Source organism: Hemicordylus capensis, chromosome 2 (assembly GCF_027244095.1).
Source record: "Hemicordylus capensis ecotype Gifberg chromosome 2, rHemCap1.1.pri, whole genome shotgun sequence".
Classification (NCBI taxonomy): domain Eukaryota; kingdom Metazoa; phylum Chordata; class Lepidosauria; order Squamata; family Cordylidae; genus Hemicordylus; species Hemicordylus capensis.
The window spans coordinates 379,538,435-379,682,613 of NC_069658.1; the positions used below are offsets into that span (position 1 = coordinate 379,538,435).

At 44.7% G+C, this 144,179-nt stretch overlaps 4 protein-coding genes and 1 long non-coding RNA gene across 6 annotated transcripts; 2 read left to right on the top strand and 3 right to left on the bottom strand.

The window, feature by feature from the left end:
* Positions 1-4,914: 4,914 nt before the first annotated feature.
* Positions 4,915-33,810, bottom strand: LOC128346596 (C-type lectin lectoxin-Phi1-like). The gene is made up of 6 exons (XM_053300043.1): positions 33,687-33,810; positions 29,002-29,115; positions 22,401-22,526; positions 18,594-18,739; positions 9,492-9,601; positions 4,915-5,955 (listed from the first exon to the last, which is right to left on the bottom strand). The coding sequence occupies exons 1-6, from the start codon at positions 33,781-33,783 to the stop codon at positions 5,769-5,771; spliced, it is 780 nt and encodes a 259-aa protein (XP_053156018.1). The 5' UTR covers positions 33,784-33,810; the 3' UTR covers positions 4,915-5,768.
* A 13,386-nt stretch (positions 33,811-47,196) lies between these two features.
* Positions 47,197-74,440, bottom strand: LOC128346595 (C-type lectin lectoxin-Phi1-like). The gene is made up of 6 exons (XM_053300042.1): positions 74,237-74,440; positions 69,811-69,924; positions 66,586-66,714; positions 63,107-63,252; positions 61,979-62,088; positions 47,197-47,613 (listed from the first exon to the last, which is right to left on the bottom strand). Exons 1-6 carry the CDS (start codon positions 74,349-74,351, stop codon positions 47,430-47,432), a joined length of 798 nt encoding a protein of 265 aa, XP_053156017.1. The 5' UTR covers positions 74,352-74,440; the 3' UTR covers positions 47,197-47,429.
* Positions 74,441-78,427: 3,987 nt separating this feature from the next.
* Positions 78,428-81,643, bottom strand: TRAPPC5 (trafficking protein particle complex subunit 5). 2 transcript variants are annotated; one of them, XM_053301085.1, is made up of 2 exons: positions 81,516-81,643; positions 78,428-80,604 (listed from the first exon to the last, which is right to left on the bottom strand). In XM_053301085.1, the coding sequence occupies exon 2, from the start codon at positions 80,598-80,600 to the stop codon at positions 80,034-80,036; it is 567 nt and encodes a 188-aa protein (XP_053157060.1). In that variant the 5' UTR covers positions 80,601-80,604; positions 81,516-81,643; the 3' UTR covers positions 78,428-80,033. The 2 variants fall into 2 exon arrangements, with proteins under 2 accessions (XP_053157060.1, XP_053157061.1); XM_053301086.1 differs by lacking the exon at positions 81,516-81,643 and adding an exon at positions 81,100-81,500.
* Positions 81,644-91,236: 9,593 nt separating this feature from the next.
* On the top strand, positions 91,237-99,924 carry LOC128346873 (uncharacterized). Its single transcript, XR_008317255.1, has 3 exons — positions 91,237-91,307; positions 95,313-95,444; positions 99,833-99,924. It is a non-coding gene; the product is annotated as an uncharacterized LOC128346873 (long non-coding RNA).
* Positions 99,925-109,201: 9,277 nt separating this feature from the next.
* On the top strand, positions 109,202-120,765 carry LOC128346872 (C-type lectin domain family 2 member F-like). The gene is made up of 3 exons (XM_053300631.1): positions 109,202-109,425; positions 112,149-112,249; positions 120,468-120,765. The coding sequence occupies exons 1-3, from the start codon at positions 109,399-109,401 to the stop codon at positions 120,583-120,585; spliced, it is 246 nt and encodes an 81-aa protein (XP_053156606.1). The 5' UTR covers positions 109,202-109,398; the 3' UTR covers positions 120,586-120,765.
* The last annotated feature ends 23,414 nt before the right edge of the window (positions 120,766-144,179 follow it).

Sequence of the window (144,179 nt, forward strand, 5' to 3'; positions counted from 1 at the left end):
TCTTATGAGCTGTCTCATGCCTCAGCTATTCACCAGGTACTTGTCTAGCAAATAATTACTGGCTGCAATAATTCCATAGAGAAGGGAATAGGGCACACCCAGAAGATCTTCTCCACTCAATAGCTTGCATCATTCATCAGCTGTACTAAAAGGTGAATATCAAGTTCTCTGGCGAATATCACAAACATCCAATTAACAAATATAATGAATCAAAGAATAATTACTGACTGGAACCAAAGAACAAAGTTCAGTTGTGTCCCCCTGGTTGAAACTATTAAAGTGCTTCAAATTAATATCTCTAATTATCTTTATAGAACTCCCTGATACAAATCTCTCTGTAAACTGAACTTTAGGTCCTGTATGTCACATTGAATTAACATTCTCATGCATCGAAACTCCTCCAGAGCTGAGATGATCAACTTTTCCTCAGTGATAGTTCCCTTGATTTATGCTTGATTTATGGCAGTGATGTAGCAAAGTCAGAAGGGGCCCATGTTGCATGATTGAACATCCCCTTTCCCTTTCTTTTTTCTTTCTTTGCATGCTTGGCATCACGGTGCATGCGCACTCATCATTTCCCACCTGGCTCACATAGAGGTAAGGAGCTGGATGGCCTCTTTTCTCTTTCATTTGCTTGGGAGAGGAAAGAGCCCTTTCAGCCACTTACTGCTATGCAAGCCACCTGGGAAATGGCAGCAGGTGAGTGGCAACAGCAGGAGGAAGAGTGGCAGGGCAGGTGAGGAGCCTGGGATGGCCCAGGGCAGCCCGTGGTCTCAGAACAGAACAACCCAATTCTGACTTATGGTCACGGAAGAGCTTAATTATCACACGGATGATAATTCTGGCCTGTGTGTGGCTCAACATACATGCCTTTGGATTGCTATCGTAGATGATGTGGCATGACCACAGCCTTGAGCTGTAGTGCAGAGTCTGACCCTGAATTGGGGACAGCAGTCAAGCTAGAGGATCCAGTCCATGGCCCAGCCCCAGCCTCAAGCCCTGGTACCAGGCTGGAGATTGAGCCTGCATGCTGGGAGACCCCAGAACTGGAAACCCCAGAACTGGCACACACAGAGCCTGAACTCAATCCCTCCAACAAACTGACTTCTTCACACTCCATGTCTCATGCTCCCCGAGGACTGCACAAAAGTACCGTTGAAGGGAGGTCCAAGGGAGGAGAGCTGGTCTTGTGGTAGCAAGCATGACTTGTCCCCATAGCTAAGCAGGGTCTGCCCTGGTTGCATATGAATGGGAGACTTGATGTGTGAGCACTGCAAGATATTCCCCTCAGGGGATGAAGCCACTCTGGGAAGAGCAGAAGGTTTCAAGTTCCCTCCCTGGCTTCTCCAAGATAGGGCTGAGAGAGATTCCTGCCTGCAACCTTGGAGAAGCCGCTGCCAGTCTGTGAAGACAATACTGAGTTAGATAGACCAATGGTCTGACTCAGTATATGGCAGCTTCCTATGTTCCTGCCGGAAATGGACCAGGAGGAACTGAATGAAGTAGAAGAGAAGAGTAGAAGAGAAGAGTAGAAGAATGAAGTAGACTCCAGGCCAGAGAACTGCCTCTTTAAATCTTTCTTCTCTCCCTGCAGGGAAGTGACGCCTAGGTGCTTTCCAGATTAGACCATACAACAGTATCACTATGGATCTGCTAAGTGTACTTCCATACTTCCTGTGTTGTGACAGCACAGTCCCTGCTCTGACAGCAAGGTGCCGTCGGCACTTACATTTCCGATGCCTTATTTTGAATTTTATCTTTGCATTATAGTCCTACAACATTGCAAGTCTGTTGCAGAAAAATAGCAATATTTTCCCATTGTAGGAGTTTGAAATTCTGGGGATTGTTTTCAATATGATCCTGCCAAATTGGAGCATTTTACTCCTGTTGTAGCATGTAATCTGGAAAGCGCCCTAGAGAGGTAGTCCATCCAGGGGTATCAAAGTCCCACCTCAGGCCCTTGTTGGAGCAAGGTGCTCACTGGGAGCTATCCAAGGTGTGCATTCCCTGACTGCCCTGCTTTGCCCCATCTGGCTGTGTCTTGTGTCGCCTTGCCAATTCCTGATTTTGGGACAGGTCATGGTGCCACAGTAGGCAAGGAGAATAACACAGAGGAACATCCAATCATGCAGTTCCATACTAAAGAAGGAACTGAAATGGCAGGAATGCTTTACCACCTGAACAAGGGTTGAATGTATATGCCCTTGAGTTCCCTGCCATCAGTGAAGGTTAGATAACTCAGTCCAGATTGTTCATAGCCAAATAAACTATTAGGTGGTTTATCAGAAAAGGGGCTCCTAAGTGGTTTGGCACACTCTTCCCAAAGAGAGGCTGAGAGAGAAAGTTTGCAGCAAGGGTTACTGCAAGGGAGAGAAGAAGAAGCCTCATCAGCAGGAACCTTCTGCCCGGGATAATATCCCAAACCTAAATTATGACTCGAGGGCATTTTTCACACAGAAGGTTTTACCGCAAGTTTACTGTGAGGCTTTACTGTGGGTTCGAAGTTGCCCCCCACTTCCCCCCCAAAATTACAGAAAAAGTGGATTTTTTTACCCCAGATATAAATCAGGCTATACTCTAATGCACAATGAAAAACCTGAATTGTGTGAAAAGTGCTCCTCGATAGCTTGCAGGGACTTTGGGATAAATCTGGCCGATATGTGAATATGCACCCTCCATTCTGGGGGAGATGAGAGCTAAAAACCCAGTGTGAAAAATGCCCATGAATACTTTTTTCTATTGCAGCAGCTTGTAGGAAGGTGAGGAGCACATGATTTATTAGATGTTGCCCCTATTATAGGCCAGTGTGGCTTTGACTGCCAGGATACCAGTCTTTTGCCAAAGAGTCCCTTGAGTCAGAAACTAGACCAAGGAGAAAGTTTTTTAAAAATACGTCTATTGTTTCTAAATGGATAAAATGCAATGATTCAGGATCTGAAATGCTTCATTCTCAATTAAACAAGCAATGGATCATAAACCAATTAAACAAAGACATTTTTATTTATTTATTTATTTATTTATCATTGATGATCTTATTATTTATTATTATTTATGATCTTAAAATAACAGTAATGCAAGAAATATGGATATATGGTGTGTCAATGTAGCTCAGTGGATTAACTGACAGGCTTAAATTTAATACAGACAAAATAGACTTCCTAAGTAAACTAAATATTAAGGCTATTCACATGACCACTCAGGTGGGTAGGAGAGAAGGCAGGGTTCAACCTACCTTCCCCCAGACGGTCGCTATTTGCCCTGTGGCGCGTTTGCACCCTTAACCTCAGCCAAGAGTAGGGCTCTAGCTCTGGGTTTGGCACTGTAGAACAGCAGGACCTGAAACTGCTCCTCTTTTGTATGTGCTGTTCCATCATCCTCTTTGTCATCCAAAGTGACCTGTAACCCTGCCTTTTTTATGTCTAGTTTTCCTCAACAGAAAAGCCTTGTACAATAATAGCATGGCTATCTAAGATGGCTGAGGAGCCAACAAGCTGATAAAAGAAATATAAGCTGACAACAGAGGATTTTTTAAAAAAAAGTATTTGAGGAGAGTATGGCTAAAAACATCAAGGTGAACAATAAAAACTTAATACATCAGAAGCAGGATACTTGCCAGGAAGGCAGTTGGACAAGGGAATTAAAGAAATGCTTTAAGAGGATATAAATATTGCAGAGAAGCTGGATGAATTATTTGTATTTGTCTTCCCTACGGATTATATAGGGCAGTTCCCATGCCTGAAGTGACCTTCTCAGAAAGGGAGTTTGAAAAACTCAGTCAAATGGATGGTTGAAGACCACCTGAAACACTACCTTGATGCTGGGGGTGCCCAACTGGGCAATGTGCATGGGGGTGCCCCATATACCCCAGTACATGGGGGTACAGCCCTCCATGCATGCCCAGTAAATGGAGCCTTGTGCAGAGGCTATTGTCACCACACTAACCACATTGGAAGGGGATGGGAGGTCAGCAAGATCAGGGAGGATGTATTAGAACCCAGAAGGCCATAGCCAATGGCTTTAATAGTCCTGCTTTGGAGGGTAAGGGGTCTCACATTGGCTGCCTGTGATGAGCTTGGGTGTGCCCAGGTCAAACGGGCCTTAGGAATGGAGGTAGAGGACAGGTGTCTCCCACAAGTAACTGCAAAGCATTTGCAGGGATTGGGGCAGCAGGTGCAACTCAGGCCTCCCCAATGCCAGGCAGGCCTCAGTACAATGGGTCTTATCATGCCTCGCCAGGTGACGGGCAGTAGCATTAATATGTCCTCATCTGTGAGCTACAAGGGGGCAGACCAGAAGCAAGGCCAGGCCCAGGTATGCAATATTGTGTCTCCCAAATGAAATAAGGAGACAGTGTTGCATTAGAGCCAGCTATGTGCAAATGCCTGATGTGAAGTTATTCCCAGTGAGGACGCATACACACACACACACACAGCAGCAGCAGCAGCAGCACATCAATGCCAGGGTGGTTAGAGCATAATCCATGTGCCACCCTGCAACAAGCCAATAATGTTAATCAACCTAGCTACCTTGGCATAATCTATATATCTATAATCTCTGAATCTATTCATGAAAGGACTTGCTAAAACAGAAGGCAGAGACAAGAGAGTAAAACAAAGACTCCCATGCCTAGTCTGTCAAATGCCTTTTCAATCATTTAACAAAATTAAAGTTTTTTGCACTTTCAGTAATGTTTAATTTCTTTTGTTTATTATCAAATGTTCTACATGTTGGAATCAACCCTATTTGGCCGGCATAGATATCAATCACCAATATTTCTGTTATTACTAAAATGCTCTTGGGTGTGTGCAAAAACATAGCTCAAAACATTTTTATGGCTTCTGGCTGAGACAAATAAACTTGAACACAGCTGACGACATGATAAGGGAATGTGCAAATCCCACTTGGTGAAGCATCCATTTGAGCAAAAGAAATGGTAGCAAGGAAAATTGTCTCTCTTAACAGGAACCATGTGATGCCCATAATTCAGCACCAACACTGTGCCTAACTATATGAATACTGCACTTGGTCTTGCAGACCCTGCCTGACCCCTACACAATAGTGCAGGTATTACTAAGGCAGGTAGATAAGGGTCACAGACCATGCAGATCACGGAAGGCAGAAATGCCTGGGAATCAGAAGTAATGTATAGAAATGTAGAGTTGGCCTTATGGCAGGATTAGCTGCCATCTCTGATAGCCATGTATGGTATAAGAATAAAAGAAATGAGAGAAATCTCTCTCTCTCTTATATAATATTAGACTTCCGTTCACCCAATGATACTGATTGGCAGCAGGTTCAGGACAAGCATGCCAGGAATTATTTCATGCATCCCATAGTTTAACTTGTGTCATTCACTGTCACAAAACACTATTTTAGGTGGCTTTTGAAAGAGATGAAAAACACACAAAAGCTCTCTCTATCATCAGCTCTTAGCCATGAAAGCTAAATGACACCTCCATGTTCCTGCAACCTTGGAGAAGCCGCTGCCAGTCTGAGAAGACAATACTGAGCTAGATAGACCAATGGTCTGACTCAGTATACGGCAGTTTCCTATGTTCCTGTGTTCAGATAATACGAGAGGCAGTGGGGAATGTAACCTTGCAGGTTATGCCTTGCTTGTGAGCCTCCCAGAGGCATCTGACTGGCACTGGATGAAAAAAGGCTTGTGGGTAGATGGACTTTGGTCTGATCCTTTAGGTGCTTCTTATATTCTTAAAATATTCTATGACTGATTCTGTTTGTATACATACAAAGCCAAAGGGGAAATTTCATTGTGCTGAAAACGGGGACTGCAGAACACAGACAACAGGTCTGTCCCTTTCACAAATGGCTTCATGGCGCTTCCTGCAATCAACAATCTTCCACTTGCTCACATCTTGCTTTATAACCGCACAGTCTGATCTATAAGCTCCTTCTGTATATTTCACTGGTCCATCTTTTTCCTCCTCCCAGTATCTGAAAAAGATAAGCAGCATTTGCTAGGATTCATGTGCTAATGGGGAATCCAGCACATGGGGCAAGTCCTGGAGTTGGGGAAGAAGCAGCAGCTGGCCTCAGCGTTGTTGTGTATTCTGAGAAGCAGGATTCACACACACACACACACACACACACACACACACACACACACACACACACACACACACTTGATTCTATATGAGTAACAGCAATTTGCCTTTTCAGCTGTGCATCCATAATTGGCCTTCCACCTGTATGTGCATAGCACGCATACAGCAAACTAGGGCAGGGAGAGAGAATATTCAGCGGTGTAACAAAGTTGGAGTGGGACTGGGAGAAAAAGTGAAGGTGGGCCCCTGCCCTGTCTTCAGAGAGGCTCAAGGAGCAAGCGCAAAGAGCAAGCTGGTGGGCTCCCCTGCTCCAGGAGCCCAGGGACATCTGTCCCCCTTATTCAATTGTAGCTACACCCCTGAGAATATGGTAGGTGCCACTATAGCCAATTCACCTCTACAGGAGCATTTCCAGACAGCAGGCTTTGGACGCAGAAAATGGATTTTTTTTTACCCCAGACATAAACCGAGCTACTCTCTAACACACAACGAACAACTCAATGAACAACTCATGTCTGGAGTGCTCCCTGATAGCTCGCAGATACTTCAGGGTAAATCTGGCCGATATGTGAATGCACAACCTCCATTCCGGAGGAGAAGCTAGCTAAAAGTCCCATTTGGAAATGCTCCTAGTTAATCTACATGTGGTTGGTCTTTGTTTCTATAAATATAGCTTTGGAAGTCTACCCACTCCATTATGTTTGAAGTTTTCTAGCTTTGTGATATTTGCAAATGTGATAGTGAAATATTACAAGAACGATTAGATATGAAGATACAAGCATGGGTCTTATATTTTCCACAGCAAAATCACAGCCATATTTTTATACAAATTATTCCAAGTCTTTGTGGTTTGTACTCTCTAGTTTATACCAGAAAGATAAGCTGTGGAACTCATTTCTGAAGAAACTTGTTTTCAGAAGATCCCATCCTTGAATCGAATGTGCCTATGTGAGGATTCGGATGTTGAGACAACTGGCCATGTACTTCTCTATTGATCTTTTAACCGGGACATTGGATATGTTAATTTTAACATTTTAAAGGCAATATCTGGGTAGATCAGCAGATTTTTATGTTTGGCTCCTTATTGCTGATCAAAACCCAACTATTTATCATAAAGTCGCTAGGTTTTGTGCAACTGCCTGTAGTCTATGCAAACAATTAATTAGTAGTAAATAAGTAAGCAAACCTTTAAGCAGCTTTCTAAGGCATATAATGTAAACTCCTGAGGTATATATGTTGGGGTGGCTGCCTGATCTTTTGTCTATTGAGGTTTTGCATGTTATTTCTACATATCGCTTTGTTGTGCACTGCTTTGTTTCTTTTTTTTTTAATGTAGTGCATTTAAGATTGATCATTGACAAAAATAAAGATGATCTATCTATCTATCCATTACCATTTCCCATCTTCAAATATAGATTTTTCATATCCCTTGTTTGATGTACTCCATAGATTGAAATAAGAAACTGTACATTTTTAAAAGACTTAATAAATAACAATCATAATGAACTTTGGAGGGATCTCCAGAATGAGATCGTTATAAGGCAGAGGAGGCAAAGGATATCCCCTAGTGGAACTGAGCCACCCCAGACAATACCAGTTTTATGAATGCTCTCCATCCTGGATAAAAGGGAAATTGTCCTGGATGCTTATATTAGCATTGAATGCCTGTCTGCACCCTATACAAAATGAGCATGCGATCCAGAAGTTTTGCACGGCCATGAAGGACTCGGAGGCATTCATGCTTTGAATGGACCTCTGCTAAGTGAGCAGAGAGGCACCTTTGAATGTGGTGAATCTCTTCTGTTTAACATGTGGTAAGCAACAGGCCCTTTCCAGTCCCAGCACAGCATCCCTCCAATGGTTGTTACAGGTGTCTACCTTGTATTGTGTTGTGTCTGCCTGTGAGCCCTTTTGGGACAGGGAACATTCTCATTTATTATTTACGTTTTAATGTAAACTGCTATGAGAACTTCTGTTGAAAAGCAGCATGTAGATGTTTGTAGTAGTATATGTTATCAGTCTATCCTTACTCCATTCAGTATCTCCATTCATATGGCTGAATGCCTCTAGTGAAGGATGAAGAGTTGGCCGATTTTGTTCATTATAATTCAGCCTTCCCTTCCTGTTTTCCACTGACAAAAATCCTCGACCTATGCTGACTTCTAATGTTGTTGAGAACTGATGTTTGTTTTTATGATTTTAGTGCTTTTGTAAGCCACCTTGTGAAGTATTGTACTTGTAAGTTGGTAAGCTACCTTGTAAGTACTGTACTGTACTTGAAAGTTGGGATATGCAAATAAATAAAATGCATTATATGTAGGGCTGCCTTTGAAGAATACTCACAAACTCCATTTAGTGCAAAATATAGCAACTTCATTATGGACTAGATCAGGGGTTCCCAATCTGTGGAACTCCAGATGCTGCTGAACTACATCATCTCCAACCACAATATACTGTAGCTGGGGGATGATGGGAGTTGTAGTTCAGCAACATCTGGAGTACCACAGGTTGGGAACCCCTGGACTAGAGGCAGCCACATGGAACACATCTCACCAATGTTCTTGCACATATCAAGGTAAAATTCAAAGGGCTTTGGTTTTGGCTTTTAGTTTTTTTGGAAAGCATTCCAAGGTTTGAAGGATGGGTCCTTAAAGGACTGTCTACTCCTATATGAGACTGATTCCTATATGAGAGAGATTCCTGCCTACAACCTTGAAGAAGCTGCTGCCAGTCCATGCAGACAATACTGAGCTATATGGACCAGTGGTCTGACTCAGTAGAAGGCAGCTTCCTGTGTTCTTTGAAGGCCCCTCCGTATCTCTTGTTTTCAGAGGTTATGCTAGTGTGTGCAACAGTGAGGATCTTTTGTGTTGTGGCGCTCTAAATGTGTAATATTCTCTGCTCTGTGTAAAACCTGTAGTTCCAGGCATCAGGTAAAAACCATTTATTTGCCCAAGCATTTAATAGACAGTGAGGCTGATTGTAGTGCTACTTTTTAAATGTTATTACTATGTTCTGAGTTATTACTATATTCTGACTATGTATTCTATGTTCTGTTATATTGACTTTACTGAGTTTGGACTTAGTAGTTTGATTGTATTTTAATGATGTTTATATAGTGTTCGTTGGAAGCCGAGCAATATATAAACATCATTAAAATTCAAAGATGGGCTACAAATGCTTTAAACAAACATGTGTTTCCTTTTCCAAAAGCAAAAAGAAACCCTTCGAGATAAGGGAACTACTGAGCTCTTTGGATAACACCATTCATCCATCTGCCAGATTTTCAGTCCATTGATGTTGTTGGTTTTCTATTGATGTTAGGACTAGATCCTTCCAAATTTTGATCTCTGAATTGCCTAAAACCTTCTGAGCCTCAGTCTCAATGATGGGGCAGAGAATGAACCATTCAAGAATGCTACTCACGTGTAGGATAGATTTGTGCCATCCAGCCACCTCCACTCTTTTTCAGGTTGTGTGTAAATCAAACCAAGCCAGACATTACTTTTGAAATTCATTTTATGAATCAGAAATTCCTAGGGCAAAAAGAAAACAGGGTGGATTTGCTGCTTATTTGCTGCCCACACATCCCAAACCATGAAGTTAGCATCACAGAAGTGTGAATAAATTGTGTACAGGTGTGAATAAATATTGTGCCTGGTTGTTGCTGAGACAGTCCCCAAAGAAGACCGGAAGAACAATTTTCCTCAAGTAAAGCATAATGGGGAAAGTACAAAGGTATCTGGGCTCAAATGAAGGCATGTCTTAATTCAGGGGAATGTGATTCTAAATGATTACCAACAGGCGCGTAACCACGGGGGGGGGGGCAGGCAGGGCACGTGCCCTGGGCGCCACTTGGGGGGGGCGCCAAAAAGTGCCATGACCCCCCCGCCCCGATCCCCTCCTTCCTTCCCCACAAAAAAAATTTTTCAGGGCAGCAGTCTGAACACGAGCGCGTGGCACCCCCTCCCCTACGAGCGTTCCCGGTGGGGCCCCCCCCATTGCTTGGCTCCGGACCGGTTGGCTGCGTGGCGAGCGCCTTTGCTGCCTTTGGCATTGGGCATGGCACACAGACCTCTTCTGGGGCTGGGACTCGACTCCCCGCCCCCCACTGAGTCGCGCATGCGTGAGTCCCAGCTGCTCTTGTCGCCTGATGCACGTGGGATTTGTCTGGCGACGAATAGAGAGGGAGCGTTTGTGTTTGCTGCTGCTGGCTGGGACTCCTGCGCGCAGGACAAGGAAGGAGACCAAACCAGCAAACAACATCATCATCATCCCCAAACAAACGACGCAATAAAGCGTTCACAGTGGACAAGGTGTGTGTGTTTTCTTTTTTCAATTATATCTTTATTAAAAATTATACTGGGGCGGCGTGGTGGTGGGCAGTGAGTGAGCTTGTAACTGGCTTGCCTTTAAGTTCTTCTTAGCTGGGTAGGTGGCAGAGCGGCCGGTAGGGTGGGGGGCGGCTTCCCACCCCGAGATGGAAGAGGCCGCGGTGGTGGTCGCTCACTCACAGCTGCACCTGGGTCCCGCGGCGGCGGCACTGGCAGAGAGCGGTCCTCCTGTCCTGCCCTTTTTTCCTCCTCAACCCCCTCTTGGTCGTCGGGCCACGGCGGGCGGTTGCCTCCTGCTGCAGGGGCTTTCGTCTCTCTTCACTTGGTTGGAGGGGGGAGGGAGCCAGGACAACAAATCACGCAAAACGACAACCGCCAGGCAGTAGTCCTTCCTTCCCTTCCCCCACACACCCTGCCCTGAGCACTGCTGCTGTTTACAATTCCCATGAAGTTTACTTGAAGTCCATTTAAGCATTTCCCTGCCCTGAGCGCTGCTGCTATTTCCAAACAATTCCTCACGAAGTTTACTTGAAGTTCATTGAAGCATTTCCCTGAAGAGGGGGTGGAGGGGCGCAATTTCAGTGCTTGCCCTAGGTGCCTTTTTCCCTAGTTACGCCTCTGCTTACCAAGTTTCCTTTATCCCAGTACCAAAGGGCAGGGGCGGGGGGAAGAGCCTTCATATTGGTGACTTATTTTACTAAAGAACAGTAGAACAAGGCTTCTGTTGAAGGTGAATGTTAGTAATATTTGTACTAGGAACTGTTGGAGACGGAGTTGCAGTGACCGTTAGGTTGCCAGAACCTAAGGGGTATACTCGTGAGTCAAATGGGCCGTAAGCCAGAATTTGGCTTTTTAAAAGCCAAATCTGGCCACCTATATCCTAATGACCACTAGGGACATTGGTAGTTAGTGAGGGTCTCCTTACCTGTCCCTGCTTGCCTCTGCTCTATAACCCCTGCTCTGACTCCTCAAGTACTTTCTGAGTTGTCAGTCCTCTTCCTTTATTTCTACAGAGAAGCTGGAAAGATCATTCTCTCCCCCCCTCCACTTATTCATTATGTAGCTATTAGACAGGATTAGGTCTTTCCTATCCTAATGTATTTCACCAATAAAATAGTTAAGTAATTTAGACTCTACAGTGATCTCCATGCATGTTTCTTATATAGCTGCAACAACCAGGCCCCACACTCTATAACTGGAGTGGTAGCTTTCCTTGGCACTCTGCTACAATACTTTGTACTTTTCCCAAGGGAAAGGTAAATAATCACAAACCCCAACAGGAACAGCCATGATTGTTTCTTTGTCCAAGTAGTCTTGTGTGAAATCAGGGTCTCTCTAGCACCTTGTGAGGCCAGTACTCCTACTTTTCATTTTAAGACTGTTAAACCAGATTTAGGGACTCCTTGGGGTATCTGTATTGCCTTGCTTCTAGCAAGTTGCTGCTGCTGTTAACCTCAACTTGTTCCAGCTGTTGAATTTCTGCCAGAAGAGTTGGTTGGCTGGTTGTTTACCCCACTTCCTCTTCTTGGACTACTTAACGCAGCTGTGGACAAAGGCACAGCTGAAGGTGTGGCCAGCAGCTTGCCTGTAGGTGGCCACCATGGTTGGGGCTGGGGGCAGCAATGTTGTTTCGAAAGACTTGTGTGTGGCCTTGAGACTGCCTCTCTGTTTGGCTGAGGGATGTGTCTTAGCTTATTAGGGGATGGAGAGGTGGGGTGTGTGGTTCCTCAGCAGGGGGCAGCTATTTCAGTGGTGGTAGGGCACAGAAAGAGAAAGAGCATTGGCAGGTCAGCAGGCCATTACAGGGGAAGGGAAACCAGAAACTTAATAGCTGCCCTGTTGGCTATTTGACCTTGGGGAGTAGTGCCAACTACTTTTGAATGTGCTCCCTGCTGAAATAAGAGCCTCCCTGTCTCTGACAATTAAAAATTTTTTTAAAGATGCATCTGTTCACCCAGGCTTTTAATTAAATACTGTTTTAATAATTTTAACATTGTCTTAAAACATTGTTTTAAAATTTTAAATTGTTGTAACGTGTTAACTTTTTTGCTGTCATTTATTTCAACTAATTTTTTAAAAAAATTCTGTTGTCATTGATTTGTTTTAACTAATGTTTTAACTTTTCTGTTTGTCATGCATTTTGTTTTGTTGTAAACCACCTAGAGACATAAGTTTTGGGCAGTATAAAAATATGTTAAATAAATAAACTACCCACAGAACCTCTTCGTGCTCTTTGCAATGCCAGGTCAGTCCAAAATAAACCAGAAATTATCCATGATCTGATTGTGGATGAAGGAGCCAATCCAGCATGCATTACAGAGACCTAGTTGCTCCCAGCTTCTTCCTACAGGATACTCTGTTGTGGACCAGGTGAGAGGACATGTGCGGGGAGGTGGAGTGGCTGTGGTTTATAAGAACAGTATATCCCTTACCAGGATCCCTGTCAGAGCACTTGCCTATATTGTGTGTGTATGCTTGAGTCTTGGAACCAGGGATAGATTGGGACTTCTGTTGGTGTACCGATCACCCCACTGCCCAACAGAGTCCCTAACTGAGCTGTCAGATTTGGTTTGCAGAGTTGACATTGGAGATGCCCAGGTTGATGGTGGTGGGTGACTTCAATGTTCATTTTGGGACTGAATTATCAAGAGTAGCTTGGGAGTTCATAGTGGCCAAGGCATTATGGACCTTTCTCAAGTGGTCTCAGGGCCGACACATGTTGCTAGTCACACATTTGATTTTGGTATTTTGCTCTGATTGGGGAGGTGTTCCATGAGTGGGGATGCCAATGATTTCCCCATTGTCATGGATGGACCACCACCTGGTGAAGGTTCAATTTGCAGCCACTAGTTGTCTCTGTTGGGGTAAAGAGCCTATTAGGATGGTCTGCCCAAGGAGGCAATTGGATCCAATAGGTTTCAAAGAAACATTGGAGGGCTTTAATGTGAGCTTGTTGACACGCTGGTGGAAAATTGGAATAATGAGCTCACTAGGGTGATAGACGCAATTGCTCCTAAGTGTCCTCTCCGACCTGCTCCTAAATTAGCTCTATGGTATATGGAAGAACTGTGGGAGCTGAAGCAGCTAAGTAGATGACTAGAGTGCAAGTGGAGAAGGAGTCAGCTTGAATCTGACAGATTACAGGACAGAGCACAATTGAAGACCTATGCTCAGGCAATACGTGTGGCAAAGAAGCGATTCTGGTCTGCAGGTTCGCATCCAGCAGAATTGTTGAGGGTGCTGAGGGAACTTATACAGGCCCCTTCTGCTCCGGCTTTGGAACCATCAGTTAGCTGTGAATCTTCTAATGAGTTTTTTGTGGACAAAATCTCTTGTATTCGAGCCAACCTGGATTCTATTTTTGGTGCAGTCTTTAGCGGGGGTAGCCAGTAACTCCTCTTGTGAAGTTATATTGGATCAGTTTTAATCTGTGACTCCTGAGGACTTTAACAAGCTGCTTGGAACTGTGTGTCCTACCACCTGTTCTCTTGACCCTTGTCTGACATGGCTTATATTATCAAGCAGGGAGATTGTTGGAGAGGGCCTGGTTGAGATCATAAATGCTTCTCTGAGGAAAGGTAGGATGCCTCCTTGTTTAAATGAGACAATTATTAGACCTCTTTTAAAGAAGCCTGCACTGGATCCCTCAGAATTAGGCAATTATAGGCCTGTCTCCAATCTCCCGTGGTTTGCCTAGGTGATTGAGAGGGTGGTGGCCTCTCAACTCCAGGCAGTCTTGGATGAAACAGATTATCCAGACCATTTCAAACTGACTTTCGGGCAGGCTATGGGGTGGAGATTGCTTTGGTCAGCCTGATGGATGATCTCCAAAAGGGAATTGACAGAGGGGGTGTGACTCTCTTGGTCCTTTTGGATCCCTTGGTAGCTTTTGATACCATTGACCATAGTATCCTTCTGGATCGCCTTCAGGGACTGGGTGTAGGGGGCACTGCTTTGCTGTGGTTCTGCTCATACCTCTCGGGCTGATTTCAGAAGGCGTTACTTGGAGACAGTTGCTCTAAGAAGTGAGAGCTTTTGTATGATGTCCCTAAGGGCTACATTTTGTCTCCAATGCTTTTTAACACCTACATGAAACCGCTGGGAGAAATCAGGGGATTTGGTGCCGGATTATCAGTACGCTGATGACACCCAAATCTACTTCTCCATGTTAGCTTCATCAGGCAATGGCATAACTTCCCTAAATGCCTGCCTGGATGAGGGATAACAAACTGAGATTGAATCCAAACAAGATGGAAGAGTTCTCTGTAGGAATCTGCAGTTCTGGAAATGGGATAGATCTGCCTGTTCTGAATGAGATCACAGTCCCCCAGAAGGAACAGGTTCGCAGTTTGGGAGTACTTATGGAGCCAACACTCTCTCTGATACCTCAGGTGGAGGCAGTGACCTGGGCACTTTCCAGATTAGCTGCCCAACAGCAGCAACCCCTGCTAACTTGGCAAAGAGACACCTTTTAATGTGGTGATTCTCTTTATTTAGCAGAGGGAGAGTAACTGGCTCTATCCACACTCAGCACAGTACCTCAAGTGACTGTTGCCGGTGTCTATCTTATGTTTCTTTTTAGATTGTGAGCCCTTTGGGGACAGGGTTCCATTTTATTTATTAATTATTTCTCTGTGTAAGCCATTTTTGGAAGGGTGGTATAGAAACTGAATAAATAATAATAATAATAAATAATAAAAATTGCTTCCGTTCGGGCAAATAACATTTAAAACATAAATAGCAAAGCACCCAGCAGGGGGGGAAATCTTGCAAAAACTAACCCCCCAAAACAGCAATCCTTTTATGCTGAACATACATTTTATCAATAAATTTTATCAATAAATTGCAGCAAATAAATCAGAAACAAGGTATCAGAAATGTGAATGGCACCCTGCTGTCAGCGTAGGGACTGCGGTGTCACAACACAGAAAGTGTGGAACCACACTTCAGAGATACGCCGTGACCCCGTTGCAGGGTCTAATCTGGAAAGCACACAGGAGTTCTTTCTATCAGCTTTGGCTCCAGGATGTCCCAGAGACCAATAGACTACAGGAACATATTTTACTCCGATTCTAAAAGATCTACACTGGCTGCTAATAGGTTTCCAGGCAAAATACAAAGTGCTGGTCGTTACCATAAAGCTCTTAATGGCTTGGGCTCACTGTATTTAAGAGCATGCCTTCTTTGCTATGAACCCTGTCACCTATTAAGATCTTCAGGGGAGGTTTGTCTGAGGGTGCCGCCAGCTCGTCTGGTGGCGACTCAAAGGTGTGCCTTCTCTGTAGTTGTTCCAGGGCGGTGGAATGCACTTCCTGCTGAGATTAGAGCTGCTTCATCCCTGTTGGCTTTTAGGAAACAACTTAAGACGCATCTCTTCATCCAAGCTTTTTCGTTAGTGTCTTTATGGATATTTTAATCTGGTTTTTATATGTTTAATTGTTAAATTCTTGGTTTGTTTTATTCTTGGTCTGTTTTATGTTGTAAACTGCCTAGAGACTTCGGTAGTGGGCGGTATACAAATGTATTAAATAAATAAATATCCTCTCCCCTCCTGCTACTTGTTTAACATCCAGCCTGATGAAGTGTTCTGGTGAATTTGAAAGCTTATTGCTCCACATTTTGGTTTTTCTTGACATGGGTGTTACTAGATTCTGGCTTTTGGATTAATATTAGTTGGACACTTATTCATGCTGTTACTGTTCTGTGCAATCTTTCCAGATAATTATAGTGTGTTCTGTTTGAGGGCCCCAATTTCACCTTACAAGTAGAAGCTGTGCTTCCTTGAGATAGGGGCTTTGTTGTTGTTGTTTATACCCGCTCAAAATTAATCTGTGCAATCCTGGTTGTGGATTCTTAAGTACTGTGTAAGAGACTATAGGAACATTAGACACTGATTAGTTAGAATGATAGCCATAAAGTATTTTGGCCACGTAAAACATGTAGCATACGTCAAAGTGAACTAGATGGAACAGGCCTTGTCAGGGAGAAGAATTTGTATTCAGCAGAAAAGCTTTAGCAAGCTGGCAGAATGGATGTTAAAGACCACAGAAGAGAAGGGGTATAGACAAGATGTCAACGCAACAAAGAAACAGGGGAAGTTAAACATTCCCTAAGGACTGAACTCTAATAAAATAAACAAGGATCCAAAACAGGATAGAGCAGTGAGTGAGTAACAGTCTGAATAGTGAGTTTTGTAATCCCCTTCAGAAGTGGAAGCTCTCCCACATCTCTGAGGAGAGGAACTTAGAAACCATAATGACCAAGTGTAGTATAAAATCATTGTTGGTGGGTATGAATTTGTCTCCTTTGATTACAAGCTTCTCCCACAAAGGATGGATAAGAGAAAACTCAATTGGAGATAGTTCTGGCTGGCAACCAGGCGCTTTCCCAGACAGATGGTTTTACTGAGTCAGGAAGTGCCTAAAGTTAAGCAATTTTGAGCACTGTACCAAAGTGCTACTTTCTAAGGATGCACATAATGCACAGTAACTGAGAGTCGTCAGGGGAAAAGCTGAATAATTCCATTGACTGTATGAATGGTACCTTCTGTTGCCGTCCTGACTTTGCTGTAAATCAGGCCTGCTCAACATAGGCCCCCCAGTTGTTTTGGGACTACAACTCCCATAATCCCCAGCCACAGTGGCCAATAGCCAGAGATTATGGGAGTTGTAGGCCAACATCTGCAGGAGGGCTGAAGTTGAGCAGGACTGCTGTGAATAGTTCCCTCATATGAACTCCGCTGTCCACCAGCCTAAGTGTAGCAAAGCTGCGTTAAATCACCATTTGGAAAAGCTCCTGGTGGCTAAAATTGTGTTAGGGAACTTTGACTGCAGGATAGAATTGCAAAAACCCTACTGAATTTGATCTTGGGTGCATTTGTTATCACATGCTCAGTGTATTCCAGCAAAACCCCTGCTTCTTGTTGACAGCTGCTTCTGAAGGGCTCTCTGGAACAAATCTAGGATTATTGTGAGGGCAGAGAGAGGTTGCGGGACTTCTCTGCTTCCCCCAAAGCCAAAATATAGGTACATTTTCTAACAACCTCACTATCAAAACTTTAATCAGTCCATGTGGTGCAGCTGCATGCAGAGCCATTGTAAAAGTCTGGTTCTAGACATGCAGCACAATGGCATGGGAATGAGATCATGGAGAGATGGAAAGGACTGACCCAAGGATTTCTGGCACCCCAAGCAAAGCTTGGCTTTGGTGCCCCTGCCCCCTTCATCTGTGTGTGCAGGTACCTTTCACCATCCGAGCTGGAGTGCAGTCCCCGTTGCCTGCCCAGCTACCCACTTGCTCTTCTCGCTGCTCTGCTTTCACCTGCTACTCCTGCCGCTGCCACGGCAGCCAGCCTGCCGAGGCATGTTATAATGACATTGCCATATGACACGGCTACATCATAATGTGCCATGGCAGACCGTCTGCCCATTATAATGAGCCATGGCAGGCTGGCTCAGTGGCAGGAATAGCAGAGGCAGCCAGCAAGGAAAGCAAGTGGGTGGATGGGTGTTGATGAGGATTTGGAGTACCCACTCACCACTTGCCTGCTTGTGGGGGTGGCCACATGGAGGTGGGGTGGCCATGGCCACGTGGGTGAAGGGGCTGGGTGATGGTGCCCTCTACCCCTGCTGAATGCTCTCCTGATCCTCCTTGTTGCTGTGGCCATCAGCAGCAGGGCAGCAGGCAAGCGCCCATGCCCCGATGAACTATACTTTCAGTTCACGGGGTAGCACATGTCCTGTGACGCATGGGGAGGTTCTGGTTTCATTCAGGAGCATGTTCCAACCCTAGAGAAGGCCCGGTTTTAAGTTGTCACCAAATGAACTGGTGGCAACAGCAACCAGACCTCCCCTAATGATCTTACTAGGTGGTGGGGTTCATGAAGAAGCAGAGACTCTCTTAAATTCCCTGGACCCAAGCCATTGAGGGCTTTACAGGTAATAACCAACACTTTGTACTTTTGCCTGGAAACTTATTGGCAGCCAGTGTAGTTCTTTTAAAATAGGAGCAATGTGGTCTCTTTGGGTAGGCTTGTGATCAGGTCATGGCGGGAGCTTTTAGGACTATGGCATCTGTTGTTCTTAGCACTCAAGTCAAGAGAGTTTATCTGCATATACTGTTCAGCAAGAAGAGCTCTCTCTGTGAAAATTTCAGTATTTCTGTTTCTCATATGAGAGAGGCAGAAGAGACTCACCCATTCCAGTTCATTGTCAATCACCACCAGATCTCCACTCAGGTATTGGCAGGTACTTCTGGCCACGTTCCATTTCTGTGCTGTTGAGGAGATGTAGTAGCATTTCTCTTGGAAAGTCTGCCAGCCATCTGAGCACTCTGGGAAGCCTGTAATACATGGAGCCTTGAAATAATACAGAACAGAGTGAGAGCACTCTCAATGTTCCATTGGTCACAGGACGTTTTTGTGGCAGGTGCTAAATATGGCCATCATTGGACACTGGGAAAATCCCTTTGGGCTATCCTTGTTGCACTGTTTAAAGTCAATACATCAGGGGGCTTCCTCATCCTAACTTGGTATATGGCCCTTTAAAAAGACCAACACAGAACGTCCTAATCCAGGTTTATTTCTGGACTAATCCAGCTGATAGCTTTGGTCTGTGTCTTAACAGAGATTTGTCTGTAATCTTGGGAAATCCAAGAGGGAGATTTCTCCTGACTGTAAATTGTCCAGCCCCTTTCTCCACTACTTTTACCATGGTCTTTGTGGTAGCAAGTATGACTTGTCCCCTTAGCTAAGCAGGGTCTGCCCTGGTTGCATATGAATGGGAGACTTGATGTGTGAGCACTGCAAGATATTCCCCTCAGGGGATGGAGTTGCTCTGGGAAGAGCAGAAGGTTTCAAGTTCCCTCCCTGGCATCTCCAAGACAGGGCTGAGAGAGATTCCTGCCTGCAACCTTGGAGAACCTGTGTAGACAATGTTGAGCTAGATGGACCAATGGTCTGACTCAGTATATGGCAGTTTCCTAAGTCCCTATTTGCATTCAGGGTCCTTTGGGGGGGGGGGCAATTTGCCCAAGGTCCCACACATCCAGGGCCCCATCTACAGTATGGTTCCATATTTGAAATGATCAGATCAATCCTTTCCATTCAAGGCAGTAAAGCTAATAAATTAAAAATATAATTAGGGATGTGCAAAAAATTTCGGGCACAGAACGATCTGTGCCCGAAACGAACAATTTCGGGTGATTCGGGGCCGAACCGAATCACCCCTGATGTCCCCCGAATTTTTTCAGACACGAGCCGAATCACCCGAATTTCGGGCAAAAAAAATTCGGGTGATTCGGTTCATGGTTGATTTTTGGCGATTTTTTAAAGTTTTAGTGACTTTGGGGCAGTTCGGGGGCATATCATGGGATCTGGGCAAAAGGAGTGGGGTGGGGTGGTAGTGCCTAATGGGTGCAGGCTACCACCCCAATTTCAGGGGGATTGGGCAAAGGGCTGATTTTTGGTAAATTTCTGAAAATTTCATGTCTTTGGGGCAGATTGGGGCATATTGGGGCAGAAAGTGGGGCCTGGGGCAGAATAGTGGTGTGGGTTGGTAGTGCCTAATGGGTGCAGGCTACCACCCCAATTTCAGGGGGTTTGGACAAAGGGGTGATTTTTTGAGAATTTTTGAAGTTTTGGTGACTTTGGGGCAGTTTGGGGGCAGAAAGTGGATCTGCCCCAAAAGAGTGGGGTGGGGTGGTAGTGCCTAATGGGTGGAGGCTACCACACCAATTTCAGGGGGATTGGGCAGAGGGCTGATTTTTTGAGAATTTTTGAAGTTTGGGTGTCTTTGTGGCAGATTGGGGGCAGAAAGTGGATCTGCCCCAAAGGAGTGGGGTGGGCTGCTAGATAGTGTCTAATGGGTGGAGGCTACCACCCATCCCCAATTTAAGAGTGATTGGGCAGGGGGTGAATTTTGGTGAATTTATTTTTATGAGGTTTGTCTTCATAAGGTGAAGTGTGCTAAATTGATTACTTCCTCATTTTATTCATAGTAAAGGAAAGTGTGAAAAAGTGAAAGTGGGGTCATGAGAGTTGTTTAATTGAAAAAAATCTCATTTGCTATGATAGAATGAGAATTCACACCTCAGAAGTTTTTTATGAAGACAAACCTCATACAAATAAATTCACCATAATTCACCCCTCTGCCCAATCACTCTTAAATTGGGGATGGGTGGTAGCCTCCAGCCATCAGGCACTATCTACCAGCCCACCCCACTCCTTTGGGGCAGATCCACTTTCTGCCCCCAATCTGCCCCAAAGACACCCAAACTTCAAAAATTCTCAAAAAATCAGCCCTCTGCCCAATCCCCCTGAAATTGGTGTGGTAGCCTCCACCCATTAGGCACTACCACCCCACCCCACTATTCTGCCTCAGCCCCCACTTTCTGCCCCAATATGCCCCAATCTGCCCCAAAGACATGAAATTTTCAGAAATTTACCAAAAATCAGCCCTTTGCCCAATCCCCCTGAAATTGGGGTGGTAGCCTGCACTCATTAGGCACTACCACCCCACCCCACTCCTTTTGCCCAAATCCCATTCTATGCCCCCGAACTGCCCCAAAGTCACTAAAACTTTAAAAATTCACAAAAAATCAGGACTTTGCTCAATCCCCCTGAAATTGGGGTGGTAGACTCTACGCATTGGGCACTACCACCCCACCCCAAAATTTTGCCCCTGGGCCCCTTTTTACCCCCCCGAATCGATTCGGATTCGGATTCAGATTAAATCTGAATCCGAACCGAATCAAGGGTGATTCGGGTGACCCAGATTCGGGCACAAAACAGAACGGGGGTGATTCGGCTCGGGTCCGAGCCGAATCACCCGAAAATCCGAATTGCACACCCCTAAATATAATCCCAGCATCAGGAGTTATTACAGTATTTTGGGTTTTTCAACATACTCCATTGGCTGGACCCATGATTTCAATGGACAATGGTGGTCCTGCTGTTTGACCTGCACATTTAGTCAATATATTGATATCAATATAGATGGTTTTTGAAAAGATTCCATGCATAACTAGCACTTTTTTTCAAACTGAGAAAAAATATTCTGTTGACACAGGATGCAGTGGCTAACATACAGCACAGTGCACTGCCCATGGGATGCACACATGCACCTTCTGGCCCAGCCAAGAGCAGTGAAGGCTGCTGCGTGCACACCATAATCATTCCTGTGTTGCCACTGCAGCATTATTCTCATTGAGAATAATGGTGGTAGTGGCACAGCAGTGATAGCACACATCTTAGTGTGCACACAACAGCCTGCTCGCTGCGAGGACAGGCTCTTAGCTAGGGCAGAAGGCACATTTGTGTGTCCATCTTCCATGGCCAGGGAAAAGCCAGTTAACCAGTGAAAAGGAAGTTGGGGGAGGGACTCATCAACATTCTGCCTCCAGGCCTTCCAGAGTCTTAAAAAGGCCGTGTTTGTATTCATTCATTTATTATATTTCTAGACCACCCCATCCAAAGGCTCTGGGTGGTACACAACAAGTTTTAAAAACAAACACCATTTAAAACACAGAGTTTAAAACAATGTAAAAATAATTTTAGAACAATTCAGAATCATCAAACCAATTAAAATACTTTAAAAACAATTTATATTATATTTCTGATCTCATCTACCACACAGATGTGATATGAGGAGCCATCCTATGGACTTAAGGCACAATTAGTGTCTCCATGCAAAATGGGGACCCTAAAGATATGCCAGCAGTTTGAATTCTGGAGTATGAGCATTTAACTAAGCTATTGGGTGAAAGGAGAAAGAATGTGGATTCAAGGCCCCATTTCCTTAGAAAATGGAGGAAAGGAACACAAGCATTCCCCTTTCTGTTTTTGCCACATTCTGTTCTGTGACTACAATAAAGGCAGCTTGTTGGCAATGATTTGTATTCAGATACAAATACTAGAGTATAAAATACATTCACATAGCTTCAGTCATGCAGGGTGCATGCATGTAAAAATGCAGAGATGAGTATTTTTCAGATCAGCACTTACATTTAAGACATGCCACCACAAGACCAGCTATCGCCATTACCAGGGAAATGAACAACATAACAGCGATGATGATAAGAGATTTTCTGCTCACACTTTTCCATTTGTCAACCTTAGATCCAAACAGTGCTGCAAATAACCAAAAGCAAATACAAATGTTACAACAGGAGGTTTCCCAGACTAGGGGCTTTACTGCAGGCGGAAGTGGTGTAAGTTAGGATGAGTTAAGACAAAATAATATAAAGTATATAACCATAGATAAACATAAATAAGCAAAAATTGGAATAAATCTAGGCTGTTCCCACTGCTGTTTTTTTAATTGAGGTTGTGTATGGATTATTACGGTTTTTCAAATCTTGGCTTGTTCATATGGCAGTTTTCTCTGTATCCATCCAATCAATTTCTGGCCCCGCCTCCTGCTTCCTTCCTATTGGTACATTTACCTGTACCCAAGCAGGCAAGGAGTGAGTGTGTGTGCATGGGTGGTTTCCAGTTTCCCCCCAGATATTTTACTTTAAAATTATTTTCCTGTTGCCCTTGCACCAGAGTGCCATTTCATCAGGTCATGGGCATGCCTTGATATATTCCTGGAAGCCTTAAATGAAGGCTCAATTTCAGCAGCTGAGAGCCTATCCAAAATTACTTTCCTGTGGGGGCAAGGGGAGAGGATGCACTATACTTCTCAAGGATTTTTCTTCCCCTTTTAATCTTTTCACCAGAAAACTGATTCACCAGATAACCAGCATGCCTTGATAATTCCCTGGTAGCATTAAATGAAGGCTCCTTTCTGGCTCTCACCAGCAGCAGAGAGCCAATGCAAAACTACTTTCTGGCTCTGACTGGAAACAGAAGGAAACAAAGCATTACACTTTCCAAGGATTTCCTCCCCCTTTCCCTCCCCCTGCAGGTAGTCTTGTGCAAAAGTGCTGAGGTACATAATTAATTATTAAAAAATTAAAGGTGAAAGCTGGCCATTAAATAATTAGAGCAATTAATTAAAAAAATTTAAAGGGCACAATGCCCTCCCTGGCCATAAAAGGAGAGGTTTGGATTAGGAAGTCTCCTCTGATTAGCAAAATACTAATTAGCAAATTAAATTAGTAAAATACCAAGAGGAGTTCACCGCTCAAGAAACAAGTCTGTCCTGAGAAACAAGTCTGTCCTGAGTGGTGTCAGCAGACAGTCAGAAAAGTCACACCTGTGTCGCAGGCAGGATTCACCTGCTTTATCTGTGGAGTGTTCCACATGGCTCCACAAATATGATGGAGTACCCCATGAAAAGGTTTTTCTAAGTGCAACTTTAAAAGGATGCATTTACTACATATTATGGGCAAATCATCATCATCCAAAAAAAAAAAGCTGAATAATGTCACCGGCTGTAGGACTGACTCCTTGCTGTTGCTGTACTGAAGTCTCTGTAAATTCCTCCTTTGCATGAATACGTCCTAACCCTAAGCACAGGGAAGCTGGAGTAAATCCCCATTTGGAAAAGCTCCAGGCCCAGAAGAGTCCAGGAGCAGAATGACTGAGATTTGAAAAAGCAGACAAAGAACACATCCATACGTAAGAGAAAGTTATGCTTGTAAGGAGGCTGACAAATAGAGGAAGAGAGCCTAATTAGGCAAATGCAAAGAAACACAGGTTGATAGTCTTCTAAATTCTCTGTAATTAAACAACGGATGAATGGAAAAAATGCTAAACTAAATATTTTGCACTAAGGCACCCCTTAAATCAGGTGTGTAGGGTAGGGGTGTGCATTTTGGAATTTTCTTGTTTTGATTTGTATCCGAATCAAAACACCCCCGTTTTGTTTTGTACCCAAATTTTGTGAATCCGAATCAGCCCTGTTTTGTTTTGTAGCCGAATTTTCTGAATCCGAATTGATTTGAATTTTTAAGAAGGGTACCATGGCAAAAAGAGTGGGTGGTTCTGGTAGTGTCCAATGGGTGGAAGCTACCACCCAAATTTCAAAGGAATTAAGCAAAGGGCTGATCTTTTGTGAATTTTTTAAGTTTACACATCTTTAAGAATTTTCCCATAGGGAATAATGGGGATTCCAGAAAATGTATCACTTCAAATCAAGGGGAAAGGGATGACCCAGAGTGGAGTGTGGTGGGTTGTAGTGCCCAAAGGAGGCAAGGAAACTTCTAGAATTATCTCAAAAGAATTAGGAACATAGGAAGCTGCCATATACTGAGTCAGACCATTGGTCTATCTAGCTCAGTATTGTCTTCACAGACTGGCAGCGGCTTCTCCGAGGTTGCAGGCAGGAATCTCTCTCAGCCCTATCTTGGAGAAGCCAGGGAGGGAACTTGAAACCTTCTGCTCTTCCCAGAGCGGCTTCATCCCCTGAGGGGAATATCTTGCAGTGCTCACACATCAAGTCTCCCATTCATATGCAACCAGGGCAAATCCTGCTTAGCTATGGAGACAAGTCATGCTCAACCACAAGACCAGTTCTTCTCTCCATTGGGCAAAGGGCTGATCTTTTGTGAATTGTTGACGTTTACGTGTCTTTTAAGATTTCCCCCATAGGGAATCATGGAGGTTTCAGCAGCCCCATAATTCCACTTGTGGGGCACTGGTGTTTCCCAGAGTGAGGGGTTGTGTAGTGCACATAGGGTGCCAACCACCCCAATACCCACAAGCCTGTGGGGTACTGGGTTTTGTGTTTCTGAGGTGTTCATTGTAGATTCTCTGGTAGCATATGCGATTTTCAGTGAAAAACAAGAATCCACTCTCATATGCTACCAGAGAATCTATACTCAGAACACCACAGAAACAGCAGAACCCAGCACCCCATGGATTAGCAACTCTTCCCCTGGCCAATGTGGGGTCAGTAAAGAGTGGCAAGAAGCAAAAGAGCCAATGCGGAACAAGGAGGGAATTGTCAGCAGGTCAGCCCATGATTTAGGTCACTGATCAGAAGGCTGGAAGGGTGGGAAATTCAAAGAGATGTCAAACACAAAATGGAGACTGACTCAGAGATCACCACAAAATGGAGGTCTGAAACAACAAAATGTTTTGTAGCCAAAACAGGGACGTTTTGTTTTGTATACAAAACTTTTGGATCTGGAAAATGGGTGTTTTGTTTTGTCTACAAAACACCTGAAACAGGCTGTTTTGGGTACAAAACGTTTTGTATCTGAAACGTTTCGCACATCCCTAGTGTAGGGAGCTCGCTGGTGGCCGTGGGACAAGGTCCCGCCAGCAGTTCCCTTCTTTATTGATTACTGTGTGCACGCGAGCATGTGGGTGGCCAAGCCATGCCCTCTGCATCCATGTCAGATGCAGGGTGCGTTGTCTGTGCCAGAACGGCACTATTCGGCCCTGCTGCAAAGTTTCCCCCTCCTCAGTCAGCGGTTTGCCTTGCAGAGAGAGGAGCTGCCAGTCAGCGAGTCAACAAACCACTGACTGGCATGGGGAAACTTTGCCATGGGGCTGAATAGCCCCACCCAAGCACTGACCATGCCCCCTGCCTCTGACATGACTGCAGGGGAAGTGGCCACAAGGGATCCTTCCCAGCCAGCATTTCACTGAAACACTGGCTGGCTCATTTCTCTGCCTCTCTGCCTCACTAAGAGCAAGGCAGGGGGAAAGCCCTGGACCAGCCAGCCTTTCCATGAAACTCTGGCTGGGAGTGGGAAGGAGAGAGGGGCGTCTCACACTCCCAGCTAGTGAACTTCCCAGCCGGGTGTGGGAGAGTCAGAAGCAGGGGGTGCCCTAGGTGAGGGGGGGCCTTGGCGGATCCCCCAGGCCCTGGCCTGCTACTCCATTGTCCACGCGCTCCTGATTTAAGCATTTTAAAAGCTTTGATCCTTTCCCTGAGGAAGTTAATAATACAACTGGGATTTTGAAAAGGACATGTCTGTAAATTTTGTACTACCAGATTCTCATAAGAATATGTAAATGAGGAAAACTGACACCCTAAAGCTTGTTCAATCTCAGGAAAACAAAGTAATTTTCTAGTCCTCACAGCTTTAAAGAAAACTAATATCTGATAAAAGAAGCTGGAGGGCTTCTATACTCTGCACTGCTCCCAGAAGAGAACTGGTCTTGTGGTAGCAAGCATGACTTGTCCCCTTAGCTAAGCAGGGTCCACCCTGGTTGCATATGAAAGGGAGACTAAAAGTGTGAGAACTATAAGATATTCCCTTTAGGGGATGGAGCTGCACTGGCAAGAGCATCTAGGCTCCAAGTTTCCTCCCTGGCATCTCCAAGATAGGGCTGAGAGAGATTCCTGCCTGCAACCTTGGAGAAGCCGCTGGCAGTCTGTGTAGACAATACTGAGCAGGATGGACCTATAGACTGACTCAGTATATGGCAGCTTCCTATGTTCTATGTTCCAGTTCCATTTAACCTCATATAACCCATCCCATAATGTTCTGGCAGGGACATTAGGAGGAGACACTGACAGATGTTGGATGAAAAACTCCATGCACTGCCTGAAACAACCTCTCTCTTCAGGCTGCTCTGGTTAAGAAGATAACATCAAAACAAACCTTATCACATGCTGAAACAGCATCTCTGAGCAAGGACGCTTCCTCCTCCCTCACTGGCCCCAGGGTCTCATTTCAAAGAAAAAGTTAAGATTAGAACCCAGAATGTTTAACACTTTCTCTGCTGGTGATTTTAGAAGCAACATCTAGCAAGCACATTTGGTCCACAGCATTTGTTGTCCCACCCTCCACTGGCCAACCCAGGCACTGGAACTGGATCTCCTTGACATTTTTGGTTAATTCCTGAAATCACGGTTGCGCCAAAGGCCTTGATGGAGACCAGGATCCTAGAATGCCAGGAGCTGCACAGACGAAGCTCCTTTTGAAGGAGCCTGCATCGTAGGCACTGTAGACTTGGGTGAGAATCAATCAATGAGGAAGACATGAGCCCAGTCTCAAATGATTTCCATTGCTGTTGCAGCACACCAGTTCAATTTTCTGGCCTCTCTGCTGAGGCTGCTCACAGAGGTTTAAATATTAGCAAAGACGCTCATGAGATGTCTGAGATGTTCTTTCTGCTACCAGACACAGTGAAGCCAAGGAAAATCACTCTGGTTGAATTCTTTCAGGATTTGCACCCAAATCCAAACATCACTTAGGTAACCCATTTTCCTTGACTCGGGGATTCCAGCTCTCATAATGTTCAGGACATTTTCATTGTAAAAGCTAATTTTTGCCAGAAAAGCTTATTTAATGTTTCATTAGAATGACAAATTTAAAAGACAGCCATCTCCATGGTCACCATTTTTAACTCTGGGAAGTGTCATCTGCCATGTCCTCTGGAGAACAGCTTAGTTCCCACTTATGACCCAAACAAAAATGATTACCACTGATAACCTGTCTCTTAACAAAGATGGTCTTAAACAAAGATGGTCTTAAAGGCCTGGTCTTTTTAAGATTGGGACTTCTCTGTGAGACTTTTCTCATGAGCAGCCAAGACTGGGCTAAGGCAGCCAAACCTGGATTTGACTGCCTGTGAAAACTGCCGAGAGGCATAAAGCTCCCAGCAGTACTTCAAAAGCAAACCCGTCTAGGGAGCCCATCTCTTAAACAAGGTTGAGGGAGTGAGTGCTCCCTTAACCCTATTTACCTGACTGTGTGTCAGCCCTGGCTGCTTTCAGCTGGTGCTCTCCACACTGATGGGTACCTGCCTGTTGCTGAGGGAATCCCCACAATGCACTGCACACTCTTGTGGTGCATTGTGGGATCTCCAGAGGCTGGGATGTGTCATCTGAAGCTCAGCACTGCAGGCATGCAACGCAGCTTGTCTGGGAGCACAGTTCATGCTCTCAACTGAACAATGGTCATCTGGGGGGTAGGTGAGTTTACCAAGCCTTCCCCCCATCCCCCGCCTGCCCACCTGCCCGGTCATGTGAACAACCTCTGTGGCTGCCCCAGGACTTTGGAATGTACTCCCTGTCAAAATCAGAGCTTCTTCATTTCTGACTGCTTTTTAAAAGACTCTTAAGACACACTGTTTTCTCAGGCTTTTAATTAAAATTGTTTAATTGTTTTATCCTGTGAAATTATTTTAACTGTTTCAGTTTGTGAATTGTTTTTGTTTGTATATTATGAACATGTTTTAATTGTTTGCTTTTATTTTTAATATTGTAATTTGAATTGTGTACACCCCCTAGGTGTCCACCTTAAGTGGCGCAGCAGGGAAATGCTTGACTAACAAGCAGAAGGTTGCCAGTTTGAATCCCCATTGGTACTATATCGGGCAGCAGTGATATAGCAAGATGCTGAAAGGCATCATCTCATACTGTGCGGGAGGAGGCAATGGTAAACCCCTCCTGTATTCTACCAAAGAAAACCACAGGGCTCTGTGGGTGCCAGGAGCTGAAATTGACTTGATGGCACACTTTACCTTTATAACCCCTATAGATGTATATATCAGGTGGTAGATAGATAGATAGAATAACATAAGCCAGTAGCAGATATCCAATAAGTAATGCTTATCAAAAGCCACATTTTGTTTGAGTTGAAGATGACTACTTTTGATATTACATATTGTTTTAACCATACTTACATATTTTTCAAAACACCTTTGAGATGAAAAAATTAAAAAGGATTAATTGGTGGAAATACATCAATTTTTTCACCTGGCTGTATGTTCACTCCTGTTTCTGGAATCCTCCTCATCTGCATGTCAGCAAATTTGATGTACTCATATTCTGGTTCATCATTCTCATAACTCCGGTCAGCAGCCACCGATTCTAGAAAAGATATTTCAAATATATTCACAGTGCTACTGTGACCTTTGAGGATGAATGGTCTTGCTACACATTCCCAAGTTTGCATTTTTGCATGCTATCACTCAGATAATCATAGGTGGAGCCGGCATGGGATAACAGAGAGTCACTTCACACATTATGCTTTTTCTACATGGGCAGCATTTCTACACAGGAAACATCCTCATCTGCAAATACTAAACTGTTCACATCCGTTTATGTTTTTTGGTATGTACCTGTGTGTGCATTTATCATACATGACAATCTGTCTATGAACTATTGTGCTCTTTTCTATGCAAAGGATTTTTATTTATGAAATTGGATGAGATTTGTAGCAGCCCTCAGGAGCCATACTGTGTGTGTGTGTGTGTGTGTGTGTGTGTGTGTGTGTGTGTGTACTTTTTTGTATACTGTAAGTTTCCCTTCAAAACATGACAAAGCTGTTAACATGATAAGAGGCAGGTATTGGTTAGGCTTGTGGATTTCGATTCAGGTACAAAACGTTTTGTGCCCGAAAATGGCAATTTCAGAGGTTTTGTAACCAAAACAAAATCAAGAATTAAAAAACAGAGATTTTTGTTTCCAAATCGAAATGACTGTGTTTCGGACTGAATGCTTTGTTCTTTGGGAAAGCATTGCAATTCAAATTGACTTCTCTGACTCTCTCCACTCCAACTGAGGCACTGAGTGATTAGCAGAGGATAAGATATGCAAAAACTGTTGAGCATGAATAGTTTAGTTAAGTGTTGTATTCAGTGTGATTGAAATGCAAACTGACCTTGCAAAGGGATTTGGAAGACAACATTTTGAGACAGAAATACCCAAATATCTTTGGGAGCTCAATGCAATTCCAAAGCTCTTGCTAAAAGCCATGGTATAAATTGTGTGGAGAAGCTTTTCGAGAAGGTGGTTAGGAAAATTCTGAAATTAAACAGATGTTTTTTCCAAAGGTTTAGAAAGAATCTCTTGATTTGTTCAGGGCTCTTTTGAAGAGCTATTTTGTTTTTCTTCTGATTTTTTAGTTATAGTGGTGTGTAAGTTTTGATGCCCAAGCTGAGCAGTCTAATGTAATGTAGGCCACAATGTAATTTGGTGGGACATGATGTCTAAGCCAGGGGTTCACAACTTTTGCCACTGCAGGGACAGGTCATCCACATGGGTCTACAGGAGACAAAAGGAGGGGGGTGGGAAACACACCTGTCAATCTATTGACATCCCCAGGAATCTTAGTTGCTTCTCTCTTTCTTGTAACTGTGAGCCATGGTTTTGCACTTTCTTAAATGCAGTGATTATAAATCTCAACAATTCTGAACAGTAGGCTAATTTGTTTGGGCTACGGCTCACTCCAGTTCAGTTAAATGAACATTTGAAGTTGTTCCATAGTACCAAGGCAGTTTTATTTTATTTTTTTACATTTTATATCCTGCTCTTCCTCCAAGGAGCCCAGAGCAGTGTACTACATACTTAGGTTTCTCCTCACAACAACCCTGTGAAGTAGGTTAGGCTGAGAGAAGTGAATGGCCCAGAGTCACCCAGCTAGTATCATGGCTGAATGGGGATTTGAACTCGGGTCTCCCTGGTCCTAGTCCAGCACTCTAACCACTACACCACGCTGGCTCATTGGTCATTCTCTTAACTCTTTCAATGTGTTTATGTGGGGCTTCAGGGGCAAAACAGTGGGTTGGGTGGCAGTGCCCCAAGGGTGGTGCACCCAGATTACAAATAGGGCAAAGGACTGATTTCTTAGGAATTTTTGAGGTTTACGCATCTTTAAGATTTTCCCCCATAGGGAATAATGGAGGTTTCAGCAGCCCCATAACTCCACCTAGGGGGCACTGAGATGGCCCAAAGCGAGTGGTGTTGTAGTGCACAGAGGGTGTCAACCAACCCCCTAGATTGCTAACCCATTTGGGTACTGGGCTTTGTTGTTTCTAAGGTGTTGAGTTTAGATTCTCAGGTAGCAAATGAGATTTTTAATGAAAAAACATGAATCCACTCTCATATGCTACCAGAGAATCTACTCTCAGAACACCTCTAGAACAAAACCTTGTACTTCATGGGTTGGCAACCCATGTGGGTGGTTGGCACCCTATGTGCACTACACCGCCACTTGCTCTGGGCCACCCCAGTGCCCCTCAAGTGGAGTTATGGGACTGCAGAAACCTCCATTATACCCTACGAGGAAAATCTGAAAGACACGTAACTTCATTAATTCTTTAAAAATCAGCCCTTTGCCAAATTCCTCTGAAAAAATTGTGGTAGCTTCCTTGCACCAACTGGGCACTATCACCAACCACACTCCACTCTGGGCCACCCTTTCCCCCCACCCCGCGTGAAGCTATACTTTTCCTGAAACCAACATCATACCCTATGGAGAAAATCTGAAAGAGGCATAAACTTCAAAAATTAACCAAAAATCAGCAGTTTGCCCAATTCCTTTGAAATTCTTGTGGTAGCTTCCACTCATTGGGCACTATAACCCCCACCCTCTCTTTTGACCACATGACCCATTTTTAAATCTGAATTAATTCAGATTCAGATTCGGATTAATTCGGATACAAAACAAAACTGGGGTGATTCGGAAGGCTTAATTTCGGACAAAATACAAAATGGGGTTGATTTGGATTTGGTACAAATCGAAACAGAAAAAATACAAAACGCACAACCCTAGTATTGGTTGTCATGTTGTAGGACACTTCACATATCCATCTGATGATTTGCTGGTCAATGACCGAATAAACTTATAACTCTCCATCTGATGATAGTCACTCTGGCATACATTTACTGGATGTCTAAGAAGCAAAAATATCTTAACCAAGAAGTATCAATACATTTTTAACGGTGTTTTGGGCTGCCCATTGCTGCTTCAATTACTTTATTTTACTTTTTTAGTGTTTATAGTTCAAATAGTTTTTATAATATTAGTTATTGTTTTTAGTAATGTTGCATGTCAGCTTGAATATTTCATAACAGGAGGCCCATAAATAGAGCAATCATTCAGTGTAGTAGCCCTCTGATGAGCTTATTTTAGCCATGTGATGATTTCCTCTGACCTATTAAATCACTAAGTGAATCATCAGATCCACTAGTTGGAATGGATTCCCATTCTGCTCTTCCGGGAGCTGGGAACCCAGGTTGATCTGTACAAAGGGTTATGGAAATCATGTGACCATATTCCTATAGTGCTGTAAGCACTGCTGTGCCTGAAGCAGGTTCCCAAATGTTTGCCTTAATCCCCACCCTGGGCTTTGGTTACACACAAATCCAAAGGACCACCCTACCTACTGTGAGATGACATGCATGCAATGGATAGGGAAGTATAAAATAGATGTTATCCCTGGTTTAAGTGACACTCTGGCTGGCCTTCTGCCCCACTTTTCATCTACCATCTTAAGATCGTGTTTTGTTTTTTCAAAATGCAACATTATTTTATTATTACATAGCTTTAGGTGAATTGTGCACCTGGACCATACTGCATCTGGACTAGTGCCTCTATCTCCACATGATTGTTGTGGCACTGAAGCTATTGGCTTCAGCATGAACATCCAGCACTTTGATACGTCAATGTGTTTACCAGCAATATTAATTATTGATTTATTTGATTTCTATACTGCCCTTCCAAAAATGGCTCAGGGTGGTTTACACAGAGAAATAATAAATAAATAAGATGGATCCCTGTCCCCAGAGGGCTCACAATCTAAAAAGAAACGTAAGACAGACACCAGCAACAGTCACTGGAGGTACTGTGCTGGGGGTGGATAGGGCCAGTTACTCTCCCTCTGCTAAATAAAGATAATCACCACCTTAAAAGGTGTCTCTTTGCCCAGTTAGCAGGGGCAATAGAGAAGAACATGACAGCTAAGGTTTTTTAACTGACAAACATACTTGTGTTGATTTGCCTAAAGTTTGCAAACAAAACCAAAAAGAACAAATGCAAGCAAACACACACACACACACACACACAAACACATGGCATAGCAAGGTTGAAGTGGGCCCTGGGGCAAAAAATGAAGATGGGTCCTTGTAACATTTTATACCTCAGTTTGAAGCTGAGATGAGTCCTCCAGTCATGAGCCAGCAGCATGCCAGTAAGACAAGGAGGCAGGAGGGGGGGATGTGAAGAGCAAACTGGCACCGCTCTCCCTGGGGCCCAGGGACATTAGTCTCCCCACTTGTTCAATTCTCTCTCTCTCTCTCTCTCTCTCTCTCTCTCTCTCTCTCTCTCTCTCTCTCTCTCACACACACACACACACACACACACACACACACACACACACACACACACCAGCCAATATATTAATTTGTCTGCAATGCAATTGTGATGGCTTAAGACCTAACCAAACAGCCACACTATAATGTGTAAGTGCTGCATGGCGTGGAGAATTGTTACCCAGGACATAATGGGTGGAGGAGTAAAACTCCCATGAGAAATAAGACTTACCCAGCTAAGGCATTTATCCAGGAAAACTTGTTTCTTTTTTATTATATGGTCTTAACACTTAATGGGAGGTTTAGAGTACCCCTTTGAGAAATCCTTCCTACTCTCCCCCTGTTACCTGTTCTTGAAAGTGCTGAGTGCACTCCCCAGGGGTGGGGAAATTCCTCTTCAACGATGTCGCTCCTGTGTTCAGCTTCATTCTGGTAGTTGTCCATGGCAGCGGGAGGCTGCGTCTATAATCGTTCTCAGGATAGATGCTACCCAGGAACCAGCTGCTTGTACTTCCTTTTTATCATATTCAGCTTCCCTCAACTGCCTTAATAGTGCTTTGAGTGTGGGTGTATCTTCTTGTTTACTTGGTAACAGCTTGAAAGCAGAATGGCCAAGATCAGGTACATGATTTCAGCAAATTGGCAAGAGATAGGCTTGTGACTAGCTGAGGATGGCTGGCTTGTTCAAGAAGTGGAGGCATGCAGGGCAGACCTTCTACAAGTGGACTAAAGCTACACACTGATGATAGGACTGGATCAGGCTGCAGGTCTTTTGGAAAACAAAGGGGGCACAAGGCAATCTTATGAATTAACTGTTGTGCTAAAAATTATAATACACCTTTCCTGAATTCTACCATTCCATTCTATGTTTGTATGTATACCACACTCAGCTGGAAGCAAGGCAGTTGCCCAGGTCACCTACCTTAAGTGGCCATCGAGCTGAGCTTGGTGGCTCACTGTTTGTTGAATGTACAGTCTGCAGTGAGCTAATGGGAGAGGGGAGCATAATGAGGAAAGAGCTCTCATCTGCTTAATTTCTTTCTTATGGTAAGAGAGAGAGAGCTGGGTTGGGAAAAGGGTGGGGGGGGAAGCACCATTCCTAAAGAACTTAAAGAGGTTGGGGGGAGGCATTTTAAAAATGAAGCCACAGCAAGGGACAAATAGCTAGCTTCAGTCTTCAGAAGAGAACACCATGTTGCAGTCCTCAGGGTGGGGAGTGGAGAATGGGGAGAGGGCAGGGAAAGGCAAGAGAAGGGAGGGGACAAGGCAGCAGAATGGAGGCTGTTTGGACAGGCATGTTGGAATTTTGACAGAATTCCATAACAGGGGCGTACCATCCGTTAGGCAAGGGGAGACAGTTGTCTCCTGGCCCTCTGCCTCAAAGGGCCCCCCGGAGGACAGTCACGAACACCTGACCCCCGTGACCACGTGATTGCAGCTAGCCACCCAGGCGGGCCACGCAATGGCCAGCCACCTTGGTACGGTGAGGGTGGCCATGGGAGAAGCTTTCCCTGGCCTTCAAGGCAAGGCCTTAGCAGCTGCACCTGTGCACCCTCTTTCTTCTGTTCTAGATAGGGGCACAGTGGTGGGGCAGGTCAGCAGCCACCTGCCTGCCTCGTGTGCACTGTGAGTAGCAGGGAGGTGCGCGCAGGAAGCTAGGCAGTGGCGACAAATTAGGCAGAGGCCTCTCCCCACCCTACTACATAATTATTAGTATTTTAACTGGAAAGGGTGTTGGGCCAAAAACGGTTATGTTGCAGCATCCCTGAGGTCTTGGTTATTTTAAGAGTAGGAAGAGAGAAGTGGACCATTGCAAAAGGAGCAAAGGAGGGAGGAATTTGGTACGAAGGGTGCCAGGGATTGGTGAGAAAGGAGGTTGGTTTGACGAAGTTGCTTGACTAAATGACAAGAAGAGAATAAGAGCAGGCAGAGTGGAGCAAGAGTTGAGCCTGGAGAATATAGGGATGGTAGGAAAGGAACCAGGGCTAGGGAGTTTGTTAAGGGTAGTAACAGTAGGGATACATCTTCAAACATCATGTAGTTAGAGCTGCAATGTGTCTACAGTCTATAGTTGATGTTGTACCTGTTTACAGATAGGAAGCAAAGGCTGAGAATTAATTAATTTTCCTACATGATTCAACGAGGCTTGGCTGAATGAGAATTTCCTGACCACATTAGCTTTATCCCAGGTTTCATCTGTTTGCTATTTTTGCCAGGACCACTTTATTCTCCAGAAACAATGAAGAGTCTTGTGTCACACCTTAAAGACTAACACATGGATTAAAGCACAAGTTTTCATGGAGTACAGTCCCACTCCAAGCTTGGTACGCCCCTGACAACAAGAGATAATTTTGTCAGAGTTCCACCTGTTGGTGCTCCCAGCTGTCATCATGGAATCCATTCTGATAATCCCCAACACAGGGCATATTGGGTCGGACATGTCGGAACCATCTGACTGCACTATAGAGACAGGAGTACATGAAACCATTTTCTCTTGTCAAGACTGCCCCCTTGTCAAGTTTAAGCTTTCCTCTTTGCCAGAATAAAGTCAGTCATACCCTGGACTGACTTTACCCAGCCAGACTAACCACTGAATCCTCCTGAACACGAAGGACTATAAAGGCTTCCTGTTTAAGTGAGGACTTTGCCTGGGTAACATGGTCCTCCTAGTTATAGTGTATTATTGTTGGTTTTGATTCAGTTCTGACTTCTGGCTTGCTTCCTGGTAGGAAAGGCTGATGTAATTCATTGATAGGGGTGTGCACAGATTGCGCGTGATGGTTCGGTCCAAATTTGGACTGAACTGCCACTCCGTGAACCAGTTCAGTCGGAGTGACCAGCTGGGCTGGTCAAACTGACGAACCAGCTCAAACTGGTTCAAAGCAGTTTGCAATCAAACTGTTTGAACCGGTCCGTGCCCACCCCTACTTGATTCTGGTTCCCAGTTTGGCCCCTGGCCCTGTCGGGACACATATCACTGGTGTAGGCATGACAACTGTATGCAACAAATACTTATGAGTGATTCATCACATAAAAATGCAGAGAAGTCAAAACATAGCAAACTCCTTTATATGTTGTCACTTATTTGTTTATTTTATTTCTTTAGTACATTTATATACTGCCCCATACAAAAAAAAGTCCCTGGGAAGTTCACAATATAAAAATTTTCCTTTTGAAAAGCCTCCTGACTCTGTTTGACTCCCAGTGGTATGATGAACGTAAAAAGGCTTTTCTTAAAGCCTCGCTTTTTGGTTTTTCTTTAACATTTGCTTGGTGATCTTGCAAGGCATTGTTCTTTGCACCCGCACCATGCTGTAAGTTTTATATTGTCAGCAGAATGTAACATGTGGGGCAGTGTTTTGTTTTGTTTGTAAATTTCAATACAAAAATACTCAATACAAAATACACAAAAATTTGTTAGAAAATAATATTTTCTAAACAATCCTGTCCACACAGCCATAAGAAAATATTACCACTTTCATAATACCAACTAAGTATAAACATTAAAATCCATATCAAATTTTATCTTTCAAAAATCCAAAAGTGGACCCCACTGAGTACAGAAAAAATTATCTTATTTGCCTCACTTCTTTCAGTCTTGTACATTCTGTAGTTTCGTCATTTGAACCACCTCCCAAACCTTTTTCCACCATTCAGCAACAGAAAATCAGGATTCTTCCAATGTCTTGCAATTATCATTTTAGCCACAGTCAAACGGCCCGATGATAAAGTTCTCAGTCTACAGGGGATATTTACAAAACATTCCAACAGAACTACTTCAGGTGAGATATAGATATAGATATAGATATAGATATAGATATAGATATAGATAGATAGATAGATAGATAGATAGATAGAGAGAATGCTTTTTGTTACCACTATTCAGCCTCATTTAAGATTTCTTCACTTCATGAGCTGAGCTTCAGTGAGGCGGGGGGCATTTTAAAATCTTGTCTCTGGGCCCACTCCAACCTTGCTACACCCCTGAACTCCTTCCAAAATTTCTGAACCACAGGGCAACTTCATAACATATGGGAAATGTATCTGCATTTACGAGACCCCTCACACTTCCAACACCTCACAAAACACTTGTTATATATCTTATTAAGTTTTTTCTAAGTGTCATGTGCCATTTATTTGTTTGTTTGTTTTATTGTTAAATGTATATACCACCTTTCATTAAAAACAATCCCAAGGTGGTATAAAACTTTCAGAAATCCTTCTTTCATATTAATACAAATAGTATTCATTACTTGGCCACTGAAAATATAATCCCACTCTTATCTCTTCTCCTAATAAATTCACCCGTCTAGTTTTGAAGGACTCACTGAGGCTATTCACACACATGTGCAAAACCAGGCTAAGGGAGCCCTGCTCACTCGGTTTGGCACATGCGTATGAACCACCGGGATCAGGCCTGATCTTGGCAGCAACATAGTGGCTGCCACCCTTTAAACAGCCACCCTCTAAACAAGATTAAGGGAGTGAGAGCTTTCTTAACCTCATTTTTTGAACCATTTGGCAGCCATGTCTGCCACATTGCAAGGAGCCCAGGGAGGGTAGGAGGGGTCCTCATGATGCGCTGCACACTTGTGTGGTGCATCCTGGTAGTTCTGGGGGCTGGGACAACACATCCTGGTCCCCAACCCTCCCCACTGCCTGGCCGCGTGGGTAACCTTCGGGAAGTGTGCCCAATAACACAAGAGGGATCATCTGCGGGGAAGGTAAGTTTAACCCACCTTCCCTGCAAACCTCCCTCTAGCCCTTCTCTGTAATCGTGAGAAGAGGCTCACTATGTTGTATTTCATGTTCTAACAGCATATGATAAAGCTTCATCAACATTCCTTTCGTTGATGTAGCAGTTTTCTGCAAACTTTCAAAAACGGTGTATTCAGTTCTCAGTTGTCTGTCTACATAACTTCTTAATCTGATATACTGGAACCAATCCACTGTCTCCCCATCCATTCTTTGAGTCACTTGAATTTTTTTTTAAAAAAAATTGTTCTGAAAGACATCTTTATGTCTGGCTATATTATTGCAGACCCAAACTGATTCTCTACCTGCAATATTAATGAAAATAAAGGAACCTAAAAGAGAGTTTTTGCACTTACAAAACTTTTACATTTCCCCCAATTTTGCATTACCTCATAATATATAGTTGTCATAATACACCCTACTTGACCTCCTATAAGGATGTTTACCTGACCACAGTAAGGAATCCAATGGTTTCTTACATGCATTTTGTTCAATAACTTTAAAAGGGTGTGTGTCCTTCGCAGTCTTCCATTTAAGAACCTACTTGAGTCTCATTGCTTTATAATAAAGTATTAGGTTTGGTGCTGCAATGCCTCCTCTTTTGATTGCCTCTGCAAAGCAGCAAGCAAAAGCTGTGGTCTCTTATTATTCCATAAGTCAGGGGCATACCATTAATGAGACATTAATAATGTCTCCTGGCCCACAGCCTCTGAGGGGCCCACCAAGGTTCTCTGTGACTCCCGTTTTCTCTTTTGTCAGTTGGGAGGAGAGAGGCTGCAGCAGCAGAGAAAGGAAACAGCCCTGTTTTTCCCCAGCAGCAGTTGTCTCTGATTGGTCCTCCTCATCTTGAGCTCCTCCACCACTCAGCAACAAGTTGCTGAACTAAGGACAGAGCTTAACTGCCTGGGAGCTAGCTGTGGAAATGAAAGTCAAACAAACAACCCTATCCATGTGTTTTTTGTGTGATTTGGTTTTTTCCCTTGTGCTTCACACATTTTTGGTGTGTGTGTGTGCATGAGAGAGAGAGAGAGAGAGAGAGAGAGAGAGATAGAGATTTTCTATCCCCAACTGAGAGCCTTCCTTTGGGTCTGCGTGTCCCCCCACAAGCCCTTGTTGGTGCCTGAGCTATTTTTACTTTTTAAAAATGGATTTTAAATGATTGGGTTCTTCCCTCTAAGTCCTCACTCATGTGATCTTCCCCTCAGAACTTGCAATGAGTCATTTTCCTCTTTGTGGAAAAGAAAGAGGGTGGTGGTGGCAGGGGGTTGTTGTTGGTGTTGGTTGAAAATATATTCAAAGCTGGGCTGGGCGCAGAGCATTTGTGCCTCCAGCTGGCCCACCCACTGCTGCTGTTCCCCCACACCACTACGCTGGCATGCGCGGCTTTCTGGCTGGCTGGCCAGCTGATAAGATTCTGCCCTCCCCACCCACTTCTCAGCCCCCCTTGCTTTCTGGCAGGCTGGTTGGCCCAGCCACTTCATCCCCTCACCCCATGCTTTCTGACTGTCCGGCCGGCCATAAAGCTGGCCTGCCACCTCCTCCCACCCCCTCCTCCTAGAGGCCAGGCCAGGCCAACCTGCCACCTCCTCCCGCCTCCTCCTCCCAGTGGGCGGCCGCGCCAGGCCAGGCCACCACCACCTCCTCCAGCCGACCAGCAGCTGGGCCATGGCCATGACAGGCCACTTCCTCCCACCTACTCTTCCTGGCATCTGGGCCACGCCAACCCGCCACAGCCTTCTCTGGCCAATCAGTGGCCAGGGCCAGGCCCGCCCACCACCACCACCTCCTGCCAATCAGCAGCAGGGCCAGGGCCAGGCCAGCCTGCTACTGCCTCCTCCGGCCAATCGGCAGCCGGGCCAAGGCCAAGCCAGCCCGCCACCACCTCCTCTGGCTGACCAGCAGCTGGGCCAGGCCGGCCCATTGCCACCGCCATTATCTCCCATCCCCATCACTATCCCCAGGCAGCTGCTCTGACGAGAGCTGCCATGCATGGGATTAACGACGGGTACATTTAGGAGAATTATATATATATATGTTTTTCAACCAAACAAGTTCTCAAAAAAATGTTCCTTGCTCCCAGAATGGCTCACAATAATTGAGGGTTGGGGAGAAGAGGAGCTAGCCTAGGAGTCCTGGATTGTTTGCTAATTTTAAACTGGTTTGCCTGGATTTCCCTTCACCTACCTTTTCAAAATGAAAAAGTAGTAGTAGTTGTTGTAGTTGTTTGTTTGTTTTTTAAAAACCCTGCTATGCTACATCTTTGACAAAAATTGTTAAGCTTGGAACAGAAGCTTCCTTTGGAGACCACAGAAGGGGAGGAGAGCTGGTCTTATGGTAGCAAGAATGAATTGCCCCCTTGTATTTCACAAAGTTGATACTGTTGTATTATTTGGTTCTGCTGTTGTTTACACCTTGTAACTGTAGTCTCCTGTCTTCTGTTAGTCTGCTACACTATATTACACGTGTCCTTAATGTTCTTCTGCAGCAAAGACATGGGGCCAGGAGAAGGAGAGGAAGGTAGTGAGGGACCCATTTAAAAATCTCGTCTCCGGGCCCACTCCAACCTTGGTATGCCCCTGTTCCATATAAAACCAGTTACTAATTTCTGCCATTCCTTTAGCTTCTTAGCTGGAATTTCCATCCACAGGACATTCTTTAATATATACAAATATACATGTAGCAATCCTCCCTATCCAGGAGATATTTAACTTAGACCAGTGTTCTTGCTCCTTTTGTAGTTCTTTCCATAGCAAAAAACATAGTTCGCCTCAAATAATTCATTTTTATTCACTGTTAGATATTAACCCATATATCTTTCTTATAGGTATCTCTGACCATTTTAAGTTATAACATTTAGCTACCTTTTCTTTAACTGCAAAATTAAGTTTACTGATAGCAATTCTGTATTAGACGTTCAATTTGTATCCTGATATGATCCCAATTTTATCCATTTTTGTAGTACTTTTGGTAAAGTATCCTCTATATTCATCAAAGATAACAATCAGAGAGATTTTAAACTTTTGTCCTTGCACTTTAACTCCTTTTATTTCTGTATCTTGCCTTATTGCTATGGTAAGTGGTTCTATTCCTATTTTCTCATTTATTGTTTATATAACCTATTTTATCAAATATTGCAGGTAGGTCATTAGATTTTTATACTCTTCTCCTTTTATCAGATTCTAATATCAATTCCACTCTTAAGGTAGCAATGTTCTTTAATATTGCGAACTGTGTTAGGAAGCAGTTGATAAAAATTTGAATGTGTTTGTGTTGCAGATTATTGGTTTTTGGTGTTATTGTATAGTAGGTTAGTGTTACTGTATAAGATTGTGAGGTTGTTCACACCACCTTCAAGTCAGGTGGGGATGGCGGGGAGTGGGGGGAAGCAGGAGGCAGGATAGCACCTCTGGTCCTCTTCTGGCCGCATGGCTCACACGCTGATATGAGCTGCTCTCCTGAGAGCTGTGTGGCCATCTGGAGGTCAGGAAAATGCAGCTCAGGCTCCAGAAATCCCTAAAAGCACTGTGTGAGGGAGCTCAGTACATTGAGGGATTCTCCTTCAGCCAGGGGCTGCAATATAATTTGGAAGAAATGAAATTTCTTCTTACATTATCTATATAATTAACCAACAATTTATCTGCACAGTTGCCTTCTAAAAAACCCCAAACACTTTAATTTATTAAATTTAATAGCTTTATAAGCCTCTTGTGATTCTAGAGTACTTAACTGAGTCTGTTACAGATTTAGGTCTTCTTTTGATCACCTAATGGTGCAGTGGAGAAATGACTTGATTAGCAAGCCAAAGGTTACAGTTTCGAATCCCTGCTGGTATGTTATGGGAAACACCTATATCAGGCAGCCGTGATAGAGGAAGATGCTGAAAAGCATCATCTCATACTGATGATGATGATGTGGGAGGAGGTAATGGTAGAACCCTCTTGTATTCTACAAAAGACAACCACAGGGCTCTGTGGTCGCCAGGAGTCGACACTGACTCGACGGTACACTTTACCTTCCCTTTATTTTCTTATTGAAGGATTGCTGGTGTTTCTTCTCTAGTTATTTTATCCTAACCATTAAGTTGTTACACAATTCTTCTTTCTGTCTTTTCAGTCTAGAGGAGATTTTAAGAATTATTCCCCTTATGAAGGCTTTAAAAGCTTCCCATACTACATATTTATCACTTTCCTCTTATTAAATTCAAAATATTTTTTGATCTTATCTTTAATTTCTTTTACTACCTCTTCATCTTTTTAGCAGCACTGAATTAAATTTCCATTGATTAGATTTTGTAACAGGCATTAGATCAATAGCACACCTAACAAAAGCATGATCAGAAATTAGCCTCAGGCCAATTTCTGTTGAACTTGTTAGTTTAACCAATCTAGGAGATAAACAGGGGCGTAGCTAGGGGAGACGGGGTCTGTGTTCATCCCTCTCTCTAGTGGACCCCCAGAGTGAGGGAGATAATGAAGAAAATAAGGAATGGTGGAGCTGGAGGGCTCTCAGGAGCTGGGGCCAGGTTCTTTGAACTCTTTCGCCCAATTATAGCTACACCCCTGGAGGTAAATCTATAATCTCATTCCTTGAGTAGCTTTGTAAGTAGAAAAAAGTTATAACCATATTCCTTCGGTGATATCACCAAGCATCTGTTAATTGATGATCTAAACCTAGAAGATGTTGTGGGTTTTTGGGGAAGAATATCTACTAAAGTCATTTTATTAGGTCTCTATCTAATTGTGACTTCATTACTCCATTAAAGATTCTCACTAGGATTAGCTCTCCTTCAGTAAATTCATTGATACTCTGAAAAAGCTTCCCATAGAAACCTGCCTGTGATATATTTGGTGCATAGATGCCACAGAGCTGAAATAGTTTTGTATGGAAGAAAGGGCCAAAATTCCTCCAAGCCGATGTGAGAGACTGATCACCAGTTACAGGAAACATTTAGTTACATAGGAAGCTGCCGTATACCGAGTCAGAACTTTGGTCCATCTAGTTTAGTATGGTCTTCACAGACTGGCACTGGCTTCTCCAAGGTTGCAGGCAGGAGTCTCTCTCAGCCAGGGATATGCCAGGGAAGAAACATGGAACTCTCTGTATGCAGATGCTCTTCCCAGAGCGGCCCCCATCCCCTGAGGAGAATATCTTACAGAACTCACACATCTCCCATTCAAATGCAAACCAGAATGGACTCTGCTTAGCAAAGGGGACAATTCATGCTTACTACCACAAGACTAGTTCTCCTCATTATTATCATGAGTTATCATTATTACCATGCGTTATTGCTCTGCATGGAGGTGCCACCAGTGACCGAATGCAGATACTAGGGATGTGCGAAACGTTTCTGCCTGTTTCAAGCAATTTGTTTACAAAAAAAATTGCCCCTCTGCAAGTCCTGAAAGATTCAGCTCCAAAACAAATCACCCGAATTTCGGAGCCAAATGTTTTGTTGTTTTGGACCTCCATTTTGTGGCAATCTCTGTGTAGTCTCCATTTTGTGTTTGACATCTATTTGAATTTCCCACCATTCCAAGCTTCAGATCAGTGAATGAAAGCATGGGCTGACGATTCCCTCCTGGTTCCAGATTGGCTCTTTTGGCTCTTGCCCCTCCTGACTGACCCCACATTGGCCAGGGGAAAGGTTGAGGAAGGGGCAAGTTTGCGGGGGGAGTTCAAGGAGGGATTTTCAATTAGATTTAAAGAGGCAGCAGCCACTTTTCTGCCTCATGGGAGAAGAGAGAGAGAGCTTTGCTTTGGTTTGCTTTGCTTTGCCTTGCCTATTGCCTTCTGCCTTGCCAGCCTGAGCCCAGCCTGCCTTGCTACCCAGCCTGCCTGCCCCTGCTGCTACATTCCAGCCTGGCAATGGATTATATCTGCCACATTGCTTGTTTTTTTGTTCCTGAGAAGAAGAGAATTCTTTTTTCACCCCCTTCCTGCTGCTGAGAGAATCACTGCCTGCCTGTGCCTGCTGTGTCTGTGCCAGCCACCAGCCCCAGCCCCTGTGGCCACTGGCCACCTGGTCAGCCACCCCCTTTCCCCCCAGATTTTCCAGGCTTTTGCCCCAGCCCCTGCATCTGAAGACTGAAGGAGGAGAAGATTGAAGAAGAAAGAGTAGACTCAGAGACCAGACCACAGAAGTGGACAACTGGACACACAATGTGGGTGAAGCCCTAGACTGAGTGAGTGTACCCATTTTAACACACACACACATGTCCCTGGAACTGTGTACTCTTGGGGTTTTTTTCCTGTTTGGAGGGAGGTTTTGGGTTACAATTGAATTTTAAAAGTTGTGTGTTGTTTAGTTTAGAAGAAGTTTAAACAGGGGTTCTGTGTCGGAGGGATCCCCATTAGCTAGTACTAGTAGGTGGTTAGAAGGGTAGTGTAATCTCATGGTTTTAAAAAACATATACTGTATATATGTGCATTTTTAAAAAACAGAGGGCTGTCCTCCATCCCTCTGTGCCCATAATATATCAGTACTGATATTCTCTGCCCAGCAGCCTACAGGTTCTGAGAGGGCAGGAGACCCTCTCAGGTCTCAGACTCTAGGCACAGACTCTAGCCTCCTCCCTGCACCCATTTACCCCCACCCCACCCCCAACTGCAGCATTCTGAGGCCATGGCAGAAGTTAACCCTAAACCCACTAACCCTTTCGCAGAGCACTCACACACAGGTATACTATGCTCCCCCCAACCCTCAAGTCTAGGTGTGTGTGTGTGTGTGTGTGTGTGTGTGTGTGTGTGTGTGTAATGCAATTCAAATGCCTTGGATGGTTTGTTGTTGTCCCTGTATTTTGGGGACCTCATGGATGGGCACAGGACAGTCTCTCTCTCTCTCTCTCTCTCTGGACTTCTTTGCAATGAAGAATGTGTCATATTGTGACTTCTAGCATCATCATCATCATTTTTATTCAGACTAGATTGCTTGCATCTACAATAGGTTGTGCTTGTGCCACAGGCTTCGATCTGTTGCAGAAATGTTAAAAAAAAAAAAAATGCACCAGAAAATTGTGTGCAATTGTTGTCATCATCAGTCTTCTACTTGTGTAGGTGGGAGTGGGGCCAAACCTCACTCTTCCACTGGCAGAATGTTGTTTTGCACCCTTCCTTACTTAACCTGCTTTTATGGCTGGGTGCCACAGATGTAGCTGTGTCTGTTGCTTGTGGATGAAAAATGCTTGGGGGAGGAGGGGCAGGGCACATTTGATGCTGTTGTTGGCCCTAGTCTGCTGCATCTGTGATATCACACATACTTGCTTGCTTGTTGCTGGCTGCTGCTGTTACCCTGCATTGGGAGGGGGCATGTGGGGCAGTGCATTTCATTGTTGTTGTTTCACACTGTTGTGTGTAGATATTGGGGGGGGGGTAGTGGGACACAGTGGATGTGCATGACCTTTGGAAACCTCGTTCTTTGCAAAGCTCTGCTGTTGTTGATGTCTGCTGCATCCACCCTATGGGACAATGGGGACAGACAGTGCCCATTTCTGCTTGTGGGTGCCTCCTAGAAGTGCCACAGTGGGTCGGGTGGTAGTGCCCCAATGGGTGCCTGCTACCATCCAGGTTTCAGAGTTAAAGAATTTATGAAGTTTGCACATCTTTGGGGTAGAAAAGGGGCTTTGGGGGCAGAAGAGTGGGTTGGGTGGTAGTGCCCCAATGGGTGCATGCTTCCATCCAGATTTCAAAGGAATTGGTGAAAGGGGTGATTTTAAAAGAATTTGTGAAGTTTGCACATCTTTATTCTTTTCCCCCATAGGGAATAATGGGGATTTCAGCAGCCCCATAACTCCACTTGTGGGGGCACTGAGATAGCCCAGAGTGAGTGGTGGTGTAGTGCACATAGGGTGCCAACCACCCACAAGCCCATGGGGTACAGAGTTTTGTTGTTTCTGAGGTGTTCTGAGAGTAGATTCTCTGGTAGCAAATGAGAGTGGATTCATTGTTTGCCATTGAAAATGACAATCTGCATCCCTAGCAGATACTGAATGCAGGGTTCAAATACAAGGATGTTTGTTGTTGACCCTTTCTATTGCGTGAATATTCAGAGTATATCCTTTTCACCTGAGATTTATTCAATGGGGTTACCTTTCTCTCTTATCAGGGCTTAGGTTAGGATCTAATCATGTTTTGAATAAGAATTGTGCTAGCATACAGACCATCCTAGGGGGTTCACACACATTTTCTCAGCACTGTACACAATGCTCTTCAATGGAATGCTTGCTTCTGCCCTTCTTTGCTGGCCTTCAGCCACCAGGTGAAAACTGCTCCCTTAAAGTAAGCTTTTAATCTATAATGTTATCCTTTCTTAAATATAGTTTCCCCCAATTTGTTTGTCTGCATTTTCTTTCTCCAGTTTTTCAGTTCCTTTAATATTGAATTTTTTTAGTCTTTCTATTTATATTGTGTTTTTGTCTTGAGCCACCTTTCACATCCTCCTAGAAAGGCAGGCTGAACAAGTCCTTATAAATAATAATAATATATTTAAAAGGGAGCATAGAATATTCCCATCTTCATATAAATGCCTTGGGATTGTTTTTAATGAAAGGCAGTATATAAATTTAACAATCAACCAATCAGTCAATCATCTGGGCTAAAAGTATTGTTTCTGTGATGTTATGACAGGAGATCTGTTTTGATAGTCTGCTCGCAAGTGATCTAACTAGCTTCCAAATGTTTTAAGAGATGATTCCACTAGTCTAGTAGCTGAGATGCAAAAGCTAATTGCACAAACAGGCTCCTGATGGTGAGCCCTCACTAATATCTGCAACCACCAGAGGGCCAGCCACCACACTGATTTGGGCTGGGCAGTAGTTTCCATCAGGATCACCAAGCTGACCCAGAATTTAAGCAAGAACAGCCTATTAATGACTTGGTGAATGGCGATGTTGCCAACAGGCGTGGCTGCTGGAGAAGACAAGTTAGATTAGACAAAACACAGAGGAGGAGTATGCCAGAAAGTAAAGGATAACAAAAAGTGGCTGCATATTACTCCAGCCTCTACACATTTTCTCAGGAGCTACATCCCTATGGGCATGGCTTAAGGCAGGCAGCTAAATGTGGTGGTGGTAGATGGCTAAAACCAACACTCCTAAAAGCTTCTTCAGAGACAAACAAGATTTTCCTTTATTGATATATAGAGAGAAACTAAGAACAAAGAGCAGCTACTGTGACAGTTTGTACATCCCATCACCCAACCATCAGCTACTTCTATTCCCACCCAAATTCCAAAGAACATGAAGATACAGCTCTAGCCCCACAAAACCAATTAGAGTCCTTAATAGTACTCTATCATGAAGTCTGTTTGTGGATGCACAAAGGCCAAAAGGAAATTAAATTCAGGGCAAACGCGGAGACTGCAGGACACAGACAACTTGACTCTTCTTTTCACAAATAGATTGGTGGCGCTTCCTGCAAGCAGTGTTGCTCCATTTGTACTTGGCTTCTTTCTCTGCGATCATACAATGGAGAGGAAAGCCATCTTCGCCAATAAGCTGACTTGGTTTCGATGACTTCCAGGATCTGAAAGAGATAGGTAGCATTTGCTGTGACTTGGACTCTAACAGAGATCCAGAGTATGAGGCAAGTCGCAAAGCTGGGAAAGAACTCCGTGACCTGATTCTAAGAAACAGGAAATCTGCTGTATGAAGTAATTGAGCCTCATGTTGACAAAGGGCCTGGTGCTACTTTTGCAGAGCCATCACTGGCCAGATGCAACTTTAGCTGCAATAAACATTAAAGAACTGCCAACAGAACATGGATGACATTAATGAGCCCCTGGTGGTGCAGTGGTAAAACTGCCGCCCTGTAACCAGAAGGTTGCAAGTTCAATCCTGACCAGGGGCTCAAGGTTGACTCAGCCTTCCATCCTTCCGAGGTCGGTAAAATGAGTACCCAGAATGTTGGGGGCAATATGCTAAATCATTGTAAACTGCTTAGAGAGCTTCGGCTATAGAGCGGTATATAAATGTAAGTGCTATTGCTATTGCTATTAATACTGGCTATGGTGGCATCTACCACATTCTCTCTTCCCTGTCCTAGTTTGCTGCCATGTCAGCTACAGTAGTCAGTTATGGGCATACAGTTGGAAGACCCTGATCCTGAGCAACAGCTGAGACTTGGAACCAGGCAAATCCCTGCCACCACCACCAGCTGCCAGTATGCAGGCCTCAGCAGAGAAGGTGAGCCCCAGAACTTGAATCCTTGGAACCAGGGGCACAGACAGAGGGAAAGCAGAGGAGCAACTCCTTAACTAAATATTTTGAGGGACAGAATGACACTTGTGGAAGCAGGGGGGATGAAAAATAAGTTTGGGGGAGTTCAGTAAAATGAGGGGAAAACTTCTCAAATGCTTGGGTGGGATTTGCTCCCTTACTGGGGACAGACCCTCCCAAGCTTGACTCACCCAAGGACTAGGACATCAACATACTGAAAGCTTCTCACAAGTCAGTGCCCATTTGCTAAATGTGGATATAGGGGACACATCAGGGGTGGGGGAATGGCCGAGCACTAATGGCGCAGTGGCGAAGTAACTTGCCTAGGGAGCAAGAGGTTTCTGGTTCGAATCCCCGCTGGTATGTTTCCCAGACATACGGGAAACTCCTCCTGTATCCTACCAAAGACAACCACAGGGCTCTGTTGTCGCCAGGAGTCAACACTGACTCGATGGTACAAGTAGCATAATGCTTTCCTCCAGGACCATGGGCTGCCCCTTTCAGATCCTCACTTGGCAAAAGGGTGGAATCTGGAAGTGGTGCCCAGGAATCAGTTGGAGCTGGGACTTTGTTGGATCATTTGGCTCCCTTGGAGCTCACTGACGTTCTGCAGACCAGCCTCATCATAGGCCCGAGTGAGACCAGGTACCCTTCCAAATAGAGAGATAAAAGGTGGGAGATTCAGTGGGCTCTAGTGATTAATTCTATGCAGAGTCATTGTGGGCCATCTATTTAACAATATGTTGTATTAGAAGCTGCGTCAGGGAAGTGGAGTTTAGAGGAGGAACTGGAAGTGAAGGGGCAAAATGAACAGCTCAGAAGATTTAGAGAAAGAGCATGCAGTATCTGTGTTAGCTGCAGAAGAAGCTACAAATAAAGAGAAAGCGTTTACTTGAGCTTCAGCTAAGTATGGTGCAAAAGGACAGTGCTGCATGAAACATGGTGACAGCAGCAAGTGCTCAAGGAGGCCTAGGAAGAGAAGGAAGTTTAGGAAGAAAACTGAGGGGGTCCAAGGCCTCAGTGTGTCTGCAGTGCACTGAAAGCTGATGGGCACAGCTTGGCATAACCTATGCCATCTTCTATGTCTGCTGGATTGATAGTTAACCCAATACCCCTCCCAACATGAGTACTGTCAGTTTGCAGGAAAACTAGTTTCAAAACTTGTTGTCTCAACAGATTAGGATATCTCAACAGCTTCAGAGAAAGCAAGAGATAGAGAGGACATGTGCAAATGAGTAAGAGTAACAGCTCCGAGGCTTGATGTTAATTTGTAACTTTTTTGTAATAGGATTTCTAACTTTCATAATAGATGACTGATCTTATGGTCATGAAGGCAATGTTTAAACTATGTATAAATATCACCCTGAGGACAAAGATGATGCTTTGAGAAGGATCTCCTTCAGCCATTATTCTGCGCAGAATAGAACTTTGAATGCTCTCCACTCTTGTCATAAGAACATAAGAACAGCCCTGCTGGATCAGGCCCAAGGCCCATCTAGTCCAGCATCCTGTTTCACAGAGTGGCCCACCAGATGCCTCCGAGGAACCCACAGGCAGGAGTTGAGGGCATGCCCTCTCTCCTGCTGTTACTCCCCTGCAACTGGTACTCGGAGGCATCCTGCCTCTGAGGCTGGAGGTGGCCCACAGCCCTCCGACTAGTAGCCGTTGATAGACCTCTCCTCCATGAAGTTATCCAAACCCTTCTTAAAGCCATCCAGGTTGTTGGCTGCCACCACATCTTGTGGCAGAGAATTCCATAAGTGGATTATGCATTGTGTGAAAAAGTACTTCTGTTTGTTGGTCCTAGATTTTCCGGCAATCAATTTCATGGGATGACCCCTGGTTCTAGTGTTATGGGAGAGGGAGAAGAATTTCTCTCTATCCCCTTTCTCCACACCATGCATGATTTTATAGACCTCTATCATGTCTCCCCGCAGTCGTCTTTTTTCTAAACTAAAAAGCCCCAGGTGTTGTAGTCTTGCCTCATAAGGAAGGTGCTCTAGGCCCCACATCTTATTGTCATGTCTTATTTGGACTTTTCGGGCACACCAAGCAAAATACCACTTGGGCACAACAAAGCAACATGGAGGGTTTGAGCCTCCAAGTTCCCTGGATTTCAACACAAAGAGTTTGACACAGACATGGAAGTAGCAGTGGAAGCAAGAGTTTTATAGCTGCCCCCCCCCCCACACCCCTTATTTAGAATTAACTAAGATTTTATTCAGAAACAACTCCATTTTCTCCCTCTCGTTCCCCTCCCTTTTCCTTTCTAACTCCACCCCCTCACACTCTCTACAGGGTCCCCACTGGGAGAAACCTCTAAACAACAAACCATAGAAGATACTGGATAGAGTTTACCCTGTATGCTCACCATGGCAGATAAGAGGAGAAAACAAAGAGAATTATTTTACTTGGTGGTGGTGGTGGGGAGAAGGGCTGGGGAGTCAGTGCATCACTGCTTCCAGGAGACCCTGGGACATTAAAATAACTACTAGAAGTGTGTTTGATGCATAATGTGACCCACAGTAAAATGAGACTGGAGAGATATCAAGTTTCTTTTACTCAGAATCAGAAGGGAGAGGATGGGATTGGTGCCTAGATCACTGTGTTAAAAATGCTGGCATCCACATGCAATTTTGGAGAAAGAAAAGACTCCCTCATCAGGAACAAGATTGTGTGTAGCAAAAGGGAAACTCACACTGCCCTGCCAGAAAAGATGGTTAAGAGAGACTGACTTAACCCTCCGGGGAAATACCAGCCGGTAGGGATGTGCGGTAGGGATGTGCGAACCAGGAGGGGGTGGTTCAATTTTGGTTTTGCTCGAACCTCCCCCTGGTTCGGTTTGAATTTGAACCATTTTGAACTGGTTTGGACATCCAAAAATGGGTAAGGTGGTAGCTGGCACCCAGGGGTACCTGCCACCCAAACCCCAAAGCAATCGGACACTCGTACAATTTTTTATGAGTTTTTGAAAATTATTTTTATTTTTTTCTCATAGGTTATAATGGGACTGGAACCAGCCCATTATTCCTTATTGTGGAGCACCCATGGGTGCCAACAACCATGCAAACCCTGGAGCAGTCGGACACCCTATGATTTTTAATGAATATTTGAAATATTTTTAATTATTTTTCTCATAGGGTATAATGGGACCCAAACCAGCCCATATCCCCTATTTTGGAGCACCTAGGGGCACAAAAGTGGGGTGAATGGTTGACACCCAGGGGTGCCTACCACCCACAAAGTTCCAAGGCAATCGGACACTCCTCTGATTATTGGTGAATTTTAAAATTATTTTGGAATTCCTCATTGAAGATTGCAGCAAATGTATAGCTTCACGTCGGGGAGAAAGGGGTGTCCAAGAGCGGAGTGTGGTGGGTGGTAGTTCCCAAGGTGGGCAAGGAAGCTATCAGAATTATTTGAAAGGAATTGGGCAAAGGGCTGATTTTTAAGTGATTTTTGAAGTTTGTGTCTTTAAGGTTAGCAATGAGAGTGGATTCATGGTTTGTCATTGAAAATCTTATATGCTACCAAAGAATCTACACTCAGAACACTTCAGAAACAACAAAATCCAGTACCCCATGGGGGTGGTTGACACCCTCGCTCTGGGCCACCCCAGCACCCCCCCAGTGCAGTTATGGGGCTGCTGAAACCTCCATTCTTCCCTATGGAGAAAAACCTGAAAGCCACTTGTGGGGTGTTGGGATGGCCTAGAGTTAGTGGTGGCCTAGTGCACAGAGGGTCCCAACCACCCCCATGGGTGGAAATTATAGTAATTAATAGGGCAAACAATTATCTACTCCTGGGCACTCAGACAGCACAGGACATGTTGCTAATTACAGTGCAGCATCATAACATTCTCCTGGTTGCATAAGAACAGAAACAAGTAATTACAGTACACTACTAGCATTTTATCAGGCTATGAAGATGTATTTTGGGGCACTGGACTCTGAGGGAAGTTTGCATCTAGAAACAGACCCACAGGTGCAACCAGTGAGACAACCTAAACACAGGATTCCACTGGCTTTGATAGAGCCACTGAAGAAAGAATGGTCCATTTTTTAAAAATGGGCATAATTTTCACACTGGTGGAAACAAGCACAGACTAGATAAACAGCCTAGTAGTGGTGAGGAAGCCATCAGGTAAACTGAGAATGTGCATTGATCCAAAACCACTCAACAGAGCACTCAAAAGAAGTCACTACCCACTTCAAACAACTGGATGTTCTACTCGATGTGCACGGAACCGGTAGGGGCTGGTTCGACGGTGGCGGTGGGGTAACTTCAAAGGTGGGGTAGGGTGCACTTACTCCTCCCTCCGCTTTCCCCCCACCGGCGCGGGCTGGAAAACTGGTCTGGTGGGGCGGCAGCATACCTCCCTGCTGCCCTGTCTGCTCTTTGGACTGGAATTAGCTGGATGTAGCAAGCACATCTCAGCGCACACACCCAGTACTTCCAGTCCAAAGAGTGGACGGAGCAGCAGGGAGGTACGCTGCCACCCCGCCAGACCAGTTTTCCAGCCAACGCCAGCAGCGGGAAAGCGGAGGGAGGGGGTAAGTGCACCTTACCCCCCCTTGAAGTCACCCCACCTCCGCTGTCAAACTACTCATACTGGCTAGTGTTTGAACCTGTTCGGAGGCCCGTAAAATGCCTCCAAAAAGGTTCATGCATGTTCTTATTACCTAGAGCAAAAGTGTTTACTGTTTGTGATGTCAAGAATGGATTTTGGCATATGGTGTTATACGACCAATCTAGCTATCTGACAACATTCGTTACTCCTTCTGGCAGGTACCGTTGGCTGCCAATGGGAATCAGCCCTTCCCCAGAAGTCTTCCAGTGCAAATGGCCCAAGAAGGGCTAGCAGGCATCAAGATGGTGACTGATGATACTCTTGTCATAGAAGAAGAAGAGAGAGAAGAGGCAATAAGAGACTTTGATGCAAAACTAAAACATTCCCCTGACAGATGCCAGCAGAGGAATATTAAACTGAACTAGCCAACCCACATAGAGCATCTGTGTGCTCTTTGGGGCTGGCTGTTTCCCCCTCCCTCCTGCCCCACTCTCCCTCCCTCCCTCCTGTCCCACACTCTTGCCCCTATTCCCCTCCCTCCCGCCCCACTCTCTCTTGCCCCCTCTCCTCCCTCCCGCTCCACCCTCTCTTGCCCCCTCCCTCCCACCCCACTCTCTCTTGCCCCCTCCCCTCCCTCCCCCTACCCTCCTGCTCCAGTCTCTCCTGCCCTCCCTCCTCTCTCCTGCCCTCCCCCTTTCCCCCTGCCCCACTCTCTCTTGCCCTCCCCCACTCTCTCCTTCCCCTGCATTTTATTTTACCAGGTAGCGGGCAGCCAAAAAGTGCCCTGCCGCCTCCGCTCCTTCTCCCAGGCAGCGAACAGGGAAGTCCCGCCACCCAGTTAACTCCTACCCCAGCCTCCCACGGGTGCCTGGCTTCAGTGGCTGGTCCCGCTGCTGCCTGGCCGTGAGTCGCCTCTGCAGCCGGGCTCAGTGCCTCCGTGGCCTGGCCCGCCACTGGGCCGAGCGCTGCCTTTGCGGCCAGGCCCGCCGTGCTGAGTGCCGCCTCCATGACCCGCCGGGCCCGCTGCTGCTGCTTGCCAGCCTCTGCAGCCAGCATCTTTGAGGCCGGGTGCCTCTCTCCCCACCCCCACCTTCTGCCCCAGTATGTGTATGTGTGTGTGTGTATGTGTGTGTGTGTGTGTGTGTGTGTGTGTGTGTATACACACACACACACACACACACACACACACAGACAAAATATAGCTGAGAAAAAACAGTGATACCTTATATTGGGCATTTACTGACCTCAGAAAGCCTTTGACCAGCTCCTAGAAAGGGTGAGAGCCATTAGGGAAATGTGCCAGCCAGGGGCATAACTACCATTAGGCAAGGGGAGGCAGTCATCTTGGGGCCCCACTGCCTCAAGGGCCCCCCCAGAGGCACATCACATGACTCCCCACCCACCCATGTTGCACCCCCTATGAATTATGTTGAGTCTCTTGGAGATCAGCAGGAGCAGAGAGTAAAGAAACTAGATTCAATGTGAACTAGATATTCACCATATTCATAATGGGGATGTGAGTGCACTATAAATTGTGAAGTGTGTGTGTGTGTGTGTGTGTCTGTGTGTGTGTGTGTGTGTGTGTGTATCAGCGAGGGGCCCATTTTAAAATCTTGTCTCTGGGCCCCCTCCAACCTTGCTATGCCCCTGGTGCCAGCTGCAGGATATCAAGGAAGTACAGCAGCTTATTGGAATGGCCAACTACCTGTCCAAATTCTGCCCACAGCTCTCAGATGCGTGCGAGCCTCTAATATACAAGAATGCTACCTGGGAATGGACTCAGGATCAGCAGGAGGCATTCAGAAGGATTAAATAACTCATTAGCACAGCCTCCACACTGAAATACTAGAACTCAACTGAGACATTGACGCTGCACAATGATGCCTCGGAAGGTGATTTGGGAGCAGTCCTAATGCAGAAGCAGCAACCCATAGCTTTTGCCAGCAGAATACGAAGACAACAGATATTTATATACTGTTTTTCAACAAAAGTTCCTAAAGCAGGAACTTTTATAGTTCCTGGGACTCATTGGCCACAAATCCTAGAAAGCAGAACCATGATAGACACTGAAAGGCAATATCAATCTATCAATCTTTATTACTGACACAGACCAGCATAAAGTATAAGGGTGATTACAAGTTAAAATGAGAGCAGGTAAAAGTGATTACATGTAAAATAGTTCATAATAATACTAAAAGGACCAAGAATACTAAAAATAGTTGAAAAAAAGATCACACCTAAGAAATAGTAAAAATAGTCTATGCAGTCAAAAAATGCATAAAAATCTTTAAGGGGAGGGCATAAAGTTGTATGAAAGTTAAAAGGCGAGTAATTGCAAGGCCTGCCCAGACAGGGGCGTAACTAGGGAAAATGGCGCCTAGGGCAAGCGCTGAAATTGTCCCCCCCCCATGTCCATTTCCAACACATGCCCCCAAGAACCAGGCATAGTTCAGACTTTAATTAAAAGGAACCAACTATTAAATTTGGGAGTGGGAAAGAAGAAGAAGTATGAAAAAAATCTAGTTTTTAAGCTGAACACACACCAGCGCACAACACACTGGCCCATTAATAATAAATACCAATTACTGCTTAGGGCATCATTAATTAACAGCAGTTACAGTAATTAAACATTTTTTATGATGAGGAATGATGAGGAAAATAGGTCTTAAAACCCTTCGACAGCAAACAGCAAGAGAAAGGGTTAGAAACGGTTTGATTTGGATTTGGCGGAGGGGGTTGCGGTGAAGCGTGCACACAGAAGCACTAAGTCTAAGTGGGAGTAATAATAACTACTTTTCAAACAGACTATATGAAAGAATTGAAAATAATCCTTTGCCTATTTTAAGGTTTTCATTTTTACTCTGTTTTATGTTGCTGTAAACCGCCCAGAGATTGAAGTTTGGATAAGTATACAAATTTGATAGATAGATAGATAGATAGATAGAAATAATATTGACATTCTCTCATGCACCCCATGATAATTTAAGCCATCATGATAATGCTGGAACAAGAAAACAATTCTGAATATACAGTAACAAAGAGAGAGAACTGCTACCTTTCCACTCCTCAAAACCCTAGAATTACACATGAAGACCAAATAAGATGTCCCATCAATCACAATCAGTAGCCCATGATCAACTGAACACTTGCAAGTAACTTGCACTTACTTTATCAAACTTTTAGTTCAGAATGCTTTTAAGTTTTATGAATAGTTATTTTAAGTTGTTTTACATGATATAATCTTTTAATTGTTGCTTGTATTTTTAGCCTATAACCAGCCCAGAGATTTTTATATGGGGCAGTATATGTAAATGTGAAACACAAAAACACAAAGCAAGTCTCTTAAACAGAAAGACAGATTGGAGTCTTATTAAGCCAGTTTGGGAGGGGGGGAAACATCCCAAATATCTGAGCTAATCTCCAAGATCTGACACATACCAGAGATTATGGGCAGTAGGGCAAAGAGAGTGCCAAAACTACCTTTTTGAGATCACACTCCAGGGAAGTTTGTCTCGTAACTTTCACAGTGAAGAAAGTTGCTCTAGCTGCCTCTCTATTGTGTGCAGCTGTAAAAGGTACAGGAGGCCCCCCAGAAAGCAGGCGCCCACCCGCGTGCTCTGGAGAGCTACTCCCACAAATGCTTCTCCCTGCCCCAAGCAGAACCTACTTGGCTGCCAAGATGCTCCGCTGTGAGGTGGAGCGTCTCAACACAAACACACACCTCACTACAGGAGGGACTAGAGATCGGAGAGCGCCACCGTCGCCATCGGCAGCCTTTTTTGCGTGGCGATGACTCTTTTGTTGCTTTTGCTGCATATAGCTGCGCAAGCAGAGAGCCCGGTTCTTCCGTGGCTCCCTCTCAACCTGGGGGTAAAACAGCCTTGGGAGAGGAGGAGGCGTCCAACTTCTCCCATAATTTGACATGTGAGAGGGAGTCAAATGCTGCCTTGAGATTGATAAAAGTGGCATAAAGAGAGGTCACCCTGCAGGAGGAGTATTTCCTGATAAGATGCTGTAGAACCAGGCACTGATCGATAGTGGAGCACTCTTCCCTGAAGCCCGCTTGTTCCTCAGCAAGATGATTTTCCTGTTCCATCCCTAAATTTCCCATATAGGTGTCTCACAAAGCTTGTGATGGTATTGAGCAAGCTGATGGGTCTGTAGTTGGAGAAGTCATCCTTCTTGCCCTTTTAAAATGACCTCTAACCCCAAGCCATGGGAATTTGGCCATTCATGTCAATATAAGTGAAGAGCGATGCCAGGATAGGGGCCCACCAATCCAGATTATTTTTAACAGCCTCCGGTGAAATGAGGTCCTCACCTGGAGCCTTCCCTGGTCTTAACTGGGTGACTAGACTGTGGATCTCTGAGATTGACACCAGAGCCCAAGGTGGAGTATTCTCAATGGTGCAGAGGGAACTTCTACAAGCAGCTGCAGGGTCTTTTTATAGGTTGTGAAAGTATTTCTCCCAGATCCCTGGGTGAATATGACAGTCCAAATGATTTGCACCATATGTGAGAGAGTGCTTTGTAAGCTGCCAGAACATGGCAGAGTCTGAAAGGCAATATGCGCAGATCAAAAAGGAGTTATTGGCAGTATTATTTGGCCTAGAACATATCCAGCACTTAACATTTGTGAATGTATAGATCTGAAACCACAGAGAGTGGGTGTACAATCTGATCACAAACTCAGGAGAGTTCAGCGCATGATGGTGAAGCTCCAGACCTATGATGCAACGGTGACTGATTGCCCAGGAAATTCCCTGCAAGTGGCAGACACTCTAAGCAGAGCATACTGTATCTCCCTGATGTTAATACTGATAGATCAACAGAACAGGAGATAGATTCTATCAACATGACACAAGGCCTTCCTATCACAAAACATAGCCTCCATACAACTGTATGGAGCAAGCTGGTGTATTACAAGTTGTCAAACAAATAATTCTAGCAGGTTAGCCTCAACACAAGTCACAATTCCCTCAGGAAGTGGTTCCATACTATCAGTGCAGGGATGAATTATGTGTACAGGATGGTATCCTGTACAAGGGAGACAGAACAGGTGATTCCTTCTGCTCTGAAGCTGGACATCACAAAATGGCTCCATGCCTTTCACATGGGCATTGAAGCATGCTTGAGGCGAGCAAGACAGTGCATCTACTGGCCACAAATGAATGACCACTTGAGAGAGTCCATGGAACAATGTGAAATATGCAAGGAATATTTCACGAAACAACAAAAGGAGACACTACATCCCCATGATATTCCATCCAGGCCTTGGGGAAAGGTAGGAACTGGTTTATTTAACCTCAACAACAGGAATTATGTGATCACGATAGACTATTACTCCAAAGTTTGGAAAATAGATTATCTGGAAGACACTCAAGCCAAAATTGTCATTAGAAAGCTAAAGGCTCATTCTGTGAGATATGGCATACTTAACATTCTCATCTCTGATATTGGGTCACAATATACCTTCACAGACTTTAAATGGTTTGTTGTACAGTAGGAAATCCAGCATAAAACCTCTTCTCCTGGCTACCAAAGTAATGCAAAAGCAGAATCTGCAGTAAAGACAGGCAAAAGATTTCTGCTTAAGGCTATTAAGGCAGCAGGTGACCCATACCTGGCTCTTTTAGATCATCGCAATATACCATCTCACGGTATGGACAGTAGCCCAGCCCAATGACTAATGTGACACAAAACCAGGTCACTACTCCCTGTGAGAGATTTGTTGTTACAACCTGGGGCATCAAAGTGCACACGAATGAAGCTAGAAAAACAGGCGTCTCGCTCCCAACAAGTCATGAGATATAATACACGAGCCAAAGTCTTCTCTCCACTGTGCAGAGGCAACACAGTCTGGGTACAACCCATAGGGACACATGCAAAAAACTGGGAAAAGGCCATTGTGCTGGGTCTTGTTGGCCACAGATCCTATAAAGTAGTCACAAGCAGAGGTCAACAACTCAGACAATGTCGCCAACAGCTACACAGTACTGGCAAAGAGACAGCACACTTTCTGGAAACATATCCAGACACTCATCAAGACAGTTTTGACAACTTGTCCATCAGCAGGAGTTGGGAACCTGCCAAGGATCCAGATACACAAGTGATATCTGGTGCACTAGATAATGAACACCACCACAAGGAAATGCTTGGAACACTTACTGTTGGAGATGCAAGTTCCAGAAGGCATTGACTCTCTGCACCTGCAAATCCTATTGACCACTAGGGCCCTTAGGAGTAGAGATAGCAAGTTACGGGACATTATCTATCCATCTCTGTGTCTCTGCTCTGAGCCCCCATATGTTAGACTGATAGTTTCAGGTTTCATTCTCTCACCTGAGACACAGACTTCTGTCCTCTTCCTCCTTTCCCTATACCTTATTCAGCCAGCAGCAGGATATAGGCTCTATCAAGTTTGTATTTCCTAAAGAAACCTCTTTACTTTTGATTTTAACGCCATGTCTTCAGATACTCTTAATTAGCAGAGCTCCTCTCACCTGTGCACAATCCACTGCAGTTGTGGTAGATAAGTAATCTAAACCTCCAGTACCTACAATACACCCACCTACCCACACACATGAGATGTGGAAGGCTAGAATGACCACCAGCATATCTAAAGGACTATGAGACCTAATGAACATAACAGACCAGCAGTAAAGGCTAGGTCTTTTCTGTAGGCTAAGTGCTGGTAACCTCAGGCCTCATGTGTTTGTCTGTTCTTTTATTATTTTAAATTGTTGAAAGGAAAGATGTAACAATATGTTGTATTCGAATAATGAAGAAGTGGTGGAGTTTAGAGGAGGAACAGGAAGTGAAGGGGCGGAGTAGTTCAGTAGAATGAGAAAGAGTATGCAGTAGCTGTATTAGTTACAGAGGTATTCTATATATAAAGATAAAGAGTTTACTTATCTTCAGTTGTTTCTTTGAGTCTGAAGTATGGAGCAAGGGGACACCACTGAATGAAACAACCTACATACACTGCAATGCCTCCTGCAGTTTGCCCACAGTTCTCTATCCACACATTATGAACGATTGTGGTCATTGTTCCTCTAAGTCAGCAATTTCAAATAATCCTCCTGAATAGCCACTGTCATGCACATACTCTCCACTCCCTTGGACCACCTTCTACCTGGAATTTTCCCGCCTTTGGATTAAAGGTCCTGTCCCCCAGATGTGTGTGTAGTAGTTTCCCAGGAACTGTCTTTGCAGCTGCTGTCGTGGGAGTCCAGTGGCGCAAGCTTCCTGCTACTACTCCCAGAGTCCATCTGGCTCAATATCCACTGTATAATCAAACCCTTTCCCCACAAAGCTGAATCGCAGGGCTGCTGAACTGCAAGTTGGAACACTGGACCACAGGGTCCAGAACTGCTGAGCTAAAAGGAAATCACTAGCCTTTCAGGGGAGTGCTGTGGATCTGCATTAGGCGGCCCTGGACACACTTGGAAACCAGAGTCCTTGGGTAACTCTCTTTGTTGACTTGCTACAGGACCATCACTGCACCTATCAAAGCTCCTAGACTCCAGACTGGAACCCTAGAAAAGACCGTGAGGCTGGGTCATTCCCTATGTGGGCTTGCTGTGGGCTAACCCCTGCACCTGACTGCCTGGGAACCTCAGTGCTATCCGTTGCTAACTGTAGGTCACATATAGTGCCACCAACTATGCTGATTGTTGATGTTCTAAGCTGATGGTTTTAAATGATTGTTTTTGTTTTGTTGTGCACCGCCCAGAGCTTTCGGATGGGGGAAGTATAAAAATGTAATAAGTAAGTAAGTAGTCAAGCAAGCAAGCATCCTGCTGCCTTTCCATGTCTTCACTTTGGCAAAATCTTTGCAAGGACCCCAACCCTCCTAATGGGAAGTCCTTCCCTTTTGGCATCGTACATGTTCTTTACTCTCTGTCTCCCCCCAACTTCTTTTGCTCACATTCAACAACTGCCAGCCCAAGCCTTCGCTCCTCCTCCCTCCTAATCTAGTCCCTGGGAGCTGTCTTCTCTCCAAGGGCAACTGCAACAGGATCAAGGTCACCAAATACCACTATTTGCATTGTGCCCCTGGCTTTATTAATATCATTATTACTAAAGTTTATTTCTTTGTTTCAAAAGCCTTGTTTTTGAGTTTCTTGCTCCTCAGGGGCACCCTTGCTGGACTGCCCTGAACACTCTTGGAAACCAGAATCCTTGAGTAGCTCTCTTTGTTTACTTGCCACAGGACTATCCCTGCACCTGACTATCCGAGAGCCCCTAGACTCCAAACTGGAACCTTGGGGAGACCATGAGTTACTCTAACATTGGCATTTGCTTGTGTCCAGTCTATGGTCCATTTGTTATGAGCACTTGCAAATTCGGTTTTGAACTAAATCCCCCCAAGTTGGTCTGAGAGCATAGATTCACATGTAGGTCGTGTACACATGTGAGAGCAAGTGTGGTAACAGGCGAGGGTGCTGCCATCACACACACACACACACACACACACACACACACACACACACACACACACACACACACTCTCTCTCTCTCTCAGCAGTATGGCCTGAGCACCTGTCTGTATATGCCTGCTGCTGCTTGGCAGCCTGGCCTGAGCCCCACACCTGCACAGAATGGGGAGCGGGGTGAAATCCTGTCTGCCTCAAGCAGAAAATATGATGAATGAGTCCTGATGGCCCCAAAAGTTCTTCTTAATCCAAGTAGAGAATAACTTCAGTCCTCTCCCCATGCTTCCTTCCCTCCCATATAATGCCAACTCCACTCCTTGCCACATACACTACACACACTTTGCATGATGCCTCAGTGGTGGCAGATTGGAGGAAGGTCTCTCTCCCTGACCTCCAATGCCTGGCTTGTTACTATGCCTGTGTGCTGGGCAACAGGAATGCTTGGAAGTCATTTCCCCACTATTAAGGATAAATGTTCTAACTTGGTTTTTTTTAATTAAAAGGAGGCAGGGTATAAATACTATAAATAAATAACCTTTTCAAAAGAGGAAGGCTTGAGGAGGCAAGGGAAGAAAAGCACGGGAGCTAATGCTTAAAACCTTTGAAACTCAGCCTCAATGTGTTATGACAGGGTAGAGGACAAACCATTAAAGAATGCTACTTACGTGTAGGAAAGATTGGTGGCATCCACCCATATCCACTCTTCCTTAGCTTCTATGTAACTCAAGCCAAGCCAGACGTCACTAGTGGAATTCATTTTATAAATCAAAATTTTCTAAGGCAAAATGAAAACAGGATGAAAACCTTACTTTGAGAAGGTCCCAAACTCTGAAGTGCTGTCATGAGGTCTGCATCACACAGCTTTCAGTATAGGGGTTAATAAATGATGTGCCTCATTATTACCAAGAGTGTTCCCCCCAGAGAAGAAAAGCCAGACAAAAAACCTCAAGTAAGGTTTATTGAAAAGGGACACTATATGGGTTCACAAGAGGGAATATCTTAATTTAGTGGAGTGTAACTGAATATGCTTCTCAGATTTTCTTTACAAACAGCTTTTGTAACCAGATTAGCCATAACAAAAACTATCCTGATTTGTAGCTAATGGAGAATAAATGCTTCTTATTAGAAATACTGAAGATTTTTTCTACTTTGTTTCAAGTGGATGAAAATGGCTGACTTTATGTTAGAAAAAGTGAAATACATACAAAATGACAGTACACCCACCCCTTTGCACCTGCTGTTATGGGAGAAAGGAGAAGACACCCTCTTCAAAGGGAGGGGGAAGTCATCTGGTGGGACTTGGTGGTGTCAGAAGATGCCCCATTCTATCTATCTATCTAATTCTCTAAGGTGTACCTGTGGCTAATCCCATGAGTGGCAGTTCTCGCGAGAGTTCGCAAGCAGAAGCATCGTGGTGACTGGGCAGTGGAAATTCCTTAGGGAGGAGGAGCCTGTGAGAGCAGAAGCACCATGGTGACTGGGCAGTGGGGATTCCATATGCAGATCGGGAAGAGGAGCCTGTGATGGCTAAGGACAGTTGGAATGCAACTATTACTGGTTGGAAGATGTTCTTGATTGTAGAGGAGAGGTTATATGTATATGTACATGTACATGTATATGTACATGTACGTAGTGGGCAGGGGTCTGCGAAGAGAGGGGTTGTGAGGGAGGAAAGAGCCCCGAGGAGAGAGGAGAGAGAGTATGTGTAAATAACATCCTGGCAAGAGAGGAGTTCCTTAAACATCAGTTTCAGCATTTCCACTTCTTATATGAAAGAATCAGAAAAGACTCACCTGTTCTTTTTCATTGTTGATCACTATTAAATCTGCATGAAGGTCTTTGCAGGCACTTCTTGTGTTACCCCACGTATCCTTTTTGTGGGGAAAATAGTAGCATTTGTCATCGAACTTCTGCCAATCATCTGGGCATGCTGAAAAGCCTGCAATATATGAAGTCAGGAAATCATGCAGTGCAGAGTGAATGCATCCTAAAATATTCCATTGCCCATAGGAAGTTTTCATGACTGACCCCAGATACTGCAATAGTTGGACCCTCATCAAAGGAAGGGTTTGGAGGTCCTTTTGCCTTAGCCACAGTGTATTAAGCAAAGGTCACCCCTGGCAGCCTCCCCCATTATTAGACTGGCACCTAGATTATTGTTGGACCAGCACTGAAGCTCTTTCAGATTAATTCAGATTCAGATGAATTTCAGGGCTGATACATGCGATATTTTGATGTGTGACTTAACATGGATTTGAGTACCTGTCAACTTTAGAAAATTTAACAAGGGAAGATTTAGGTTCCAGTCCTAACACCTGTAGGGTGTCCAGTCCTTTTCTCTACTCCAAAGTCAAGACAGACATTTTAATATTAGCATTTAGATATATCCTATTTCTGATGTTACCCAACATGTGAATGTGATGCATGGAAACCTTACATGAAGTTACAGGCACAGTTAATCTCTCCATGTAAACAGGGACCATAAAAGTAAAGAACTTAAGAACAGCCCTGCTGGATCAGGCCCGAGGCCTATCTAGTCCAGCATCCTGTTTCACACAGTGGCCCACCAGATGCCTCTGAAAAGTCCACAGGCAAGAACTGATGGCATGCCCTCTCACTTGCTGTTGCTCCCCTGTAACTGGTATTTAGAAGCATCTTGCCTCTGAGGCTGGAGGTGACTTACAGCCATCAAGACTAGTAGCCACTGATAGACCTGTCTTCCATGAATTTGTCTAAGCCCCTTTTAAAGACATCCAGGCTAGTGGCCATCACCACATCCCATGGCAGAGAATTCCATTATGCACGGTGTGTGTGTGTGGGGGGGACCACTTCCTTTTGTCCATCCTGAATTTCCTGGTCTTCAGTTTCATGTGATGACCCCTGGTTCTAGTGTTCTGAGAGAGGGAGAAAAATTTATCTCTGTCCACTCTCTCTACTCCATGCATAATTTTATACACCTCCATCATGTCCCCCTGTAGTCGCCTCTTTTCCAAACTAAAAAGCCCCAGATGCTGTAGCTAGCCTCATAAGGAAGGTGCTCCAGGTCCCTGATAATCTTGATTGTCCTCTTCTGCACTTTTTCTAGTTTTACAGTGTCCTTCTTAAGATATGGTGACCAGAACTGCACACAGTACTCCAGCTGTGGCCACACCATAGATTTGTATAAGGGCATTATAATATTAGCATTTTTATTTTCAATCCCCTTCCTAATGATCCCTAGCATGGAATTTGCCTTTTTCACAGCTGCCACACACTGAGTCAACACTTTTAATGAGCTGTCCACCCTGACCCCAAGATCTGTCTCCTGGTCAGTCATTGATACCAGATACTATGGCACTAGATAAAGAGCCAGCGTGGTATAGTGGTTAGAGTGCTGGACTAGGACCGGGGAGACCAGAGTTCAAATCCCCATTCAGCCATGATACTTGCTGGGTGACTCTGGGCCAGTCACTTCTCTCTCAGCCTAACCTACTTCACAGAGTTGTTGTGAAAGAGAAACTCAAGTATGTAGTGCACCGCTCTGGGCTCCTTGGAAGAAGAGAGGGATATGAATGTAATAAAATAAATAAAAAATAAATAAATAGATACTATGTCAACTGGATCACCTTTATACACATCAGCATATGTGTGAAGTTGGGGTTTTTTGCCGCAATATGCATCAGTTTACACTTGTTTACATCGAACCACATTTGCTATTTTGTTGCCCACTCACCTAGTGTGGAGAAGTCCTTTTGGAGCTCCTCACAATCTGTTTTGGATTTCACTATCCTAAATGGTTTCATGTCATCTGAAAATTTTGCCACTTTGCTGCTTACCCTGATTTCTAGATAATTTATGAACAAGGAGCACTGGTTCCAGTACAGATCTCTGGGGAAACCTATTTCTTACTTCCCTTCATTGTGAAAACTATCCATTTATTCCTACCCTCTGTTTCCTGTCCTCCATCCAATTACCAGTCCACACATGAACCTGTCCACTTATCCCATGACTGCTAAGTTTACTCAAGAGCCTTTGGTGTGGAACTTTGTCAAAAGCTTTTTGGAAGTCCAAGTATACTATGCAGGGGTGGAGTGAATGGGTGCAAAGAACCCTGGCCACTGCTAATCAGGGGCTGCACCTGGCGCCCCAGCCACACCCCGTGTCAGACACAGTTGGTGCAGCTCCGCTCGCAAATGTGGCTGCGCAGCCCATTTGGGAGCAAATACCAGCCAGCACCACGTTCACAGCATGGCCAGGAATGTTCTCCCTGCCTTTAAAGGCAGGGAGAGCAGCTACCGGCCATGCTGAGAATGTAGCACTGGCCAATATTCGCTTCCAAATGGGATGCGCGGCCCCGTTTGGGAGCGAAGCCACACCCCCTGCATCTGACAGAGCACCTGGCATCAGACACAGGGTGTGGGGGCCGCTGTGGCGGGAGGAACACGGGCTGCTGGCTGGCTTCCCCCGACACTGATACTATGTCAACTGGATCACCTTTAACTGCATGCCTGTTGACACTCTCAAAGAACTCCACAAGGTTAGTGAGGCAAGACTTGCCCTTGCAGAAGCCTTGCTGGTTCTCCTTCAGCAAGGCCTGAGACATTCTTCTGTATGTTTAACCATTTTGTCCTTAAGTATGCTTTCCATCCATTTACCTGGCACAGACATTAAGCTAACCAGCCTGTAATTTCCCAGGTCCCCCTGGAGCTCTTTTTGAAAATCAGAGTTACATTAGCTACTCTCCAGGCCTCTGATACAGAACCTGATTGTAGGGACAAAGTACAATTCCACATTTGAGTTCCTTCAGATTCCAGGATATGCTCAGCTATGAAGCAGAAGCATTTAACGAAACAACCATTGGGCAAGTTATTAGCAATAATTTGTTCTCAGTTACAGCTATCAGAGCACAAACTACACATTGCATCAATTGTGAAGAATGGATATGTACTATGATATGCCATTTACCCCTTTTACAAGGACTCTCGCATAAGATATATTTCCCCTCTATTGCAGAGGTAACCAGACAGATTGGAGGTGTTCTATACCAAGCTATTGCTCTCTGATACAAATCAAACCATAACCTGCATGGTAGCTAAATTTTGTGTAAAGGAGTGAAAATACTACAGCTATACCGTCATGATGCAGTTGGCTGTAATATTAAGTATTTATTGTTTTAATCTCTGTATTTGATCTTTGTTCGAAATAAACCTTGACTTGACTTGATATGCCATTTGTGCTTCAAAAATGGTAAGTGGTAATCAGGCAAAGGTTTAAGTCTCAGATTTGCACTTACATTTGAGACAAGCCATCAGAATGCCAGCTGCTGCCATTATCAGGGAAAAGATCAGCGAAACAAAGATGACGACGACGAGGCATTCTCTGCCAAAACATCTCCATTTATCAACCTTAGATCCAATCAAAGCTGCAAATAACAAAGAACAAGTACAGAAGTTACAGCAGGACCAGAAGAGTCCAGGAGCAGAATTACTGAGAAAGCAGACATATAACCATCCATATGTAAGAGAGAGGAGTGCTTGTAACAAGGTTGTCTAACTGAGGAAGATAGCATAACTAGGCAAAGTGCAGAGAAACACAAGTTGGTGTTCTGCATGACCCATAATGAAACAACCAATAGGTGGATACCTGAATAAATATGGGTGAACAAACTAAAGCTGAACTAAATATGTTGTGCAGCTAAGTCAGTGCTTTAGTGTTATTACAATATAATATTCTTGATCCTTTTCCTGTGAAAGTTAACAATACAACGGGGATTTTGAAAAGGAGGTATTTCTCAATTCTAGTCTGTACTACCAGCTTTTCACAGAAATATGCTAAGGGATAGAAAGTGACAACTGAGAGCATGTAGAATCTCAGGAAAAGAAATTAATTTTCTATTCCTTACCTTTCTTCTAGAATTGTGAAGTCTGATAAAAGAAGTTGGAGAGGTGGAAAGAGCTACGATATATTGCACTGTTCTCAGTTCTATTTAATCTCATAGCCTGCCCCATTCCCTATTGTGAAAAGGATTTTAGGATGAGACCAGATAGATGTTTGATGAAACATTCCATGCACTGTCTAAAACAACTCCCCTCTTCTGGCTGCTCTACTGATAGCATCCAAACAAACCTTATCACAAGCTGCAACAGCAGATCTGAGAAAGGACACTTCCTTCCTCCCCAGTTGTCCCCAGCAGGGTCTCATTTCAAAGAAAGAGAAAAATTATGAAGATCATACATTAAAACTCAGATTATTTAACATTTCCACTGCTAGTGATTTCAGAAACATCTAGCAAGCACATTCAGTCAACTGCATTTATTGGTCCATCCTCCATTGGCCCACCCAGGGCACTGGATCTGAATCTCTTTGACATTTTTGGTGAATTCCTGAAATCATGGCTGCACCAAAGGCCTTGATGCAGACCAGGATCCTGGAGTACCAGGTGCTGCACAGATGAAACACCTTCCCAAGGAGCCTCAACCTTAGGCACTGTAGACTAGGGTGAAAATAAATTACTGAAGAAGACAGGGAACAAGTCCTAAATGACTTGGTAATAGAGGGAGGAAAGCTGGTCTTGCGGTAGCAAGCATGAATTGCCCCCTCTGCTAAGCAGGATCTGCCCTTGTTTGCATTTAAATAGGAGAGGAGACTACATGTGTGAGCACGTTAAGATATTCCCCTTAGTCGGTGGGGCCACTCTGGGAAGAACATCTGTATGCAGAAGGTTCCAAGTTCCCTCCACAGCATCTCCAAGATAGGGCTGAGAGAGATTCCTGCCTGCAACCTTGAAGAAGCCGCTGACAGTCTGTGTAGACAAAACTGAGCTAGATGGACCAATGGTCTGACTTGGTATAGGGCAGCTTCCTATATTCCTCTGACTTCCAGTACTGTTGCACATCAGCCCCACATCCTGGCTGCTGCTTCCTTAGCTAGGAAGCATTCCAAATGCTTGGACTAGCAGAAGTTTAAATGCTAGCAAAGGTGCCCATGAGTTGTCCAAGATGCTCTTTCTGTTAACAGTCATGGTGTGCCCAAGCAAAATCACTTTGGTTTAACCCTTTCAGGGATTGCATCCAAATCCAAGTATCATTTGGATTTGGGTCCAAATCCATTTCCCTTGACTCGGGGATTCTGGAATTCATAATGTGCAGACCACCTATCTTGCAAAATCTAGTTTTTGTTAGAAACACTTATTTAATAATTCATTAGGATGAAATTTTAAAAAGAGACAGTCATCTCCATGGCCAGTCATCATTTTTAACGCTGGGAGGCATCATCTGCTGATGAAGAACAGCACCTGTTCATTATTCATCTGTTGAAGAAAAAAAAGCTCAGATTCCACTTAAGACCCCAAAGTGGTGATTACAGCTGATAATAAGCTTGTTCACAAGACTGCTGTGCTGGCATGGCAGGAGAAGTGCCCAATCTGGGTAGGAGAGCTAGACGTGCTCCCGGTTTTTGTCTGTGTACTTGCAAATAAGGTAGAAGGCTGGGAGAATGATGGATACTTACCTGTGGCCTATCTCCAGACAATTTGTGTACACTAAACAGGGAGAAGGCCAAAGAACTGATTGTACAATGTTTTTAAATCTAGAAGAGAAATTTAATTTGAGCCAAATTCCTACCTTTTACAGGACCCTAACTGAGACTGATGGGAGAGCAATGGCACCCTACCTTCACACTTTGACATACCCAAAATATTGTTGGGCTTTCTCAAAGGCAAGATTTAATGCCCTTTCCTCAGCACTTCTTGAGGGCACATAGAGTAAAATCCCCATTGTATGTCATCTGTGTCCTTGTGGCATGGAAGAAATGGAATCAATAACACGTGTGCTTTTATACGGTAGATATTATTCCGATGTGCAACACAATTTGATTTTGCCCTTTCAACTGGAATTCCCAGGTCACTCTGACAACTTTTATGTAACATTGTTTTTAGCAGACTAAAGGTATCAGGTCACTTATAATGTTGCTAAGTTTGCTTTTTAGCCTCTAGATTGTGGCCATCTCTGGCAGCAGTTTGATTAGTTTTGGTGTATCTCCTATTATTATGTTCCTTCTTGCTGGCTTCTGGCTGTAATAAAGGAATTCATTCATTCCCTCCTATCTCCGTAAAAAGTTAGGAAAGGAATCTGGGTAGGGCATGCTTATCTTACACAGCTGCTGCCTCACACACCATCATTATTCCCATCTCCTACCTTAATGTTCTCAAGTAAACACACAATTGTAAATCACGTGTTCACAAATTCTAGTCTCCTACTCAGGCTGGGCGTTTCTGCTATCCTGCTGATGGCCATGTGAAGAAGCCTAATGTGTCTCTAAGACTACAACAAAAGCAAATGGACATCCCCTAAATAATGTCAATATAAAGCCACATTTTGAGCGAATATCATTTCAGTTAAAGATGGTTGCTTCTGATATTGCATACGGCTTTAAGCATATTCACCAGTTTTTCAAAACGCTTTAGAAATGGAAGGGGGGGGGGAAATATTCATCTGTGAAAATACATTGAACTTTTCACCTGGCTCTGTTTTCACTCCTATCTCTGGAAGTTTCCTCATCCGCATGTCAGGAAATTTGATGGACTCGTATTCCTGCTCATCATTCTCATACCCCTGGTCAGAAGCCACTGATTCTAGAGGCAGAAAAGATTTTTCAAAATACAAAGAAGTATTTGCAGAGCTACCGTGACCTGCAAGACAGAGATCTAGCAACACATTCCCAAGTCTGCAGTACACAAACGTTTACTTGTGCTTGGTTTTTTAATAAAACAGCCACAGGTTTCTCCAATCTAAATCATACTGGGGGCAGAGGATGAAATCCCCTCCTGTCCTGATATGCACTGGTGCTCCCCTGGCTGCTATTTTGCATTTAAAAAGAAAAGAAAAGAAAAGAAAAGAAAAGAAAAGAAAAGAAAAGAAAAGAAAGGTCAAAAGCACGATTCATGTCATATCAAGTTTGGTCTCTCATAGAACATTTCCAAGAAAGGAAAATCTAATCTGAACATAGATAATTAATGATGATGTTCACATCCATGTATCTTTTGCTGCATGTAAATACAAGTGCATAGCTGTCACACATGATGATCAACCTATGATCTTTTCCTTTTGAGCAAGATAACATGTGAAGTAGGGATGTGCACAAACCAAGGTTTGTCTCCAAACCAGTGCGGACAAGGTCCAAACTGGTTCAGCGCCGCAGGAAGGGGAGTAGAGAGCAGGGGCTTTAAAAACGAGACCAGGTCCTTACCTGCTCTCCGCCGCTGCATGCAGCTCCCTGCTGAAGTGGCACTCATCCCAAGAACCCATGTGTGGCACCAGCATGCACATGGCATCTGCTCATGCATGGGCATCATGATGTTGCTGACCACACAAATGGTGCCCAGCACGGCGCGTGGGTTTTTGGACAAGTGCTGCCGCTGCAGGAAGCTGCAAGTGGTGGCAGCAAGCAGGTAAGGACCTGGTCTCCTCTCCCCTCCCCGCAGAGCCGAACCACTGCATCGTAGAATCCAGAGGAAAGAGTTTTGGCACACAAGGACAAGGCAGTGGAGTAGAATAAGGAACATTAATGGTTTAATGAAAATAGATATTATTTATCGAGAGGCAAGTGCAGACTGCTTCCAATGCTCTTGCTGCTGGTTGTTTGTTAGCCCTGTCTCTGTTCCAGGATGGGACTAAAAGTAACTAGAACACCATTCAAAAGCTGGCCTGGATCAAGGAATGGATTAGCCAAAAGCACCACATGCACAAACCTTGGTTCATGCACATCTCTAATGTGAAGCAGTTCTCAGGAGCCAATTCTATGCTGTATGCTTGCTGTCAAACTGTGGCAAACTGTCAATGTGATACCAGGCAGATTATTAGCTGCTTTCACATACTTCTGTCTGTTGATACTATATTCAGTTTGGCATTCGTTTGCTGAATGGTTAATAAATATGCAAACATCTTAGACAGGTGTTGGACACCGATATTTCTTTATCAGGTTTTTTTGTACTGTTTTTATTATTGCTGCTTCAATTGTTTTATTATTTCAGTTTTGTTATTTCAATGGTTTTAATAGTTTTTCAATTTAGTTTAAATATGTCTTAGCAGAAGACAACTCATAAATGCTGGGCAAAGGCAGCCCAAGGCCTTTGCATGCCTGAAGTGAGGCACCAAATGACACCTTACCTCACCACGCTTTAGGCTCTAAGGGGGCAGGAGTTGCTACTAACCGTCTCCCTCCTCACCCCACACCCTTTACAAAACCTGCCATGGTTGGACTGGAAGCTCCTGACCAAACTCTTGCAGGCCTAGGAAGGAGCATCAGGGCAAATAATGCCATACACTGGGGTGGTGCTCACTGTTCCCCTGTGCCACTGGAGGCAACTGCCTCATGGAGTCTCACGGAAGGTCCAGCACTGATGATGGCAACCAACATTTAGGTTACCTATGCAATCATGTGCTGTGATGTAGTGGAGCCAGAGTGGTCTGGCGCAGGGCTGTGGCACCTCTCCAGCCACAGGAGCGGGGCTCCAGCACTTCTCGCAGCACCCCCTATGCTCCCTCCACCCCACAACCTGCCAAGCAGAACATCCGGAGTCCCAGCCAGCATGATTCAGGCAGCACCTTGTGGCTTTATTAAACTGCTGCAACTGGCACAGCTGCTCCGTAGCCTTGGGGCTACAGGATATGAACAGAGATCTGAACTCTGGTCTGTCTGGCCCTAATCTAGCACTCAGGATTTTCACTGTAGGTGGCACTTCTAGGGCTCAGGTGCATAGGTTTCCAGCTGTACTATTTCTAAATGCTAGCTTGTAGCTTTAAATAATAGCAAAACTAACAGACTATATGGTTTGTGCCTTTTTCTACCATTGTACTTTTCCAATCTTGTCCTTCACTTCTCCTTGAGATGTTTATTTTCATTCCTAGATGATAAAAACTCTGGGAATTCAGGTTATAACTTTCCTGTCTTCTTTGGTCCATGTTAGCTAAAATATCCCTTTTCTGCTAAATGTGTCTTTTAAGAGAAGGCGTATATGCTCCCCTGGGGCAGACATGGGGGAGGGTGGAGCAGAACCTTTGCCTAACCCCAAACATTTATATATACATATATATTCTTATTTTATCCATAATCTTCTTGTGACAGAACTCGCAAACATTATTGCATTTATGCAATAAGTGGGGTGGGTGTGGCTGGTGTGTGTGTGGTTATGTCAGCTGTCATGGAGAGGTGGCAGCTGACATAACCACTTACCATTGTAGTTGCAAATTCACTTATTCATAAGTGAATTTGCAACTACACCACTGAATTCCTTTAGTGCAGGAACTAAGTAATGTTGTACCTGAAGCAGGCTTCCAAATGTTTGCCCTCACCTCCACCCTGGGCTCTGCCAGCACCACACAAATTCAAAGGGCCATCCCACCTACTTGGAGATGGCACATGTGTAATAGATACAAAAGTATACAAGTTGTTTTAGTATGAACTAATCTGCCTACTTTCCTTTCACTATCCCTACAACTGTACTAAATTTGGTCCGAATCGGTTAGGCAGTTGACAAGTTAGTTCACTTGCACGTCAAACGTTCATGCGTCTGCCATCATGAATTGGTGTGGATGTCATCATCACAAACTATCAATTTGAGGTGTCCCTATGTGTCGCTACAACTGTACCATATTTGGTCCAAATCAGTTCCCACTTACACCTCAAATGTTCACATTTCTGCCATCTTGAACCAGGGTGGACAACATCATTACAAATTACACCCTTGAGCAGTCCCTATAGCTGTAGCAAATTTGGTTCAAATCGGTTAGGCAGTTCACAAGTTAGCCCAATTGCACCTCAAATGTTCACGCATCTGCCATCTAGGATTGGGGTGGATGACATCCTCACAAACTGCACAACTGAACCATCCCTGTGTGTCACTACAGCTGTAGAAAAGTTGCTTCAAATCAGTTAGGCGGTTCACAAATTAGACCACTCGCACCTCAAACGCTTACACATCCGCCATCTTGAATCCGGGTGGATGTCGTCCTCACAAACTACACTACTGAGGTGCCCTACTGTACCCAATTTGGTTCAGATTGGTTACACACACACAGAGAGAGAATGCCAGGTGATCTCATAAGTCTACTGGGAAGTAGGCTAAAACTGGAAGTTATCCCTGGATTGAACACTGTGGGGAGTGACTGAACCAAGAATAGTAAAGAATCTTCCAAGTTCTGCTCCAGCAGTCTGTTGCTTTTGCTTTATTCTGCACTGCAGTGAAAAGAAAAACCCTGCTGGTTGCTGCTTTCCAGTAAGCAGAACTTAGAAAAGGTTGCCTGTTCTGGGTTCTCTATTTTCTTTCTGTCAGGCATATTCAATAGTTCAAAGCTCTAGACGTATTGTGCAAGATCTCTTCCCCCCCCACACACCCTTTTTATTGGCCATCTTAAGAACAAACGTATTCCCACCCACCCCGCAAAGCACAGAGCATTATTTTAATAATGGTAAATATATTACATCGCTTAGGGACAAATTGTGCGTCCTGGTCCAGGTTGCATTTGGACTAGTGCCTCATTACCCCAGACTCATCATAGCACTGGTGCCTTCTGCTCTGCCAAGGAAATCCATACATCAAGATGGCAATCACTGAGGGGGGAAATGCTCTTTGAATGTGATAGTTGATATACATGTCAAAATGCCTGTGTTGGTTGCTTAAAAGTCTAGAGGAAAACAATTGGCATGTTAATCACATTGTAGAAATGCTGCATGGAGAGATGTGACTGCCAGCCTGAGAGCTGTGGCTGCATGACACAGTGGGTGGGGTGCAGAACTGCAGTTTGAAATAAGGTGCCTTACCTACATAGAATTCTCATCCAGCCCCCCCCCCCCACACACACACATATTGTTATGTGGACACAACACCTTGTAGCAGATCCAGAACCAACCCACCCTTTGAGGATTTCCCACCCTCCCACCATTACCTGTTCTTGCAAGTGCTGAATGCACCCCCCAGATGTGGGACAATTCCTCTTCAACAATGTCACTTTTGCATCCTTCATTCTGGTATTCAGCTTCATTCTGGTAGTCATCATCCATGGCAAGGAGAGGCTGCTTTTATGATAGTTCTTGGGACATACACCAACCAGGAATGATATGCTTGACCTTCCTGTCATCACCAGTTTCTCTTCTATCTAGAAGGTCACAAAGGCTGTTCTCACAATAATTACTACCATAGGAGAAACCTCCTACACTAGTTTGGAAGCCAAGAGCGGTCCTGATTGGCCATTGTGGGAATTCTACAATGAAGGTAAAGGTAAAGTTGTGCCATCAAGTCAGTGTCGACTCCTGGCGACCAGAGAGCCATGTGGTTTTATTTTGGTACAATACAGGAGGGGTTGACCATTGCCTCCTCCCACACAGTCTGAGATGATGCCTTTCAGCATCTTCCTATATAACTGCTGCCCAATATAGCGGTGTTTGGAGATTCAAACCAGCAACCTCTTGCTCTCTAGGCAAGTTACTTCCCACTGCGCCATTAGGTGGCGGAGGAGAAAATGCTCATCTGTGAGCTAGGTATAGAGGGAGGTGGCAGTGGCAAGCCCAGAACTTGTACCCAGCCCCAGAGTGAAAGTGGAGAAAGAACCAATACATAGGAAGCTGCCATATAGCCAGCATAGTATCGGCTGAACTTAAAAACAAGATAAGACCTGAATGTCTTGCAAGCAGAGACATGCCTGTTTAAAACAGCCAGTGCAATGCTGTGCTCAGGGGTTGCAAGTAAAGAACCAGCATAGTGTAGTGGTTCGAGTGTTGGACTAGGACCAGGAAGACCCAAGTTTGAATCCCCATTCAACCATGAAACTCACTGGGTGACTCTGGGCCAGTCATGTATCTCTCAGCCTAATCTACCTCACAGGGTTGTTGTGAGGATAAAAATAAGAATATACACCGCTCTGAGCTCATCAGAGGAAGAGTGGGATATAAATGTAATAAATAAACATACCATAGGTCCATCTAGTTCAGTATTGTCTACACAGACTGGACGCGGCTTCTCCAAGCTTGCAGGCAGACTTTCTCTCCCCCTTTATCTTGGAGGGAATCTCTCTCACCTCAGGGAGGGAATTTGAAACCTTCTGCATGCAGATCAGCTCCAACCCCCAAGAAGAACATCTTACAGTGCTAACACAGGTCATATGCAACCAGGGCAAACCCTGCTTAGCAAAGGGGACAAGTCATGCTTGCTACCACAAGACCAGCTCTCCTCCTCTTCCTGCACCTCCCACCTGTATCTTCTCTTAGACACTTGTTCCATGCAGCCTTATCCTAAACATACTTACTCAGAAGCCGTGCTAAGTTGAATGGGGCTGTTCCTCAAAGCAAGCTTAAAGTTGTAGCCACAGTCCAAGGCAAGAATTTTCTAGTATGGATTTTGCTGGAACTATTTCCTTTCTCTTAGCAGCAGAATATGTACATTGTACTATACTTTATTTGAAGCATGTCATTTGTGCGGAAACATTGTACAGAATGGGTATTCTTATCGACCAGAAAATGGGAAGAGGCTTGTAAGAGCATGCATGTTGCTTCTTCTAAGAAAAAGAGTGCTTTGCATATGTCCAACCACAGAAAGAGATTACTATCCTTAGCTCTGCTTTGAATGAATGTTATTTACATGAGAGTAGATCTAAACAAGCATATAGTTTGCTCACATAGCAGTTACTTTGGTTGGTTATGTCTAGATGGATCTATATTTCTAGCAGATTGCAGGTGGGTGGTGCCGATGGTACTTCGATAGCTGCATTCTGCAGACAAGACCCACCATGAGCTGCACCATGTGGACTTCCCAAGCCTCTGTTACAAAGCTTTTTCTCTTCCTATCACTAACAGCCCTACCTCACTGCAAGCTAATTTTATCATTAAGCTGGACTATACTTTGTAGCAACATCCATTTTCTTCTTTGTGATGTTACTGCAGTAGAAGGCAGATGAGTGAGAAGACAGAAAGGGGGCAGTCACAATATGTGCGAAGGTACCTGTATTCTACCAAAGAAAACCACAGGGCTCTGTGGGCGCCAGGAGTCAAAATCGACTTGACGGCACACTTTACCTTTACCTTACTCAGCTATCTCAACATGCAGAACAAGTTACAGTTGCAGGATGCAAAGGGTTTGTCTCCAAGGGCTGTTTCTTACAAGAGATGTTTAGATCTCCAAGCAGAATAAGCACACACATAATAAGCACTAGTTATGTAGGGCAGCACAGACACACACCCCTAAAGCTTTTCTATTAAAAACACATAAGGTGGGATAAGGAAAATATCAGGCCCCTACTCACTTGTAATTTTAAGGGGGAAGTCACCGTGCATACACACATTGCTTTCATAACACTATCATCATGTATTTTGTACTTGGATACCTATTCTGAAGTACAAAATATCTCCTAAGAAGTTGCTCTTGTTCCATGGAGAATCCTTAGTTAACACACACCTAAGAACAAGACTAACTGAGCAATAGGAGAGGATATTAACTCTCACAATCTAGTTGGTGGGTACCTCCACCATCACCAGTCCATTTTATCCTACATTACACCTGTCCAGCACTTGCTGACTTATTATTATTATATTTATATCCCGCTCTTCCTCCAAGGAGCCCAGAGCGGTGTACTACATACTTGTGTTTCTCTTTCACAACCACCCTATGAAGTAGGTTAGGCTGAGAGAGAAGTGACTGGCCCAGAGTCACCCAGCTAGTTTCATGGTTTTACTTATACATTACATTACATTATTAGTTTTATAGTTTTATTTATGACTGCAGGAAATAATATATATTATATTATATTAGTTTTATAGTTTTACTTATGACTGCAGGAAACCCTTGCAATTGGATTCTAGGTCTTTCAGCTGAACAACAACTATAGGAACATGTGCTGATGGGCTCAAAAAAACCCAAACACTCAGTTATTGATTAGTGTAATGTTTAAGACTACAATCCAACATATAATCTGTTCCAAATTAGCAGAAATTGTATTACTTCTAGACATATGTAACGATTTAGTGTATACAGATGCTTTTTATTCATATGCACATAGATGTCTGTTATTTACAAGTAGGAACTTTTCAAGGACGTCATAAAGGTATTTTTGAAATACTTGCAGTTTGTAGCTCCACCCCAAACTTATTTCATCTTTGAAGGCAGGCGGGGGGGGGGGAGAGCTGAAAATCTCTCCAAGTGACAAAAGGCTAGTAAAAAGAATTCCTATATAGTCTCCTTTCCAGAGTTATCTGCATAATCCTGCCATAAAAGGATTCTTCTTGAGATGATCTGAACTTGCCCTCACATCACATTAATTCACTTCTATAAAGAGGATTTGCATAAAAGCAGCCCTGCTGGAACAGGCCCAAGGCCCATGCATTCCAGCAACCTGTTTCACACAGTGCCCTACCCTGCATCTGGTTTTTAGAGGCATCTTGCCTGTAAGGCTAGAGGTGGCCTATAGCTACTAGACTAGTATCCAGTGATAGAATTTGTCTAAACCCCTTTTAAAGCCATCCAAGCTGGTGGCCATCACCACACCCCATGGCAGAGAATTCCATAGATTAATCATGCACTGCGTGAAAAATTACTTCCTTTTGTTGGTCATAAATATACTTTTGTTGGTTGTCTGTGCATTTACACATGGTGTGACTGAAAGAAAGACTGGTAGTATGGAGGACCAAGCATCTTTAAACCCATTCTACACCTTCCTGAATCACACCCATTTCGTTCTGTTTGTACTACCTTAGAGCAGGAGGGTGGGTCATAGCTTCAAGAACGTCCCCTTAGGGATGTGCACGAAAGCAATTCAGCATCCAAATTATGGCACACCCCTTTAAAACATAGAGCTGACACAGCCCCTTTAACACAGAGGAGAGCAGGTCCATACCTGCTCTTCCGCTGCATACCACCATTTCCTTCATCATCATGAACCAGCAGCACTTTCCCCCAGCTGCCCCCATGCAGTGCTGGCACATACATGGCCTCTGCGCATGCAGTCTAGAAGAAGTGGAGCAGTCTAGAATTCCAGCAGCTCATTCTGTATAGACAGACTCCCTGTGTGAATTCCTTAGAGAACTCTCCTTCTCAAGGTAGTCAATCTATGAGAGGCTTACCTAGGAATGAGAAACACTCTACAAAAGTATGAATACGATGGGAGAGTTTATCTTTCAGAACACGCATACACGGAAACTTGGCATGTAATGTAATACAATGGGGTTTTTTTGAACAAATTCTCCTGATGAGATCATATACTTGCACACTGTGGTTACCAACGCTTTTTCAGTCTTCTAGAGCAGGGATCTTCAACGCTGGGGACCCAGATGTTATTGGACTTCAACTCCCATAATCCCTAGCCCCAGTGGCTTTTGGTTGGGGATTATGGGAGTTGAGGTCCAATAACATCTGGGGACCCAACGTTGATAATCCCTGTTCTAGAGGACTTTATTCTTCAGCATCAGGGATCTTTCATTCCCAATGAACATTCATAAGATGGCGCTACATGGCTTTAGAATCACATGAAGCAAAATTTAAAGAGTAATCTCCTTCACAACCCTTTAACAGCACAACAAAATATATGCCAATGGAGTTTACTGCCACCTAGTGCCTTCTCGACAGAATGCTACCACTGCTTCTGTAATGTATTGGGTACAGAACAGGACCATCGTGAGAACTTTAAAAGGGCTATTTAACAGAGTTTATTAACGGGGAGGAAGATTCTTCAGAACTGTTATTGACCTTATTTAGTTTGACAGAATATCTGAAATTGACTGATTTAAAGAAGTAAGCTTCTTTCAACAGTATATTCTTGTTATTTTCACAAATGTCTCCCCCCACCCTTTTCTTCTTTTTAAAGGTCACATTTTTCTCCACAAAGCTATTTCCTGCTATGGTCTGAGAGAAAGGCAAATTGTGCTGATGCAAAAGCCCTAGGAACAGCTCTGGGACAATTTCTCAAATGGTGCCTTCACTTAGCAATTCCATTGGAAGAGCAGGAAAGCCGATACCGGATTTAGAGCTTTGTTGCCTTTTTGTCTACAGAGCAGGAAGAGCACCAGCACTCAGGCCCCACCCACTCTGAGACATTTCAAACTGGCCTTGAAGAATCTGTTCTAAAGCTCTCTGTCTGAACACCTTAGCAACTCTAAAGGCTGGGCAAGTTGTTAAGAGGTTTATGGAATGCAACTGCTTTGCTGAGGTATGCTTTGCTGACTCATTCCTGCAGGCAAGACAGCAAGCAGAGTACAATCCTCAGTAACTGGAAGGGGTAATAATGTGAGCACAGAGGCTTCACAGCAAACTCCAAAGCAAAGAGGCCAGCATTAGTATCTTCTGGTGGCAATTTCAGTAGGGCAGCAACAAAGAAATGCCAAACAACAACTGAAAGGAATGCCTCATACATTTGTCTACATTATTTAGCCCTGCTTGATGGATGAAATCTCTCTTGGTAAGGAAAACAATGATCTCCATTGCCTCCCCAATCTTCAGCATCTATCAAGTTTAAGAGAACGGAGTTTAGGGTAGATTTCTGGAAGTACATTTTTTGGGCCCTAGGTGATCTGTATCAATGCTGTAGAAAAATTATGTCTGCATCAGAGAATGGAACACAAGTCGCTTGCTCTGATGTAGACACTGAACCTTGTTCTCCCTCACTATATACTGCCCAAACACTGACAGGGCAGTTATTTCAGAATCTTGTTGAAATACATATATACAGAAGAGCAATTCAGATTAGTACACACAGGATGTACTTAGCGTCCATCCAGGGCTTTGTCACGCGCTATAACAGACTCATCAAATTTGATCATGAGGGTGGTGCCCTTGTGCCAGTGGGCTGTGACTTTGGCAGGGAATCCACTGCAAGTGAGCATGGCCTCCACAATGCCAGCTGTGAAAGAAGCACAGTTGAGTGTGCTGTTTTCCTTGGGCACTGAAATATACGTGTTGATGAGAGGCTCCTTCTCAATGATGTAGTAGGTTTTGTCGTCATCATTGGCTTGCTCAAGCTTGTCGGCTTCCTTCCCAAAGAGGGCTTTCCACACAGTCACTTTGATGAAGAGCAGGATATTGATGACCTTGGTTTCTCGCTTTCCATTCTTCTCTCGCATCACCAGCACATCCAAGATACGGGCTCCCACTTGCTGGCCTAGCTCAGAAAGCTTGTTCTGAAGCTCAGAGACAGAGTAGACCCGGTTCTGGCAATACTGCACAATCTCAGAGAACAGCAGTGAAAAGGCACTGAGGCTGACATCTGTCTTGGGTCGAGTGAGTGACCGCTCAAGAATAGCGGATTTACCACGAGTAAAACGTGCATCCATGGTGCTACAGAGAGAAGGGAAATGTTATATTGAGTAGTAAGCATTTGGCCTGCATCAGTAGGGCCTCAGCATGTGCAGCAGCTTCTAGATGCTATTTATTTCCCAGGAGATGTCAGATATATAAACGAGCATAGTATAGTGGTTAGTGTGCAGGACCTAGATGGTGAGACTTGGGATCAGAGTCCCACCCAGCTATAATGCTCACCAGATAACCTGAGGCTAATCACTACCTCTCAATCTCCTACCCTAGAGAATTTTTGTAAGAGTACATAAAATTAAGGGAAGGGGCATACACATGCAAGCCTAAACTCCTTGGAAACAGCATGGGATACATATAAAATAAATATAGCATGACCTATTTTTATGTTTTGAACATTTAGGTGAGGTGGGAACAAGCAAAGTTTTAAACTAGCTGGCCAAGACACAATTTTACTTTGCACTTATTCAATCCATAAGATATTATAAATAATGATAATGATAATAATAATAATAAACACACCCAGTATCCGTCTGTCTTAATCACATTATTAACCTGATTTCAAGTCAGTTTAAGTGGTGGTAGAAGTTTACAGAGTAACCAAACTCTTAATCCCAGGTTCCCTTAGAAATGCAAACTCTGTTTAACGCTCTGGAAACCCTAGAAATTGTAATCCCGCAAAGCGGCTGAGAAATTAGCAAAGATTTTTCAGCAAATCCTTATGCACTGGTTGGACAGGCCTTTCATCGGATGAAGTCTTGTAGCCAGACCGGGCGGGTGACGGAAAGATGCTTTAGGTGGGCTCTGCAGCGCACGCAGCCTCGTCTGGTTTTCTGCCGCCAGTCGCCACCCCTCTTATCTCCCAGCGGCAGTTTCATTCACGGGCCTCTTTCTTCCCGCGTTGCCGTATTTAAAACAAGATATAAAGCGGGACTCACCACGGCTCTCCTCGGTCAGCGCCGGGTTACTCCTCCCCCTCGCCCCACCCAGAAGAACCCCCAAAGTTCCGCGCTGTTGTGACGTAACACGGGGGAAAGGGAGCAAATGAGAATTTACTCAGAGCCCGGATGTCTCGCGAGGCTATGATTCATCAGGGCACTTGCACCCCTGCTATTTAAAACCGGCTCAATAGTAGGTGGCGAAAATAGGCTTTGTGCTTATATGCTAGCTACAGAGAAGTACATAGGGAGCAAATTGGGATTTGACATCCTCTGGTTTCTTAGTGCTTTTTTTCTTTATTTCTATAAGAAGCAACTCATGAAAAGGAACAGAGACTTCTTTGCTCTTCTTATTTGTCAATAAAAATATTTCATCCAAAGACATGCTTTTTAGACAAGAGTTTCCTTCAGAAGGGAGAGTCTTAATATAGATTGCTGTTCTGTTTTGACAGATCAAAGAAGAGATCAGCCAGATCTTTCTCCTCTGGTTAAAAAGCCCATCTGGTTAAGTATAAAAGTCTCTCTTTTCTCCGAGTTGCTTTTTTATCATCACTGTAAATTGATGAATAAATAGAATAAATAAATAATAAATAATGTCAATTAAAATTCCCACTGGTGGTGGGGCTTTGTAGGCAAGTTTATAATTCATATCTGTACTCTATTTCTATAGCTTTACCATATGTGTAGGGACATATAGCCTCTTCTATTCCCATTTCATGATAAGCATGTTTGAAATCATCTCTGCAGTATCCCTTGATTTAAAAGTATCAGGACTCTACCAGTTTTATAATGATAACAAAAGTATTCTGCATTTAGGATATAATCAACTGTGGGCCGATTTGGAGAGAGACTTTCCACAACTCACAAGCAGGATGGAGTTGTACTGAGAGCCCGTGCACCTTGACATTACTAGGATGTCCCTGTCCCAGCACACTGTCAAGGTGTCCCTTAATTGCAATGAGGGGGATGTTTATCTCTATACATGTTCCAAAATCCACAGGGCCGTCGGGCACATGTAGAGGGACTATTCAGATGAACATCCTGCTCACACAATTGTGTTATGACCTGACAGTGCACCGGGACATTCTCCAGAGACACCAGGGCAGGCATGTTCTCGGTGTGACCCCATCCTGATTGCATGGTTGCACCTGGTGTCTCATCCACAATGGGCCTGTGATTGCAAATGATGACACAGGTTTTTGTAAGTACAATTTATGCTTAGCTTGGATCAACAGTCCTCAGGCTTTGGAAAATTGACAAAGGTTAATATGCCTTACTAGCAACAACCTAGCCTCTTTATCAAGTGATTAGCCAAGTTCAAAGGTGGGGAAGTGTGAGTACAGACTCACTAGATAGCTTTCTTTCTTTTCTTTTTTTACTGCTGACCAGAAATCCTGTAGTAGTGCTCACTGCTCCCACTCCACCAATTGTTGCATTAGAAGCTACCACTGATATTGACTGATCATTTTCTTTAGAATTCTTAAATTTCCCCCTTGTATAATGGCAGCAGGGAAATGACTTGACTAGCAAGCCAGAGGTTGCTGGTTCGAATCCTCACTCGTATGTTTCCCAGATTATGGGAAACATCTATATTGGGCAGCGGTGATATAGGAAGATGCTGATATAGGAAAAGGCTGCATATTAACATGTGTACTGCAGAAAGATACAATTTCCCTTGCACTTAAAAATATCTGTGCTAATAATGAGCCCATTCTTTTAAAAGGGATATTCCCTCTCCTACTTATTCTGGGCAGTTCTCAGCAAGTTTGGTTTTGAAATGGAGCATGGAGATGGGAAGTACCTGTAGTTTTCTGGGGTCAGGAGAGAGGGTCAAATGTGACCTTGACTTACTTTTCCTATCTCTTCTCCTTCAGCCAACATATGAAGTTATTATCGCCCTCTTATAGTAACTTCATCCACTCTCCACCTTTACAACTCCTGCAAAAACTGTAAGGAAGAAACAAAAAGCACCTTAGGGAAGGGGTGCAAACCTGGAAATGTCACTATGGCATCAAGCTTTCAGCCTAACTTGTTTATAATAATCATTCTGCAAAAAATGAAGTAATGATATGTAGTGTTTCCTCAGAGATCAAACTGAACCTGAGAAAGGTGGAGAGAAGCTTGTGTGATGTTTACAGAGAATAAAATTTATTTGCGGAAGAAAGCTGCAGGCGGTAATGTAGCACAAGCTATAGGGAAAGATGAGGATGTGATTGAGGGGCATACTGAAAAGTCACCATAGCCACCAGTTACTTACTATGGTTATTGCTGTGCTGGTAGAGAGACTTCACACAATAATACAAGGATCACAGACACACAGGGCCTCAAACACAGCTGTTCTTACAAGGAAGAAACCTCCGTAGTCACTCCACCCAACAACTGCTGCTCCTAAATCTGAATGAGCTCAAAACACCTCATGGGTGGGGTGTGTTGTGTTTCCCCAAAATACATTTGAAAATTTTGCTTGGATTAGGAGGGTGTCAGAGGTGAGGTGGGGTGAGAAGCAAAGATAGTTTGCAGCTGAATATGGGAAATGTAGAAGCTTAGTGTGTGCTTATGGCTCCCCAAAATGGCCAATCTCTGTTATTACAAACAGTGTATTGTATTTATGTTGAAGTCCATGCAAGATATTGGGGAGCATTCCTTACACAATTCAGGGTTTTCCCTGCTCATTGGAGCTTAGCCAGCATTATCTCCACACTAAAAACTTCCAGTTTTTACAGTGGCCTTTTGGGATGCTTCGATGTATCCAATATACACCAACATTTATTCTGAGATGTATGGAGGGGCCATGCTGATAGAGCGCCTTTTCTTCAAGCCTATGTTCATTTAAAAAAAAAAAACTTGGTGATTTTGCAGGATATTGTTCTATGCACCTGCAATTTTGTTTTCTTCTTTTAATAAAATCTCTCTCTCTTTTTTTTCCTTTTGAAAAGCCTCCTTACTCTGTTTGACTTCCAGTGGTACTTTATCATGAACATAAGAGGGCTTTTCTTAAAGCCTCACTTTTTTCTTTTTCTTTAACATTTGCTTGGCCATCTTGGAGGATATCGTTCTGTTCACCTGCAACATGTGGGTGCAGGTGGAGGTACATAGAACGAAGTTCCACAAGATCACCAAGCAAACGTCAAAAGAACAAGTTGTTCTAGTAAGAACTAATCAGCCTACTTTCCTTTCACTGTCTCCTCAACTGGACTAAATTTAGTTCAAATCAAGGTCCATAAGTTAGATCTCTTGCACCTCAAATGTTCATGCATCCGCCATCTTGGATTGGGGTGGATTACATCATTACAAACTACACCATTGAGGTGTCCCTGTGTGTCATTCACTACAACTGTATCAAATTTGGTTCAAATTGGTTAGACAGTCCTCAAGTTAGTCAAGAACCTCAAAAGTTCACACGCCCACCATCTTGGATTAGGATGGATGACATCACCACAAACTACATTATTGGGGCAGCACTATTTGTCCATACAGCTGTAGCAAATTTGGTTCAAATTGGTTAGACAGTCCACAAGTTAGTGCACTTGCACCTCAAAGGTTTACATGTCTGCCATCTTGAATTGGGTTGTATGATATTGTCACAATCTATGCCATTGAGGTGTCCCTATGTGTCCCTACAGCTGTAGCAAATTTGGTTCAAATTGGTTAAGTGGTTCACAAGTTAGCCCACTTGTGCCTAAAAGTTTACTCATTCGCCATCTTGAATTGGTGTGGATGACATCATCACAAACTACACCGTTGAGTGTCCCTGTGTGTCATTCACCGCAACTGTACCCAATTTAGTTCAAATGGGTTAGACAGTCCACAAATTAGCCCGCTTCCGCCTCAGATGTTCACATGGCTGCAATCTTGGAGTGGATGACATAATCATACACCATGCCATTTCAGCATCCCTATGTGTCCTTGCAGCTATAGCAAATTTGGTTCAAATTAGTTAAGTGGTTCACAAGTTAGCCCACTTGTGCCTCAAAAGTTTAGGCGTCCGCCATCTTGAATCGGTGTGTATTGCATCATCACAAACTACACCATTGAGGTGTCCCTGTGTGTCACTCACTGCCACTGTACGTAATTTGGTTTAAAGTGGTTAGGCAGTCCACAAATCTTGAATTGGAGTGGATGACATCATCCAACACCATGACATTTTGGCATCCCAATGTGTCCCTGCAGCTGTAGCAAATTTGGTTAAGCAGTTCACAAGTTAGCCCACTTGCGCCTCAAAAGTTTACGCGTCCACCATCTTGAATCGGTGTGGATTACATCATCACAAACTACACCATTGAGGTGTCCCTGTATGTCACTCACTGCCACTGTATGTAATTTGGTTTACATTGGTTAGGCAATTCACAAATAAGCCCGCTTGCATCTCAGATATTCACATGGCCGCCATCTTGAATTGGAGTGGATGACATCATCACTCACTATGACATTTGCGCATCCCTATGTGTCCCTGCAGTTGTAGCAAATTTGGTGCAAATTGGTTAAGCGGTTCACAAGCTAGCCCACTTGTACCTCAAAAGTTACACATCTGCCATCTTGGATTGGGGTGGATGACATCATTTCAAACTATGCCATTGAGGTGTCTCTATTTGTCCCTACAACTGTACCCGATTTGGTTCATATTGGTCCAGGCGTCGCAAAGTTGATAGGTGATGACACACGGACGGACACACACACAGGAAGCCGGGTGATCTCATAAGCCTACTGGAAAGTAGGCTAAAAATAGAAAAAGTGAGGCTTTAAGAAAAGCCTACTCTGGAAGTGGTACACCCTAAATGGACGTGAACACAGTATGAACGTTATGAATGGTGCACGGTAAAAATTTGGAAAGAACTGACAGGAACCCTATTAAAACAGCCCTATGTGCATGGTGGCCCCCAGGTTTCTTCAAATTATCTTTATTGTGCTTATATGCAGCTAATATATTACCTCATAACTCACTCTGCTTAACCCCACAATTCCGTGGTTAAGCCCTGCTGCCTGGGAAAGGCCCAGGTGAATATCTCAGGATGCAATCCTTTGCACATTTACCTGGGAGTAATATCAATTGAACACAATGGGTCTTACTTTGGTGTATACATGCAGAGAATTGGTGTGATAGTTATTTGTGTGCCATTGGATGTTTATAGTAAAGGAAAGGTCTCTGCATATTTTTGAGGAAGCTGACTGATTTTTCCAGCTACAGTTGTTAGAAAGTAGGCCTTATTTGGACAAACTTCCCCCCACATTATCACAGGTCCGGATAAGGCTGATGCTCTCCTTTCAGCATCTCTCACTCAACAGGAACTTAAGGAGATGGCAGAGGAGTAATGGTGGGAAGGAACTGTGCTGCTTGTGGTTTCTGAACCACAAAAGAGCTCGTGGGCATTTTGTAAAATATAGACACCAAGACTTGGTCATGATAAGTCAGGGGCTGACTTTGGGGAAGTAGACACATCTTGCTTGGGAGGAACAATTATCTAAACTCAGCGCCCAGACTGTTGTGGGGCACTGGAGCTGCACACCAGGAAAGAACAAATGGCACATCAGAGGCCAGGTAGGAACTGAGTTGTTGCTGGGTGGGTGGGGAGCCTTGAAGGGTCCCCCCCCCCTTCATTACCCTGGCCAGAGTTTGCTGTGCTAGATTGTATTATTTACAGTGATGAGAGAAGTCTCCCTTGAAAGATGGATTTCCAGTCCCTGCTTGGAAGAAGAATTATTAGACTCAGTGTGGGAAGGCCAGCCAGAGCTTGCCTCAGAGGCCCAACAAAAGCATAGCAAGCATAGGATAGAGCAAGAGGTTCTTGCCCTGCTAAATCTGAACAATGTCTGGCTAAAGGCATTGTAGCAAGAGGAGCTCCTTGCACTTTCATTAATGGGCCAACCTTGCCATGGGGATCGTGGTATGGGTTGGTATAGACCAGTGTTCGGTTCTGGGTAAACTTCTCACTAGCTTTTCTGGTTGATCTGTGCTCAATAGTACAGGTGAAACTCGGAAAATTAGAATATTGTGAAAAAGTCCATTAACTTCAGTAATGCAAATTAAAAGGTGAAACTGATATATGAGACAGACGCATTACATGCAAAGTGAGATAAGTCAAGCCTTAATTTGTTATAATTGTGATGATCATGGCGTACAGCTCATGAAAACCCCAAATCCACAATCTCAGAAAATTAGAATATTACATGGAACCAAGAAGACAAGGACTGAAGAATAGAACAATATCGGACCTCTGAAAAGTATACAGTGTACTGTGCTTGATTGGCCAGCAAACTCGCCTGACCTGACCCCATAGAGAATCTATGGGGCATTGCCAAGAGAAGAATGAGAGACATGAGACCAAACAATGCAGAATTACTGAAGGCCGCTAATGAAGCATCCTGGTCTTCCATAATACCTCATCAGTGCCACAGGCTGATAGCATCCATGCCACGCCGCATTGAGGCAGTAATTGCTGCAAAAGGGGCCCAAACCAAGTACTGAATACATATGCATGCTTATACTTTTCAGAGGTCCGATATTGTTCTATTCTTCAATCCTTGTCTTCTTGGTTCCATGTAATATTCTAATTTTCTGAGATTGTGGATTTGGGGTTTTCATGAGCTGTACGCTATGATCATCACAATTATAACAAATTAAGGCTTGACTTATCTCGCTTTGCATGTAATGCATCTGTCTCATATATCAGTTTCACCTTTTAATTTGCATTACTGAAATTAATGGACTTTTGCACAATATTCTAATTTTCCGAGTTTCACCTGTACTCCAAGAGCTGAAAGCACTATCTGAAAAAGCTCCTGGAAATGCAATATCTATGTTTTGTCCCATTTTTACCTTCTAGATAAATGTTGGGGTGGTGGGTTTTTTTAAAAAAAAAGTATTAATGTGCACACAGATAAACTAGAGGTCTTCAGGTTTCAGCCTCTCCACAAATCTCTAAGAACATAAGGACAGGCCTGCTGGATCAGGCCCAAGGCCCATCTAGTCCAGCATCCTGTTTCACGCAGTGGCCCACCAGATGCCACTGGAAGCCTACAGACAGGAGTTGAGGGCATGCCCTCTCTCCTGCTGTTACTCCCCTGCAATTGGTACTCAGAGGCATCCTGTCTTTGAGGCTGGAGGTGGCCTATAGCCCTCCAACTAGTAGCCGTTGATAAACCTTTCCTCTGTGAAGCTATCCAAACCCCTCTTAAAGCCAACCAGGTTGTTGGCTGTCACCACATCTTGTGGCAGAGAATTCCACAAGTTGATCTCTAGAAGTTGTGCCTTGAATCTGCAGCCCTTGATACAGTAGATCTCTCTTTCTTGCTTGACTCCATTTGTACCTTAGGCTTCGTGGCTCTGTCCTCAGTTGGTTCTCTTTCTATCTGTCACTCTTTCAGTGTTTCTATAATGAGAAGCTCTTCCTCTGTTTTGCTTTTTCTGGGTTAGGGTCCTTCAGGGCTCTGTTCTTGGCCCTCTACTCTTTTCTCACTACCACACTATCCCTGGGCAAACTCATCACATCCCATGGCATTCAATAACACCTGTATGTTAATGATGTCCAAAGGGCATTCACACGTGCCACCTAACCCAGGCTAAGGCAGCCCAGCCTGGGTTAGGCTGAGCGTGTGAAGTGCCGGGAGTGAGATCACTCTCGGTGCTGCCCCCACGCCAAGCCCCACTTTTTAACACAGCATGGCATTTAGTCAAGGTTAAGCAAACCTGTGGTCTGGGCGATCACCACCAGGTTAAATGGCTTCCCTCTGGCCTGCCACCATTTCTGGCAGTGAGCCGGAGGGTGGGGTGGGGGGAGCAGCGGCCGTGTGAGCGCAGCGCCTGCTCTAACAAGAGCAGCCTCTGTGCTCGTGCCTTGGGGCACCATGGGATGCAGGAGGGGGGATGTCCTGCTGCTCCCAGGCTCTCTCTCCGCCTCACCACCACTCACGTGGGCACATGGTGCAGCTAAAGGCAGAGGGGTAGACAGTGGCTGCTTGTCTGCAGGGGAAGGTCGGCGAGCGCCTGCCTTCGTGGAGCTCACCCTCCCTCCTTCCCCAGCGAGGTCATGGGAAAGACCTCCAAGTGAGACTTCTCCACCCCAGGATGTTCTCCCTCCATTCAATCCTGCATTTCCATGTGCATTTCTCTCTGATGTGTCTGTTGGGATGTCTTCTCATAGTCTCAAGTGCAATATGTTCAAGACCAAAGTCTCATCTTTCCTCCCAAGTCCTCCTCTCCTCATTCACTCTCCTTATTCATTGACAACATCACTGGCCACACTGTTGGACAGGCAATAGCCTTGCTTTTCTCTTTGACTCCTCTGTCTCCTTTGTTCACCATTTCCAGCCCATCACCAAATCATGTCACTCATCACATTGTCGTATTTTTAAAATATATTTCACCCCAACCTCCTTTTGTTCACATGCTCTTTGTGATCAGGGACCAATTATCTTTTCTGTGAATGAGACTTCCCTCTTTACATTACAAAAATACAGTTCTTCCTATATCCCCTTGGCAAAAAAGCTCTGCTAATTTTTCACTTGACTACTGTTGCTTTCTCTTCTCTGCTTTCCTGTTTTCTCACCTCTGTCCAGCACTCTGCTGCAAAAATAATTTACTTCTCTTGTTGCACTGATCATCATGCTGCTGCTCTTTGCATCCTCACACTGACTTCCTGTCCACTCCTGGATCCATCACAAGCCTCGTCCTTGCATACAAAACCCTCCATGGTTTTGTGCTGCCTCCATCTCTCAGCTTTTATATCCTAACACACCCCTTTGACTTTCACTCGCCCATTTGTAACACCCTTATCCACCTCAGATGTCGCTGTCCTTTCATTCTCACTGCCCCTTAACTGCCTCCCAGAACATCTCCAGGAGGCTTTACAGACAGGGCTTCTACCCCAAATCTCCTTCGGGAGAGAGTGTGTCCGTTCACACACCAGCCAAACTTATCCTGAAGTCCCTTTGAGATTCTTGGACTCACTCCACACACAAATCAGGCTTTGTCTAGCAAATTCTAGCTTATCTCAGGTTTTAAAATGCTGGTTTTAAGCTACTTTTTCTGAAAATGCCAGAGCAAATAGCAAATAGGGAGTGGCACTGAAGTAGAATCATTAGCATGATAAGAGGGATACTCTCTTTACAAATGCAGATATAGCTCTTTAATATCCCCCCGCCCCCCGCCCCCCCCCCCGCCGCTGCATTGGCTAGAAAGAAAACATGAAGGGATGCCATGTGAACTTGCATCAAAACAAAACCCGAGAGCATAGGGGAGGGGCTGCATCCCTCAATGCCACAAGTGTAATTTGAAGTGGCTTCACTCAACATTTATGCTGCAGCATGAAGCCATGTGCAAATAACTCCCAGGATGTCATCTCTCTTCAATTTAAAACCCTTCTTAAAACCCACCTTGGGCTTTTCCACATGTTGGTTTATTCTCTATCTTTTCAAACTCCCGCCTTACTTAAGGACTGGTGTTGTGACAAACACAGACCTCCATCATCTTGAAGGGAGACCAATCCACAACCTCTCACAGACCCTCCCTGCACCAATTCCCTAATCTCATCTCATCTTATCCAACACAGGAGATATAGGGCCACTTTGCATCTCACCACCCAGAGGGGAGGAAATTAGAATTCTCTTTGAACTATGGACAGGTGTGAGACCCACCATAACCTGAGCCCAGCTCCCCTCCCCTCCCCGCCCTCGTGGCTTTAAAGCAAGAGGCCTGGCCAGTGTTCACCCTTTTCCATCTGCAAACGGGTGTTCCATGGGAGAAGCTGTAGAGGTTAACACTCTCTCAGCCAAGGACCTGCCTACTGATAGACTAAGGTAAAACTCAGTGCTAGCCAGTTAGTAAATATCTTTTGCATTTCCTTTTGAATTCCTATATTCCTTTCTTTACTCCCAGTTTCACCCTGTTTTCCCCCAATTCTTTATTCTGTGTGCAACCCTTGTTTCTTAATAAAGTGGCTTCAGTCAGATTTAACAGGTTCTGGAGGGTTACTTGCAAAATTCTTCGCCTTGTGCCTCGTAAGGTCATTTGCTACTATTGAGTTGTTTTCAGAATAAAATCTTGTTGTGTGGACTGGCTGTACAGTGCCTATAAGTCACAAGCCGGACAGTTCTAGCTTGTTGAAGCCATGTCTAAGCCTGGTCAGTGGCTTAGATCAGTCTTCAAATGGTGGCATGGGCGTGCTCCTAGATTTGGCATCAGAGCAATCTCTCTACTGGGGGTAGATCCCAGGAAAGCATAGCGTCACCCCCATTCTGTCACAAGTGTCCTTACAGATTCTGAGGAAATCCATTGACCCTCCTTACATGTTTTAGTGCTCCAGACACTTTTTAGTGCTCCAGCCACTGGGGACCATTGTCCTTGTCCTAGTTCTGCAGCGGTGTCTGCCGGTTAGCACTTATTTTCCAGTCTCTTTTCATGACTGTTTTAACATTCCCTTTTAGAATGAATGGCCTAGGCTTGGAAATAAACAGCTCTTTAGCATGAAAAAATGAAAACATCAGTGGAAGACAGAATTAAATATTAACTCTTCTCCAGCTTAGGGAGCATTCTCCATTCAGATACGTGTGATGGTGACCACTCTTTTAGTAATCATTCGCATTCCAAAATCTGCTACAGAGAGTGGGTCTTCTGTGGCTAGTAGCTACAGGGAGGAAGCAGCATAGGGCCATGTCGTTTCTTGAGGGCGATTCACAGAAGCGTAGGGTGATTTAAAACAAAAAACAAAACTCCTGTGTGGTAACATTGGTTCATTTGTTACTTCCTCCATACAGCTGGGGCCACGCAACAGCTCTGTATGAGATATTACAGACACGGCTCCATAATACTGATAGACACTTAGGGTCAATTCACACTTCTAAGTCCACTTAGTTCTTCCATACAATTGTGTCTGCAGACTCATGCCCACATGAAGAAGCATTTGTCACTGGTCTGGCATTGGTCCACTACTACTACTACTTTTTATATACCATTTTCCAACAAAGGTACTCAAAGTGGTGCATGTAGAAAAATAAAATAAATAAATAAGGTAACTCCCTCTCCCCAAAAGGCTCACAGTATTAAGAATGAACATAAGGAAGACACCAGCATCAACCACTGGAGGAATGCTGTGCTTGGGGCTGAATAGGGCCAGTTCAGGGGCAGAGCTCCCATTGGGCGAACGGGTTCAAAGAACCCGGGCTGCCACCAATCAGGGGCCGCACCTCGCAGCCCTGACACACACACCCAGCATCTGATGTCAGACACGGGGATGCTGGTTTAGCTCCTAAGCAGGGGCCGCGTGGCCCCCATTCAGGAGTTAAATGGGTGCTGCATTCGTGGCGCGGCCAGGGGTGGCTCTTCCCTGCCTTTAAGGGAAGCACAGCTCCGTTTGAGAGCCAGACCACACACCCCGCATCTGATATCAGATGCGGTGGGCGGAGTGAGCGGGGCCACCAGCGCAGCCAGACACGGGTCGCTGGCGGTCTGGCTCCATGCCTGGGCCAGTTGCTCTCTCTCTGCTAAATAAAAGAGAATTACTACTTTGAATGGTGCCTCTTTGGCTAGTTACAAGGGGACACCTTGTCTCCGCTCACACAGTCCAGTAAGGAGATGCCGATTCTGCACTGCTAAAAACCTATCTCTCTTGCACATCCTCCTCTATTTCTTACACTGAGCAATGGGAACCCAGTTGTCTTGGAAGTACAGGGCAAGAGTGTTGGCCGAACTTAAAAACAAGATAAGACCTGAATGTCTTGCAAGCAGAGAGATGCCTGTTCAAAACAGCCAGTTCAATGAGGCCAAGTGTGGTTGAGAAAAGCTGCTGGAAGCAAGCTGTGCTCAGGGGTTGCAAGTAAAGAGCCAGCATAGTGTAGTGGTTCGAGTGTTGGACTAGGACCAGGAAGACCCAAGTTTGAATCCCCATTCAACCATGAAACTCACTGGGTGACTCTGGGCCAGTCATGTATCTCTCAGCCTAACCTACCTCGCAGGGTTGTTGTGAGGATAAAAATAAGCATATACACCGCTCTGAGCGCCTCAGAGGAAAGTGGGATATAAATGTAATAAATAATCCTCTCTAATAAAACGCTTGGTGTCCGTCCGTGGACAACCAAGCGTGTGTCCGTGCCTCCCTCAGCCGTTCTACGCATGCGCGGAGCGCAGGCGCAGAACGGCCGAGGGAGGCACGGACAAAGGGAACAGGCGCCCATGTTTGTGACTCTGCCCGGCGAGCTTCCCTTCCGTTCCCCAGAGAGGTCGCTGCTTTAAGGCCTGGTGGAACAAGGAAGCAGAGGGAACAAGGAAGCGGAGGGCCGGGCAAGCTCCGCATGTCATAACGTTCATGCTTGGCGGAGGCGCCGATTAGGAAGGGCCGGGGATTAACCACCGGGAGCCGGGGTGGTGGTGACAGGTGGCGGTGCTTGGCCCAGCTCGGCTGAGAGGTGGCTGCAGCGCCCTGGGGGTTGTGCGGGCCGTGGGAGCCCGCTGCGGAGAAGGCCAACATCGCGGTGCAGAGGATCAAGTGAGAGTTCAAGGAGGTGCTGAAGAATACCTTGCCGTTGCCCCTTCCTCTCCGTCAGAGAGAGAGAGAGGAAAAGATGGAGAGAAAGTTCCTTCTCTGCTCGAAAACTGACTCGAGGGAGGGAGAGAGCGCGGGCGGGAGTGGGGGCTCGGGTTGCAGGATGAGAAGGTGCGCCAGCCCGAGGAGGAGGAGGAGGAAGAGCAGACACAGAGAACGAAAAGGTTGGCAGCCGTCTCTCCTTTCTGGAGAGCGGGTGACGCGAGGGAGCAAGCAAGCGGCTACGAGAGCCACTGGAAGTCAGAGGCGGCGCCGGCTCCAGGACCGCCGCGAAAACTGTAGAGGCAGCACTTCAAAACGGCATTTTACAAACGTTGAACGGAGCTGCAAAGCGGCTGCGAGAGCCGCTGGGAGTCAGAGGCAGTGAAGAGTGTAGAGGCAGCACTTCAAAAAAGGAACAAGGGAGAGGGAAGAGGGGGGGAAATGGTGCAGGAAAACAAAAACAAAGAGAAAAAGAGGAAGAAACAGAGAGAGAAAGAAGCAGACAGACAGGTTAAAAAAAAGTAAAAGAGATGAAAAAGACTTAAGGGGGGGGGGAAGGCTAGCGCCCGTTATTATAACGGGCTCAAACATACTAGTAAATCAATAAATAGACAAATAAACAGCAAGCCCACTCTGCCCCTCCCCTCAAAAGAACTTTTCATTTTTAGATAGCTGCTCAAAATAAAATAAGGCAGACAGCTAATGATATCCTCTCCTCTCCTCAATGAGAGGAGTGGGAAATGTGTGCTTTTGAAGAAACTCTCAGTCAAAATAAAAAAGCAATGGTATCTTTTCCTGAGAGTTGGGGCAGGCGGAGGCAAACAGTTGAAAAACGTAGCTGAAAGTAAAGAATGTCAGGAGTCTCAGAGAATATAAATATTGCTTGTATTACGAAGGTAATGAGGTTGTATTTTAATAATGAAGATTGGCCATCCCCGAACTAGTGTATTTTGTTGTTTTTATAGTTATCTATTAATTTGTTTATATATAATTTTCCTTTAAGTGTGGCTCTTTGACCCTGCACATTCTGGTTCCTTGGCTATTAGCCTGTGAAAGGTTGGTCACACCTGCATTAATGGGAACCAGGTGGTGGTGGACTGACATAGATGATATTTCTACAATCATGGGTGCGCTTTTCCTAGCAACTGTGATCACATGAATCACTTCAGCGCTCACCGTATATACTGTTCAGTCCACACATTATCCACATATCCAGTCATGTGGCACAAGCCATGGCATGCGTGTGGGCACCAGCCCTTAGCTACTGCTCTTTCTTTCTCAGATTCTGAAGACAGCTTTGAAGACAGTTTTCAAAGGGACTATGAAAACCTATCTCCACCAGTGCTGAGATGGCCAAAGCAAGACCCTCAGCCAAAAGTGAAAGTGCAAATGAATGATATAAATGGGAAGCCAGGTAAGAGATTGCGAACTGGGGCACTTCTAATACGGCATGATGAAGCTGTTGCCTCAAGTGGTGGATTGGTGGAGGCGGCAGATCCAGAGGTGCTCTTACCCATGGACTTCTGGGCCGAAGTCCAGGGCCTCCACAGCCCCAAGGGGCCCCCAAATGCTCTTGGGTCTGTCCCGGAGGGTGTGGTCGCCCAGCTGAGCATGATGATGCTTAATTTTCAGGGGGTGGGGGCTCTAAAGGCCTCTAGGTCCAGTCTCCAAAATTACCTAGGTGTACCTCTGGGCAGATTAGCTGTCTTTGTCCACCAATTCCCACCCAAACGCCCCCAAAGTTTTTCTTGCAGTGCCACTGTTATTTACTGCTGTCCATTGCTGCTGCTCCCTCCCTGCCATTTCCCACCCTATTGCTATTCAAGAGGCAGAGGGGAGTGGGGAATGCCACTCCAACTTCCCTGCTTTCTGCTTATTGGACAGGCAAAAGGCAGGATGAAGTGAGGAAGAGGAGAAGGAGCTGGGGTGGCAGCCACTGCTGCTACCAAAAAGTAAATTGAGGGCTCACGTTGCCTCCAAGGGCTTGCAAGAGTTGGATTGGCCGCTCCTGAACTGGCCACAGCAAGCCTTTGCACATGTGCCACACAGTGAGCAAGGTGGCTGGCAATCTTTGCACGGTGCACATGTGCAAAGCTTGCAGGGGACAAATTGGGAGCATCCTCTCCAACTCTTGCAAAGCTTTTGGAAGGGCACTACATGAGAAGTGTGGTTCTGGCAACTCTCCCTCCTTGCATGGTGCCCTTTCAGAGCCTTTCAAGGATCAGATGGAGAACTTCCCATCTGACTCTTGCAAAGGACCGTGAAACAGAGGCGTAACTAGGGAAAACGGCGCCCAGGGCAAACACTAAAATTGCACACACCCCCGACTTTTTAAAGCACTGACATCTTGTCTCACCCTAAGAGATGTGGACTGCCTTGCCCATTTCAGCTCATAAATTGGAACAATGGTCCGCACAGTGAACAGAGATCAAAAGTGTTAACTCCCATGTACCTGGCAGCTCTTTAAAAGACAATCTCTCTATGTTTTGTTTCATTGTCTGATTTTTGTTCCCATCAACTATATTATTCATACCAGTTTCCACTTGTTTAACAACAACAACAAACACCAGAGAAGCCCATGTCTTGGATGCATCTCGCACCCGCCGCCGGGAGTTCTGCACGCACCCCCTCTCGCCAGCTCGCGCTCTCTCTCTTGCGCGCGTGCTTACACACACCCTTCCGCAGTCGTGCAAGCGCCAGGGGTGCAACTGCTCCGCGCCTGGCCAGTGCCTGAAGGCTGCTTACCTAGCCCTGGCACAAAGGTGTTGAGGAACAAGCAGATGACGGCCACAGGGAACGGCATGTAGGGGATGGCGGCGTGCAGTGGTCCCTTCTTCTCCCTCACTTGCACCACCACCCCGCCGGAGGAGACGACGGCACTGTGGCAGCCCCTCGAGCAGCATCCCCAGTGGCTGCCCCGGCAGCAGAGTTTCCCTCTTTGGGACCGTGGTCCATGACGCCTGTTGAAGCATGCACGGGGCGGGGGGAAGGGAGCGAGAGGTGAAGCTGCCGCTCCCCAGAGGAGTCTCTGCTGGAGTGAGCCGCTGGAGCGGGAATCAGCTGCCGCCTCAGAAGGCACCTCTGGAGTGGAGTGGAGGGAGCGCGAGGTGAGGGACTGAACATGCGTCCAGACTCCGGAGCGCTCGGTTTAAAGAGACAGTGCAGCAGCGCACGCTCTCTCACTCGTCACACACGCTCCCTCCCTGCCTCGCGCTCTCCCAGTTGTTTGGCCCGCGCCAGCACGCATGCGCTCTCGGCTTCGCCTTCCCCGCGAAAGGCGCGCAAACATCTACCGTATATCTCATTCTCCCATTCCTGCCTTCCAAGACCAAGTCCTCGTAACCTCAGAAACTTGCCGTCTCCAAGCACATATACTTAGGAGGCCAGCAAAGCAATGGGGAGGGGGCGCGGGCGCGGAAGGGACCACTCGTGGGGGAGGGGGCGCCGACGACGCGCTCCCTTGACTGCTGCTGCTGAGCTGGAGAAGTTTTATTTTTAAAAAAATATTATTTTTTTAAAAAAAATTGGGATCGGCGGGGGTCATGGTGGCGCCCCCCACGTGGCCTGCAAAGATGGCGCCCGGGGCACGTGCCCCCCTGCCCTCCCTATCGTTATGCCTCTGCCATGAAAAGGGAAGTATTACTGGCAACCCCAGTCTTGCATGGGTCAGATTGGGAGCTTCCCATCCAGTTCTTGCAACACTCTGCAAGGGCTCTGCACAAAGAGGAAGGGTTGCCAACAGCCCCCACCCCCCAGCATGATGCCCAAGCTGCTCCTGCTGCATTGCAGACTCCCTTGCTCACAGCATCCATCTGTCAGTCCTTCCTTCTCCCTCCTTCCACCTCAGGTGCACAGCAAACTGTGACTTGTGGCTCTGGCTCCAAACGTGGGTCCCAGGAAGCACTCACTGTAGTCAGCATCATGCAAGGTTCAAGGTACAGGAAGGAGGAAGGAGGATGGATGGATAGACAACTTTGGAATGTAGTTTAAGGAGAAGAGGTTGCTTGCTGGCAGCTGCTTCTTGTCATTGCAGCATCCTTGCAAACCTTGAAAGATGGCCAGGGCAACAAGAAGGACCTGCCAGAAAGCCACCTCTTCACCTTAACCCATGCCCCATTTAAATGCTTCAGGGGGTTGGGCTGGGGGGTATGGTGAAGCAGCAATTTGCACCTTGCTCCACACACCCAAAATATGTAGCACTGCTCTTGTTCCTAATTGCCCTTGAGAAAACAAATTTGGGAGCTATGATTGTTCTGATTTCGGAAACTGCAAAAAGCTTTAACGTGCAGTGAGGAAATTCTTGCAAGACCTCACTCTATCATTCCAACAGAGGTCTCATTAGAACCTTTAAAAATATATATATATTATCATTGGCAGCAGACTTGACAGCGAAGATGATGATGTAGCCCATCAGGGAGTTATTCGCACTTGACTTCAGGCTCCGGGGTAAATGAGCGAAGCTACTTCGAAGTACACTCCAGGCATTGAGGGAAGCAGCCCCTCCCCTCTGCTCTCAGTTTTCTTTTGACACAAATCCTCATGGCGTGCTCCGTGTTTTCTTTCTAGCCAATGGCGGGGCGGGGGGGAGAGCTCCTGCAGAGATAGAACTGCATTTCTGAAGACATGCCTCTTATCATGCTAATGATTCTATGTCAGTGCCTCTCCCATTTGGTCTGGCCACGTTTTCAGAAAAAGTAGCTTAAAACCAGCATTTAAAAAACCCAGACATACATCAAGATAAGTTAGAATTTGCATCTCAAAGCCTGGTTTGTGTGTGGAGCGGGTCCAAAAATCTTGCAGGGGCTTTGAGGTACATTTGGCTGGTGTGTGAACACACACTCTCTCTTCTGAAAGAGATTCGGGGCAGAAGCCCTGTGTGTAAAGCCTCCAGCCATCAGCAGAGTGATCACACCATGTTGACATCTGTCTGGGATTGAGCTGTGATGGGCTCCTGTTCTTGCCCTTAAGTCATTCTCCTCCTACAACAGAACAGAAACTAGGATTATTGACCCTTATAGATGTGTGCCCAACATACTAGGTCCTTCTGTCTTTCCAGAAGTACTAGGATTAGATGATATGGAAACTGATAGGCTAAGGTATCACACCTGTTAATTGGCACAGTCAACCATCTTGCTGCAGCTAAACTGAGCTAGGGCCGGCCAGTACCAGGATGGGTGATCATCTTGAAACCTCATATAAGACCCCTTGAGTGTTGCGATGGAAGAAAAGTGAGATGAAGATGAAATAAAATAAATAGGTTTGGGCCCCAGGTATCACCGCTCTCATATTCCATCATGCCATCTGTCCCCATCCACCACAGCATCAGTGAGAGAAGTGAGACTACGTTTCCTTCCATGTATGCATGTTTTAATATGCTCTCTCAACATGGGTTGAGCTCCTGCCATTTATTTATGTGCAGGTCACATTTGCCCCGCTCCCTACCAGACAGCTGGTCTTGTAGGAGAGCTGGTCTTGTAATAGCAAGCATGACCTATCCCCTTAGCTAAGCAGGGTCTGCCCTGGCTGCATATGAAAGGGAGACTAGAAGTGTGAGCACTGTAAGATATTCCCGTCAGGGGATGGAGCCACTCTGGGAAGAGCATCAGGTTCCATGTTCCCTCTCTGGCATCTCCAAGATAGGGCTGAGGGAGATCCCTGCCTGCAACCTTGGAGAAGCCACTGCCAGTCTGTGTAGACAATACTGAGCTAGATGGACCAGTGGTCTGACTCAGTGTATGGCAGCTTCCTATGTTCCTAGATACCTGTGGTATAACCATTTTGCTTGTTGTTGGTTATTTACAGACATTAGCTCACCTACCTTTACTGACAATATGGAATGCTGCTCTCGAAGAAAAGTCACCATCATCCTTTGCATCTTGCTGTGTACTTTCCTGTTAATGGTATCAGCTGCTTTGGTACTGGCCATTTGGAAATGTGAGTTCAATATAGCATCATGAGGGAATAGCTAGTGTATCATGAGCAATAAATTAATTTAAAAACTGAAAGACCTCAAACACCTACTCCCAGAAGGGGCAGCTCTGTGTGTCTCTGCTTGAGTTTTATGATGGGGTTGGGGGCGGGGTGGGGTGGAAGGCAGCATATGAATGTGATGGATGAATAAATACACGTTAGAACTCAGATTTTTAAAAAAAATTTACATTGTGGGATGAGGCAAGGATGTCCTTGTCAGATTTACTTAATATAAGTGCAACTGAACCTTTTGCAGTTCAATTGAGGTAAAAAAGAAATAGTAGGGTTGTAATAGGGTCAAATGTATTTGAGGTTAGTCTTTATGCTGATGTCATTTTACCTACTTTGATCAGCGTATGAATCTCTTTCCCTTGGAAGGGAGGCTTTCCAAGGGGCTATCATGTTTGGCTAGGTATCTGGATGTAAAACCAACTCTAAACAAAGAGGCCTATTCTCTATTCCTATCTCAGCTAAGAACAAGTAAGAAATAGTAGCCAACTTCATTTCTTGGTCTGAAAAATCAGACAAATATTCAGGATTTTTTATTTATTCTAACTTGAATGATTTGTTCTCAGTTATGAATTACTATTTGAAACAATTGAAAGAGATCTACATAAACTGACACAATTGAATTAGATATGGATTGGTAGAATATCAGTGCTTTAGATGAGCGTCTTGCCCATGTACATTGCTTGGGTTTGATAATGAAAATTCCAGTCCCCAAAGTTCATTTTAAAATGACTGAAGCTCCTTATTACCTTTTTATGGAACTATAAAAGACCCAGGGTGTCTATGATCATGTTGCAGCGGGGTAGGGAATGTAGAGGTTTGAAATTTTGTAATCTACTGATGTATTTTGCTGCTCCCTAAGTAAAAGTAGTTGCATAATGTCATCCATGAAAGTGGGCGAGCAAGGGGGCAAGCTTGGCCCCTAAGAATTGTGGTGGTCCGTCTTTTCTTGAGAAGGATAATGCTCAAGTGTGGTTAAAATTTCTCTCGTGGTATTACTGTGCTAAATATGAAAAAGCACTATCAATTTTTAAAAAAATATTTCAATAAAAGAAGTTTGTGAAATACAGTATGGGGTTATATTATTATAAGAAGAAAAAACTTGCCCCAGGTATTTTCCGATTGGCTTCCTTTATTCATAATACCAAGTTCCACCTACAAGGTTACACTTCAGCAACTATAACATTGTGATGACTTCAAGGCATTGTTTAAGTGGTAACTCTTTGGACAAATAATACTTAAGCTAAATTCTAATAACCCCCAGTGGTTCCAATATTTTCAGTTAAAAACATTATTAATATTAATATGCCATCTTACAACAAAAAGCTCATACAACAGTTTATACAGAAAAAGTAATAAGATGGTTCGCTGTCCCCAAAAGGCTTACAATCTATTCCGCCAATGGCCCAAACAGCAGCAGTGATTGACTGGGCCCTTCCTTTCTGCCACCACCATGGCCGCTGCTCGTTTCCCTTAGGCCGCTGGCAGGCTTGGGTCCATCCCTTGCCCTTCCTTCTTTTTCTATTCCCTTCCCTTTCTCTCTCCTCCTCTTTCTTTCTTTCTTTCTTTCTTTCTTTCTTTCTTTCTCTCTGCCCCTTCCAGAGTTAACAGATCTTGTTCATCTTCTTTCCTCCTCTAATTCACATAATGGCAGCCTCCTTCTCCTGAAGGGGCTCTTTCCTCCCTCACGGCCCCTCTCTTCACAGACCCCTGCCCACTATCCTTTTATATATATATATATAGATTCCTCTCCTCTACAATCAAGAACATCTTCCAACCAGTAACAGTTGCATTCCAACTGACCTTAACCATCACATGCTCCTCCTTCCTATCTGCATATGGAAGCCACACTGCCCAATCAGGTGCTTTTGCTCACAAACTCTCACGAGAGCTGCCACACACAGGATTTGCCACGGGTATGCCTTAGAGAATTAAATATTATAGAAGATAGTTGTGTGTCCAAATGAACAGCCAGTCCTAGTTAGTGGACACCCAGTAAACATGATTTTGAAACATAGTATTCATGCAATGAAATGGAAGATATAGTCTGAGGCATTGTGAATATGAAATGAATTGTAATATATTTAAACATACCAATTTTTGGTAACATTTAAAATGAAGTCATAGGAACTGTAAAGCGACTTTCAAGCAATATTAGTAGCTGTTGGCTAACTACTAAATATATCAGCAATTATAGCTCAACTAATACAAAAAGGTGTTAATACTGTTTATGGTACAACTAGAACAGCAGAACAACGCATTGCATTGTAATGTATAAGATTCTTCTAAACCATCAGCTTTTCTGAAAACTTCCAAACCAGGGGGGAAACTACCATTTGGCGGCCTCTCTTCAGTAAACCCAGACTGACCAATGGAGCCAGGGCTGAATGGGGTCACCCGCCAGGGCTAGAGCCAGAACTTTTGAGGGGACTAAGGACTAGGGGTGTGCATTTTGGAATTTTCTTGTTTTGATTTGTATCCGAATCGAAACACCCCCGTTTTGTTTTGTACCCAAATTTTCTGAATCCGAATCAGCCCTGTTTTGTTTTGTAGCCGAATTTTCCGAATCCGAATCGATTTGGATTTTTAAGAAGGGTACCATGGCAAAAAGAGTGGGTGGTGCTGGTAGTGGCCAATGTGTGGAAGCTACCACCCAAATTTCAAAGGAATTAAGCAAAGGGCTGATCTTTTGTGAATTTTTTAAGTTTACACATCTTTAAGAATTTTCCCATAGGGAATAATGGGGATTCCAGAAAATGTATCGCTTCAAATCAAGGGGAAAGGGATGACCCAGAGTGGAGTGTGGTGGGTTGTAGTGCCCAATGGGGGCAAGGAAACTTCTAGAATTATCTCAAAAGAATTAGGAACATAGGAAACTGCCATATACTGAGTCAGACCATTGGTCTATATAGCTCAGTATTGTCTTCACAGACTGGCAGTGGCTTCTCCAAGGTTGCAGGCAGGAATCTCTCTCAGCCCTATCTTGGAGAAGCCAGGGAGGGAACTTGAAACCTTCTGCTATTCCCAGAGCGGCTTCATCCCCTGAGGGGAATATCTTTCAGTGCTCACACATCAAGTCTTCCATTCATATGCAACCAGGGCAAATCCTGCTTAGCTATGGAGACAAGTCATGCTCAACCACAAGACCAGTTCTTCTCTCCATTGGGCAAAGGGCTGATCTTTTGTGAATTGTTGAAGTTTACATGTCTTTTAAGATTTCCCCCATAGGGAATAATGGAGGTTTCAGCAGCCCCATAATTCCACTTGGGGGGCACTGGGGTTTCCCAGAGTGAGGGGTTGTGTAGTGCACATAGGGTGCCAACCACCTCCATACCCACAAGCCCTTGGGGTACTGGGTTTTGTGTTTCTGAGGTGTTCATTGTAGATTCTCTGGTAGCATATGAGATTTTCAGTGAAAAACAAGAATCCACTCTCATATGCTAACAGAGAATCTACACTCAGAACACCACAGAAACAACAGAACCCAGCACCCCATGGGTTAGCAACCCTTCCCCTTGCCAATGTGGGGTCAGTAAAGAGTGGCAAGAAGCAAAAGAGCCAATGGGGAACAAGGAGGGAATTGTCAGCAGGTCAGCCCATGATTTAGGTCACCGATCAGAAGGCTGGAAGGGTGGGAAATTCAAAGAGATGTCAAACACAAAATGGAGACTGACTCAGAGATCGCCACAAAATGGAGGTCCGAAACAACAAAATGTTTTGTAGCCGAAACAGGGACGTTTTGTTTTGTATACAAAACTTTTGGATCTGGAAAATGGGTGTTTTGTTTTGTCTACAAAACACCCGAAACAGGCTGTTTTGGGTACAAAACGTTTTGTATCTGAAACGTTTCGCACATCCCTACTAAGGACTTGTTTTTGTTGGAAGTGAAGGATTCAGCGCTACTTCATGCCTCAGTGACAGAGGGGGACAGATTAGTGAGTCAGAGGGCTAGAGGGGTCGAGACATTGGTCATCCCTTCTCTCTACTGCTCTGACACTATCCCTTTGATATGTAGATTGCTACTCTCAGGGACTTCCTTCCTTCCTGCTTCTTTCTCTCTCTCTCCCTTCTTCTTCTCCTTATCCCTATCACACATGCTTGCCTCTCTCTCTGCACCGTGTGTAGAGATGCAGACAGCATCTCTCTTCATCCCGCTAGCTAGCTAGATTAGAGATTCTGTCTTTCCACTTTCCTATCTAGAATGGAGTTCTCCAATAAAGACTCCTTATATTGATTTGAAACTATGAACAGGCTCCAAATTTATTTTGCTCTCAGAAAACACGCATGCCTGGGCAGAATCTGCTGTGTTTTGCCTCAGTACACTCTGCTGTAATAGAAGGGTATCTCTTACCAGAGAGACATCCCAACAGTTTTTATGGCAGCTCCCATTCTCACCAGCCAGCCGCTCACACAGTGGCGCCTTTTGGACAGATGTTTGAAGTCCATAGCACCCCACTCTTCCTTCATGTGTGGTGGCAGTGCCATCAGGAATCCCTTCTTCTGCCCCACAGTGCTCCAGCCCATTGATGGAGCTTGTGTGCTGGCCCTTTAAGCAAGCTCTAGTGCGGAGCGCACTCAGTTCCCTTCAGCTCTTACCACCTGGGTTTGCCAGGCAGGCAGCCATTCTGAGCCTGGGGAGAGAGTGGAAAGCAAGAGAGAAGGCTCAACACTTCAGGCTGAAGGAGCTGAAGACAGCCAAGCACTCTTCCTTCTAGTGGTTCCTAAAAGGGCCAACACCCAGGGGTGTTTGTGTGGGGTGGGGAGAGCCTCACCTACTCCCCCACCCAAGGATTCTCAACCTTCAGACGTGCAAATTCTTTCTTTTCCTTCCACTGCATTCTTTCCTTCCTCTTTGTCTGTCTGTCTGTCTCTCTCCCTTTCCCTCCCTCTCCGTCGCCTTCTTTCACTTCACTTGTCTTTCTTCTGACCTTCTCCCTCCTGCTCTCCCCAGCCCCAGCTCTCTCATTTCCTTCTTTCCTTTCCCTTCCTCCCTCTTGTCTGTCTCTTCTTTTATTTCTCCCTCCCTTCACTTGTCTGTCTGTCTTCATGTAGGGACACCTGGCACAAAAGTTGAGCTAGAATAATTTAGGTGCTCTACAAATGACATAGCTGCATATCTATATCTATGTCTATATCTGTATCCCAGGGTGGGGGTGGGGAGGCCTAAGGTCATCAGGTCCAGGCTCTGAAATAACCTAACTGCACTCACATGCTTGCCTGCCCACCTACCTGCCTCCCTCCCTCCCAGCACCGGTAAAAGCTGGCGTGCATGGGAGCAGGGCTGGGGGTGCCGCCCACTCACCTTCATTGGTGCTGGCAAAGTCAACAAGGGCTAATGACATCACCATCTTGTGTGTGTCACTGGGCAGTGATGTCATTAGCTTTTGGGTGGATGGCCAGCTGGCTCTTTACTGATATCAGAGAGGGAGACAGGCGGGCAGGCGACTAGTAGGCAATGGTGGCAACTGCCAAAAAACACACACCCCATAATCCCCTGAATCTCCTCTAAACATTTTAGTGGTGCCCAGTGGTACTCTTACCCCCGGACTTTGGAGCCAAAGTCCAGGGCCTCCACACCCCCAGGCGTCCCCCAAATCTGTCCCGGGTGCTGTGGTCACCATTGGTCCGCACTGTGCCGGGTAGTCGAGTGTGATTATGATCTCTGCCAGGTGCTTTAGAGACAGAGAGGGGAGTGGAGAAAGACATTTGTGGGATGGGTATATGTTAAGTTGCATGTTGAAATGTTTCTGCTAATACATATTTGCATAAATACACCTGTTTTATATTCTTACATACTTGTGAGTGTGCCACAGTGTATGTGCGCCTAGTGGGGTGATGCTTAACTTGCAGTCAGGGGGTGGGCGGGCTCCAGCAGGGGGGCAGGCGGCTCCAAAGGCCTTTCAGTCTAGGCTCCAAAATTACCTAGGTGCACCTCTGGTGGTGTCTATGGGCAAAAAAACGGGTGGGGGGGACCACTGTCCTGATTCCAAACTGTATCTGTCAAATTCCTTTATGTGCAAGTGAGAAGCATCTGTAGTGGAGAATAACAGTGAAGTACTGCTATCTAACCATGGCACTGAGAAAATCTTACCGTGGTAGTGAAATATTTCAGGATGCTGAAAAAGAAAATCATGGGTGCTCTTTTCTCAAGCACAAGACCATACCATTACTTTTCAGTGCCAGTAACAGCTCAGTACTGTGGTAAGGTTTTCTCACAGGTGCTCTTGTCTCATACAGTATACATGAACATGAGTTTTCAGCAACCTGTTAGATTTCAAGACTACAGGTGAAACTCAGAAAATTAGAATATCGTGCAAAAGTCCATTAATTTCAGTAATGCAAATTAAAAGGTGAAACTGATATATGAGACAGATGCATTTCATGCAAAGCGAGATAAGTCAAGCCTTAATTTGTTATAATTGTGATGATCATGGCGTACAGCTCATGAAAACCCCAAATCCACAATCTCAGAAAATTAGAATATTACATGGAACCAAGAAGACAAGGATTGAAGAATAGAACAATATCGGACCTCTGAAAAGTATACAGTGTACTGTGCCTGATTGGCCAGCAAACTCGCCTGACCTGACCCCATAGAGAATCTATGGGGCATTGCCAAGAGAAGGATGAGAGACATGAGACCAAACAATGCAGAAGAGCTGAAGGCCGCTAATGAAGCATCCTGGTCTTCCATAATACCTCATCAGTGCCACAGGCTGATAGCATCCATGCCACGCCGCATTGAGGCAGTAATTGCTGCAAAAGGGGCCCAAACCAAGTACTGAATACATATGCATGCTTATACTTTTCAGAGGTCCGATATTGTTCTATTCTTCAATCCTTGTCTTCTTGGTTCCATGTAATATTCTAATTTTCTGAGATTATGGATTTGGGGTTTTCATGAGCTTTCATGATCATCACAATTATAACAAATTAAGGCTTGACTTATCTCGCTTTGCATGTAATGCGTCTGTCTCATATATCAGTTTCACCTTTTAATTTGCATTACTGAAATTAATGGACTTTTTCCGAGTTTCACCTGTATGGTAAGATTTTCTCATGGGTGTTGCTTTCTCATGGACAATGGCATACTTTTCTGCATCATGTAAGATTTCAGTACTATTAAAAGATTTTCTTTTGGATTTTCTCAATACTCTGTAAGATTTCAGTAGGTTCGGATTTCTAATATTGCCTTCTTTGCACTCTGTGCAATGGGTGGGATAAGACAATGGTTTCTTAACCCCATTTCACCTGGTTGTCAATGCATCACATTGGGTTGCCCTTATAGACCCTCACGACAGCCCTTTGCAGGCCATGATAAAAATGCCAACAGGGAGAGTTCTGTGATGGACTAGCCATTATGGATTTGTATATTTTCAGATGTATTTACTATGGAAATGCAGGCTTTTGAATTGAAAACTGCCTTGACTATAGAATTCCTCTTGTTCCCTTCAAGCATGTGCTGTGATGGTATACCAAGACCATTCTTATGAGAACTTTATAGAGCGCATATGCACACAGGTTTCTGCATAAATATGTGGGGTAAGATTTTCTCATGGGTGCTGTCTCATAGATTAGAATATGAGAGGATATTCTATTTCTTTATATTCTTAAAGGAATATTCGAATCCTTTAAGATTCCAATGCCATGGTAAAATTTTCTCATGGGTGCTGTTTCTCATGTACAAGAAAAATCTTCCCATGGTACTAGAATCTTACAGGGTGCTGCAAAATTATGTTCTTGTCCATGAGGAAGTAGCACCCATGAGAAAATCTTTCCACAGCACTGAAATCTTACAGGGTAATGCAGAATTCTGTTCTAGTACCGTTAGAAAACCTTACAGGAAAATAGAATCTCACAGTTAAGATAAAAATCTGCTATATTGGAACCCCCAGGCAACCCTCCTCAAGAAGGCTCCAAGGAGAATCTGCCTGCCTACACTAGACCTATCAGGGCTCACCATAGCCCCTGCCTTTTCTGGGGACGAGGCTCTCCTCAATAGCCCCCATGAAACATAGATGCAGAAGCACCACAAGGGTGAACTCCAACCCCTTAAATCCCCAAGGAATCGCCTTCGAGCCCCCAAATCCTGCAGGTACCGTCATGTTAGGGAAGCCCTGCAGACCAAATGCTGCAATGACCACTTGATGCCAGGCACCTGCCTTCTGGTGGGTCTCCTCAAGAGGAGGGGATAAGCAGCTCAAAGGGTCTACTAAGAAGCAAGGCATAAGAACATAAGAACAGCTTTGCTAGGTGAGGCCCAAGGCCCATCTAGACCAGCATCTGTTTCACACAGTAGCCTACCAGATGCCTCTGGCAAACCCACAGGCAAGAGCTGAGGGCATGCCCTCTCTCCTGCTGTTGCTCCCATACAACTGGTATTTAGAGGCATCTTGCCTCTGAGGCTGGAGGTAGACTATAGCCACCAGACTAGTAGCCACTGATAGATCTGTTCTCCGTGAAGTTATCCAAATCCTACTTAAAGCCATCCAGGCTTGTGTCTGCAGCAAGTAGGCAGGAGAGGGCATGGCCCTTCACAAGCCTATTTAATTTTGTCCCTGACCCTGGGGCCTTGCTGGAGAGAAACAACAGCTCAGTCTGAGCCCTGTTGTGATACATGCCAGCCCCCACCTAGCATCCTGTTTGCCTATTCCCTCTGACCATCTGAGAAACTGCTGCAGAACCTGCCAAAGGGTGAGCAAAGTACCATCCCTGCTTCCTGACCCCTGACTACAGTGGCTGCTGCTGCATCCACTTGTGCCTCATCCATCTGACCTATGGAGCCCAGTGAGCCCCTGACATGCCTGAGTAACCCTAGTGTGTGACACATACTTAGTGATGACATCTGTGTTCTAAATTTAAAACCCAAAGGCCGAGCATGTTCAAAACCTGAGACAAACGGCACAGATATTGTCAAAAACTAACCAACCACAATGATGTGACCCATCTATCTTAGGCCTTGCATAGCCTGATTGATTGATTGATTGATAACACCAGTTCTACATAATCTAATCTACCAATCTCTCCTTCAGTGGCCATGAAGCAGTCCTCAAATGATGCCTTTTGTGCTACTGTTTTTAGAAAGCTATAGGGGGTGCCTGATTTGGCTAAAATGGGGCAGGGGGGTACAGCCTGTGGATGTCACTAAGAGCCCCACCCCTTTCTCCTCATAATTGGAGTACTGGGGTGGGTGGGGCACACCTTCATTCTGGGAATTTAGAACCCGTTCAGTATCATCTTACCCCAGGGCTCTGTACATTGCAGTTATTCCACAGTGCCAAAATGGCTGGCAGAAGTTCCAGAACAAATGCTACTACTACGCCACTGATGAGGCCTCCTGGGAAAGGGCAAAGAGTGCCTGCTTTAGCTTCAGTTCACACCTGGTTGTGATGGATGAATCTGACACAGATGAGCAGGTGAGCCATTCTGACTTTCCTGTAACAAAGAGTTGAGGATCTTGCACAAAGTAGTAGCCCAGTCCCCTCCCAGTTGTATTTTTACAAGTGTATGACTCAGGTCATTATTGATTTTTCTAGTTTTGCTCATCCAACACGAGCATCAAATTGCTCAATTTCTATTCCTACTTCTGTCCTTAGATGGTGTTATAAGTCTCTTCAGTTGCAAGAGTCATCCTTTCTCTTCCCAGTCTTGACAATGGTGAATTAACACCAATTCTGTTTTTGCATTTGTTCTGCTACAGCTGTTCCTGATCACTGCCAAGATACCTTTTGATTTTTTGATATGATCAGGTGCTCTAAATTATTTCCCCAGTGGTTATATAAGCTTTCTTCTCTAAGGGTGGCTGAACACAGGAAATTATGAGACAGGCTGTAATTGTATCCTGTCTGCTTGACCCAAGATTCTTGCTCTTCACCAGCAGGATGGCCAAGACCTTATTCTCCCAAGCAGAGTTGCCTTATGCTCCAGAAGGGGAAAACTACCAGCCATTGCTCATATTCACATTAATTAATTGAGATGAAGTATGCATGCTGTACAGGGAGAGATTTTCCCCTCCCTCCCTTTCTCATAATACTAGAACTTGGAGTCACTCACTTAAATTAATTAGATTGATTAATTGACAGAGAAAAGATTTCTTCACACAATGCAGAAGTCACTTGTAGACTTTGATGCCACAAGATGTCATGGCCACAGGCTGCAATGGCTTTAAAGTATTATTACCATCTTCTGGACTTGATCAAAGAGATTTTGACTTGAGGCCTTCATGGTATAAAAGTAGGGACCTTCATATGTATTTCTCCATGTAGTAATGTGCATTTACTAGTCATGTGTTGCTTGGGATCCTAACACATTCCTTCAAGCAGCCCTTCTGTTACAGGGAAGGATATTGCATTTTCTGAGCATTTGAGCATTCAAAATGCAGTATCTTGTACCAGGGAAATTTATTTTATATCTAAAGAAAGAAAGAAAGATATATCTATAGCTATATCTATTTCTTTCTTTCTTTCTTTCTTTCTTTCTTTCTTTCTTTCTTTCTTTCTTTCTTTCTTTCACATTTATATCCTGCTCTTCTTCCAAGGAGCCCAGAGCAGTGTACTACATACTTGAGTTTCTCCTCACAACAACCCTGTGAAGTAGGTTAGGCTGAGAGAGAAGTGACTGGCCCAGAGTCACCCAGCTAGTATCATGGCTGAATGGGGATTTTAACTCGGATCTCCCCGGTCCTAGTCCAGCACTCTAACCACTACACCTCGCTGGCTCCACATGGAATATGCAAGTCTTGCACAAAAGAATGCAGGCATTACTGTTGTGTGATTGATACATGGAATGTAATTGTACATGTGGCAACTGGTGTAGCATAGAAGCTAAGAAACTTGGCTGCTTCAGAGGTTGCCTATATAACCCTCTGCTATGGGGACAGTTGTCTAGTCTTTTATTATTATTAGGTGATTGCTAGAACACCAGTAGGGCTTACCTCTCTACCTTGCAGCAATGAACCAACTGTTTGTGAAGCAAGTGGTTATATGGTCTTGATTTGATTCAGATTTTATATGATTTCCCTTCTCTGATCCTGGAATGCTTTGGAAGAGCAGGAATTTGTTATTAAAGATCAAATATCAGAACAGTTATATCCTACATCAGGGATTCCCAACAGGAGGTACTAATACCCCTAGGGGTACTTGAAGGGCTCTCAGATGCACTTTCCAGATGAACCCTACAACAGTGTCACTACAGATCTGCTAAGTGTGCTTCCGTACATCCTGTTTTGTGACACCACAATCCCTGCACTGACAGCAAGGTGCCGTTCACATTGCCAATGCCTTCTTTTGGATGTTATCTTTGCATTATAGTGCTACAAAGTTGCATGTGTGTTGCAAAAAAGTAGCGATATTTTCCTGTTGTAGGAGTTTGAGATTCTGGGGATCGTTTTTAATATGATTCTGCCAAGCCAAAGCATTTCACCCTTGTTGTTGTATGCAATCTGGAAAGCACCAGAGAGTACTCGGAGCCCTTCTGCCTTCCCATGCTGTAGCTGCACTATTTGTTTCCCATATGAGAATCACCTGTTTGGAGCTGGTGCTCTTTCAGCAATGCATCCAGTGCAAGGGAGGGAAGAAGATAAAGACCCTTCTCCTCTGCTCCTGATTGGCTGGCTATGTGAAGAAGCTTAGCGTACCTCTCCCCTCAGCCTGAATGGCAGGCTTCAGAATTAGCACTGAGTACTCCCATTGCAATTTATAGGGCAAGTACTTGGACTAGTGCAAGTACTTATGAATGATTTAGTCTGGACATAAGCCAGTGACTGCAGTAGCCTGTCTTATAACTGTAGAGTATGTGTGTGCGTGCGCGCGCGCGCACACACACACACACACACACCTGCCTACCTTTTATGAAGTACCTAAGCTCAAGGTTTGTGACAGAAGGGACACACTTTTTAAAAAAGCGTTGAGAACTCCTGCCCTATACCAAGGGGTTCGTTCTTCCCTCTTGCTCATCACTTATATGTGGACTGGACAGTATGTCATTGTCTGAGTCTGGACTTGAGGGGTATCAGGGTTGGCTATCAGGTAAAGAATGAAATGTGGTTTGGGTACATCTGTGGTTTGGATCATCTCAGTAAGCTCCTGTAGTGTGGAAAGCAGATACTGATCTGAACCTTTCTGCCCTTTTCACTTTGTAGAAATTTTTGTTTCCCAAAAGCAAAACCTGTTATTGGGTTGGCCTCAAGCGGTATACTAACGAAGGATGGAGGTGGCTGGATGGCACATCCCTAGCAAATAGGTGAGTTGCACTTATTTTTTTTTTAATATATATTTTATTAGCAGGTAAACAAGAAAAAGAGCAACATATTGATTATTCTTAAAACATTAACCAAAATAGAAACATCAGAATAATTAAAAAAAAAAAAAAACACTGGAAAGCGATATCGAACATTAGGCAGCTATAAGACCTTATCAACACCATTCTGGGCTCTTTGGAGGAAGAGTGGGATATAAAAAATGTAAATAAAATTGTATACCAGAAACATCATAAATCAAATCCAGATATTGGGAACAAATGCTGTCTTTGTTGGATGTTATAATTTAGAAAAGGTTCCCAAACAGACATAAATGACTCAGTAGACATACCATTCATATAAACCGAAACTTTCAAAATTGAGACATAGTCCCATAATTTCAAAAATCAATCATTTAGAAAAGGAATTTCATAAATACGCCAATTAAAGGCATATATAATCCTAGCTGTAGTAATCATATACAGAGACAACTCATTTAATTTAGAAGAGATATAAGGTTTTATTATACTTAGAAGAAAAGTTTCTGGAAGAAAAGGAAGTTTAACCTCTAAGATTTGTTCATTTTTCATATGAATTTGCTTCCGGAAAAGTGGAGCCTTGTCACAACTCCACCACATATGATAAAATGATTGTGGCTGTTGATTACATTTCCAGCATTTCTTCGAAAAAGAGTTATCCATTTTATTAATAATCAAGGGAGTTGTATACCATCTGAAAAACATCTTATACCAGTTTTCTCTTAAATTATTGCTCAAAGTAAATTTAATATTCTTTTTCCACTGGTACTCCCAATCAGAAATGTCAATCGATCTATTAAAGTTCTGCATCCATTTTATCATGCATTCTTTAATCTGCTCAGTTTCTGTATCATATCTCAGAAACACTTTGTATATTCTTCCCAATAAGTGATCCATATTTTGAGTGATTATGTCTTCAAAATGGGTCAATTCTCTAAGCTTTCCATGCTGAATTTGCAACTCTTTCTGTACTATCGAGCTAATCTGAGCATGTTGAAACCAGGATGGTTGTTGAACTGGTTGTTTAGTAAGCATTGATTTACTTTGAGCTAGGTATTGGGTTAGACTTTGCAAAATATCTATTATATTAATTCTCCTGGGTGTGCCTTGGAATGTGTGTCCCAGAGCCCAGGTGATTGTCTGGGCGGCGGACGCGCCTGATTGGCTGAGGCGCACCCAGGAAGATTGGTTGCCACCGTGGTGGCCCGGCCATGGAGGCCAGAGGTGGCGGGCCTGGCCCAGCTGTGGAGGCAAGGCCCAGGAAGGGGGAAAGAAAGGGGGAGAAGAAGTGGCAGTGGGGAGGAGAGGTGGCTGGGCCCAGAAACAGAGACTGGGGCAGAAGGGGGGGAGAGGTAACCGCCGGCCCCAAAGAGTGCACAGATGCTCTGTGCGGGGTCAGCTAGTATAAATTATCTTTCTAAAATTTATATTTAAGAGAGGATTCTTCTTCATAGAGATAAGCATTCAAGATTGAAGCCAAAGGTGATAACCTCAGGCTTATTCTTTTTTGATATTTGTCCCAGACATATAGAAGACTTTGCCTAATGGCATGATGTTGTATCTCCGAATCATTTCTCAAACCAGAAATCCACAAATAGCTATGTAGTCCTCTAGAAAGACCGGAACTCTCCATTCCTGTAAAATGGTCATAAGGAAATATAATCCAATCTGAAATCCAAGTCAGGCAACTGGCATGATAGTAAAGCTTTAAATTAGGAACACCAAGACTACCTCTCTCTTTTGAATCTTGCATAACCTTAAATAGTATTCTGGGTTTTTTATAATTCCAAATGAATGAATTAAGCTGACTCTGCCATTTATTCAATATCTTGTCTTCAATTTTTATGGGAATCATTGGAAAAAGAAAATCCATCCTTGGCAATATATTCATTTTAATTGCAGAGATCCTCCCAAACCACGAAAAAGTCAGCTTTTTCCATCTATCCAAATCAGCCATGATAGATCTCCAAATTTGCATATAATTGTTTTTAAACAAATCTTTGTTATTCCTTGTGAGATTAATCCCTGGGTATTTTATTGGCTTCTTCATTATTTGTCATCCTAAAATGTTGGAGAAATATTCAGTTTCCTCCTCTGTAAGATTCCAAGTCATAATCTGTGTTTTGTCCATAATCTGTGTTTTGTAACTGGAGACAGAATCGTACTGGTGTACCTGTGTCATCAATGTATCAAGAGAGTCTTTCATCTGAGTAACAGTAACAGTTCAGAATTTAAGTATAATAAATCAACCTGATTCATCCTGCATTTGTTTTTCTAAAGTCCAGTTCAAATTCTTAATGTAAATTACTACTCCATTTTTCTTCTTAGGACCAGAGGCTACATAACACTGACCCAGTGCATTACAAGCTAATAAGTTAGCATTGTTTGCATTTCCTGGAGACAAATTATGACGGCTCTTTCCTTCTTCAGTTTTGAAAAAATCTTCTTCCACTTAGATGGACTGTTTAATCCATTGATGTTAATTGAAATTAGTTTCTGAGGATAAGCCATCCTCTCAAAAATCTCATAAGACTAATAAGCAGAGGCCTGGTCACTTTTCTGCTCCTCTGGTAAATCATCAGTCGGTTGGTTCGAGGCTGTTGTATCCAGGATATGTAAAGATTCTAGAAAATGCATGGCATCCAAAGGTGTAAAAATCTGTGCCTTCCCCCGATCCAAGAAGACTTCTAGACAGAATGGAATGTGCCACCTATAACTCATTTTCTTTTCTTGGAGTACAGTTGTAAGGAATTTCAGTTCATGCCATTTGCGTAAGATATCATTGGGAACATCAAGGGAAATTTGTAAAGTATTGTTATACTCAAGGGGAGATCTTCTTTGCACCTGGAGAATGGCTTCTTTGGTATTTTTACTTAAGAATATAACCAGGATATCTCTTGGTAGTTTTCTCTCCCGGGAATATCTGGAATTCAATCTGTAAACTTCTTGAATATCCAAAGAACATTCAGAATCTAGATATTCCAAAAGTAAAGTCTCAACAGTGGCCCGAAGATCCTCTTTCCCGAATTGCTCCATTAGTCCTCGAATTTTTAAATTAAATGCATGCTGTTGGGATTCTAGAATTTCAATTCGATTTTCTAATCGCCTAAAGTCCGCTTCTCGAGATTTTTTCTCAACTGTTGGTTCCTCTCGAATCTGGGAAACTTGAGAAGAAAGTTGGTCATATTGTGCAAGTTTCTGAGTGACATCATCAAATCTTGATGTAATCTCTATCCGGAAACTGTCAAATTTAGCATCTAAGCCCTGAAATCGAGATGAAACACTGTGTAATTCTTTAAGAAACAACTCTTAAAATTTAGAAAAAGAGGCGGAGCCTTCTGAAGATAATGGACTCTCAGAAATGTCAGGATCCTCGTCAGAGGATGAGGGATTGCCTCATCTGCCTGCCTGTACCGCCCCATTGCTCTCCCTTCTTGTACCCTAGCCCAGCCCTGAAGCCAATGCCAGCTCCTCCTTCCTTGCTTCTTCATCTCCCAGCTGCCTTACCTTCTGGTCACACCCAAGCTTTAACTTGCAGGTCACTGGCAGTGACAGAGATGAGGACAAAGCTTCTAACATGGAGCAGTGGCCTTTGCTCACTGCTCCTGCTTTGTTGGCTGGATTGTTTTTTCTCTCACTCTCTTTCACTGCTACAAATCTACCAACAGATTTGTGCATTGTACTTTGCTCCTGAAATGAAGCAGACAATGCACACAAGTCTGTTGGTGGAAGGCATGGGGGAAAGAGAATGAGAGAGAATGTCATCCAGCTGGCAAAGTGGCCACAACAAGCTAAGGCCAATGCTCCATGTTAGACGTTTCACCATCAAGTCCATCACCACTACCATTGATGCTGACCTGCATTTTAAAATTCTAGTATTCCAGAAGGTAAGGCAGCTGGGAGGCAGGGAATGTATGGTGCTGGCGAGTGAGGCAGAGCTCGCCCTGCTCTCTGCTGCTGATGTCAGCATCAGAGAACTGAGTCAGTGGCTTCTTGGCTTCATCTCAAGTGGCAGAAGCCCCCGAGCAAGTGATGCATCAGAGGACCCAGAAAAACTGCTTTGCTGTGTCAGACGTGCCCAGAAGAGCCAATGCATTACATTAAAAAATGCAAAATGGTGGAGTGGAGGTGGAGTGGCTGTGGTCTATAAATATAACATCTCCCTCACAAGGGTCCCTGTTAGGGTATCAGACCATACTGAATGTGTGTACTTAAGTTTGGGGACCAAGGATAGATTGGGACTTCTGTTGGTGTACCGATCGCCCCGCTGCCCAATGGAATCCCTTACTGAGCTCACAGACTTGGTCGCGGAACTTGCATTGGAGTCTCCCAGACTTTTGGTGCTGGGGGACTTCAGTGTTCATTTTGGGACCAATTTGTCTGAGGCAGCTCAGGAGTTCATAGCGGCCATGACAATTATGGGCCTATCCCAAGTGGTCTCTGGACCAACGCATATTGCAGGTCACACACTTGATTTGGTCTTCTACTCTGATCAGGGTGGTGTTCCGTGGGTGGGGACTCCTTTGATCTCCCCGTTGTCATGGACAGACCACCATCTGGTTAAGGTTGGACTTACAACCACTTCCCACCTCTGCAGGGGCGAGGGGCCTATTAGAATGGTCCGCCCGAAGAGGTTATTGGATCCAGTAAGATTCCAAGAAGCCTTGGAGGGATTTAATGTTGGCTTTGCTGGTGATCCTGTTGATGCCCTGGTTGAGAACTGGAACAACTCGCTCACCAGGGCAGTAGACACGATTGCCCCCAAGCGTCCCCTCCAACCTGCTTCAAAACTGGCCTCTTGGTATACGGAAGATCTACGGGGGCTGAAGCGGCAAGGTAGGTGACTGGAGCGCAAGTGGAGAAAGACTCGACTCGAATCCGACAGACTACTACATGGAGCACATTTAAAGTTCTATGCTTAGGCAATACGTACTGCAAAGAAGTGTTTCTTTTCTGCCTGTATTGCCTCTGCGAGTTCACGCCCAGCGGAGTTATTCAGGGGTGTGAGGGGACTGGTATCCGCCCCCCCTCCCTTGAACCAGAATTTGGAGTCATCAGTTACCCGCTGTGATGTGTTTAAAGAGTTTTTTGCAGATAAAATCTCTCGGATTCGGGCCGATCTAGATGGAGACTCCACAGTTAATTTGATGCCTGAACTGGAGGTGTCCAGCAACTCCTCTTATGCGATTCAACTGGATCGGTTTCAGTTCGTGACTCCTGAGGATGTGGACAAGCTGCTTGGGGTGGTGAGGCCTACCACTTGTTCTCTTGACCCTTGTCCAACATAGCTTGTTCGATCTAGCAGGGAGGCTGTTGTAGACAGCCTGTTAGAAATCATAAATACTTCTCTGAGGGAGGGCAGGATGCCTCCTTGTCTTAAGGAGGCAATCATTAGACCTCTTCTAAAGAAGCCTGCATTAGATCCCTTAGAGTTGAGCAATTATAGGCCTGTTTCCAACTTCCCATGACTGGGCAAGGTAATTGAGAGGGTGGAGGCCTCTCAGCTCCAGGCGGTCTTGGAGGAAACTGATTATCTTCTAGACCCATTTCAAACTGGTTTTTGGGCAGGCTATGGGGTGGAGACTGCCTTGGTCAGCCTGATGGATGATCTCCAATTGGGAATTGACAGAGGAAGTGTGACTCTGTTGGTCCTTTTGGATCTCTTGGCGGCTTTTAATACTATTGACCATAGTATCCTTCTGGAACGTTTGAGAGTGTTGGGGGTGGGAGGCACTGTTTTACAGTGGTTCCGCTCCTACCTCTCAGGCAGATTCCAGATGGTGTCGATTGGAGACTGCTGCTCTTCAAGATCTGAGCATAAGTATGGTGTCCCTCAAAGCTCCGTACCTTCTCCAATGCTTTTTAATATCTACATGAAACTGCTGGGAGAGATCATCAGGGGATTTGGAGCTGGGTGTTACCAGTACGCTGATGACACCCAGATCTACTTCTCCATGCCAACTTCTTCAGGAGCTAGCATATCCTCTCTAAATGCCTGCCTGAAAGCAGTAATGGGCTGGATGAGGGAGAATAAACTGAAGCTGAATCCAGATAAGACAGAGGTACTTATTGTGCGGGGTCAGAACTCCAGAGACGATTTTGATCTACCTGTTCCAGATGGGGTCACACTTCCCAAAAAGGAACAGGTTCGCAGTCTGGGAGTAGTTCTGGATTCACACCTCTCCTTGATTTCTCAGGTTGAGGCAGTGGCCAGGGGTGTTTTCTATCCGCTCCGGCTGATACGCCAGCTGCGCCCATTTCTCGAGATCAACAACCTCAGAACTGTGGTGCATCTGTTGGTAACCTCCAGACTGGACTTTTGTAATGTGCTCTATGTGGGGCTGCCTTTGTATGTAGTCCAGAAACTTCAGTTGGTTCAGAATGCGGCAGCCAGGTTGGTCTCTGGGTCATCTCGGAGAGACCATGTTACTCCTTTACTGATGGAGTTACACTGGCTGCCAATAGGTTTCCGGACGAAATACAAAGTGCTAGTTATAACTTACAAAGCCCTAAACGGCTTAGGCCCTGGGTATCTAAGAGAGCGTCTTCTTCATTACAAGCCCCACCATCCATTGAGGTCATCTGAGGAGATCCGTCTCCAGTTACCGCCGATTCGTTTGGTGGCTACACAGAGACTGCCCTTCTCGGTCGCTGCCCCGAAATTGTGGAATGTGCTCCCTGCTGAGATACGATCCTCCCCATCTCTGGCAATTTTCAAAAAACACCTGAAAACCCATCTCTTCACCCAAGCTTACTCAGTATCCTAAATTTGGGGGTTTTTAAAACCTGGTTTATTTTAAAATTTAAAACCTGTTTTCGAGGGTTTTAATTACTGTAATCATTTAATTGTTGTTTTAAAATGTTTTTAACTTGTTAGTTGTTATATTGTTTTTAATTTGTTTTAGCTCTTCACTGTTTTTAGTGGTTTGTTTTAACTGTAAACCGCCCTGAGCCATTTTGGAAGGGCCATATATAAATCAAATAAATAAATAAATAAATAAATAAAGTGGGCTTTAGATGAGTGCAATTTTGCAACTGTAATCGAAAGTTAAAGGAAAAAAATATAAGCAATTATTTTGGTGGCAAAAAAAGGGGCAGGACAGAGAACCTTCTAAAAAGGCACTGAAGACATATTTGTTCACCCAGGCTTTTAATTAGATTTATAATTTTAATACTTTTAATGTTAATGTTTTTAATGTTTAAGTGATTGTAATTGTAAACCACCCAGAGATGCAAATTTTGGGTGGTATAGAAATATGTTTAAATAAAATAAATAAAAATAAAACCAATAATTAAAGCCTGCTAACTTTACCCATGCTGGTTTTAAATTTAGCAGAGTGAGAACAACCCCAGTGGCAGCTACTATCAACCTTAATAATAATAATAATAATAATAATAATAATAATAATAATAATAAATAATAATAATTCAATTTCTATACCGCCCTTCCAAAAATGGCTCAGGGCGGTTTACACAGAGAAATAATAAATAAATAAATAAGATGGCGCCCTATCCCCAAAGGGCTCACAATCTAAAAAGATAAATAAGATAGACACCAGCAACAGTTACTGGAGGTACTGTGCTGGGGGTGGATAGGGCCAGTTACTCCCCCCTGCTAAATAAAGCGAATCACCACGGTAAAAGGTGCCTCTTTGCCCAGTTAGCAGGGCCTTGAGTTTCTTTTTAAATTGTGAGGCCTTTGGGGACAAGGAACCATCTTCTTCCTCTTTTCTCAGATGACTTTGAGAACATTTTTATTGAAAACCAGTATATAAATAGATGATGATGATGTCCCCCGCCCCCACCCCAATACTGCTGCAGAAAACAAGAACTGAGTAAGGGTGATTCAGGAAAAATGTAGTTATGGCGACTTAACAGGAAGCAATTCACTTTTTTAAAAAGGGGTTAAGCAAGAAGTTACAATTCAAGGGATACGTGCAGGGAGAAGCAGAACCTTTGTTGAATGGGACTTTCTTCAGAATAAACCTATAGGGAGATCTTGCCCAGAAGGATGGGCATCGTCACATGTTTATGTGAAACTACCATTTTAATTACACTTCCCCCTGATTACTGACAAGCTATGCCTCAACAGCACTAAGGGGCCCTAGTATGGAAGCAACACAAGGGAGCTCATGTGTTGAAGGAGTGGATCCAGCAAATAAAGTATGTCATTCTTTCTTTACAGTGCTTGGGTGCAAGGAAACGGAAGTTGTGTTTATGCCTCATTGCAGAGGAAAGTGACCTTGAAAACAAAGTCTTGTACACATCTTTATCAATACATTTGTGAAAAACAGCTAGCGTAAGAAAGAAGCATTGCTTTTTGTGAAATTTTGTAAGCTTTCATTTGTGAGGAACTATGTAGTTCATCACTTGCTAGCCACCCTCCTGATTACTTTTGAGATCACTGCCCTGAATATGTATTAAAGAATATAAAGTATGCCAATCAAGAGTTACTAATATTGAGATAAATATGATTCGCCTTCCTTCACATTGTCTGTGAATTCATGAATGTGTTTTAGTGGCTCTCACTGAATGAAATACTTTATTACAATCATTGATCAGTTATATATACAAACAGATACTGCATTCAGATAAGAAGTAAATCATATAGAATACTAAGACTAGAGGTTAGCTGTTGATGGATCTTAACAGCTGCTGCACAAAATTTAGCAACTTTGTCGATGGTAGAAGGTTTCTTATCAGCCAGGAGGAGTATGGCGTAAAATTCAGCAGTCTGTCCGTGAAAGCGTGACAGCAAGGGAGAAATAAGACTGCACTGGCTATCATTATAAAAAGGACAAAACAACAGCACATGGTAGACAGATTCAACCTCACTTAAGCCACAGGGGCACAACCAGCTGGCCAGAGGGGTTTTCAAAAACCTTCCTGATAAGACTGCTGATGGTAAGGCATCATATCTTGCTCTAAGGAAAACCCTGTGATGGCTTGGTAAAGAGAGGGACTATAGCTAGCTAGCAGGTTCCTGGTTAAAGTCACCAAGGTGCCCTCTTATGGTCTCTGGAATAGACCTTAAATCGTTCTGATGGTCAGTGTCCACTACCCCCTATTTGAGGATCTCCTTGGCCTGACTGTAATCTAATAATGACAAATTTTGCTGGTCAAATGACCGTAACAATAAAGATTTGAGATTTGATAATGACAAATGTTCAGAGGAGGGGCCGAGTGATGACAGTTTACCCATCAGTGCTCATGTCCAGGTAGACTGAAACCTATCGGCCAACATAAAAGGGATCAATCCCAGAGGGGAGAAATGTATCCTAAACCAATAACTGAGGATTAAAATCCATGCTTTTGTTTCCACCCTCTGGAAGCCCGTTTCCAACCTCAATGCATTGGAGATACATCGAGGGGCCCTGAATATTGTTCTAAGAAACTTAGATTGGATTATCTCCAGTGGCCTATATTTAGGGTAGGGGCCCACTTGTGAACCATACAAAAGTTGGGCCAGTGATTTAGCAGCAAATAACTTTAGCGCTGCAGGGATAACTTCTCCACTTTTGGAGCGAAAAAATCTTAACACTGCTGAAGCACTTTGTGCCTGTTGAGCAATGTAGTCCATATGGGCCTTCCATGACCCAGTGGCATGAAAAACCACACCCAGATATTTAAAACTATTTACCTGCTCTACCCCGTGTTTCCCCGAAAATAAGACAGTGTCTTATATTAATTTTAGCCCCCAAAAATGCACTAGGGCAATTAGCGGTACATCAGAAATTACTGCTAGGTCTTACTTTTGGGGTAGGCCTTACTTTCGGGGAAACAGGGTATATGATGGCCTTCTATATGCCAGTTAAATCTTTTAGGCCTCTTGGCAGAGACCATCACTTTGGATTTCTGGAAGTTAATTACCAAGTGGTTGTCCTTGCAGTAAGTGTCCAAGAGCCTCAGCACTCTCCTAAAGCCCACAGGAGTTCGTGAGATAATAGCAGCAGCATCTGCATACAACAGGATTGGGATAGCTGCGCCTGCAATAGTTGAGGAATGTAGCGCTGGATCAGACAGAGTATTAGCTAGGGTATTTATGTAAAGATTGAACAGGGAGGAATGCACCCTTGTTTAATTCCTTTACTAGTGGTTATTAAATGTGAAAGTGAGCCTTGAGGATTATATCTCACTCTTACACTGGTATTATTGTATAGCTTCTGAATAAGAAAGAGTAAGCGCCTATTGATATTAGTGTCTCTGAGTTTTCCCCAGAGGCTTATCCTCGAGACTGAATCAAAGGCTGCTTTGAAATCTACAAAGGCCACATACAAGGAAGACTTAGGTTTGTTGCTATATTTCTCAGTCAGATGCCTTAATACCAGGGCATAGTCCATGGTTGACTGCCCTGTTCTAAAACCAGCCTGTTCATCACCCAGAATACCTTCATTCTCCATCCAGTCTTGCAATTTCCAATCTATATGCCTCGCGTAAAGCTTACTCACAACACTCAGCAGGCTAATTGGGTGATAACTGGCAGGATCATGTCTATCCCCCTTTTTAAATATGGGCGCTATTATGGCTATGCCCAGCTTTCAGGCAGTAGCGGCCCATGAACGTGCCTCCGGGTGGGGGGGAACAGCAGGAGACAGCTTTAAGAGTAAAGAAATTTGGGACTCGCCTCTGCTGTGGCAGCGGCATCTGAATGCTATTCGGAGCCGCAATGTGCCTCCCAGCAGCCCCTTTGGCAGGGAAACTCCTCTGCCACTCACCTGACCTGACGCTGGCGGGGGCTTGGCTCCATGGAAGCCAGGTGAGTAGTGGAGGCACTTCTCCACTATAGGGGCTGCTGGGCAGCACGTTGCGGCTCCGAATAGTGTTCAGGTGCCACCGCCGTGGAGGTGAGTCCCGAATTACTTTACTCTAAAAGCTGTCTCCTGCTGCCCCCACCCCCACCCGGAGACACGTTCACAGGCCGCCACTGTCTTCAAGTATGAGCCCAGTTCGAGCTATGCATGTAAAAAGGGCTGCCAATACAGGGGCCCACAAATTTCTGTTAAACTTAATCATTTCAGAGCAGATACAATCACAGCCCAGGACCTTGCCAACTTTTAAGGAGTCAATAAGCTTCTTAATTTCAGCAACTGAAACAGGTGGCCAACCAGGGAGCGGGTCATTTTAAAAATCTGCTGAGGCTAGTTCCACCTCCTGGGCCGAATAGAGAGCTTTAAAGTGTAATTCCCATGTCTCCATAGGGACCTGACTAGTCAAATGGGAGGAATAATGCTCTGAGCAGCCAGCTGTTGCTCTGAGTAATGCTCTGAGGAATAATAATAAACATTATCTGAGGAATAATGCTCTGAGCAGCCAGCAACCAGAAGGGAGGGGAATTCTTCTCTCTAACTGAAGCAATCAGCTGCTGCCAGGACAACCTTTGAGCCTCTCTTTTCCTAGCTTTGATCAAGGATTTATATTGTTTTTTCAGGACTAGTAGTGTTGAAGGAGTTGCACGTTGAGGGTCTTGTCGGTACAATTTATAGTTTGCCACTAGAGCCTTCTTGGCAGCTACACACTCTTGGTCGTACCAAACTCTAGCCCTACCCATTGGCTGGCAGTTATAATTAGCTCTTTGCTGCACAAGATGGTCTCGTATCATATGAATGAGTGTCCCAAAATTATCATATACAAGCTCAACTTCTCCCCTTATTAACTCATCATGAAGTCCCATCATATTGTCTGAGTTTAGCAAAATGTCCATAACTTGAACCCATCTCTCATCCCATTTAATCCGTACTTCCCCAGCTACCACTTCCAAAGCAAAATTGAGCTTATCCTTAGAATGAGATGTCCCAGCTGTCACGTTCATCCTTAGAATTAAAGGGAGATGGTTGCTATCAGGGTGAGTGTCAACCTCCATCTGAACAACACTACTAACCAGGTTACAGGATGTAAGCCAGTAATCCACGGTTGACATCCTGTTCCCAGACCAGTAGGTAAATTCAGCTGGGTAGTCTCCACTCACTGCTCCATTTAGAATACACAAATCAAATCAATTGGCCAACTGGGCCAAACACAGGCCTACAAAATTGTATTTCCCATCCCTGGCCAGCCGGGGGGGGGGGGAGAAAGGAGTCTCCCATATCTTCTGGTGGGACAGCATGGTAATAGGTATATAAAGCTGTGTCATCCTGCCCTATCCTTGCATTGAAATCAGCTCCCACTAGAATATAAGCTAGGGGGTTGGCTTCAATGCATTCCTCTAGGTATTTGGCATGAAAGGGCATGGGGGTAATCTTCACATTATGTCCTGTTGCAATTAAAAAGGCCAATCCTCCTTTGGGTCTACCTTGCTTTTCGCTGGGCAGGGCATTGACATATTGTTCATAGAAACCATCCATCTCAATCTTATCCATGGCCCAAGTCTCCTGCAGGAAAAGAATATCAAATTTAGACAGGTATTCTATAAAAGGGATATCTCTAGATTTACAAGCCCAACCAGCTACATTCCACGTGCAGAGGGGGAGTCCGTGTTGATCTGATAATTGTCACTTGGGTAATTCAGCAGTGGCTGGGACCAAAGCCTGCTCTTCAGGCAGATTTAATTGCTGAAGTGAATTAGTAGAGCTTGGGGCCTTATCAGACTCCATTGGGCAGACGTCCAGGGGAGATTGCTCTGTATTTTGGAGGACACATCTTGGGACTGGATTGATCCTTTTTCAAAGATTCTATATGTTCAGGCAAAGATGGAAGGGGGCTCAGAAGGTCCTCCAGTTTTTCCAGCGATGAGATAGGCTCAAAGGGGAATTGCTGATTTCCCTCTGGTTCCACTGAATCTGCATTGGAGTGTCTCTGAATGTTCTCCAGAGCTATTCCTGTCAGATGGTTTTGATTTGCGAGGAGTGTCTCAGAAATATCTGTTGAATCAGAAGCCAAGAGTCTTACTATGAGATTCCCATCCTGGGTCTCGGGGTGCTTCAATTGCTGTGCTGTAGGGCTGTGAACTTCTGCCTCAATCCCATCCACATCTTTTCTCTCCAGGCTCAATTGTCTTATATGCGCCAATTGTGGCTTCGTCAGGGACTCTGTTTCATGCTTAGAACTCCTCTCCATGAGCTCAGCAGATTTTAGAAAATCCTCCCCCACATTTAATTGTTCATTAGCAGACATATCTTCTAGAATAACAGAACATTCAGTGAGGGGGCCCATCTGTATAAATTCAGAGTTCAAAAACTCTATTAAGTCCTTGAGCCGGGTCTCACAATCAGTGAGGCCCGGTTTTGGAGAGCGAGCAAGGAGGGAGCCCTGGGTGGCCGGATTGGCCACCCACACAATTGCCAGCTCCATGACGGAGCCGGCGGGGGCTGGGAGGAGTGGGGGCCAATAGGCCCATGGAAGCTCCAGCATGCCCTGCCAAGCTCACAGGGCATGCTGGCGAGACTTCCGGAGCCAGGAGGTGGCTTTTTGCCTCCCCTCCGGGGGTCTCCTCATGAGTAGCTGCAGCGCGGAGCCGCGCAGTGGCTACTCACGATTTTTTAAAAACGGAGGCTAGCCCAATTTTCTGCAATCGTGAGAATAGCCTCCTTGTCTAGGGATACATTGGTTAAAGCAAATTGATCATGTTTCCCTACAGCCTCCATTTTGCCAGGAGCTGAGATTCCAGAGTTATCAAACAGCATCCAAAGTGCTGTTGGCCAATTTTTGCAAGAGGACTGACAATTGTTTGAACTGAGGACTGAGCCTGTTTGAGATTAAGCAAATTTTTTATTGATTTCATTTATTCCTTGTTGCATCTCCTTTGCTGAATCATTTGAGAAGGTTAAGCTATCCTCTCGAAGGCTGTCCAGAGTTTCTACTGTAATGCCTTGTTTATATGAAACTATCTCAGCAGCTGGCTGTGGGAGCATATTTTCCACAGTGGACTTATCAATGTTATGCAAATTCAGTCTGGCTGTCTAAGGTCTTGCAGTATTAGCCCTTGCCGGTAGTAATGAGGAAATGGAGGTGTTTTGAAAAGCACAGACAGGAAAGATTTGATAGCCAGACAGAAAGCTCTCATTTTGAGAAGCATCAAAGGAACAGTAGATTGACTGAAAGTTAACAGAATTCTTTTGAACTTTGGGGAAGATGGCAACCATTCAACATCTAAGATATCAGCACTTTGATGGTGACAATGAAGTAGTTGACCTAAAGAGAGTTTACTAGCCTTCCAGGTGGCCCAACACCTTCCCATATTGTATTTATTAATAATTATCTGAAGTACAACCTGTTTAGTCTGAAGAATTCTGGTATCAGACATCGTGCCAGAGTCATTCCCTATGCCCACCGCATTTCTGTTGACAGAAATCTTTGAAATAAAGCTAGCTGTACTAGATGAATGCTTTTGCATAAGGGCTTTAACAGAAGTCATAATAAAATCTACCTTCTGGCTAATTGAGTTTAAATTTTCAAATATTGCAAGGATGGTCCGAGCTGTTAGTAAACATTGTTCTCTAATAAAATCTATTGATAATCTGGGGCACTCGTCTGGGTCCAGCCCTTCAACTGATGCAAGAGATAGGTTCATTAAAAGCTCTTTACCTTTTACCAAGGTATCATCCCCCTGCAACTGTCTTTCTTTGATTACAGTTGCTGCTTCAAATAGCTCAGATTCCTGTTGCTCTAAAAGTGCAAATCTATTTGATGTGGGAACAGGGTGGTTCAAACTTACAGGCTCTTTTAGTGTCTTACTGTGCTTCGTTGCCATAAATGTATCCAGCCGTGTTTGCTTCAAGGTTTTTACCCATTAGCATTTCTGGGCTGATACGCTGCTCCCTCCCCCGCCCCATTATTTGGATTAGCTCAAAAATTTACAACAGAAAATAATCTGTTATCCTTTATTAAAAACCAAAGAATCCAAAGAAAATCAAAAGCTAGGCAATCGACCAGCCAGCCAGCTGGTCAACAGTGCTCCAGCTGATTAAGTGCACAACTCCTCCAAAAGACAGACCACAAACAGAGGAGCAGAGTTTAAAAAGGGGGGGAGGGAGGGAGGGGGGAGTGGGGAACGAAAACGAATTAACTCCTCTTCTAAGAGAGTCCATATATAAAACAGCATTTAAAAGGTTTAAAAATCCAGACATAGGTGCCCCCCCCCAAATAATAAGGAAAAGGAAAAAAAATCCCACTGAGCAGAGCTAACAAGACCAGCTGCTTTCACATTGCCATCTTGGCCACCTGGCTTCCTGACAAGAAAAAGAAGGTCTTCTGAGGCCCCAGGCTGCTCACCTCCAGGCTGAGAGCCACAAGGACGAGAGCCCTTGTACTCTCGCCCTTTGGCTCGCACCAAAAGGCTCACGCCCCTGGCCCAGCCTGCTACTTATAGCAACAGCAACAGCCCTAGTGAAGGAACACACCTGGAAGAGATAGGGCAGAGGGAAACACAACAGTCATGTGTCTCTTCCTTCCCCTACTTATTTAGCAATCTCCTGGAGCATTGCCAGATGGGCCTTTTAGCTCACTTCTCCCCCAGAATTGAGGGTGTGCATTTGCACATCAGCCAGATTTGCACCCAAGTCCGTGCAAAATATTGGGGAGCACTTCACACATGATTCAGGTTTTTTCCATTGTGTGTAGGAGCCTAGCCCAATTTATGATGGGTAAACAGAATCCACTTTTTGCACTGGGGTTTTGGGTTTGTTTTTTTTGCAAATTCAAACTCACAGTAAAGTCTGGGAAAGCTCCTGATGGGTTCATAATGCCAGGGGATAGGCTATTTAGGCCAAGGAGTTGAACATGAGCCAGAATTTAGAACTTTGTAGCAATATTCCCGTGTGTGGGAGTATAAATATGCTTTGGGAAAGGAGAAAGGGTGAATCACAAAACCAGGCTGACTCAGTGAGAATGTTGGTTAAGGCCTTAACTGTGTTCCCAGTAAAGTGGAAATATAATTGCTTCACCGCAAACATAGCCTGCAACTCAGTCCGATTTACTGCATCATCACAAAGTTGCCAAAAACAGGTTGAGCAATGACAACATGATGTGTATAAGTTGGCAATTGCACAACCACCTTATCACAGGCATAACTAATTCTGGATATTCTCAGACTATATTATCGCCATGCCAGTGTGGTCATGAATAGTGGTCCATGAAGCTCCATTCCCAATAGTCTAAAAGATTTCTGAGAACTTGTCCATCCCCCTGCATCCAGCATTAAGTTGGTAATGATGAGAAGCATGAATCCTCTGAAGTAGAAGAAGAGCATTAACATGAAAATGTTAAGTAACCCCATGCCATAGAGCTATTATGAATCTATCACAGATCAGCTACGGTATGCGGTCTAGCTCTATTGCTTAATTTTTAGAAGCTGAAACTACAAGCCCCTCCTTGAATCACTTCCAAATTGCTCTTTGAAGAGTACAGAATTTAAATATTTAAGAGCAGATTCCAGACCATCTCTCTCTTGTTCCTCTCAACAGCACTTTCCAGCCTGTTAGCTTCTCATGTAGCAAGTTTTGTGATTACACAAGTCCTACTAGGTGATCCAAATCTGTCTTACTGAATGCATGAATCAATTACAAGTAATTGTTTATGAAATGAAAAGGCACCGTTAACTGCACTGCTAGATGGATAAGACAATATAAAATGCATAGGCTGCAATCCAGAAAGGCAGATTCTTCCCACAAGTGGGACATTTTCATTGCAGAATATGTGTTTGCATGAGAGTTAGGGGAATCTACTGGAATAGTTGCCTGTAGTGTCACTGGTGATGAGCAACAAACTCCACCACACCATGCTGTGAACTTTTCAAAAGTATAACTTTATTGTGATTTTTCAAAGTATGTATCCTACAAATGTATATAGACCTTTGATTTAAAAAATCACGATTAAACATGATAAACAAGACTACCTACAATTAATGTGTTGCTCTGTGTTGCTCTGTGTTGTTGTTTTTGCAGCTGTGGTGTGTGTGTGTGTGTGTGTGTGTGTGTGCGGGCGCGCGCGTGTGCATGCATGCGTGTGTGGTTTTTAATAGCAGTGAATATAACTGCAGTAATCTTCCACAGCAGTTCTATACTCATTCATTATATGGAGGTGGGTCATCATACTGCTGGCATGGGGTCAGAGTTGATGCAAATACTGTACTAAGACAAAAACATGAGGACATGATACTGTTCTGCTGCATTGAGAACAGAAGATACATGCAGTGGTGAAGTGCTGCAGGGATGAGCAAGGACACAGTCCTGGTCCCCCCGCCCCACACACACCCTTCCAGGGTCTCAGCAGGGACACAAAGATATTGGTTTTCTACATGGAAAGAATGTGCTGCTCTTGCTATTCCAAACGTATATTATCATGCTTCCTGTCTTAGGAACATAAGCTGCCGTATGCTGAGTCAGACCATTGGTCCATCTATCTCAGTATTGAGACAGCGGAAACAACACTGGACTATCCCTTCAAATGGCCTCCCCACACATGCACAGAGTCCTTTTAAGGGGATAGCCCTGTGTGAGCGGCCGGACAGCCGCAGGGAGGGATGGCGGGTCAGATCAACGCCTCCTTGCCAATGTGCACTCTGTATTTACTGCTCCCAGGAGTAGTTCAAAGGCCCCTCCATGCCTCTTCTTGTTTTTAAAAGCAGTGGCTGGCAGGCTGCAGGGGGATGGCAGGTCAAGTTGCTGCCTCCCCCCACCCTCCACTGTGGGCTCTGCACAGATCAAAGGTAATTTCTTGGCGCCTTGGTGCCTCTTTCTTTAAAAAAAAAAATGGCTGAAAGGAGGCTCCCCACTACCACACACATAGGTTGAATCGATTCGGATTCTTTTAGAATCAAATCCAAATCAAATCATTGTGTTTAGGGCTGATTCAACTCGTGTTTGAAACGAAACTTGCTACTTGATATAGCGAACAGGGATTGATATAGTGAACAGGGATAGCAAACAGGACATAGGAGTTTTGCATAGGAGTATTGCAGGAGTTTAGCGGGAAGTGTGCGGGGGAGTTTGGATCACAAGGAGCCTGGTGGAGAAGAGAACATAAGTACATATCCCTCCCTCGTATGCCTCATATTCTTGGGAAAGGCTGTTTGGACAGTTAAATAGCTGACCATTACAGCTGAGACCTATCCTTCTAATAAACAGATAATAAACTACTTACAATAAACTATCTCTGAATACTGTAAACAGCCAGCAAGACAGTATGAAGATAGAAAGTGAGCAGGTGAGGGGGCACTTCCCAGTGTATTGCATAGAGTGCCACATGTATGACTATTTGCCCCATGGGCAGAAGTCATGGGTGTGTGCTCGGTGCAAGGAGCTCCTGGCCCTCAGGGAACAAATCCATTCCCTTGAGACCAAGGTGGCAGATCTAGAGAAGCTCAGAGAAACAGAGAGGCATGTGGACAAGACCTTCAGGGATGTGATAGAGGCATTCCACTCCAGAGCTGGTAGCTCCTCTGCTGTCAGGGAGAATGAAGGTCTTGGGCAAGGAGGACATCAGTCTGAGGAAGAGGGAAATGCTCCTTTAGAAGGGGCCCCTTCCGTGGATGATGAGCCCATATCCTCTCACACAGGGGATACTCCTCTGGGGGGTGGGGGGCCTCCTTGTAGTGGGTGATTTGATCATTAGAGATATAGAGAGATGGGTTTGTGACCCGCGTGTTGACCGCACGGTGACTTGCCTGCCTGGTGCGAAGGTTGCGGACATTACGCAGCGTCTAGACAGGCTCCTAGGCAGTGCTGGGGAGGGGACAGCTGTCGTGGTGCACGTCGGCACCAACAATGTGGGGAAATGCAGTCGGGGGGTCCTGGAAGCCAAATTTAGGCTGATAGGTAGCATTTTGAAATCCAGGACCCCCAAGGTAGCATTCTCAGAAATGCTACCTGTTCCACGCACAAGTACAGTGAGACAGGCAGAGCTGAGGGGTTTCAATGCGTGGATGAGACGTTGGTTCCGGGAGGAGGGCTTTAGATTTGTTAGGCACTGGGACACATTTTCGGGCAAGCAAGGCCTGTACAAAAGGGACGGGCTGCACTTGAACCAAGATGGAACCAGACTGCTGGCACTTAAAATCAAAAAGGTTGCAGAGCAGCTTTTAAAATGACACTTGGGGAACAGCCGATGGGAGCTGGGCAGTATCCCGTTTGGCAAAAGCCATCCCTTAAAGTGAGAGGGTGCAATGAATTCAGATAAAACAGAAGGGGACAGTGCAGAACCGCATAAAGAACAGACGGGAGGCTGTGCCAGCAGGTCAAAGAGTCATAAGAATACCATACTTCAAGGGAGAGATTCAGAGTATAGGTGCTTATATGCTAATGCCAGAAGCCTCCGAGCCAAGATGGGTGAGCTGGAGTGCTTGGTTGCTAACGCAGAAATAGATATAGAGGGCATAATAGAAACATGGTGGAACAGTGAGAACCAGTGGGACACTGTTATCCCTGGGTATAAACTCTATAGGAAGGACAGGGAGGGGCTCCTTGGAGGAGGGGTAGCACTGTAAGTTAAAGAAGGGATAGAATCTAACAAGCTAGAAAACCTAGGTGGACTGGAGTCCTCCACAGAAACCCTGTGGTTGACTATAGAAGGCCGGAAAGGGAACGTGCTACTGGGGATGTGCTATCGCCCTCCAGATCAAAACGCCAACAGTGACTGGGAGTTGCAGGAGGAAATCAGGGAGGCGTCAAGGAGAGGCAGGGCTGTAATTATGGGTGACTTCAATTACCCACACATAGACTGGGTAAATTCACAGTCAGGTCAGGACAAAGAGGTCAAATTTCTAGATACACTAAATGACTGTGCCCTAGAACAGTTGGTCATGGAACCGACCAGAGAGAGGGCGACCTTGGACCTAATTCTGAGTGACACCCAGGACCTGGTGAGTGACGTCAGTGTCATCGACCCTTTAGGGAACAGTGACCACAGTGCCATCACATTCAGCATACATGCAGGGATAGAATCACCGAGGATGTCTAACACTGACATTTTGAATTTCAGAAGAGGAAACTTCTCCAAAATGAGGAGTATGGTGAAAAGAAAGCTGAAATGGAAATCCAGGAGAGTCACTTCACTCCAGAGTGCATGGAGTTTACTCAAAACCACAATACTAGAAGCCCAGTTAGATTGTTTACCCAAAAGGAGGAAAGATACCACTAAGTCCAGGAGGATGCCAGCATGGCTCACGGGTACCGTCAAAGAAGCCATAAAAGGGAAGAAGACTTCCTTCCAAAATTGGAAGGCCTGTCCAAATGAAGAGAACAGAAAGGAACACAAACTCTGGCAAAAGAAATGCAAGGTGACAATAAAGGGAGGCAAAAAGATAGTTTGAGGAACATTTAGCCAAAAGCATCAAGGGGAATAACAAAAACTTCTTTAAGTACATCAGAAGCAGGAAACCTGCCAGGGAGGTGGTTGGGCCATTAGACAATGACGGAGTGAAAGGGATTATTAAGGAGGATATGGAGGTTGCAGAGAAGCTAAATGAGTTCTTTGCATCTGTCTTCACAGCAGAGGATACTGAGCATATGGTTCCTGAACCAGGCTTTTTAGGGATGGAGGCTAGAGAGCTGAATCAGATAGTAGTGACAAGAGAAGATGTACTAAACTGTCTGGAAAAACTGAAAGCTAACAAATCACCAGGGCCGGATGGCATCCATCCAAGAGTCCTCAAAGAACTCAAACGTGAAATTGCCAACCTCCTTGCTAAAATTTTCAACTTATCCCTGAAATCAGGCTCTGTACCAGAGGACTGGAGAGTGGCAAATGTAACACCGATTTTCAAAAAGGGACCCAAGGGCGATCCGGGAAATTACAGGCCAGTTAGCCTAATGTCCGTTCCAGGCAAATTGATGGAAAGCATCCTCAAGGATAAAATTGTAAAGCACCTAGAAGAACAGGCCCTGCTGGGAGTGAGTCAGCATGGCTTCCACAAAGGTAAATCTTGCCTCACCAACCTTTTGGACTTCTTTGAGGGTGTCAATGAGTGTGTGGATCAAGGTGATCCAGTTGACATAGTATACCTGGACTTCCAAAAAGCTTTTGACAAAGTTCCTCATCAACGACTCCTGAGGAAACTTAGAACTCATGGGATAAGGGGACAGGTACAGTACATGTGTGGATTGCTAAATGGCTGAAAAACAGGAAACAGAGGGTAGGTATAAATGGAGAGTTTTCACAATGGAGGGAAGTAAGAAGTGGGGTGCCCCAGGGATCTGTACTGGGACCGGTGCTTTTTAATTTATTCATAAATGATCTAGAAGCAGGGGTAAGTAGTGAGGTGGCCAAATTCGCAGATGATACCAAACTCTTCCGGGTAGTGAAATCCAAAACGGATTGGATTGTGAGCAGCTCCAAAAGGATCTCTCCAAACTGGAGGAGTGGGCGACAAAATGGCAAATGCAGTTCAATGTTAGCAAGTGTAAAATGATGCACATTGGGACGAAAAACCCCAACTTCAAGTATATGCTGATGGGATCCGAGCTGTCGGTGACTGACCAGGAGAGGGATCTTGGGGTCGTGGTGGACAGCTCGTTGAAAGTGTTGACTCAATGTGCAGCAGCTGTGAAAAAGGCAAATTCAATGCTAGGGATCATTAGAAAGGGGATTGAAAATAAAACGGCTAATATTATAATGCCCTTATACAAAACTATGGTGCGACCACACTTGGAGTACTGCGTAAAATTCTGGTCACCACATCTTAAAAAGGATATTGTTGAACTGGAAAAAGTGCGGAAGAGGGAAACCAAGATGATCAGGGGCCTAGAGCACCTTTCTTATGAGGCAAGTCTACAACACCTGGGGCTTTTTAGCTTAGAAAAAAGACGACTGCGGGGAGACCTGATAGAGGTCTACAAAATCATGCATGGTTTGTAGAATTTGGAGAGAGAGAAATTCTTTTCCCTCTCACATAACACTAGAACCAGGGGTCACTCCATGAAATTGATTGCCAGGAGGTCTAGGACCAACAAACGGAAGTACTTTTTCACACAACGCGTGATCCACTTGTGGAACTTTCTGCCACATGACGTAGTGACAGCCAACAACCTGGATGGCTTTGGTTAACTTCATGGAGGAGAGGTCCATCAATGGCTACTAGTCGGAGGGCTGTGGGCCACCTCCAGTCTCAAAAGGCAGGATGGCTCTGAGAACCAGTTGCAGGGGAGAAATGGCAGGAGAGAGGGCACACCCTCAACTCCTGCTTGTGGCTTCCAGCAGCATCTGGTGGACCACTGTGTGAAACAGGATGCTGGACTAGATGGGCCTAGGGCCTGATCCAGCAGGGCTGTTCTTATGTTCTTATGAAACAACATGTTTTGATTCTGACTCAGATCAAATTGTGATTTTCCCTAGCCTGCGCCCAAGTGTGTAGCTATAACTGAGCAAATAGGTTCAAATAACCCGGGGCCCCCATCTCCTGAGGGCCTCGCAGTTCCACCTCTCCCTATTTTTTCATTATCTCCCTTACTCTGAGGGGCCGTTGGAGAGGGGACAAACATGGGTCCCCTCTCCCCTAGCTATGCCCCTGCCTGCACCAAAATACCAGACTAGATGGACAAGATGCAGAGGGCCAACAGACACAGCTGTGGACAGGTTGCACATCAGGGGCCAAGTCAGGCAGTCTGTGTTGCTGCTCAGACTGAAGATCTGGCCTGGAAGGAAGGGTTTTATTGGGCCTGATGCATCATTGTTGGCTTGTGGCGTTAGGTTGGCCATATGCCGTCTGGGGGTCAGCTGACCATATTTAGGTTGGGGTCAGCTGACAGTATTCAAGCCAGAACTGCAGGCTAGAGGCAGCCTTCACCCACACAAGCTAATTTGCCTGGCTTGCTGGAGAACTAGAGCATTGGTGGCACAGGAGGTAAGGTGCCCACTGCTGGAGGCCACAGTTCAAAGCCCTGACCTCAGTACCTAATAGGCCACCTGTGCAGGAATATGCCTCATACAGCTGAAGTAGGATAACAGAGAAGTTGCATCAGGTGTGCCACTTCCGTGGCCTGTGCAGCTTCTGGTGTGTGTGTGTGTGTGTGTGTGTGTGTGCGCGCACGCACAGAGCTTTCTACTTACCACTGGTGGGAGCAGGAACGAGTCATCCCCTAGTTTTCTTCTCTAAAGGCCATAAGGGCCCCAGTTGCTTTGTCATGATCTGAACATTAAAAGGAAAATATGCAGGAAATGGGAGGGGAGAGCAGTATCCTTAGCTATAAATAGTACAAGCATGTAGCAGCAAAATGAGAACAGCAAAGTGAAAATGCATGTGAATTTCAGCCAGAAAAGGGTGTGGAAAGAATAGCAGGCACATCTGTAATAAGAGGGAAGATGAGAGAAATTGCCTCTGCTTAACTGACAAAGTGAGATACTGTATTAATGAAAAATAAAGAAATGGGATAAATTGTTCAATTCTGGAGTTGGCTCCTTCTTTCTGAAGTGCAGGATGTGTCTGGATAATTCACAAAATGTCTAAAATGAGGGAAGGCAAAGAATGCGAGTCAAGATACAGAAGAAGCAGCTCAATGGCTATTTCTCTGATTTCAATGAACTGAGCAGAGCCTAATAAAATACAAGGCAGTACATAGATGGAACTTGCTGAAGAAACATTATCAATAATAATATCTGGGAAATATGATTGTATTCCCCAAAGGCTGAGGAAGTCATGTCCATTTTTTAAAAGAAGTCCAGGCAAACTGAGGAAGTAAAACTTAAACAAGTTATTCCATCAAAGAATAAAACAGTGTATGTTTCTGTTTCTAGAAGATTATGGGTTTGCTGCTAGCAGCCAGAGTGGAAGGAAGAATGGGCAAGCAGGCTGTCTTCTTTGGCAGGATAGCTAGCTGAGTGCATACCTGGTTATAATGGCAGGGCAAGGGATGTAAGGCACCAAACTGGGGGATCTGGCAGCAGGACACAGGTTCCACCAACCAGTTTATAGGGTGCTGGCCTAACCTCGGGCTTCCCAGCCTTGGGTCCCCAGATGTTGTTGGACTACAACTCCCATCATCCCTAGCCACATAGACTTTGGGAGTTGTTTTACAGCACCGCTGTAATCATGTTAATTGACTGGAAAGTGCACTGCAGCTTGTTAGCCCAGACCACATAATCTCTCCAATAGGAGCTATGCTGGCCTTACATAATGGCTACCTTAGGGATCATTTTCCAGCCTGGGGAAATTGTGATCTAGAATAAGAACATAGGATAAGAACAGCCCCGCTGGATCAGGCCCAAAGCCTATCTACTCCGGCATCCTGTTCCACACAGTGGCCCACCAGATGCCCCTGATAAGCCCAAAGGCAAGGGCTGAGGGCATGCCCCCTCTCCCTTGCTTTTGCTCCCCTGCGACTGGTATTGAGAGCCATCCTGCCTCTGAGGCTGGAGGTGGCCTATAGCCTCCAGACTAGTAACCATTGATAGAGCTGTCCTCTGTGAATTTGTCTAAGCCCCCTTTAAAGCCATTCTAGCTAGTGGCCCTCATCACATCCTGTGGCAGAGAATTCCATTCCATAGATTAATTATGCGCTGTGTGGAAAAGTACTTCCTTTTCTTGGTCCTAAATTCCCTGGCCTTCGGTTTCATGGGATGACCCCTGAATCTAGTGTTGTGAGAGAGGGAGAAAAATTTCTCTGTCCACTCCTTCTACTCCATGCAAGTTTTTATAGACCTCTATCATGTCTCCCTCTAGTCACCTCTTTTCCATATTAAAGAGCCCCAGATGTTGTAGCCTTGCCTCATAAGGAAGGTGCTCCATACTCCTGATCATCTTGGTTGTCCTCTTCTGCACCTTTTCCAGTTATACAATGTTATTCTTAAGATATGATGACCAGAACTACACACAGTACTCCAATTGTGGCTGCACCAGAGATAGTTGCTCTCGACTACAGACTCTTGAAGTCTTGTCTCTCCCCTGTACTGCTGATTTTTGGAACTTGACTGCCTGCCTTTATGTCACTAGCGTCTTCCTAGCCAACTACCAAAACCATTCTTTACTCCAGGTACAGTGGAAGGGAACAGCCCCTGGTAGGGATGTACATGAAGTGTTTTGGTGCCTCTAATTTGATGCTCTGAAATGCTTCAAGCTGCTCCAGGTGAATCATTTTGGTGGGTGTCAAGCGGGCGCTTTATAAGGAGGAAGGCAGGTCTTACCTACCCCACCATGGTGCTGTTGGTATTAAACACTGGACCACACAGCTGCAATGCTGCTGCTTCCAGCAGCCCACGGGTGGTAAACAGCGTTTGCACATGCACCTGTTAAATTGCTGTGCATAAGATGTTCATACATAATATCAATACATATCAAGAGCAACTGCTGTTCCATAACCATAACAAAGCACTGGCAAAAATATCCTCCCCCCGCCCACCTGCTTTATTGTTTCCTACAAGAATGGTACCACGTTTCTTAGTTTTGTTCTATCTGGTTAGTGCCTTTTTTTCTTTTCCCATGACGCTTGTTCGTCTGAAATGGTGTTTTATTTACTGAGTGGTGGTTAGAAAAATCCTACTGAGAGCAGAAACCTAAAATGTAATCATACTTTATGAGTAGTTAATTTGGTAAATTTATTGTCAGATTAATTCTTTTATAAATGCATAGATATCAATGATTATGAATTTGGAGGTTCTGACAAATTTCCACTAGTAGGCAAAGGCTGATCATTTCATTTCAGAGCACAAATAAAGCTGAGCTGATTTTACTCACAAAAGTGGGACTATTCAAGGAGTGTCTCCTTAAACAACCTCCCAACAATGCTTTTTTTTTTTAAAGGGTGGTGCTGGTATTAGCATATGCAGATTATACTGAATTACCCACCCACTCCCATTCTCTGTGCTCTGATGATTAGAGAATGGGGCTAATAAGAATAAAATAGAATCTAACGATAACAAGCATCAAGTACTGCTCTTAAGAAGGAGGCACCCTTTCTCTGATGGCCTTTCACTGACATGGAAAAAAGGGCAGGGGTTCAGACTATTGGGAGCTGTGTTTTTTATGTCTGGGGATACTGTTTGTTTTTTTATCCTCTGTTTTCATCCTGTTCATTTCATTTCTAACTTTTAAAATATAAATGGTACTGGTGTATTTTAAAGTTGTGTTGCAAATCACCTTGGATATTCAATATATATCCCATGTTTCCATTCATATATTTAATTAAACAAGAAATCACAACCAAATGCACTTATACATCCCATGGCTGGTGACCAGATATAAAGGTTCTTCATATGAGCAGCCTACCTGGGCTTGCAGAGCCCTACCCAGGTAGGACTGCCCATGTGCAGTACCGGGCGGCGGGATCCATCCTGATTTCGATCCTCTTCTAATCCTCTTCGAAATAGTGGGGTAGAATGGCACAAGTGCACCCTTCCATGCCGTTCCTCAGTCGTGTGAACGCTCAGCCAGCCTGCAGCCTGAGAGTGCACAAAGCTGGGTGGCAAGAGCGCCCAGCAATGGGGGAATCCCCCAATGCATTGTGCTCCTAGTGTGGTGCATTATGGGATGCCAGAGGACTTCCTGATTCTTTCCCTAGCTTGCAGATAGCCTTATGAACAAGGAACACATACTAGGAGAAATAGGATTAGTACTGTATTATGTGGCTGGATGTCAGCTACAGAACTGTTGTCCAGTTTTTGGAAGATCACATCTTAAGAAAGATGTGACCAAGACCAAATAAGATGCCAAGGATATTCAACAACTCTAAATAAGGAACATGCAAGAGAGAAGTCTAAAAAAAGCTCAGGGGATATAAGATTTAGGATAGGTCCTGCTAATGCTCTTCAAATATTTATAATAAAAAGGCTGACATACAGAAGGTGGAAAATCATTCTCTGTTGCTGCTGAAAGTACAAAAAAGAAAATGGATTTCAATTGCAGGTAGCACATTAAGATGATCACATCCCAAAACCTTTCTGTATAAGACTGCTTTGAGCAATAGAACATGAAAACAAATGTATGCTGAGGAGCCTATTTTTCTGCATTTTCATAAAAGTACCTAAATGAAAGTACCAGCTTTAAATGCACATGCAATCACATCATTTTTCTTCTTCTTCTACCATTAAAGTCTCTCTTTAAAATGGGTCAAATTATCAGTGCAAATGCTCCTGGCTGCCATACGCTGAAAGTACTTTGAATTCACAAGATGACTGCAATAATGACTGAGTTTCGAGCATTTCACAGTTCTCAGTATCTTTCATCTCCCTCTAATACATCATCCTGCCTTGAAAACAGACACCCTTATCAAGGAAGTGACTTACTTGCAGTTGGTATTTAGTTGCGATTGCTATTTAGCATCAAATTGAGTAGATCGATCAGTACTACTCGAGACACGTATGGCAGCTGGTCAGTATTTCACTGGCCTAGCCATAATCCAGCCAATTGCTGCAGTCCTTCCACGGCACAGCTTGTTTGCCCCAGCTCCTTGAATACAGCACAAAGTATGGGCCTGATTGGTCCAGCTGGTTTTGGAGGTGGAACTAGCCAGACTGTTAGCCGGCTCCTGCTTCTCTGTCCTCAGTTCAGCTTGGGTAAGCAACATGTTTGGGTGTGCTACGGTGGCGGTGCATGGCTGTGGTGGTGCTTGGCAGCAGCAGCAGTATCCAGGTGGAGCCATTTGGTCGAGGAGCCGTGTGACCAACGGCCTGCAGTGGTGGCAACTGCGGTGGCCATCTGTGGTTCTGGACCTCTGATCTGGGCTTTCAGGCCCATTTGGGGCATATTTTGGGGCCACAGGTACCTTTGTTTTTCTTCCTTCCAATTCCCTTTCCTTGCTTATAAGCACCATGGGGCCCAAAAAGGGCAAGGAGCCCTTTCCATCCTCCCAGGAATCCTCCTCTTCCTCAGCTTTCCTCATCTAATCCTGATGAGGATCTTGGGCAGATCAGGGTTATTATGTCATGCTTGGAAGCCCTGGAGAAGGCCAAGTATGTACCCTGCTCAGACCCCGATGCTAGTGGGGCCTCAGGTGTCTCATCTCGCCCCAAGAGGGACACTAGGGGTCCTAAACATGCTTAACTTTTGCAATCTCCCTCTCTGATAGATTGGCATGATTGGAAGAAGACAACTCGAGGTGGGCTCTCTCCTTTGTCCCCTCTTCCTCTCCTTCTGATCTTAGTGATTGGATTGTAGCCACCCATGGTCTCAGGAGGCTGCTTTTCAATGCCAGATCTGTCTGTAATAAATCTTCTTCCATTTTTGATCTCCTGCTAGATGAACAGGCAGATATGGCTTGCATCACTGAGACTTGGTTAGATCCGGTTGGGGGTGTTCCACTCACTGAGATGTGTCCACCTGGCATCTCTGTGTTTCATCATCCCCAAGGTCATGGTCAGGGGCGGGCAATGTTGCGGTGATTTTTAAAGAAGATCTTATGTTGATATGGGGCATTACACCACAGGTGACGTGGTGTGAATGCCTTTCTGTAAGTCTGGGTCGACGTGACAAACCTGCACTTCTCCTGGTTTATCGACCTCCTTGTTGTCCATCTGTTGCCCTTTCCGAGCTCCTTGATTTGGTGTCAGGGCTGGCGATTACGACCCCTAGACTTATGATTCTGGGGGATTTAAATCTTCCGGCTGCTGATGGGGGTTCGATGGTCTGTGAGTCCATGAGCTCTATGGCTACCATGGTCGTATCTCAGATTATTTCGGGCCTGACTCATGTGGGTGGACATACCTTGGACTTGGTTTATCTCTCCGGGCAATGGCAGGCAGATCTGGTCATGGGAGACATTGTCATCTTTCCCCTGCCATGGTCCAATCATTTTCTGGTTACTATGCATATTGTAGCGGCCCCCTGTATCCACCGAGACAGCATTACAACACGGATGGTCTGCCCGAGGTGCTTTATGGATCCTGTCGGATTCCAGGAGGCTCTTGGGGACATTCCTTGCAATCTGGTGGGTGTTTCTCTGACACAGCTTGTGGAATCTTGGAACATTGAGGCCACAAAAGTGTTAGATGAAATCGCTCCCAAGTGTCCTCTTAAGGTTCGTGGATCCCGGCTCCCTTGGTTCTCTGCAGAGTTTAGGGAGATGATGCAGACCAAAAGATGCTTGGAACGTCGTTGGAGGAAAACTGGTACCGAAGATGACTGAATGCGATTACTTGCTCATATTCGGGAATATTCTAGGACAATAAGAATGGCGCAATCTCACTATTTCTCCGCTCTTATCACATCAGCTGACTCTTGTCCAGCGGCCTTATTCCGGATTACCCGCTCCCTGCTTAGGAGAGTGAATCCAGTAGATGTTCAATCTGGCCGCTGTGATCAATTTGCTCAATTCTTTGCTGATAAAGTCACCCGCCTTCAGCTAGAGCTGGACTCTGCTTCTATAGGATCCGATCAGATAGAGGAGATTCTGCCTTGTGGCATTACATGGGACACCTTTGAGCTGGTCGAGAATATGGACACAATTCTTTCGGGTATGGGTGTGGCAACATGTTGCTTGGACCCTTGCTCCTCCTGGCTGGTTAAAACAGCTGTGGGAGTTGGTGAACTCCTTGTTACATGAGGGTTTTGTGCCAGCAGCCCTTAAAGAGGCAATAGTTCACCCTCACTTGAAGAAACCCTCCCTGGACCCTGAGGTCTTTGACAACTATAGACCGATCTCCAGCCTCCCTTTTTTAGCAAAGGTGTTAGAGAGGGTTGTATGTGCCCAGCTCGAGAGGGTCTTGGAAGAAACTAGCTATCTTCATTCTTATCAGTCGGGTTTCAGGCCTCGGCATAGCACAGTAACAGCACTGGTTGCTGTGGTAGATGACCTTCTTCGGGACCTTGACAAGGGTAATGTCCCTCTCTTGGTCCTTTTAGATCTCTCAGCGGCTTTTGACACTATTGATCATGCTATCCTCAACCGCCTGCATGGGTTGGGTATCGGGGGCACTGTCTTACAGTGGTTCCGTTCTTACCTTAGCGGGCGTGTCCAGTCGGTATGCATTGAGGACAGGTGCTCTGACCCATGGCCACTCCTTTATGGAGTTCCCCAGGGTTCAGTTCTTGCCCCTGTCCTTTTAACATCTATATGAAGCCTCTGGGTTAGGTCATTTCCCAGTTTGGGGTGAGATTTCATCAATACACTGATGATACTCAGCTGTATATCGCCATCCCAGACCATTCTGGGGATTCTGTTTCTGTGCTTACCCAATGCCTGGAAGCTGTTAAGGTCTGGATGAATCAAAAGAAGCTCAGACTGAATCCCACTAAGACTGAACTACTTTTACTCAGCCTTTGTACTGGCTAACAGCTGAATGTGAACCTTGTTTTAGATGGGGTGGCGGTGCCCCCAAAGGAGCTTGTTCGTGATTTGGGGGTCCTTTTGGACTCATGCCTCCTGCTTGAACAGCAGGTGGAGGCTGCGGCCAGAAGTGCTTTTGCCCAGCTTCGTCTGGTTCACCAATTACGTCCTTACCTTGACTGGCAGGCATTAATGACAGTGACCCATGCCCTTGTTATCTCCCGCTTAGATTATTGTAACGCTCTCTATCTAGGGTTACCTTTGAGGACGATCAGTAAGCTACAACGGGTCCAGAATGCGGCCGCTCGCCTCCTCATAGGTGCCAGAAAATATGACAGGGTAACACCTCTCCTGCAGTCATTACACTAGTTGCCTATTCACTTCCGAGTTCAATTTAAGGTCCTGGTTCTGACCTTCAAAGCCTTGCGGGGGCTTGGCACCTGTCTACCTACAGACCTGCCTCTCCCAACCAGTTACATCCCATACGGTTAGATAATCTCAGATGACCTTCTTGTCAATCCTTGATTTCCGAGAGGTTCGGGGCTCTCGGACCCGTGAAAGGGCCTTTTCGGTTGCTGCCCCACATCTTTGGAACTCTCTTCCCCTCCAGATTCATTTAGCCCCTTTCTTACTGATCTTCAAATCTCTGTTGAAGAATTTTCTTTTTCACCAGGCTTTTGTCCTGTAGTTTACCTATTTGTTTTTGTTAGTTACTTTAGTTTTTAATTTAGAATGTAATTTTTAATGTTGCCTTGTTTACATGTTTTTGTGCACCGCCCAGAGTCTTTGGAGTGGGCGGTATATTAAATGTTTCAAATAAACAAACAAACAAACAAACAAATAAATAAATAAATAGCAGGCCTGCCCCATCGCTGGTTGATTTGACTCAGGGCAATGAAACTGCTTCTCCACATCTGCCAGCGTGTGATGGTGCTAATATGCCTGACATGGGAGCTGTTGAGTCCCCACTGGTTTGACCATGGCATGTATGGCTTCTACCCCTCTGCTCCCCAGGGCACACCAGTTTCTCCATATGGCTACCCCCCACCCATTGTTGGATGGCCCCAGGGCTTTTCAGGGCAGCAGTTTACACCTTATGGTGCATGCAATCAGGTATGGCAAGGGAACACACTGCATGGCTTGTTGCAGTGGCCCTCCTTGCACACTAGTGGGGCATTGTCTGCTCTGCCTTCTCTGCCTACTGAGCACTTACTCCTACAGGTTAGGTTCTTTGCTTTTAGGTGATCACCTGTTAAATAATGTATCTGGTGCTGTGAATATATGGATGTATTTCAGTTGCTCTTTAGAGAATCTGAACCCGTTCTCACGGAAGGAGAGGAGAATAGGGACCCTGAAAAGTCAAAACAGAACGTAATTGGTATAACTGGCTATCAGCCTTCACTATCTATCTATCTATCTATCTATCTATCTATCTATCATATTTTTTATACCGCCTGTTATGTACACCTCTAGGGAATTATTCACACATGACTTCATGCTGCAGGGTAAATGTTGAGTGAAGCCACTTTGAATTACACTTGAGGCATTTGAGGGAAGCAGCCCCTCCCCTCTGCTCTCAGGGTTTCTTTTGGTGCAGGTTCACATTGCATGCCTCCATGGTTTCCTTCTAGTTAATGGAGGGCGGGGAGAGAGAGTGATTTCTAAAGCCAATATCTTCATTCCTAAGGAGCGTTTCCCTCTTATCACATTAATGATTCTACTTCAGTGCCTTTCCCTATTTGCTCCGGTATTTTCAGAAAAAGTCGCTTAAAACT

Bases quoted from the DNA above. Each gene is read 5' to 3' on its own strand.
- LOC128346596 (XM_053300043.1), bottom strand. From the start codon at position 33,783: ATGGACAACTACCAGAATGAAGCTGAACACAGGAGCGACATCGTTGAA. The intron at 18,740-22,400 runs GTAAGTGCTGAT...CATGTATTACAG, and splicing joins TGTGGTGGCATGTCTTAAAT to GCTTCCCAGAGTGCTCAGAT. The intron at 9,602-18,593 runs GTGAGTCTCTTC...TTTTTGCCCTAG, and splicing joins TTGACAATGAACTGGAATGG to GAATTTCTGATTCATAAAAT.
- LOC128346595 (XM_053300042.1), bottom strand. From the start codon at position 74,351: ATGGATGATGACTACCAGAATGAAGCTGAATACCAGAATGAAGGATGC. The intron at 62,089-63,106 runs GTGAGTCTTTTC...ATTTTGCCTTAG, and splicing joins TCAACAATGAAAAAGAACAG to AAAATTTTGATTTATAAAAT. The intron at 47,614-61,978 runs GTAAGTAGCATT...TATCTCTTTCAG, and splicing joins GCCACCAATCTTTCCTACAC to ATCCTGGAAGTCATCGAAAC.
- TRAPPC5 (XM_053301085.1), bottom strand. From the start codon at position 80,600: ATGGATGCACGTTTTACTCGTGGTAAATCCGCTATTCTTGAGCGGTCA.
- LOC128346872 (XM_053300631.1), top strand. From the start codon at position 109,399: ATGGATGAATCTGACACAGATGAGCAG. The intron at 109,426-112,148 runs GTGAGCCATTCT...TTCACTTTGTAG, and splicing joins AATCTGACACAGATGAGCAG to AAATTTTTGTTTCCCAAAAG. The intron at 112,250-120,467 runs GTGAGTTGCACT...CTTTCTTTACAG, and splicing joins GGCACATCCCTAGCAAATAG to TGCTTGGGTGCAAGGAAACG.